The sequence below is a fragment of the Neoarius graeffei genome, chromosome 16 (assembly GCF_027579695.1).
Source record: "Neoarius graeffei isolate fNeoGra1 chromosome 16, fNeoGra1.pri, whole genome shotgun sequence".
Taxonomy (NCBI): domain Eukaryota; kingdom Metazoa; phylum Chordata; class Actinopteri; order Siluriformes; family Ariidae; genus Neoarius; species Neoarius graeffei.
The window spans coordinates 13,311,577-13,437,702 of NC_083584.1; the positions used below are offsets into that span (position 1 = coordinate 13,311,577).

A 126,126-nucleotide genomic window follows, 5' to 3' on the forward strand; every position below is an offset into this window, starting at 1 on the left:
AAAAAGAAATCAGTTTTCCTCACTGCTAGTGGAGGACTTTTAATCTGAAAAAAAAAAGCTTCAATTTCGGCCATTTTGAAATGGCTGAATCCCAAACCCGGTTTTTTCTCCCACTATGTAGGGTGTACCAGTTGATTAATTCATACCCTAAGTAGTGCACTTGTATACAGACGCATTTAGGACGTGTCCCAGGCTTTAACACAACCGTTATTAATATGTTAAAGTGTCATATAATATGTGCAAATGAACGTCATGACGTGGGATAAGAGTTCGTAGTGATTGCTTTGTTAATAATAATAATAATAATAATAATTCACCACTTTTTTTTCATGAATGTCAAAGTTGTAGCAACTTCAGTGAGGTCGGAAAATATCAAACAAAGTGTTTTCCTGAAGCCCCGCACAGCTGTGCGGTTCCTGTCCCTCACCTTGCTGCAGGTGAGGACCGATAGTTGTCCTGCCTGAGCAGTGCGCTCGCGCAGCTTCCTCCTCCCTCTTCCTGTCTGCGGGACTTTTATGGACGTGTTGTTGCAGTGCCGCTCTGCGCCATTCGGAGCTTGGACTGGGAGGGCTCGGAGTGTGAGTGAGTGAGTGAGTGAGTTTGTGCTTGGTAGGATGCGCTCTGCCGTGTCTGTCGGTTCGGTGGGCCTGCTGCGGCTGCTCGGCGCGCCCTGGTCCTGGAGCGTGGCGGCCGGGCTCGGCCTGTACCTGGGCTCCGGGGGCTGGCGGTACCTGTACGTGGTCGCGCGCACCGTCAAAAGGGACTTAAAGTGAGTAGAGCTCGCGCGCACCATGATCATCAACCTCATCATACAGACTCTAACATGCACGTGAACTGTGTTTGTTTGTTTGTTTGTTTGTTTGTTTGTTTTAATCCCACTCTCATTTCAGGGCTGTCCACTCCACTAACTGCTCCAGATCAGGAGGTCACATTCAGATCAGGGGGTCACATTTCAGATCAGGGGGTCACATTTCAGATCAGGGGGTCACATTTCAGATCAGGAGGTCACATTCAAATCAGGAGGTCACATTCAGATCAGGAGGTCACATTCAAATCAGGAGGTCACATTTCAGATCAGGAGGTCACATTTCAGATCAGGGGGTCACATTTCAGATCAGGAGGTCACATTTCAGATCAGGGGGTCACATTTCAGATCAGGTGGTCACATTTCAGATCAGGGGGTCACATTTCAGATCAGGGGGTCACATTTCAGATCAGGGGGTCACATTCAGATCAGGAGGTCACATTCAAATCAGGAGGTCACATTTCAGATCAGGGGGTCACATTTCAGATCAGGGGGTCACATTTCAGATCAGGGGGTCACATTTCAGATCAGGAGGTCACATTTCAGATCAGGAGGTCACATTCAAATCAGGAGGTCACATTCAGATCAGGGGGTCACATTTCAGATCAGGGGGTCACATTTCAGATCAGGGGGTCACATTTCAGATCAGGAGGTCACATTTCAGATCAGGAGGTCACATTTCAGATCAGGAGGTCACATTCAAATCAGGAGGTCACATTCAGATCAGGAGGTCACATTCAGATCAGGAGGTCACATTCAAATCAGGAGGTCACATTCAAATCAGGAGGTCACATTCAGATCAGGGGGTCACATTTCAGATCAGGGGGTCACATTTCAGATCAGGGGGTCACATTCAGATCAGGAGGTCACATTCAGATCAGGAGGTCACATTCAAATCAGGAGGTCACATTCAAATCAGGAGGTCACATTCAGATCAGGGGGTCACATTTCAGATCAGGGGGTCACATTTCAGATCAGGAGGTCACATTTCAGATCAGGGGGTCACATTTCAGATCAGGGGGTCACATTTCAGATCAGGGGGTCACATTCAGATCAGGAGGTCACATTCAGATCAGGAGGTCACATTCAGATCAGGGGGTCACATTCAGATCGGGGTCACATTCAGATCAGGAGGTCACATTCAGATCAGGGGGTCACATTTCAGATCAGGGGGTCACATTTCAGATCAGGGGGTCACATTTCAGATCAGGAGGTCACCATTCAGATCAGGAGGTCACCTTTCAGATCAGGAGGTCACCTTTCAGATCAGGGGGTCACATTTCAGATCAGGGGGTCACATTTCAGATCAGGAGGTCACATTCAGATCAGGAGGTCACATTCAGATCAGGAGGTCACATTCAGATCAGGAGGTCAAATTCAGATCAGGAGGTCACATTTCAGATCAGGGGGTCACATTCAGATCAGGAGGTCACATTCAGATCAGGAGGTCACCATTCAGATCAGGAGGTCACATTCAGATCAGGGGGTCACATTTCAGATCAGGGGGTCACATTTCAGATCAGGGGGTCACATTTCAGATCAGGGGGTCACATTTCAGATCAGGAGGTCACCATTCAGATCAGGAGGTCACCATTCAGATCAGGAGGTCACATCAGGAGGTCACATTCAGATCAGGAGGTCACATCAGGGGGTCACATTCAGATCAGGGGGTCACATTCAGATCAGGGGGTCACATTCAGATCAGGGGGTCACATTCAGATCAGGAGGTCACATTTCAGATCAGGGGGTCACATTCAGATCAGGGGGTCACATTTCAGATCAGGAGGTCACATTTCAGATCAGGGGGTCACATTTCAGATCAGGGGGTCACATTTCAGATCAGGAGGTCACCATTCAGATCAGGAGGTCACCATTCAGATCAGGAGGTCACATTCAGATCAGGAGGTCACATTTCAGATCAGGAGGTCACATTCAGATCAGGGACAGGAAGGAACATTTAATACACTGACTGTTTGTTTTTGCCTTTTAATTTCCATGTTTCATTTTATTACTGATTCGTTTAAAATAAAATACTGAGTGCACAATTAGACCGACCACATTTACATGCATGTGATTTTTTTTTTTTTTTTTTTTTTTTTTTAAATGATTCTAGATTTACTTATGTGAATTAGGTCGACTCTCTCTCTCTCTCTTAAAAGGGATATTTATTTATTTATTTATTTTAGGGTGGGGGGCGGCACGGTGGTGTAGTGGTTAGCGCTGTCGCCTCACAGCAAGAAGGTCCTGGGTTCGAGCCCTGTGGCCGGCGAGGGCCTTTCTGTGCGGAGTTTGCATGTTCTCCCCGTGTCCGCGTGGGTTTCCTCCGGGTGCTCCGGTTTCCCCCACAGTCCAAAGACATGCAGGTTAGGTTAACTGGTGACTCTAAATTGACCGTAGGTGTGAATGTGAGTGTGAATGGTTGTCTGTGTCTATGTGTCAGCCCTGTGATGACCTGGCGACTTGTCCAGGGTGTACCCCGCCTTTCGCCCGTAGTCAGCTGGGATAGGCTCCAGCTTGCCTGCGACCCTGTAGAAGGATAAAGCGGCTAGAGATAATGAGATGAGATTTTAGGGTGGCACGGTGGTGTAGTGGTTAGCGCTGTCGCCTCGCAGCAAGAAGGTCTGGGTTCGAGCCCCGTGGCCGGCGAGGGTCCTTCTGTGTGGAGTTTGCATGTTCTCCTCCTGGGTTTCCTCCGGGTGCTCCGGTTTCCCCCACAGTCTAAAGACATGCAGGTTAGGTTAACTGGTGACTCTAAGGCTACGTTTACATTAGACCGTATCTGTCTCGTTTTCTTCGCGGATGCACTGTCCGTTTACATTAAACCGCCTGGAAACGCCGGGAAACGGGAATCCGCCAGCGTCCACGTATTCAATCCAGATCGTGTCAGCTCCGGTGCTGTGTAAACATTCAGGATACGCTGTGCTGAGCTCTAGCTGGCGTCTCATTGGACAACGTCACTGACATCCACCTTCCTGATTCGCTGGCGTTGGTCATGTGACGCGACTGCTGAAAAACGGCGCGGACTTCCGCCTTGTATCACCTTTCATTAAAGAGTATAAAAGTATGAAAATACTGCAAATACTGATGCAAATACTGCCCATTGTGTAGTTATGATTGTCTTTAGGCTTGCCATCCTTCCACTTGCAAGTAGTAAGTGATATGCGCTGGGATCACACACACAGCGGCTCAGTCCCGAATCGTGGCTTGTGCACTTCGCTCGCGCGCTGTGTGAGCTGCGCAGGGCCGGAGTGCGCACCCTCCAGAGGGCACTCGCTGTTCAGGGCAGAGTGATTTGGAGCGCAGGATGCCTGCGGAGCCGAGCGTATCCGTGTATTGGCGTTGCTGTGTACACGCAAATCGTGTATTGGTGTTGCTGTGTGCACACTAATCGTTTTAAAAACGTTAATCTGATGATCCGCTGATACGGTCTAATGTAAACATGGGCTAAATTGACCGTAGGTGTGAATGTGAGTGTGAATGGTTGTCTGTGTCTATGTGTCAGCCCTGTGATGACCTGGCGACTTGTCCAGGGTGTACCCCGCCTTTCGCCCGTAGTCAGCTGGGATAGGCTCCAGCTTGCTTGCGACCCTGTAGAACAGGATAAAGCGGCTAGAGATAATGAGATGAGAATACTTAATTTAATTTATCTGGGCGGCATGGTGGTGTAGTGGTTAGCACGGTCGCCTCACAGCATGAAGGTCCGGGTTCGAGCCCCGTGGCTGGTGAGGGCCTTTCTGTGTGGAGTTTTCATGTTCTCCCTGTGTCTGCGTGGGTTTCCCCCACAGTTCAAAGACATGCGGTTAGGTTAATATGGGACGGCCTTGGGCTGAGGTGCCCTTGAGCGAGGCACCTAACTCCCAACTGCTCCCCAGGTACTATTAGCATGGCCGCCCACTGCTCTGGGTATGTGTGTGTGCTCATTGCTCATGTGTGTGCATGTGTTAAATGCAGAGAGGAATTTCACAAGTGTGTGATGAATAAAGTTGTTCTTTCTTTCTAGAAGTTTTCTCTATTTTCTGTTCTCCTGTAATGATGCTGCTGGAATTTTAATTTCCCTGACGGAACCCTCCCAAAGGGATCAGTAAAAATCTCCTCTCATCTCTCACCCCACCACCCCCTTTATATCTTCCATCGTCTTAAACCTCTCTACCCAGACTCACACTTAGTATATACCTGTCTTTCTGCTTGTCTAATTTAATCCCCCCCCCCACACACACACACACTTACCTTTTTTTTTTTTTACTGTCCTTGCTGGGACTCAAACTCAGGACCTTCTGCTTTGAAGTCCACCCCGGAGGATTCGGTTACAACAAAGAAATTAAACATTCCGCTACAGTACAGACGTTCAGCCGATGCTCTTATCCAGAGCGACGTACAACACACCCAGAGCGGCTTGCGGAACAGGTTGGGGTTAGGTGCCTTGCTCAAGGGCTGGTTCAGGGAATCAAGCCAGCAGCCTTTTGTTTCTCTGACCATTCAGTCATGGCTTCCCCCTTAGATAACCCAAACCTAACCGTAAACCCTAATTCACCAAGGTAAGTCTAGACTTGCCTATTTTGACTCTACAATCCAGATTTGCCTGATTTCAAAAATCACTTGTAACACATGCATTACAGTAGATGGATGGGTGGATAAATTTACTTTATTGATCCCAAGCTGGGAAATTGTTTTGTTGTAGTAGCAAGTTATCAGACATGCTTAAAGAAAGACCCACTGTACAATATAAATTAAAAAAATCCCAAGAACAACCTGAATATACAGAGATAAAAATCTCATCTCATCTCCTGTAGCCGCTTTATCCTTCTACAGGGTCGTGGGCGAGCTGGAGCCTATCCCAGCTGACTACGGGCGAAAGGCGGGGTACACCCTGGACAAGTCGCCAGGTCATCACAGGGCTGACACATAGACACAGACAACCATTCACACTCACATTCACACCTACGGTCAATTTAGAGTCACCAGTTAACCTAACCTGCATGTCTTTGGACTGTGGGGGAAACCGGAGCACCTGGAGGAAACCCACGCGGACACGGGGAGAACATGCAAACTCCACACAGAAAGGCCCTCGCCGGCCCCGGGGCTCGAACCCAGGACCTTCTTGCTGTGAGGCGACAGCGCTAACCACTACACCACCGTGCCGCCCCAGAGATAAAAATGAAATGATAAATATATATCTTTGTATGTGCTTTGTACAAGTGAATAATAGTACTAAAAACAAGAAATGTGATAATGAAGATAAAAACTGTGCAAAAGTGGCAGTATTGAACAGAAGATAGACAGATAAATAAACAAACTCTAATGGTGCAAAGTGAAGGCTACGTTTGTCCAAGAAAAATAACAAATAAGGTCTTTTGTTGTTTATCAAAACCGATTACGAAAACAAAACCGTGTTTATCAAATGCTGAACAATGTTTTGTATGAAATACTTAAGCAAAATGCATTTGTATCACTACTTTTTTTTGTCTTTAACAAAACAACGAGTAAGGTCATGGTTTTCAGCAAAACTGTCTGATAAAGCAACAAGCGGTATCTCAAGTCTATAATAGCTGCGTAAACAGGAAAAGCTAAAGGTCTGGCTTTTCCCCCCTTTCTTCTTCCCAGCCTTCTCGACCTGATCATATACAGCTGACCAACTGACTTCCAAAGTGTTAGCTGCAAGTGTGTCTGTTTAGTCGGTTTTCATACTATGATGCCATGAGTCGTCTCACAAACATGATAGAGTTTTTTTTGCTGATGTTGACAGATGACTCATGCAAAAACCTATCAATGTGCGCATGCATGCTGTTTCAGAGGATTCCGAGGACAAATGAGTTCAAGTTACAGTTCGATCCAGGTCACTTGTGAACCATGAATGTGAACCATCAAGATGGGCAAATCTGATCTAAGCAAAAAAAAAAACGAGACTTGAACTAGGAGGACACTTGGTAGAGTACATACCTCTGCCAAGCCACATATTCAGATTTGCATCAAAATCTCAACCATAAGTGTTTCCCAAGGTATCTGGATCTACATACATACTAGGATTTGCATAAAAATCTCAACAGTTGTTCCTTGGGCCATGGTTCACCTTTCCACCAAATTTCATCCAAATCTGTTCACTACTTTTTGAGTCGCGTTGGGAAAAGGCATTTATTTATTTATTTATTTATTTTAAATCCTGGATCTGTATACATATCTGGATCCTGGCTCTACATACATATCCGGATTTGCATCAGAATCTCAACAGTTGTTCCGTGGCTCATGGTTCACCTTTCCACCAAATTTCATCAAAAAGTAGTAAACGAATTTTGAGTTACGTTGGGAAAAGGCGTTTAAAAAAAAATCCTGGCTCTGTATACATATCCGAATCCACATACATATCCGGATTTGCATAAAAATCTCAACAATTGTTCCTTGGCCCATGCTTCACCTTTCCACCAAATGTCATCCAAATCCCTTCACTACTTTGAGTTGCGTTAGGATCAAAAACAGAGGCGAAGGTTAACAATGAGGCTTGTGGCATGAATGTAACTGATAATGCCAAACCTAAGCAAAATGGGCATTGTACTTTTTTTTTTCTTTTTAGTTCAACTCTTACCAGACACACTGCACTTTTCTTTAAAATGATCTTGTCTATTCTAGGCGTAATGTCCTTCACCATGGCCACGTTCAATCCCCACACAGCAAATTCCTCAGTGTTGAATTAACACTTTCAGAGTTAATTTGTGTCCAATTGGACCTTTATAAACACAGTAGGGTGTTAATTCAACACTGGGGATTTTGCTGTGCAGAGCAGATGCTGGTCTGTGAGGCGGGATCTGTTGGATGTCTCATTCGGTTTTATTACAGACAACATCCGTTCATATAAGTAGGTGCTTACTGAACATGGACATGATCGTTAAGGAGAAGCTGCGTCGTTGATTGATTTGATTGATTGACGTTGCAGTTTGATGAGTTCCAACTGAAAGTGTTCAGGTGCAGCGTCAGCATTAGTTGTAAATGGATTTGCAAACAGAACAAGGTTTAGTTTCTGTGATTCAGAATCAGCAAATCACAATGATAACAAGGTACACTACTCTGCACTATTGAACTTTGGACTTCTAAGGACTCGTAACCGCACAATCATCACATCTCTGCCATGCTTCCACTCATTAATATAGTTCCCCCCTTCATTTCTATAGTTTTTAATTTATCTATATACATTTACACTCGCAACGACCTAAGGTACATAAGAATTTCACTGTAATTACTTGTAATTATATGGGACCAGTAAAACTTGAACCTGAATGTCCTGGAATTCAGTTGCCAAAAGTGCCTGGAATTCAATGTTTTTACAACGGTCTTGACATGTCCCAGACCTGATGGCATTCCCCAGAGGCCTTTTGGTGGAAGATGCAGTAGAAGGCCGTCAAGTTTTCTTTGTGATTCGCAGGTACGCGATCTTTTGTCACCTCAACAAGTTAATTCCACTGCAGCTCCTTTTTGCTGCTGTGCTGCTGCACTTGTGTAGCAGTGTCCTTGCTCGTAGCTGTCCCATGGATCGTTAGTTTTAAATCCAAAAGTTCCTCAGTGTTGGAAAGCTGAGCATCCATCTCTCCGAATAAAGCTGGACAGTGTCTGTTCTGTTTGTGCTCTCATCTGCAGCCAATGAATTCCTTCCCTCCCTTTTTTTCCTTTCTTTCCTTCTTCCTTCCCTTCTTCCTTCTTCCCTCCTTCCTTCCTCCCTCCCTTCCTTTCTTCCTTCCTCCCTCCCTTTCTTTCTTCCTTCCTCCCTCCCTTTCTTCCTTCCTTTCTTACCTTCTTCCTTCCTTCCTTCTCTTTCTTTCTTTCTTTCTTTCTTTCTTTCTTTCTTTCTTTCTTTCTCTTCTCTTCTCTCCATTCCTTTTTCTTTCCTCCCTCCCTTTCTTTCTTCCTTCCTCCCTCCCTTTCTTCCTTCCTTTCTTACCTTCTTCCTTCCTTCCTTTTCTTTCTTTCTTTCTTTCTTTCTTTCTTTCTCTTCTCTCCATTCCTTTTTCTTTCCTCCCTCCCTTTCTTTCTTTCTTTCTTTCTTTCTTTCTTTCGTTCCCTTCTTCCTTCCCCTCTACCATCCCTTCCTTCCTTCCTTCCTTCCTTCCTTCCTTCCTCCCTCCCTCCCTTTCTTTCTTTCCTTCCTTCCTTCCTCCCTCCCTTTCTTTCTTTCCTTCCCTTCCTTCCTCCCTCCCTTTCTTTCTTTCCTTCCCTTCTTTCTTTCCCTCCTTCTCTTTCTTTCTTTCTTTCTTTCTCTCCATTCCTTTTTCTTTCCTCCCTCCCTTTCTTTCTTTCGTTCCCTTCTTCCTTCCTCTCTACCATCCCTTCCTTCCTTCCTTCCTTCCTTCCTCCCTCCCTCCCTTTCTTTCTTTCCTTCCTTCCTTCCTCCCTCCCTTTCTTTCTTTCCTTCCCTTCTTTCTTTCCCTCCTTCTCTTTCTTTCTTTCTTTCTTTCTTTCTTTCTTTCTCTCCATTCCTTTTTCTTTCCTCCCTCCCTTTCTTTCTTTCGTTCCCTTCTTCCTTCCTCTCTACCATCCCTTCCTTCCTTTCCTCCCTCCCTTTCCTTCCTTCCTTCCTTCCTTCCTTCCTCCCTTTCTTTCTTTCCTTCCTTCCTCCCTCCCTTTCTTTCTTTCCTTCCCTTCTTTCTTTCCCTCCTTCCCTTTCTTTCTTTCTTTCTTTCTTTCTTTCTTTCTTTCTTTCTTTCTTTCTCTCCATTCCTTTTTCTTTCCTCCCTCCCTTTCCTTCCTTCCTTCCTTCCTTCCTTCCTCCCTCCCTTTCTTTCTTTCCTTCCTTCCTCCCTCCCTTTCTTTCTTTCCTTCCCTTCTTTCTTTCCCTCCTTCCCTTTCTTTCTTTCTTTCTTTCTTTCTCTCCATTCCTTTTTCTTTCCTCCCTCCCTTTCTTTCTTTCGTTCCCTTCTTCCTTCCTCTCTACCATCCCTTCCTTCCTTTCCTCCCTCCCCTTCCTTTCTCCCTCCCTCCCTCCCTTTCCTTCCTTCCTTCCTTCCTTCCTTCCTTCCTTCCTTCCTTCCTTCCTCCCTCCCTTTCTTTCTTTCCTTCCCTTCTTTCTTTCCCTCCTTCCCTTTCTTTCTTTCTTTCTTTCTTTCTTTCTTTCTTTCTTTCTTTCTTTCTTTCTTTCTTTCTTTCTTTCTCTTTCCCCTCCCTCCCTCCCTCCCTCCCTCCTTGGCTTATCCTGCACCAAGTAGTGTCGCTATTATGAGTCTTCTGCCTCCAGGCTGTTTCACAGTCCAGGTACCAAAGTGGATTATATAGAATGGATCAAGTATTACTGAGGTACAATAAGTACTTGTGAAGTGAGGATTATCTCTGCATGAAGAGCTAATACCATCCTCCCTGCACATTTAGCTATTCGTTTGAATACGTGCACACGCCAGCCTGACGTACTATTAAGTAACCCCATTTTATTACCTTTTTTAAAATTATTTTATTTATTTATTTTAATGTTTCAACCTTTATTTGGTCTCATTTGAAGAGGTTTCCAATCCTAATATTAAGCCGTACAACCCCTGAATAGTTTAGTTGGAGCCTCATTTCTTACTTGAAGAATTATTGCCAACAAAGTTGACCACAAATGGGTACTGATGGGGTGACAAGGGTATATTTAATAAAAACTTGTCTGTCAGAAATGTCCTTTCCAGTAAAGTTAAAGCAGTTCTTCAACAGGTAGTTTATGATTCTGAAAGTCCAGGTCCGTATAAGTACTGGCATGTAAGGTTATATACTTAGCTTCTTGAAATGAGCTGCAATGGTTACCAACAACAAAAAAATTCTGTCAAAAAGTGTCCTCTCTGGAAAAAGAATGATGCTTTCACCATTCGCCGGGTAATAACACGGTGCTGTTTGTGTTCTAGCTACAGATTCTTGCCACCAACAGCATTCAGCAGAAAATAAATTTCCATCAGGGGCCTCACTGAGTTCACAAACTATGCCAAAAAATTTAACTTTTTTTTTTTGTTAGTGGCACAAACTTGTGTACCCTGACTGTGAAACACCCCCTCCGTCTTCATCTATCTTGGCTGTCCACTTCAACCAGTTCCTTTTCTCATGTCTTCAACATCCATCCATCTCTGCTTTGGTCTTCCTACACTCCTCTTTCTGTCAACTTGCTTCAGCACTCTCTTCCTAACATGGTTCTCGTCGCTTCTCATTACATATCCATCCCAGCGCATTCTCTGCAGCCAGTGAATACAAACTTAATTTTTAGATTTAGCTGGATGTGGAAGTCTGAAACCAGCTCATCCACCAGACAAGCAACGGTGTTTCAATCAAGGTTGAGTTTCACAAATGCCTACTTCCTGTCAGAGCATGCATCACATACCTTTTATGATGCAGTTTTGAATCAGCTCTGCCTCCGAGTATGGCTTGCGTGCTCTTATTACGAGTACATTGTCAGAAATAGGGTAGGAGTCCATTTCTCTTCCCCAAGGTACAATCTATGCTAATGTACCCCTTAGGGCTCATTATTGGACCTCAAGGTAACTGTGTGTATCTTTTGTAGGGCCAAAATGGGACATGTACTGTATGTTCCAAAGCAGTATATAAAGGGTACAAATAGACCTTAAATGGGACTGTCAGCGACAAGCCATTATACCCCTGAAGGTGCAGTAATATACTTTATTTTCTGAGAGAGTACAGGTTTTTTTTTTCTTCTTCGTCCACTAGTACAAAGCTTTCCTTCACTCTGACTGTTGTAAACATGTTTTGCTCTTGTTGATGCTTGTTTTGTGTACATTTTTGCGGGAGTTGTTCCATGTCCACATAGTCATTTTTTTTGGTAATTGTTTATGCTGGGTACCATCAGAAAGGCAGATAGATAGCGTCTGTGTTTAGCCTAATTTTCTGATAATATCATGCGAGTGGAGTGCAGCATGCCTCCTCCATTTCAGTGTTGCGTTGTCACAGACTTAAATTTAAAGACCAGCTACAGGCCACATTAAACTGATAATCGGGCCTGTCAAAAAATTCTGACTAAATGGCGTAGAGGTGTAGCCTAGTAAACTAGATCCACCCGCCTAGCGGCCAAAAATATTTTTGCCTACGAGTGGGTCTAGCCTCGGACCATATCAACAAAACACCCCGGGCATCAAATCGTGCCCGCCAATCACAACGCAAGGTTTTTGTTTGGATTCTTTGGGCGGGCTTTTGCAGGAGTGACGACAAGGCTGCGCGACGCTGGAGAAAGCACAACAGGAAAGATGGCTACGGCTAGTGAACAGCGCTCGTTTGACTCCGCTTTGGAATCAGTTTTAGAAGAATTAGACTTTGAGTTTTCGTTGAAACATGAGCAGGAAGAGGCTCTCCGTTCATTCCTTTTCAAGAAGGATGTTTTCGCTGTTTTGCTGACTGGCTATGGCAAAAGTCTGATCTACCAGCTGGCTCCCCCACTGCTTTCTGTCGCTCTGACTACGTCACAGTCACTGTTGTGCTGATTGGTCAGAGCGTTGGCCTATACGCACAGAGACAGTTTGAAAGACAACGGGTTGTTCCTACCCACACCCTTTGGAAATGTCTACGACCGAGACCAGACTAAATATTAACATTTAGTCTGGCTTGCCAGGCTAGTAGAGGTGTGTTTCTGGGTTGCAGCCTTGATATGACAGATGGGCTTCAGAGAAACTGAGTTGTAGAGTTCCAGGGTGCCAAGTGTTTTCAGGGGAAAGTAGCTTTTTTTTTTTTTTTTTCTTTTTGAGCGTGTTAAAATGATGTAATTAACTGATTTGTATATTTATTCAACTTTGGTGAGTAGGTTTGGTGATTTAATCATTTGGAACAAACAGTGGTGATCAATGATTGGTTGTTGGCAATGATTGGATATTGGGAACAAAGGCCCCTTTTTTTTGGGGGGGGGGGGGGGGAGTTTGCATGTTTTCCCCATGTCTGCGTGGGTTTCCTCTGCGTGCTCCGGTTTCCCCCATACTTCAAAGACATGCAGTTGGGTTAACATGGGGTGGCCTTGGGCTGAAGTGCCATTGAGCAAGGTATCTAACTGCTCCCTGGGTGCTGTAGTATGGCTGCCCACTGCTCTGGGTGTGTGTGTTCACTGCTTCAGATGGATTAAATGCAGAGGACACATTTTCACTGTGCTTGAGTGTGCATGTGACAAAGGCTGTTTCTTCTTCTTAAAAAAAATGAAAATTAGATTAGATAAAACTTTATTGATCCCTTTGAGAGGGCTCCCTCAGGGAAATTAAGAAAAATACACGGGCAGCCGGCACGGTGGTGTAGTGGTTAGCGCTGTCGCCTCACAGCAAGAAGGTCCGGGTTCGAGCCCCGTGGCCGGCGAGGGCCTTTCTGTGCGGAGTTTGCATGTTCTCCCCGTGTCCGCGTGGGTTTCCTCCGGGTGCTCCGGTTTCCCCCACAGTCCAAAGACATGCAGGTTAGGTTAACTGGTGACTCTAAATTGACCGTAGGTGTGAATGTGAGTGTGAATGGTTGTCTGTGTCTATGTGTCAGCCCTGTGATGACCTGGCGACTTGTCCAGGGTGTACCCCGCCTTTCGCCCGTAGTCAGCTGGGATAGGCTCCAGCTTGCCTGCGACCCTGTAGGACAGGATAAAGCGGCTAGAGATAATGAGATGAGAACTGAAATAATCTCTATTAAAAAAATAATTATAGTAGTATAGGAGCAGTTCCAAAAAATGATCACAGACTGGACTGGAAAAGGGGAAGGAAAAAAAAAAACAGTAGTGAAGGGGAGCACTATAAAGATATGTAAGGAATGTGGGTAAAGTTGAGAAAATAAGAGGAGGCAAAGAAACTTTTCTTGGGGCAAATTTGATCGGATACGATGTTTTAACACACAAGCCAAATACACGTGATGTGAGTGGTAAGATGGTGGCCAGGTGGCTGAATTCATTCTTTCCTTCCTTCCCCTTCCTTCTGCTTTCCTCCACAGTCCAAAGACCTGTAAATTAGGAAAAAGTATGCACAAGCCAGTGCATATTTGGTTCTGGTCCCAAGCCTGGATAGATCGGGGAGGGTTACGTCAAGAAGGGCATCTGGTATAAAACCTATGCCAAATTAAATATATGGATCGTGATTATCTGCTATGGTGACCTGTAAAGGGAGCAGCCAAAAGAAGAGAGCATGGTGACCATGAGCAGACTGACCACGAGATGATTTCAAGGTCAAAAAATTAGCATGAGGAGGGATGCACAACAGACTGCTGATGTGTTCGAAGCACAGATGTTAAGTTAAAGTAATGCATATTAGGGTGGTCCCCAATTTTTTTTTTTTTTTAGGATTTTGTTACAATCACCTTTTTTTTTTTACATTGCCTAAAAGAAATTATTGTGTGAAATTTGGTTAAGATTGAACAATGGTTAGAGGTGCCACAAAGCCATTAAAGTTTTCACTCAAGACACAATATAAAATAATGTGGCTTATTAACTGTTTCATATTAATACAAACAATACAGTAATATAACTTCCTGTGTTCAAAGTAACATTAGCTATTACTTGTCTGTGATTTTCTAAACCCTTCGGTATTATGGTATCTTGTGGAGATAAAAGAACACACTAAGAACTTCCCTAGCAGAAGGAAGCTTTCTCCCAGACAGTTCCTTGGAAGTGGGACCAATTAACCAAACATACAGTGGTGCTCGAAAGTTTGTGAACCCTATAGAATTTTCTATTTTTCTGCATAAATATGACCTAAAACATCATCAGATTTTCACACAAGTCCTAAAAGTAGATAAAGAGAACCCCGTTAAACAAATGAGACAAAAATATTATACTTGGTCATTTATTTATTGAGGAAAATGATCCAATATTACATATCTGTGAGTGGCAAAAGTATGTGACCCTTTGCTTTCAGTATCTGGTGTGACCCCCTTGTGCAGCAATAACTGCAACTAAACGTTTGCGGTAACTGTTGATCAGTCCTGCACACCGGCTTGGAGGAATTTTAGCCCATTCCTCCGTACAGAACAGCTTCAACTCTGGGATGTTGGTGGGTTTCCTCACATGAACTGCTCGCTTCAGGTCCTTCCACAACATTTCAGTTGGATTAAGGTCAGGACTTTGACTTGGCCATTCTAAAACATGAACTTTTATTCTTCTTTAACCATTCTTTGGTAGAACGACTTGTGTGCTTAGGGTCGTTGTCTTGCTGCATGATCCACCTTCTCTTGAGATTCAGTTCATGGACAGATGTCCTGACATTTTCCTTTAGAATTCGCTGGTATAATTCAGAATTCATTGTTCCATCAATGATGGCAAGTCGTCTTGGCCCAGATGCAGCAAAACAGGCCCAAACCATGATACTACCACCACCATGTTTCACAGATGGGATAAGGTTCTTATGCTGGAATGCAGTGTTTTCCTTTCTCCAAACATAACGCTTCTCATTTAAACCAAAAAGTTCTATTTTGGTCTTATCTGTCGACAAAACATTTTTCCAATAGCCTTCTGGCTTGTCCACGTGGTCTTTAGCAAACTGCAGACAAGCAGCAATGTTCTTTTTGGAGAGCAGTGGCTTTCTCCTTGCAACCCTGCCATGCACACCATTGTTGTTCAGTGTTCTCCTGTTGGTGGACTCATGAACATTAACATTAACCAATGTGAGAGAGGCCTTCAGTTGCTTAGAAGTTACCCTGGGGTCCTTTGTGACCTCACCGACTATTACACGCCTTGCTCTTGGAGTGATCTTTGTTGGTCGACCATTCCTGGGCAGGGTAACAGTGGTCTTGAATTTCCTCCATTTGTACACAATCTGTCTGACTGTGGATTGGTGGAGTCCAAACTCTTTAGAGATGGGTTTGTGACCTTTTCCAGCCTGATGAGCATCAACAATGCTTTTTCTGAGGTCCTCAGAAATCTCCTTTGTTTGTGCCATGATACACTTCCACAAACATGTGTTGTGAAGATCACACTTTGATAGATCCCTGTTCTTTAAATAAAACAGGGTGCCCACTCACACCTGATTGTCATCCCATTGATTGAAAACACCTGACTCTAATTTCACCTTCAAATTAACTGCGAATCCTAGAGGTTCACATACTTTTGCCACTCACAGATATGTAATACTGGATCATTTTCCTCAATAAATAAATGACCAAGTATAATATTTTTGTTTCATTTGTTTAACTGGGTTCTCTTAACCTACTTTTAGGACTTGTGTGAAAATCTGATTATGTTTTAGGTCATATTTATGCAGAAATATAGAAAATTCTAAAGGGTTCACAAACTTTCAAGCACCACTGTAATTGTCCTTTCTGGTGTTGTGCTTTGCACCACCGGTACTACTTGTATTACTGTTGCTAGCCATCTGAAAAACATGGAAAGAAAAACATTCACAACTTCATCAGCATATTACGATCAGTGCTCATTGTTTAAGAACCCCTTAGTGCATGAAAGTTAACCTTCTATCAGTCTATAAACTCTTCCTGCCTCTTCTTTTTCATAGAAGTGGCATATTCCCTCTAGAACTGTGACTTTGTGGGGGTTTGAGATCTTCTCTGCAACAGTCTACGTACCAACTAATGTTAATGGCTTAACTCAATTTGCAACCTCGTGTGGCACCTCTAAATATTAACCAATTTTTCCGAAATTTTGCTTGTTGCCTTCTTTTAGCCTGTGTAAAAAAAAAAAGTTAGGGTGGTCGGAATGTTTTGGTAAAAAAAAATTTTCCCATACATTTCGGGACCACCCTAATGCACATGCTCAGCAAATATGACTCCTCCAGCTTATGGGAAATGGATTTAGTATGTTCTGAGTTGTGGTTTAATTTTAATTTTTTAAAGTAGTGGCATATTTAAGGACCAAGTATGTACCCTAATGGATTTCTAAGTAAATTATAGGTAGAAATTTTACCATTTAGCATACCACTCTGCTCTACATTTGCATTCATTCATTCGTTCGTTCATTCATTTTATTTAATTATTTAAAATGTAGATTATTATTATTATTATTATTATTTAGTAAGTTGTTTTAGTTGTTAGGCACTTTTGAAAACTGTATATTTGAATTTGCTCGGGATAATTTTTATTTATTTTTTTTTTTTATTAGTCATTATTGGTTATATCTTGTCATGTCAGTGGTTGGTCTCTGCCATCTGTCTAGTACTGCTAGACCGGGATGGACAGGACTTTCTTCAGGATATGCACCGATCCTAACAGAGCCACTTGGTGGATGTTGTCTATTCTCTTTGGGTGCACCCCCAGCAAAGTTAGTCTTTCAGTAAGCAGATATAACCCCAATTCCAAAAAAGTTGGGACAAAGTACAAATTGTAAATAAAAACGGAATGCAATGATGTGGAAGTTTCAAAATTCCATATTTTATTCAGAGTAGAACGTAGATGACATATCAAATGTTTAAACTGAGAAAATGTATCATTTAAAGAGAAAAATTAGGCGATTTTAAATTTCATGACAACAACACATCTCAAAAAAGTTGGGACAAGGCCATGTTTACCACTGTGAGACATCCCCTTTTCTCTTTACAACAGTCTGTAAACGTTTGGGGACTGAGGAGACAAGTTGCTCAAGTTTAGGGATAGGAATGTTAACCCATTCTTGTCTAATGTAGGATTCTAGTTGCTCAACTGCCTTAGGTCTTTTTTTGTCGTATCTTCCGTTTTATGATGCGCCAAATGTTTTCTATGGGTGAAAGATCTGGACTGCAGGCTGGCCAGTTCAGTACCCGGACCCTTCTTCTACGCAGCCATGATGCTGTAATTGATGCAGTATGTGGTTTGGCATTGTCATGTTGGAAAATGCAAGGTCTTCCCTGAAAGAGATGTCATCTGGATGGGAGCATATGTTGCTCTAGAACTTGGATATACCTTTCAGCATTGATGGCGTCTTTCCAGATGTGTAAGCTGCCCATGCCACACGCACTAATGCAACCCCATACCATCAGAGATGCAGGCTTCTGAACTGAGCGCTGATAACAACTTGGGTCATCCTTTTCCTCTTTAGTCCGAATGACGCGGCGTCCCTGATTTCCATAAAGAACTTCAAATTTTGATTCGTCTGACCACAGAACAGTTTTCCACTTTGCCACAGTCCATTTTAAATGAGCCTTGGCCCAGAGAAGACGTCTGCGCTTCTGGATCATGTTTAGATACGGCTTCTTCTTTGAACTATAGAGTTTTAGCTGGCAACGGCGGATGGCACGGTGAATTGTGTTCACAGATAATGTTCTCTGGAAATATTCCTGAGCCCATTTTGTGATTTCCAATACAGAAGCATGCCTGTATGTGATGCAGTGCCGTCTAAGGGCCCGAAGATCACGGGCACCCGGTATGGTTTTCCGGCCTTGACCCTTACGCAGAGAGATTCTTCCAGATTCTCTGAATCTTTTGATATTATGCACTGTAGATGATATGTTCAAACTCTTTGCAATTTTACGCTGTCGAACTCCTTTCTGATATTGCTCCACTATTTGTCGACGCAGAATTGGGGGGATTGGTGATCCTCTTCCCATCTTTACTTCTGAGAGCCGCTGCCACTCCAAGATGCTCTTTTTATACCCAGTCATGTTAATGACCTATTGCCAATTGACCTAATGAGTTGCAGTTTGGTCCTCCAGCTGTTCCTTTTTTGTACCTTTAACTTTTCCAGCCTCTTATTGCCCCTGTCCCAACTTTTTTGAGATGTGTTGCTGTCATGAAATTTCAAATGAGCCAATACTTGGCATGAAATTTCAAAATGTCTCACTTTCGACATTTGATATGTTGTCTGTTCTATTGTGCATACAGTATCAGTTTTTGAGATTTGTAAATTATTGCATTCTGTTTTTATTTAGAATTTGTACTTTGTCCCAACTTTTTTGGAATCGGGGTTGTACTTTGCACCAAGAGCACCGATCACTTTTGCTTGAGTTTGCCACATCTTATTAATCTTACTTGCCAGATCTTGGTATTTATCCGTCTTCTCAATCTCCTGATCCTTCACTCTAAAATCTTCAGGCACTGCCACACTGATAATAAGTTTTACTGTTCCTCTTATCTACTACATTGTTATTATTATCATCACCACTACTCCAGGGACCTGCTACCTATTCTTTTTGAATTATTGGCACCCGTCATGAACATGAGCAGACATTAATATGTCAAAGGAATAAACCATGCGATCAGTGATATTTTTCACATCTAGTCCCATTGCACAGCTTTATTTATGGTATTTATTAACTAGCACTGTTTGGACAGTCATGCACACAGGTGTCCTAGATCAGTGGTTCTCAACCGGGGGGGCGCGCCCCCCTGGTGGGGCGCGGAGGTACTCCAGGGGGGTCGCGAGTAGGCTTCATGTATGGAGGAAAAAAAAAATCTGGGGCTAACAGGCTATAGTAGCTAAGCAGATGCAACACATTTACCCATGTCAAAATGCAGGACATTGGACTATTACATACAAATCAATACTATTATAAAATCTATCATCAATCTATCATAAAATCTTGTGTGTGTGGCCGCATCAGTCGGGGGAACTGTGATATGTTCCCAAGCCTTGCAGACTTTATCAGTAATGCAGGCACTTCCCACGATTTCTCATCTGTCTTTCAAGCAGCGTCAGAGCACCTGTCGGTAATGAGAAAACAGTTTGCGGCATACTTCACAGAGGATTATCGCTCTTTTGCGTGGGTTCGAGATCCATTTGTGTGTACTGCTGACGAACTTCCAGTTGACATGCAGGAACAGCTTATTGAGCTGAAGAGTGACAGTAGACTTAAGGCAGTCTTCACCTCATGCCCTCTTTCGACATTCTGGGCAGCATTGATGCAGGAGTACCCGCAACTGTGTGACGTAGCCTTGAAACTGCTCATCCCATTCGCATCGACCTACTTGTGTGAGGCAGGATTTTCAAAAATGACTGCGCTCAAAACGAAATATCGCAATCGTGCGCAAATTGAGGATGACTTGAGACTGTGCTTGTCAAACATTTCGCCAAGAATCGAGGATCTTTGTAAGGCAAAGCAGGCTCAGGTCTCGCATTAACGCAAATGCAGATCACAAAGGCACAGTAAAAAGTAAAACCTAAATTCACGCCTGGTCCCAATTCCCAATGATATCAATAGCCAGCTAATGATAAGCCTAATAAAATACCTAATAAAAACACTAATAATAATAATAATAATAATAATAATAATAATAATGATGCCTATTAATAATAATAGCATAATAATAATAATAATAATAATAATAATATCAACAACCAACAACAGCAATAATAATAATAATAAATAAATAATAATAATAATAATAATAATAATAGGCCTAATAATAATAATAATGCCTGAAAGAACATAAGTCTTGTACTACTGCCAACAGCTTAGTAATGATAATAGGCAATAATAATAATAATAATAATAATAATAATGCCCGAAAGCAGATTAGAAATGTGGTGCTACTGCCAATTATAACAATAGCCTAATAATGATAATAGGCCTATGTATTTCTATGGAATGGATAATGCTACTACTGCTGCTACTGCTACTACTACTACTACTAATAATAATAATAATAAAAATAATGATAATAATAATAATAATAATAATAATAATAATAATCTAGCCCAGGGCTATCTATCTATCTATCTATCTATCTATCTATCTATCTGTCAATATAAGGTGTTGTAGGTCGGGTGGCGTCACTGCGGGTGAGTGTGTTGCGGGGGTGGGGGCGGGGCGAGAAGAGGGGCCCCCAACTGCAATGAACCAGCTTTGGTGGGGCCCAGGTTGCAAAAGGTTGAGAACCCCTGTCCTAGATGATGTGTTCTTTTTTTTGTTGTAGTAAGAATGCTGGATATTCATGCCCTGACTTGCCGAAGATTTTCCTGTGTATGCTGAATGTTGCCTCTCAAATCAGTCATGAAAGGTTTCCAGTAGAAATCCAATCAGCCGTTACTTACTAATATCACAGTTCAGAGGTATAAGCAGGATCATCACTGTAAAGTTTCATTTATACAATATTTAATAAGCCATTTTTTTGTGTGCAACTCAGTGGTGGTGGGTGATATGACAAAATGTATATCACAGCAATACTGGGAGACGTTTTAATGATGGAGACTGTGATATACAGTGCTGTACAAAAGTCTTAGGCATGTGTAAATAAATGCTGTAGATCAGTAAGCCATACTAAAGAAGCAGTAAGCCATAATAAAGGAAACAAAGTCGATGAGACGATCCTTTGCTTTAAAAAAAAAATGGTAGTCTCAGGTCCAATGGGTGCAGTTTGATAAGGAAATGAGCTGTAAGTTTTACTGAGCATCTTCCAGAACCAGCCACAGTTCTTCTCGACACTTTGACTGTCACACTCGCGTCTTCATTTTGCACCAAAACCCGGCAGCCTTCTTTATGTTTTATTTTTTTAATCTGAAAAGTGCTCTCTTTTATGTAATATGCTGCTTGGATACAAACTTTTTTTTTTTTTTTTTTTTTTTCCCTGTAACCTTTAATTTTGTGCTGGAAAACGAATGTTTAGAACTCTCTAAAATGTTTTTTGTACTGACTCGATAATGTAGAAGTCATAAAATAGAAATGTATAACAAAGTTTGGATAAAAAAAATATAGGGGGATTAAGACTTTTGCACAGTACTGTAGATCATGTAAGTTTACTAACAAACTGCCAGCAAAATGGTAGCGTTGAAAGAAATCCAGGAACAAGATGTTAATATCAAATCTAATGCTTTGGCTAGAGTCAGAGTTTGTTATAGAAATAATGGTGATACCAGTGATATCTTGCGGGGGAAAATTTATTGTTTATGACAATATCGATGTTATATTTTGATCTTGCCTAGCTTTAAAGAGTATATATCGTTCTGAAGGGCTTAGGGTCGTCTCCCCTGGCAGTCTATTTATTTATTTATTTATTTATTTATAATTTCAGTTGCTCAACAGTTTGGGGTCTCCTTTGTCATATTTTGCGCTTCATAATGCGCCAAATGTTTTAAATGGGAGGCAAGTCTGGACTGCAGACAAGCCAGTTTAGCACCTGGACTCTTTTACTACAGAGCCATGCAGTTTTAATATGTGTAGAAAGCGGTTTGGCATTGTCTTGCTGAAAGAAGGAAGGCCTTCCTTGAAAACGATTTTGTCTGGATGGCAGCATATTGCTCTGAAACGTGTATATATCATTCAGCATTAATGATGCCTTCCCAGATGTACAAGCTCCCCATGTCATGTGCACTAATGCACCCTCATACCATCACAGATGCTGGCTTTTAAACTGTGCACTGATAACAAGCCAGATGGTCCCTGTCCTCTTTAGCCTGGAGGATGTGGTGTCCATGATTTCTAAAAAGAATTTCTACTTTTGATTCGTCAGACCTCGGGACAATTTTCCACTTCGCCTCAGTCCATCGTGAAAGAGCTCGGGCCGAGAAAAGGTGGCGGTGTTTCTGGATATTGTTTATATCTGGTTTTAACTTGCATTTGTGGATGCAGTAATAAACTGTTTTCACAGATGATGGTTTTCTGAAGTGTTCCTGAGCCCATACAGTGACCTCCACTACAGACACATATCTGCTTTTAATGCAGTGTTGCCTGGGGGCCTAAAGATCAGTCATCCAATGTCAGTCTTCAGCCTTGTCTCTTGCATACAGAGATTTCTCCAGATTCTCTGAATCTTTTAATGATATTATGTACCATAGATGATGTGATCCCCAAATTATTTGCAATTTTACATTGAGGAACGTTATTCTTAAATTGTTGCACTGTTTGCCCACGCAGTGTTTTACAGAGCGGTGAACCCCTCCCCATCTTTACTTCTGAGAGACTCCGTTTCTCTGGGATGCTCTTTTTATACCCAATCATGTTAATGACCTGTTGCCAATTAACCAATTTTATTTATTTATTTATTTATTTATTTATTTTTAAGCATTACACCACTTTTTTTCAGTCTTTTGTTGCCCCTGTCCCAACTTTTTGGAAATGTGTTGCTGACATCTCATCTCATTATCTCTAGCCGCTTTATCCTGTTCTACAGGGTCGCAGGCAAGCTGGAGCCTATCCCAGCTGACTACGGGCGAAAAGCGGGGTACACCCTGGACAAGTCGCCAGGTCATCACAGGGCTGACACATAGACACAGACAACCATTCACACTCACATTCACACCTACGGTCAATTTAGAGTCACCAGTTAACCTAACCTGCATGTCTTTTGGACTGTGGGGGAAACCGGAGCACCCGGAGGAAACCCACGCGGACACAGGGAGAACATGCAAACTCCACACAGAAAGGCCCTCGCCGGCCCCAGGGCTCGAACCCAGGACCTTCTTGCTGTGAGGCGACAGCGCTAACCACTACACCACTGTGCCGCCGTGTTGCTGACATCAAATTCAAAATGAGCTTATATATTTCAAAAAACAAAATGTATCAGTTTCAACATTTTGATATGTTGTCTTTGTACTATTTTCAATGAAATGTAGGGTTTCCATGATTTGCAAACCTTCACGTTCTGTTTTTATTTACGTTGCACACAGTGGCCCAACTTTTTTGGAATTGGGGTTGTACAACTGATAAAATAGATGTTTGGTTACACTGAGTATCGTGGGAGCCCATTTATTTTCTTCCTTATCGGCATAAATAACAGTCTGTGAGCAGTCTAAGGTGTTAATAAGTTGTTAATCCTGGTCTGTGACGAATTCCTTTCTCAGTCACATGCTGCTGCATGCTGTGAAATAAATCCACTTAAATCCTGTATGTAAATCAAGACGAGCTTGTAATGCATCCATCAGGTATCACTGTGGCTCCTTCCCTGCTCGTTAGCTGAACCACTTATTTGGCAGCAACACAAGTCCAGTGGAAATGAGCTGTTTTAGCGGTTTTAATGTAGAACTAATGCCTCATTGTGTTTATTTCTCACCTCCAGTGCCATCACGGTGTTCCTGAGGGTGAAGCTGACAATATGGCGTCACTTGCGGAATGGCAGCACCATCCCCTCCATCTTCGCCCAGACCGTGGCTCAGCACCCAGACAAACCCGCTCTGGTGTACGAGGCCACGGGCGAAACGTGGACCTTCTCTGAGCTCGAGCAGCTGTGTAACGCCGTGGCTCAGTGGGCTCTGGCTCAGGGCTGGGGCTCGGGCGATGTGGTGGCTCTGTTAATGGAGAGCAGGCCTCTGCAGGTGGCGCTGTGGCTTGGACTGGCGAAAATAGGCATCGAGTCGGCGCTCATCAACTTCAACCTGAGGCGAGACTCCCTCATTCACTGCCTCAGCGTGTCGGAAGCCCGGGCGCTCATTTTTGGAGCAGAGCTCGCTGATGGTAAGGCGTTCGTTATTGATTTGTGTAATACATATTTGGTTTCTGTTCTTCAGCGAAGTTGTAAATGTAAATTTCAGAATCTGGTGTAGATGGCTTTGTTCATTCTGCCATATGAGCTAAGTTTCGGGCTGTTTTTTTTTTTTTCTCCTACACACGTTATGCTCATACTTAACAAAAAAAAACCCTAAAAATACAACCTTCTACCTTTTTAAACAGTTTTTCTTATGTCTAATATAAAATCCTTTGCTTTCTTCATTTGTAATTCTTCCTCGCTTACGGTGATGAAGCGATCAGCCGCCATTTTGCAGAGTCACTTGAGTTAATGATTGAGAAATAGTCCGAATCTCTTGACCAATCAGCATGCGTGATTTTCTATAATCCCCTCCGTATTTATATTAATGCAGCTATAAACAGTTTTGGTTTTACCTGTTACAAAGCTCTGAGACTCCTTTCCTAAACGTTGAATGAATGAATATTTTAAGTCTGTTTATATGGAGCGTCCCAGGGTTCTCGTTGACGCTCGTCACAGACGAACATAATTCATCAAAGAGAAAATCACAAGCGATTGTCACAGTGACAAATGTATTAGTCATATTTATCATAAGTCATCTTTTATAGAAATCCCTCCGTTTGCTGAAATTCAACCCCAGTGAAGAGATGGCAGGAAGCCAGAGTGTAAACAATAAGCACGTGCTTGTGACCAATAAAAATCAACGGCACATAATGACCACATGAGCGCCAAACTTTTGACCAATCGCAGCGGATGTATGACGTAACAGTGTCATTCTGTGTTTGGTTCGAAAATCGACAGCAAATTCAGGTTCCTTCACTCCGCAAAAACTCGAAGGTGATGATTCCTTCACTGTTGGTTGGTCCAAGACTCAACTCTGTTCAATTGTAAATCAAGTTTTGTGTTGAAGTAAAAGGTAAGGGGAATCTTTATTTATTTATTTATTTATTTATTTTAATAATTTCCTGCTAAAATATCCTTAAGTAAGCCCAAACTAGAGGTTTGAGTTTGATGGTGTACAGGGGGCCCAAAATCAAGTCTTTTTTTCTCAGATGCTGGAGTGGAGCCCAAATTTTATACAATGGTGCTTGAAAGTTTGTGAACCCTTTTAGAATTTTCTATATTTCTGCATAAATATGACCTAAAATATCATCAGATTTTCACACAAGTCTTAAAAGTAGATAAAGAGAACCCAGTTAAACAAACGAGACAAAAATATTATACTTGGTCATTTATTTATTGAGGAAAATGATCCAATATTACATATCTGTGAGTGGAAAAAGTATGTGAACCTTTGCTTTCAGTATCTGGTGTGACCCCCTTGTGCAGCAGTAACTGCAACTAAACGTTTGCGGTAACTGTTGATCAGTCCTGCACACCGGCTTGGAGGAATTTTAGCCCGTTCCTCCGTACAGAACAGCTTCAACTCTGGGATGTTGGTGGGTTTCCTCACATGAACTGCTTGCTTCAGGTCCTTCCACAACATTTCCATTAGATTAAGGTCAGGACTTTGACTTGGCCATTCCAAAACATTTAACTTTATTCTCCTTTAACCATTCTTTGGTAGAACGACTTGTGTGCTTAGGCAAGGCAAGTTTATTTATGTAGCACATTTCATACACAATGGCAGTTCAATGTGCTTTACAGAAGTAAAAACAAAAACAGTAAACAATAGAGAAATAAAATTACATAAAATTGTATTTTTATTCTAAAAACAATTAATTAAAAGAAAATAAGAATTAAACAATAGTAGAAATAAAATAATAAAATGAAGTAGAAATAGGAGGAGAAAAAAAAGAAACCAGCAGAATAGAATAAAGAATAAAATAGAATAAAGTTAAAATTAAAGTAAATTTAAAACATGCAGAGTAAAAATTATAAAAAATAAAAAAAAAGAATATTAATTATTTAACAGGAAGCATCTGAAAACAGCTTGGTCTTTAACCTAGATTTAAAACTGCCAACAGCAGGAGCATTTTTAATGTCCTCTGGGAGTTGGTTCCATAGCTGTACTGCATAGTAGCTAAAAGCTGCTTCACCATACTTTGTTTTAACAACTGGTTTTAATAGTAAATTTTTCTGTTGCGATCTGGTAGATCTGATTGGGTTAGGCCGCTGCAACATATCAGAGAGGTAATTGGGCCCTGTACCATTTAGAGATTTGTATACCAGCAGCAATACTTTAAAGTCAATTCTGTAGCTTACTGGAAGCCAGTGAACGGACCTTAGAATTGGAGTAATGTGCTCTGTTCTTTTTGTTCGTGTGAGAACCCTAGCTGCTGCATTTTGAACCAGCTGAAGTCGTTTGATGGTCTTTTTTGGCAGGCCTGTGAAAAGGCCATTGCAGTAATCAACCCTACTAGAGATGAAGGCATGTATTAGTTTTTCCAGATCATTTTTTGACATAAGTCCTCTTAGTTTGGAAATGTTTTTTAGGTGATAAAATGCCGTTTTAGTGATTGCTTTCATGTGACTGTCAAAGTTTAGCTCGCTGTCAATGAAAACACCAAGATTTTTAACCATTTCTTTAGTTTTCATCCCTTTTGTGTCAAGAATAGTGGTAATCTTGAGTCTTTCATCTTTTTTTCCAAATAGAATTACTTCTGTTTTATCTGTGTTCAGCTGAAGAAAATTTTGTGACATCCAGCTATTGATTTGATCTCTACACTGGTAGAGACATTCAAGAGGGGCATAATCATTAGGTGATAGAGCAAAATAAATTTGGGTGTCATCTGCATAGCAGTGATACAAAATTGAATTTTTATTGATAATTTGCCCAAGTGGGAGCATATAAAGGTTGAAAAGTAATGGTCCAAGAATCGACCCCTGGGGGACACCACAGGTCAAGGACATTGACGTTGAGGAACAATTTCCCAGGGTAACAGAGAAGCTTCTATCTTTTAAGTATGAATTTAACCAATTGATAACTTTACCAGTCAATCCAACCCAGTGTTCAAGTCGATATAGCAGTATGTTATGATCAATAGTATCAAAAGCTGCGCTGAGGTCCAGTAATACCAGGACCGATGTTTTGCCTGCATCAGTATTAAGACGCATGTCATTTATAACTTTAATCAGTGCTGTTTCAGTGCTATGATTGGCACGAAATCCTGACTGAAAATTATCAAAATGGCTGTTTGCTATCAAGAAGGCAGTTAATTGATTGAAGACAATTTTTTCAAGGATTTTCCCAATGAATGGTAAATTTGATATTGGCCTGTAGTTATTTAATACTGAAGGATCCAGATTATTTTTTTTTTAAGAAGGGGCTTTTCAACGGCTTTTTTAGGGACACAGGAACAACGCCAGTCTCCAGGGATGTATTTATAATTTGAAGCACATCTGTAATTATAAGATGAAGAACAGACTTAAAAAAGTTGGTGGGCAGAATGTCCAATTCAGATGTTGAGGAACTGAGATTTTGTACAGTTTTTTTCAAGAGTCTCATAATCAATTAAACAAAATTCTGACATTGTGTTGAAGTTATCTATCTGTGTCATTGGTGATTGCAGTTTTTCAATTTTTTGCAACTGAGATATATTATGAGGAATATTCTGCCGTATTTTATCAGTTTTACCTTTGAAAAAGGATGCAAACTCATTGCATTTATTAACTGAGAGAAGTTCAGGTGCTAATTGTGGTGGGGGATTAGTTAGCTTCTCTACTGTTGAAAATAGCACACGGGCATTGTTCATATTCCTGCTGATGATGTTGGAGAAGAAAGACTGTCTTGCTTTACGAATTTCATAATTATAATTACAAAGCATCTCCTTATGGATTTGATAATGAATGTGAAGTTTAGATTTGCACCATTTTCTTTCAGTCTTTCTACATTCTCTCTTTAGCAGTTTAACAGCCGGGTACTGCTTTCATGGTGCTTTCTGCTTACATGCATGAAAATCCCTCACCTTTCGGCGAAATTCGCTGTTTTGAAACCAAAATGGGTGACCTACGTGAATCGTGTAGATCCGATGAGAAAAAAAAATTGGGGGGGGTTTGATTTTGACCCAAAGGGTAAGGAGGTCGCTTCGCACCCATAGACAGTTCGCGCCGGTTTGCGCCTCCTCCTCCTGCTTTGATATTGACGCCATAGCGACGAGTACATCTCGCTGTGAAGGGCAAGCAGCATCATTTCACGCCTCTTCTCCTGCTGGCCAGAGTGTGCACACATCAGTCAGAGTGCAGACCAGACCACCAGAAGCTGGAAGCTAGATTGTGTCATTGGACTGAATTTCCTACTTTTTTCAAACTTTCCTGATTGCTGGTGTAACCCAGGTGAAAATAGGCCTTGGTTAATAAATAGTTGAATAAATAAGAATAAATATTAATCAGAATTTTGTCATTTAAATAAGTTACTTTAGTGATATAAAAAATGTCTAAAATAGATAAATAGGATTAAAACGAGTATTTCATGGTTTAGTAATTTTATTTTATCATTGGTTTAAAAAGTTGAAAGGCCATATCTATCAGCCAATCACAGCGCTGATAGTCGTTCTCTTCCAGAAGATTCTTAGCAGAATCAAGGAAGCAAGAACAGGTGAAGCCCCGCTTGTGTAGAGCTCCAGCGAGAAGAAAGAAAGGGGCAGAGATACCAAGTGTATTTGACGATTATTTTCTTTCTATAAGTGTTTTATTTAACGTTCTGTCTATGCCGATAGACTGTGGTTAAGTTGTACATTTTCTTTTGAGTTATTATCGAGAATCGCGGACCAAAAGTTTACTTTTGAAGATCACGCATCCAGCGCGTGATCAAGGACATTATAGATGGCGAGCCACCCGAGCTAGGAGCTACGATTGAACTGCGTTGTGCGTCGAAAGAAACATCGTTCTCCTCTTTGGGGAAACTGGACATCGCACGGAGAGGCCGGTTGCTCCAGCTTTTCCTTTCCTTTCCCTGCCGAGAGACAATCACCAACCGTGGTAAGACTGTTTCAGTTTAACCCGCTCCCTTTTCCTCTCTGGATCGCGTGAACAGTGCGTGGACTGCTCCGCGCTGTTGTGTGGAAGGATTACGTCTCCCTTTCACCTACTAAAGGACTGTTTAGCAGTAAGGACCTGATTTAATGGACATTGAACCGTTTATTCGTTTTATGTTTCACCCAATGTTACATATTCTGAATGTTTGAATTGTAAGGTTGATAGCTATTGCATTTACTGGTGTTAACTTTCCTCATTGGGCTAGTAAGATGCTCAATGGTTTTCGGTTGTAATAACCTATTGATAGAAGGGTAATACCAAATGCATTTGATTTCATAAAATAGGCCTATGTTGATTTAACATTTAAAAGATGGATACTTAAAAGAACTAGTTATATCAAATAACTAATAACTAACTGGATAACAACTAAAACTAGACTAAAATAAGAGCTCAACTGAGATACTAACTAAACTACTGGAACTAACGAAGTTTAAGTTAATTGAAGATTAAGAATTCATAATGGTTTCTTTACTTTAAAGAGTAACTGAGTAAAACTCAGATTCATCTTTGAATTCACTTTGCATTTATGCAAATGTTTTTCTGTGTTGTATGTTATGTCTACGTAAATGTCTTTAAAGGTACCACTTTGTAATTAATACTTTTCTACTGCTTCTATTTCTTTTTGATAAAGCCGGCACAATTTAAACTAGACTTTTGGTCTGTGGTGTTTCTCTTGTCAATTATTCTTTTAACAAATTAACTGCTCTTCCTACGAACCTAGTTCTGGTCCAACAACTCACTTTAATATTTGTAGTAAGTGCTACACTATCAAAACAAACAAAACTTCGGGCTTGATTACGTCAGCATTCGAAAGAGGGCGCGCGCGTCTTTTGACAATCCCTGTATCCGAAATTGCTCGCTACTCACTATATAGGGCACTGTATAATGGAGACGCCATTTTGTAGTGCTGTCCGTGCTGAAAGAAATCAAATTAAAAGTCTCAAATTTGATTTAATAAAAGACAGCAGCAAAGAAGAAAGTATTCAGCCTTGATTTAAAAAGAACTGAAAGCTGCAGGTACTTCCATATCTTGGCAGGCTGAGTGGTATGCTGGGGCACCTCTTGCCAGCAGACCAGGATATCCAGAGGGAACTTGTGCAGTTCAGTGTTGACCTGACCATCCCCAGCTTCAAGGAGGGAAAGAGCATCGTGGAGTGGTGGGGTCATGCAGGGGTGATAGCGTTCCGGTGCTGCGCCGGATTTCCGGCGTACCGTGGCTGGGGGGGAAAAAAAATCTAGTTCGCCCATTGTCCTGTGTCATTCTGAGATGCGCAGATAGACAGTAAAGGGAATTCGGAATTCCCTTTACTGTCTATCTGCGCATCTCAGAATGACACAGGACAATGGGCGAACTAGATTTTTTTTTTTTTTTTTTCCCCAGCCACGGTACGCCGGAAAACAGCTGACTCTAATTTCACCTTCAAATTAACTGCTAATCCTAGAGGTTCACATACTTTTGCAACTCAGATATGTAATATTGAATTATTTTCCTCAATAAATAAATGACCAAGTATAATATTTTTGCCTCATTTGTTTAACTGGGTTCTCTTTATCTACTTTTAGGACTTGTGTGAATATCTGATGGTGTTTTAGGTCATATTTATGCAGAAATATAGAAAATTCTAAAGGGTTCACAAACTTTCAAGCACCACTGTATGTAATGGAGAGGCCTAGCTGTATCTGTGCACACGTTTGAATTGTGCCAGTTTGGTTGGTATAAACCTGTAAGTCCACTTTAAGTCGGTAACTCAGAAAAAATGCAGACTATGTGAAGAGCAAGTGAAGAATGTTTCTTTGACTTGATTTTTCAAGGAAAAAAGTAGAGAATTTTTTTTTCAGAACTCAGGGGGAACCCTGGTGTCCACCAAATAGCTTCCTGTGTACGTTGTTACTATCGAAACGATAATGTATTATAACATGAGTGTTGATATAAACCTGATTTGCAGCTGTGCTACTGTCTGAGCTGCTGTTTTAGGAAATGAATGAACACCTTCTGTCCAATCAGAATCGAGAATTCGGCAGGGCTAGGGGGTAAATGGGAATTATATAAGTGTGTGTGATTTTAAAAAATATATATTATATATATCACACACAGTGCCTTGCAATATATATATATCTATCACACACTGCCTTGCAAAAGTATTCATCCCCCTTGGTGTTTTGTCCTGTTTTGTTACGTTACAAGCTGGAATTTAAATGTATTTTTGGAGGGTTAGCACCATTTGATTTACACAACATGCCTACCACTTTAAAGGTGCACATTGTTTTATTGTGTGACAAACAATAATTAAGATGAAAAAACAGAAATCTGGAGTGTGCATAGGTATTCACCCCCTTCAAAGTCTATACTTTTATAGAGCCACCTTTTTGCTACAATTACAGCTGCAAGTCTCTTGGGGTATGTCTCTATTAGCTTAGCACATGTATCCACTTGGATTTTTGCCCATTCCTTGAGGCAAAACTGCTCCAACTCCTTCAAGTTAGATGGGTTGTGTTGGTGTCCAGCAATCTTCAAGTTATGCCACAGATTCTCAATTGGATTGAGGTCTGGGCTTTGATTAGGCCATTCCAAGACATTTAAATGTTTCCCTTTAAACCACTCCAGTGTAGCTTTAGCAGTATGTTTAGGGTCATTGTCCTGCTGGATCGTGAACCTTTGTCCCAGTCTCAAACCTCTGGCTGACTCAAACAGGTTTTCCTCCAGAATTGCCTTGTATTTAGTGCCATCCATCTTTCCTTCAGTCCTGACCAGCTTTCCTGTCCCTGCAGATAAAAAAAAAAACATCCCCACAGCATGATGCTGCCATCACCATGCTTCACTGTAGGAATGGTGTTCTCAGGGTGTTGGGTTTGCACCACACATGGCTTTTCCCATGATGGCCAAAAAGATAAATTTTTGTCTCATTTGACCAGAGAATCTTCTTCCATGTGTTTGGGGAGTCTGCCACATACTGTTGGGCAAACTCCAAACGTGATATATTTTTCTTTTTTTCTGGCCACTCTTCCATAAAGCCCCATTCTGTGGAGTGTACAGCTTAAAGTGGTCTTATGGACAGATACGTCCATCTCCACTGTGGATCTTTGCAGTTCCTTCAGTGTTATCTTTGGTGTCTTTGTTGCATCTCTGATTTAATGCCTATCTGTGACATTTGGTGGGCGGCCTTCTCTTGTCAGGTTTGTAGTGGTGCCATATTCTTTCCATTTTGCTCTAATGGATTTAATGGAGCTCCCTGGGATATTCCAAGTGTGGGATAGTTTTTATAGCCCATCCCTGATCTATACTTCTCCACAAGTTTGTCTCTGACCTGTTTGGAGGCTCCTTGGTTTTTATGTCGCTTGCTTAGTCGTGTTGCAGAGTCAGGGTCCTTCCAGAACAGGTTGATTTTTTACAGACATCATGTGACACTTTGCTTGCACACAGGTGGATCTTAATCAACTAATTATGTGACTTATGAAGTGAATTGGTTGGACCAGCTCTTATTTAGGGATTTCATATGAAAGGGGGTGAATACTTATGCACACTCCAGATTTCTGTTTTTTCATCTTAATTATTTTTTGTGCCCCCCCCCCAAAACGTGCACCTTTAAAGTGGTAGGTATGTTGTATAAATCAAATGGTGCTATCTCTCCAAAAATCCATTTTCATTTCAGCTTGTAATGCGACAAAACAGGACAAACACCAAGGGGGATGAATAGTTTTGCAAGGCACTGTATGTATATGTATGTAAGATGTGTGCATTTCCAGACTCTTTTTGTTTATTAAATTACTTAATCAGGTCAATTCCCCTTTTTTAGTTTTTAAATTTTTTTTTTTTTTTGTTACGTCTCCTTTTAGCCGTGTCAGAGGTGAGCTCTTCTCTGAGCGAGTCTGTGGGTCTCTTCTGCACCGGAGACCTGAGTCCTGATCACATGACCTCTCTCAAAGCTCAGCCATTCGACTCACTCTTGGCGTCAGCGTCACGCCATCCTCCCTCCTGCACTCCATCCAAGGGCTTCAGCGGTGAGCACAGACACGTTGCTCCAAGTGTTTATAAAGGGCACTGGATCAGTGTGCCTTCAGCAACATCTCTGTGGTGTAATTTGTGTGTTGCAGCACTCGAGTACAGAAACGATGTTGAGTTCAAATGAATTTTAACGTAGCGTTTGAAGCTGCCCCCCCACCCCACCCACCCAAACAATGATCCGGAATGTAGAAAACAATCCGTGTGGGTGAACTGAGCTCAGATAATCAGGAGTACGAAAGCAGTGGAACTGTATCTCTGTTGTAAAGGTTTTTATGTCGATGATGCTAAAATAAGAGTGATTCTTGTACAGTATTTTTGCATACTAATTTTAAACCCCTTCAGTATATTCGCGTCGCTGTGTTAAAAATAAATTATAATAATGCACTAAACATTCCTGGCCCGAGCTGAAATTTAAAAAAAGATGGGATTTTAAACGATTAAAGTCGAATAATTTGCAATTTATCCTTAATGCTACAAGTCGGTTTATACTTTGAAACATTTAATGAAAAAAAATAATCATGACTCCACAATCTGAGCTGAATAAAAATAATTCACACAAATAATAATGAAATGTGAAGCTAAGTGTTGTGATTTTAGGTTGTCAGTCTTGTAGTAAAAATTGTTTTTACTTATTTATTTGGCAAAATATTTTGCTGATTTTTACTCTTTTGGCCAGAAAATAGAGTAAAATCATTCATTTTTGGCTGTCGCTCGGTTCTGTGCTCTGCTTGGAGATTAGTTTCACCCACAGTGAAAGACGGATTAACTGTGATGTGTAGTGTACTGCTCACTGGAATCTAAACCTGTCCTGATGAGTCTTGTTCACGTACTCTGTTGGCGTTCAGCCATGAGGCCCCCCGGTCTTTCTAAAGGCTGTTAGCTCTTTAGGTGGGAGGGGAAAAATGTTCAAGACTGCAGGATGGGAAAGTGTTTCCAGTCCTGTTTTTATGTAATTTTTTTTTTTGGTAATTAAATATACCTATAGAGAAAACAGTAAAGTTTTGGTCAAATTGATCCGAGAGAAATATTGAGCAATTATTGGACAAGGTTGAACAAAATGTGATTTATTAGTGGCGAGCAAGCAATTACTTGCTGATGCCAAAGGCATCAGCAAATAATTGCTTGCTCGCCACCAATAAATCATATTTTGTGTAAACAGAGTTCAATAATTATCATTCGAAGTGTTTATTTGTTTATTTTGAAATCCTGATTATAAAGTTCGTCTGACGAGTTAAACAATAACACTGAAATCTGAAACTCGTTGTCTGTCAATTTAGAGAAGCGAGCCATGTTGGCAAAAGTCCAAAGTAACTGTGCATGAGCGGACTATTATTTGCAGTTTTTTTTTTTGTTTTTTTTTTTTGCTGTTGTTGAGCATGTTTTTAAAACTCTGTATTTTGTTAGTCCTAGTTTACATGCCGCGTCTGCCATACAAGTCCCTGTGAGTGAGCTGTTACTATAGAAACAACTGTATTAGAATAAACCTGGCATTCATGTTACAGCTCGAGCTTTATTATTATTGTTGTTTTACACACCTTAATCCCAGTCAGATTAGAGAATTCCGCTATACTGGAGAACAGAAAATTAATGAACGCCTTCTAGGTCTAGAACTCAACTGCACTGGATGTAAAGACGGCGAGAAAACGTTCGCTTTCCATAAACACTGTGTGATGTCACATCCATAACACTGACACACTGCTTAATATCTGTAATGTGTGCGTGATCCTTTTCATTTGAGGTCTTTTGAGTATGATGGTGGTGATGAGCCATTTTGTGTGTGTGAGAAATGGAGGGTAATAAGGATGTATACATGGGAAAGTCCCATGTAAGGACACTCGTATTCATACTGCTTTTTTGTCTCCAGACCGTTTGTTCTACATTTACACCTCTGGTACCACCGGACTTCCCAAAGCTGCTATTGTGGTGCACAGTCGGTACGTCGAGTTATTAATTCCACCTTTACATTAAAAGTGCATATCCTGGACTAATTTTTTTTTTAATATGAAAGTATGTCCCTTTACACACTCATCCAGAGAGTTAATTTTGCACAAGGCCATCTGTCTACAGCAGAAAAAAATAAGATGACAAAACGCGTCTGGAAAAATCCCAAGGGAGTCTGGAGCCAGATTCGTGACATCACCTGCGGAAGCGCCAGCAGGCTGCGCGAGCTTTGCACGGTTTCAGTGCACAGTCTGTGTAGACCAAGTTTAGCAGCTAGCGATTTTGCATTGAAATATGGAATTGTCACCTGAGCACAATGTGGGAAACGATGAGTACTAATCCCATCAGGATTGGTGTTGCTACACCCTCCTACGATACATCTGTTAACCATTTTTAATAATTACGCGATAATGTTCAAGAAATTTGCAGAAAACCACCAGGTCGTTTTCTCATAAACAAACCAGCGCTGATGTAGGATTCAGAAGGAGGCGTCCCGCACGCGACGTCACGGAAATCAATGTTTCCTGGGAAATCCAAATGCCAAGTTTTTTCAGAGGCGGACTCAAATGACTTGATTTCAACTGAATTTTTCTGGTATTGCGCAAGGTAAAAAAAAAATTGCAGAGAATGCAAAATGGGACAGATATTTGACCAAAGTTTAATCTAAAATAGGAGAATTACATTGATCTTGCTCCTGAATTTACCCGTGATATGCACTTTAACTTCAAACAGCTCTGATTTTGTGTTTCCTGGTTTACTTACAGATCTCTTTTTGTTTTGTTTTTTTTAATTTAAAGATATTATAGAATGGCTGCTTTTCCGTATTATGCTTTCGGCATGAAGCCAGATGACGTTCTGTATGACTGCTTACCTCTCTACCATTCAGCAGGTAAGCACTGCGTTATTATATAATAATAATAATAAATATTATGATTATTATGTTGACTAAGTGTATTCAGAGGAAGTTTTATACTTGTTGAACATTTTTAATTTGTATATATGAGGAGTTTATTTATTTATTTATTTGAGTAATTTTATAATTTGGGCTGCATTCCATGTTTATTGATGGATGATTAATTGATTATATTTATTCTAATTGTTTTCTTCAAAAACATCATATTTAACTATTAATGGAAAGGAATTGTAATATCGCACAAATATCTGCATTCTACACATCAGTTAGCTTGAAATTCTTTATGATCCTAAATCGAATGTTTTTCATTTGAGGGAGTTTTGGTTTCAGAATGCAAATAAAACTGATATTATGGTTCGTCGTAGAGAAATTGTCAACTCTGTTACCGGTCAGCAAAGTTAAGTTTGTCACTTGTATTGCGCATGTTTCATACAAATATGTTCATATACGCACTACAATAATTTAAATATGCATACAACAACATGACACAAAATTTAACCCCAAAATTGCTCAAAAGGAAAACCTAGAATATGACCAAAAATGTATTTAAAAACATGATTAATGAATAAAGCCACCTAAATATCAACATAATGATGAAAAGCCTCTTTAAAAAGATAAGTCTTAAGCAATTTCTTTAAAATATTTGCAGATCCTGTGTTGCAAAGCTCCCTGGGTAATTTGTTCCATAGTTTGGACACCACAGATACAAAAGTGCGATCCCTCAGTGTAGTGAGTGTTCTAACTCTTGGTGGCTGTAATAATAATTCATTATTAGACCTGAGGCTATAATGTGATGGAGTTCTAATAATAGCAATGAGTTCTAATATGTAGTCCAGGGCGAGGCCATGTATAGCTTTTGAGTTCTTCACAAGATCTTAAAATCAGTGCGAGTTTCCATTTATCATCATCAGTCTACATGTGTCACAACACACGTTATTCATATGGGCTCACTTTCCCTTTCTCCCTCAACAATTTTTTTTTTTTTTTTAATCCGTTTGGATAGTCCAAATTTAGCATTTTCTGATTAAGACATGTAGGATATGCCGATTATGATGTACAACCCCGATTCCAAAAAAGTTGGGACAAAGTACAAATTGTAAATAAAAACGGAATGCAATGATGTGGAAGTTTCAAAATTCCATATTTTATTCAGAATAGAACATAGATGACATATCAAATGTTTAAACTGAGAAAATGTATCATTTAAAGAGAAAAATTAGGTGATTTTAAATTTCATGACAACAACACATCTCAAAAAAGTTGGGACAAGGCCATGTTTACCACTGTGAGACATCCCCTTTTCTCTTTACAACAGTCTGTAAACGTCTGGGGACTGAGGAGACAAGTTGCTCAAGTTTAGGGAGAGGAATGTTAACCCATTCTTGTCTAATGTAGGATTCTAGTTGCTCAACTGTCTTAGGTCTTTTTTTTTGTCGTATCTTCCGTTTTATGATGCGCCAAATGTTTTCTATGGGTGAAAGATCTGGACTGCAGGCTGACCAGTTCAGTACCCGGACCCTTCTTCTACGCAGCCATGATGCTGTAATTGATGCAGTATGTGGTTTGGCATTGTCATGTTGGAAAATGCAAGGTCTTTCCCTGAAAGAGACGTCATCTGGATGGGAGCATATGTTGCTCTAGAACCTGGATATACCTTTCAGCATTGATGGTGTCTTTCCAGATGTGTAAGCTGCCCATGCACTAATACAACCCCATACCATCAGAGATGCAGGCTTCTGAACTGAGCGCTGATAACAACTTGGGTCGTCCTTCTCCTCTTTAGTCCGAATGACACGGCGTCCCTGATTTCCATAAAGAACTTCAAATTTTGATTCGTCTGACCACAGAACAGTTTTCCACTTTGCCACAGTTCGTTTTAAATGAGCCTTGGCCCAGAGAAGACGTCTGCGCTTCTGGATCATGTTTAGATACGGCTTCTTCTTTGAACTATAGAGTTTTAGCTGGCAACGGCGGATGGCACGGTGAATTGTGTTCACAGATAATGTTCTCTGGAAATATTCCTGAGCCCATTTTGTGATTTCCAATACAGAAGCATGCCTGTATGTGATGCAGTGCCGTCTAAGGGCCCGAAGATCACGGGCACCCAGTATGGTTTTCCGGCCTTGACCCTTACGCACAGAGATTCTTCCAGATTCTCTGAATCTTTTGATGATATTATGCACTGTAGATGATGATATATTCAAACTCTTTGCAATTTTACACTGTCAAACTCCTTTCTGATATTGCTCCACTATTTGTTGGCGCAGAATTAGGGGGATTGGTGATCCTCTTCCCATCTTTACTTCTGAGAGCCACTGCCACTCCAAGATGCTCTTTTTATACCCAGTCATGTTAATGACCTATTGCCAGTTGACCTAATGAGTTGCAATTTGGTCCTCCAGCTGTTCCTTTTTTGTACCTTTAACTTTTCCAGCCTCTTATTGCCCCTGTCCCAACTTTTTGAGATGTGTTGCTGTCATGAAATTTCAAATCAGCCAATATTTGGCATGAAATTTCAAAATGTCTCACTTTCGACATTTGATATGTTGTCTATGTTCTATTGTGAATACAATATCAGTTTTTGAGATTTGTAAATTATTGCATTCCATTTTTATTTACAATTTGTACTTTGTCCCAACTTTTTTGGAATCGGGGTTGTAGGTTTTAGAAGCGTTCTTGGAAATGTATGCAGTGTGTTTTTGGAAAATGCATCTCGGTTGGGGGTTTTTGCTTCTCACCTGTTTATGGTCAGATCTGTGAATATTTTTAGCGCTGGACATTCGGTCTGCGACTGAATAAAATGGGCACAGACCAGGAAACAATCGGTCGGTTTGTGTGTCCAATTGTTTCAAATGAATAAATTGAACAGAAATGGAGCAAAAGTTGTCTTGTTTTGATTTGCTGCCATTACTGGACGGGTCCTCGATTGCATCGGTGTCTTATTTTCATTCCGCGCATTGATATTTATTTTTTCACCGAGGCGGGTACCTGATTGATTGTAGAGCTATTATTTTCAGTCATGAACTGATTTAGCGTGTCATTGTAATTCTTGTTTGGTGGGAAATTTTCTGCTCTGCTAACGATACCACCTTTTTTAACAATTTTTATCCTCCACTGGCTGAAAGGCCCGAAGGGGGATTATGTCGTGGCGATGTCCATCCGTCTGTCCCGGGAAGGGTACTCACCTTCTGACATCAACTCCTCTCAGAATTTTTGGACGAATTTCTCGAAGCTTGGCAAAAGGCCTTGTTATATGATGGTAATAGGCAGATTGCGATTTAATTTCGTCTGTAAAAAAATTTTCCCAGAGTTTTGACCCTTGATTAAATAACTTGTACTTTAACAGTTTCATGAAGGTGTATGTCAGGGGTCACCAAACTTTTTTCTCTGGGGGCCACATTGTCGTTCCTGACTGTGATGGGGGCCGGGGTCGGGTCAGCTATATCACATAGAATTGTATAACCCAGACAAATATGACCACCAGCAGGCCTCATTGTGTAGTAGAGATTACTAGCCTGGCACGGCCATCCCCACTACTGTATCCCCACTACTATATCAACACTTGATTCCTGGCACATATTTGTTTATCTTTACTAGTGGTTTGCAAAAGTAGTAATTGAGTCTTCACACTTTGTTTTAATTTGAAATACCACTGATATTCCATTTATTTATTTTCTAATAAAAATAATACCAAAGCTGTCAAGGTAAGAAACATCTGCCTATTTGAGGTGATTGACACTGGCAAAGGTGAGTGGAAAATTATAAATTGTAGGTAAGCCTGTTGATATCATTATCTCTAGCCGCTTTATCCTGTTCTACAGGGTCGCAGGCAAGCTGGAGCCTATCCCAGCTGACTACGGGCGAAAGGCAGGGTACACCCTGGACAAGTCGCCAGGTCATCACAGGGCTGACACATAGACACAGACAACCATTCACACTCACATTCACACCTACGGTCAATTTAGAGTCACCAGTTAACCTAACCTGCATGTCTTTGGACTGTGGGGGAAACCGGAGCACCCGGAGGAAACCCACGCGGACACGGGGAGAACATGCAAACTCCGCACAGAAAGGCCCTCGCCGGCCACGGGGCTCGAACCCGGACCTTCTTGCTGTGAGGCGACAGCGCTAACCACTACACCACCGTGCCGCCCTCCTGTTGATATTATTAATAATATTAATAATAATTGTATGCAGCACTTAATAAAGGTCAAATAAATAGGCCTATAAAATAAGTACATTTTAAAAAACAGTGAAATTATAATAATATGAGCAATAGATCAATAGATCACAGCAGTTGTGCTGTGTCCTGCACGTCATTGCTCTCATCCATGGCCAAAGCAAAAAACTCGAATTCTGATGCTTTCTCATTCAGCTGGTCATACACGTTGTCCCCCAAATCTTCGGTTCGCCTGGTCATAGCAGGTGCGGAGAGACTCACCGCGCTGAGCGCATCCTTCTTGTCGGGACACACCTCCTCGGCCACAGCAAGCATGCATACTTTAACAAAGTCCCCATCAGTAAACGGCTTTCCATGGGTAGCTAGTAGGTGAGCTACCTTATAGCTAGCTCGGACAGCAGCCTGGTTGATCTGGGTTTGGCGAAGGAATACATTCTGTTGTGCAGCCAGTCCGCATTTCATCCTCCGAATCCTGTCTTCTCTTGTTTGCCCTCGCAAACTAGCATACTCTTTGTGGCATAGTTCGAATTACGTGGGAGCCAATGGGAGCTGAGCTCCCATTCCCTCAGGCTCCCATGAAAGAAGCAAACTTAATTTTCTGTGGAAGTCTCTCAAATACGTCATATATCACCATAATAAGCTTGAATAGCCTATATCACCATATAAATATAAATAAAACTCATTTCATTTCCGATCACCATGCAGCCATAACTTTGTATTGAACGTGTTATTAAACCGCAACATGTACAGCTGTACTTCACCACCACACCACTATGCGCGCAAACTGAAATTTGCAGCCTGCGAAATCGAATGTGAAGTTAAGTCCGAAGAAGACTTGTCCTCTATCTCACAACGATCTTCCTTTGTTTAACTATATATATATATATATATATATATATATATATATATATATATATATATATATATATAATTTGTTTAACTAATATATATATATGCAACACCGTGTGTGTGTGTGTGTATGTGCGCGTGTGCATGCGCGCGCCTGTGTGTGAAAGCTGTGCACTGCAGTGCGCAAAATTGCGCTGGTCCAGGAGAGCGAGTATGCATTGCTTTTTTTTTTTTTTTTTTTTTTTAAATAGAGACCCCCATAGGGTCAAATTTATAATTCGAACCCTGCTTTGTGGCGGGTTTCATAGTGACGACGCAGATTATATTCTTTGAAAACCGGCACACTTTCTTTACATACAAGACAAACTGCACGGTCCTTACACTGAACGAAAAAATATTAGGTGGTCCACTGTTCTTTAAAAACTCTGCACTCTCTGTCAGCTGTTCGCTGACCGCTCGCCATTTTGCTGTCCTGAACACTGTCAGTTCTCTGCGCGTGCGCTGCCTGTCACTGCTTGATCGCGAGCATATGACGAAAATTCGGAAAATATGAATAGTTCATTTTATAACTAAATATCAATTTTAATTGATAAAATCAACAAAATACAAGATGCAGACATGTTATTATTTGCCAAAAAGCAATTTAAAAAAATAGGCCATGACCACTTTTGGGGATTGCCTCATAGGGCCGGTTCAAGTGATGGGGGGCTGGGGGGCCGGTCAAAGGGGTGTGGCGGGCCGGATCTGGCCCGCGGGCCGTAGTTTGGTGACCCCTGGTGTATGTTCTTCTGAAATCAACTCCTCTCACAATTTGTGGAGGAATTTCACCAAACTTGGCAAAAGGCTTTGTTATATGACAGTTATACGCATATTCAAATTTCATTTAATTTGGGCAAATTTTACCAGAGTTATGCCCTTGATTATTAACAAACTTTGGGAATTTCATCAAGGTGTGCTTGCTTTCTGAAATCAACTTCCCTCACAATTTTTATCCCCCGCTGGCCGAAAAGCCCAAAAGGGGATTATGTCGTGGCGATGTCTGTCCGTCCCAGGAAGGGTACTCGCCTTCTGAAATCAACTCCTCTCACAACTTTTGGAGGAATTTAACGAAACATGGCAGGATTGTTTGTTATATGCCTGTCATACGCATATTGCAATTTCGTTCGATTCGGTCACGTTTTACCAGAGTTATGGCCGAGTTACCAGCGGGGGTATTGTGCTCTCAAGCACTCTTGTTGCATGACGTGTCTAGAGAGATTTGGATTCATGTTATCCTCCTCCAAAAAGTGCTCAAGCTCTCCTGACAAACAAAAACAACACGAATATGAGGCAGAAAGAGAATGGGTTTGCCTCTGTGATCAGCTATATCCAAGGTTATCCATTTCATGTTAAGTCAAATGATGATGAACCCTAAAACTGTCCTATGCTAATATCAAACAGCACCCAAGTCCCCATATCCATATACGGTTTCCTAGTGAAATGTGCATCCAGTATTGCATGTGGAAAATGTGCCTTTTGTAGTTGTCTAAAGGTAATGCACGCTACATCAACATTTTTAAAATATTACTAGTGAACACCATGAAGCACATGCACCACCACACCCATTACTGTTACAGGCTGGGTAACATCTCCCATCATCACATTCATACACACATGCGTACATAAAATACCCATGGCACCATCATCAAAAACTTTTTACATTTAAAAACAAACACACACAAAAATGACCGTTCATCTGTCGGGACAGGGACCAGCTAGTTACTGTCGGAACCAGCTACTTTTCAGACACTAAGATGGACACTGGGTCAGATCTGCGTGTTGTACACAAACCACCTAGATGTTCGAGATACGCATGTAAATGAGGATATTAATGGAATATTTATTTTCATTAGCCATGTAAACAGCTTAGCAGGAAGACTGTCTGGGTTTTTTTTTTTAATAAGGGCAAAAACTGGAATAGTTTGTGCATGTAAATATAGTGAATGTCAACTATATTACACTTTTTTTTTTCTCCCCCTTTCCCTTCCTTTCACATTTTAAAATGACTAATACGGTGCTTCTGATATCCTTAATTGACCGCAAGTTGGCCTAGTGATTAGCGTGTCCACCTCTCGATGGGGAGATCACGAGTTCTACTCACGGTCGGGTCGTACCAAAGACCATCATAAAAATGGTACCTACTGCTGTCTGGCAAGGCACGCTGCAATACAGATGCAAGTAGGGAGTCAAACTCTCGCGGTTACCAGAGGACCCGCCCCGCACTGTAACCCTAGCTATGTAATAGGTGAGAGGCCGAGGGCTACGGTAACGGAGATCGGTGCTGCCCTATGCGCCACATGGCGTGGGAAGGACTTTGATTGATTTTTTGATATCCTTTAAAGTTAATTGTACATCGACACAGTCTGGAGTTTTGCACGACGTGTCTTAAAATTATCAAAATGACGTGCAAGCTAGTTTTTATAATTAAAATAATATATTCCTGTCCTTAATAACAGTGCTGAATGTATCGCAAGTATATCTGGAGGGGAAACATCTCATTCATTCTCATCTCATTATCTGTAGCCACTTTATCCTGTTCTACAGGGTCGCAGGCAAGCTGGAGCCTATCCCAGCTGACTACGGGCGAAAGGCGGGGTACACCCTGGACAAGTCGCCAGGTCATCACAGGGCTGACACATAGACACAGACAACCATTCACACTCACATTCACACCTACGCTCAATTTAGAGTCACCAGTTAACCTAACCTGCATGTCTTTGGACTGTGGGGGAAACCGGAGCACCCGGAGGAAACCCACGCGGACACGGGGAGAACATGCAAACTCCACACAGAAAGGCCCTCGCCAGCCACGGGGCTCAAACCCGGACCTTCTTGCTGTGAGGCGACAGCACTAACCACTACACCACCGTGCCGCCCATTTGGGGGGGGAAACATTTAATTCGTAAAAATTGTTTAAAGCGGGGGTTTTCAAATTGTAAGAAAGTGAGCGAAAAACAGCTGAACACACACACACACACACACACACACACACACACACACACACACACACACACACACTTGTTAGCCTATTATTGTTATGGTTACTATATATTGTATGTTCCACTCAGGCATAAAATGGGTTTCAATAAATGTTATAAACACATTTTTAAAATATTTTCTAAACCAAAGTTGTTTTTTATTTAATCATCTCATCTCATCTCATTATCTCTAGCCGCTTTATCCTTCTACAGGGTCGCAGGCAAGCTGGAGCCTATCCCAGCTGACTACGGGCGAAAGGCGGGGTACACCCTGGACAAGTCGCCAGGTCATCACAGGGCTGACACATAGACACAGACAACCATTCACACTCACATTCACACCTACACTCAATTTAGAGTCACCAGTTAACCTAACCTGCATGTCTTTGGACTGTGGGGGAAACCGGAGCACCCGGAGGAAACCCACGCGGACACGGGGAGAACATGCAAACTCCACACAGAAAGGCCCTCGCCAGCCACGGGGCTCAAACCCGGACCTTCTTGCTGTGAGGCGACAGCACTAACCACTACACCACCGTGCCGCCCATTTGGGGGGGGAAACATTTAATTCGTAAAAATTGTTTAAAGCGGGGGTTTTCAAATTGTAAGAAAGTGAGCGAAAAACAGCTGAACACACACACACACACACACACTTGTTAGCCTATTATTGTTATGGTTACTATATATTGTATGTTCCACTCAGGCATAAAATGGGTTTCAATAAATGTTATAAACACATTTTTAAAATATTTTCTAAACCAAAGTTGTTTTTTATTTAATCAATTTTTTTAAAACAAATTTAATCTTTTTTTTTTTTTTGAGAACACACTTTTTTGAAGGCAGTTTCGTTCTGAAGGCCTTTTAACATACATTTAAAAAAAAAACTTGGCTAACCTTGTGCTTAAATTGTGAGTCACCCTTATCTAAAAATATTTCATCCAGTTGCACTACAATCAGCCTCGAGTTCAGTAACTAAACTGAAAGCAGACTGCATTAATACATGGCCCTTGCGCCATCAGTACATGTTCCACAACCGCAGCCCCAATCAGTATGACTCTCCTGAATGAGGTCATTCAAAGACTTGAAGATTTCTTCTGCTGTAGTGTGAGCTAGCAGAGAACGACAAAAAAAATCTCCTTTTGGACACTGAGCTCTTTTAACATGGCGCGCATACAGCATTAGCTGAGCTTGGTTAGCGATGTGTGTCGATTCGTCCCGCCGAATGGAGGAGAAAGTCAAGTTTGTAGCATCAGCCACATAAAGTTTAATTACTGATCAGTAGCATAATAATAAGTTAAATTTATATAGCGCCTTTCAAGAAACCTAAGGACGCTTTACAATAATGGACAAAGAAAGAAAAAAAAAATTTTATATATATATATACACACACACACACACACACAGTGGGGCAAAAAAGTATTTAGTCAGTCACCAATTATGCAAGTTCTCCCACTTAAAAAGATGAGAGAGGCCTGTAATTTTCATCATAGGTATACCTCAACTATGAGAGACAAAATGAGAAAAAAAATCCAGAAAATCACATTGTCTGATTTTTAAAGAATTTATTTGCAAATTATGGTGGAAAATAAGTATTTGGTCAATAACAAAAGTTCATCTCAATACTTTGTTATTTACCCTTTGTTGGCAATGACAGAGGTCAAACGTTTTCTGTAAGTCTTCACAAGGTTTTCACACACTGTTGCTGGTATTTTGGCCCATTCCTCCATGCAGATCTCCTCTAGAGCAGTGATGTTTTGGGGCTGTTGCTGGGCAACACGGACTTTCAACTCCCTCCAAAGATTTTCTATGGGGTTGAGATCTGGAGACTGGCTAGGCCACTCCAGGACCTTGAAATGCTTCTTACGAAGCCACTCCTTCATTGCCCGGGCGGTGTGTTTGGGATCATTGTCATGCTGAAAGACCCAGCCACATTTCATCTTCAATACCCTTGCTGATGGAAGGAGGTTTTCACTCAAAATCTCATGATACATGGCCCCATTCATTCTTTCCTTTACACGGATCAGTCGTCCTGGTCCCTTTGCAGAAAAACAGCCCCAAAGCATGATGTTTCCACCCCCATGCTTCACAGTAGGTATGGTGTTCTTTGGATGCAACTCAGCATTCTTTCTCCTCCAAACACAACAAGTTGAGTTTTTACCAAAAAGTTCTATTTTGGTTTCATCTGACCATATGACATTCTCCCAATCCTCTTCTGGATCATCCAAATGCTCTCTAGCAAACTTCAGACAGGCCTGAACATGTACTGGCTTAAGCAGGGGGACACGTCTGGCACTGCAGGATTTGAGTCCCTGGCGGCGTAGTGTGTTACTGATGATAGCCTTTGTTACTTTGGTCCCAGCTCTCTGCAGGTCATTCACTAGGTTCCCCTGTGTGGTTCTGGGATTTTTGCTCACCGTTCTTGTGATCATTTTGACCCCACGGGGTGAGATCTTGCGTGGAGCCCCAGATCAAGGGAGATTATCAGTGGTCTTGTATGTCTTCCATTTTCTAATAATTGCTCCCACAGTTGATTTCTTCACACCAAGCTGCTTACCTATTGCAGATTCAGTCTTCCCAGCATGGTGCAGGTCTACAATTTTGTTTCTGGTGTCCTTTGACAGCTCTTTGGTCTTGGCCATAGTGGAGTTTGGAGTGTGACTGTTTGAGGTTGTGGACAGGTGTCTTTTATACTGATAACGAGTTCAAACAGGTGCCATTAATACAGGTAACGAGTGGAGGACAGAGGAGCCTCTTAAAGAAGAAGTTACAGGTCTGTGAGAGCCAGAAATCTTGCTTGTTTGTAGGTGACCAAATACTTATTTTACCGAGGAATTTACCAATTAATTCATTAAAAATCCTACAATGTGATTGCCTGGATTCTTTCCCCCCATTCTGTCTCTTATAGTTGAAGTGTACCTATGATGAAAATTACAGGCCTCTCTCATCTTTTTAAGTGGGAGAACTTGCACAATTGGTGGCTGACTAAATACTTTTTTGCCCCACTGTGTGTGTGTGTGTGTGTGTATATATATATATATATCTCATTATCTCTAGCCGCTTTATCCTTCTACAGGGTCGCAGGCAAGCTGGAGCCTATCCCAGCTGACTACGGGCGAAAGGCGGGGTACACCCTGGACAAGTCGCCAGGTCATCACAGGGCTGACACATAGACACAGACAACCATTCACACTCACATTCACACCTACGGTCAATTTAGAGTCACCAGTTAACCTAACCTGCATGTCTTTGGACTGTGGGGGAAACCGGAGCACCCGGAGGAAACCCCACGCGGACACGGGGAGAACATGCAAACTCCACACAGAAAGGCCCTATATATATATATATATATATATATATATATATATATATATATATATATATATATATATATATAATAAAAAATATATTTTAAAAAAATAAATAAATAAATAAATAAATAAATCAAAAGTCCACCAAGTAGGGGTCAGGATGTAATTCCTGTGGTGTAGCAGCCACAGTCCCACCAGAAGGCGCACGAAAACAGGTCCCACATCTCCAGCACCGCTGCCAGCAACATCGTTCGAACACCACGCCATGAATCCACAAAGCGAGCAGAGAAGCTCTGCCACGCAGAGCACTGGTGTGTCCCGCATAGCCGCCGCGACACCACCGAGCAACATCGCTCGGAACGTCACGCCAAGCGTTAAAGCGCAGAGCGCTGGACAACCACAATGTTAAATGAGCAACGAGCTCACTGCAGTCCACAGCTGGGAGCGCAGGCATCACCCACAGCGAACCAAGGCCTGGAGGGAACCATAAAATAGTATCTATTGTCTAAGACATTTATTTATATTTCATATTAAAATGTCTATGTAAATTAATACATAGAAAGCCTGGCCAGGCGCTGAACGTTCTTCTGCCTTCACTTTTAAGAGATGTGGGCGTTTACAAGAGAAATTCAGGGTGAGCATGAGCCTAGGAAGTCTATAGGGTTCTTCACTGTCACTCACCCTGTCACTGTCATACGCGCACACCTTCTCACTCCCTATCCTATGGCTATAGTCCCTTTAAATCACATGCTCATTTTTTGAACAGAGGTGTGGAAAGAGGAATGAATGGGGGTAGATGGAAGCCGGTGCGCTAACATTCTGATATCCTCCGGAATTCTTTAATGGTCCGAAATAAATTGAATGCTACACGTTGATGGATTACTTTGTTCTTCTACGCCCTTTTTGAGGAATGTACTGTCAGACTTTCACGGACTTGAACTAAAATCTGAAGAGGTGAGATCGCTCCCCCCCCCCCCCCCCGTTTTTGCTGGCGGGATTGCTTTTGTCTTTTGGAAAGTGCATGGGTGGTGTGCGGGTTTGGTTATACTGCTTACGCAGTGTTTGGACCCAAGACTCTGCCCTAAAGGCTATTCTCTCTCTCTCTCTCTCTGTCTCTCTCTCTCTCTCTCTCTCTCTCACTTTGCACCATTACACAATAAATATTCACATTTGAAAGTACTTTGTAAGTGCATTTCATGAACCGAGTTATAGAATTTGTTGACAACTCGCATCGAGTTTGTTACAAGTTTCCCTTTCTTCTGTGAACTGAGTTCCTTTAGCTTTCGATCAAAAATCTCCCATGGCTTGGCCACCAAACTTGGGTGCTTGATCTCAACAGGACACTGGAGTTTACATGGTCTCATACTGTCATTAGCGAGCACATCTTTACAAATAACACCCTGAGGCACTGGAGCATCATCGGGGCCAATACATGAAAATCCAAACTTTAAATAACTATTGTCGTACTTCCTCTGTTTTCTGCTTGCACCAGACTCTCTTTCTCTTACAAATTTATCCCTCTCTCTATCCACGCATAGCTTGAGTTAGCTAACCAGATGTTTACTATTATTTCTTTTTATTTTTCCTCACGCTGCGCCTCCCCTGAAGTTCTTTGGCGCCCCAACCGCTGGTTGAAAGGAGAACTGAAGTCATTTTTAAACTTGCTTTATTTCTTAATTAACGTGTTATTCAATTACATTTTTGGTTTTAGTAACCTTGTATCGTGACTTGTATTGGCAATTAAATATTATACTTATCGGCCTATTTGGTTTTTAGCCGTGTTGAATTTAGTTCGTTTGGTCCACGGCGGGGCGGCACGGTGGTGTAGTGGTTAGCGCTGTCGCCTCACAGCAAGAAGGTCCGGGTTCAAGCCCTGGGGCCGGCGAGGGCCTTTCTGTGTGGAGTTTGCATGTTCTCCCCGTGTCCGCGTGGGTTTCCTCCGGGTGCTCCGGTTTCCCCCACAGTCCAAAGACATGCAGGTTAGGTTAACTGGTGACTCTAAATTGACCGTAGGTGTGAATGTGAGTGTGAATGGTTGTCTGTGTCTATGTGTCAGCCCTGTGATGACCTGGCGACTTGTCCAGGGTGTACCCCGCCTTTCGCCTGTAGTCAGCTGGGATAGGCTCCAGCTTGCCTGCGACCCTGTAGAAGGATAAAGCGGCTAGAGATAATGAGATGAGATAAGATGGTCCACGGCAGGCGTCGCTTATCCGCGCGATCTTCACGAGACTTGTGTGAGACTTCGAAACGTGAAGTGTCAGCCAGGTGTCAGTGCCGCCATTTTGAAAGCTGTTTTCCAAACGAAATATTGCACAAAAACAAGTTTAAATGACGATTACTGCCTACTTTTTTTTCCAAACTTTCCTGATTATCAAAACAAACACAACTTCCAGCTTGATTACATCAGCGTTCGAAAGAGGGCACGCGCGTCTTTTGATAACGTTGGCAGACGTCGGTCGCTTTGATTTCCGCTGTACATTTTACTTCCGTCCTACGATGTCTCGCACAGGTCTCAACGAATATCATTTACGGCCGTTGCTTTGACATATGGACTGATATATGTTAGAGCATATTTCAAACACTCATAACTTGCTATAGCAGCGACAAAATAGCGATCAGAAATGCATTCCGATATTTTAATAAAATGAGAGAATTTTGGTAATAAAAAAATTTGCCTTCACTTCTCCTTTAAAGCATTATTAGTTCATCCAGCCAAGAGGCGATGAGCTCATGCCATCGTGTTGTCCGGCGTTGTCCACGTTTCACGAAAATCGCTTCTTCTCCTTCATTTCTTCACTGATTTTGATTCTTTCTGGCATGAAGGTAGGGGCACCTAGGGTGCATATAACTTCTACCCAGATTTGCTTCATTGCAATTATTAATGAAGTTATGGACTAATTAAGCCTTAATGAGCAGTTCAACACATCACTTCTTCTCGGTCAATTCCTCACTGTTTTTTGAATTTTTTCTGACACATACTGTAGGTCGGTATTCCTAGGGTGAATATCATATTGCATCCATCCATCCCTCCCTCCCTCCCAATCACCTTGCAACATTTATTGTGCAAGGTGGTCCACTTTAGATCGTTCCTTCTGGACTAGACAGGGTCGGAGTGAACTACGCTGTCCGTGCCGGTCTCGTTGTGTGTGTGTATATGGTAGAATGGACTCAAGCCCCTAAAATTGATTACACTTCAAGTAAAATACAATAATTTAATCAAATGACTGATCATTCCCTGTTTGTCTGTAACATGGTTGACAAACTGAGGCGTGAAAACATCCTTTCCCTTAAAAATGAATAAATATTAATGTTTAATCTTTGCAACTAGTGGATCCGGTACACTGAAGGAGTACACTAAATTGAACCAGATTGTTCTGAGAGGAAAAAATCAAAAGTGTGTGGGGTTTTTTTTTTTTTTGGTTTTTTTTTTGTCATTTATTAATTTTTTCTCACTTCACGACTCGTACGAGTGTTCGTCTGTAAATGGAAAAGCTGTCAAACGCCAGACTGTTGGTGGCAGTGAAATCAGACAGTTGGCAGGTTCATTTATTGGGCCACGGACCGTGTCTTTATTATTCCATCACACAGAATGATTGAAACTCGAGCTGAAATACTGAAGCAGCAGAGCAATCAGTGTACAGTTAAGAGATTGGGACATTGCAGAGGTTTCACTGTGACATTTCAAGATATATTATGGATTTCTAAAACCTTCACACTGCACCTTCATGGGTTTTGGTTTGGGTTTTGTTTCTTCAGACATTTTATAGAAAGCCAAACATTTAAACAACACCTCAGCCACGCTGGATAATTCTCACTGGGAATATTTGACGTTAATTATTTGCATTAAAAACTCTTGGAATTATTTTTAAATGAATAATTTTCAACTCTTAAGCATTTTCTATTAAACTGAACGATTAAAATTGCTTCAAATGATGACAAACGCTACGTTAAATTATAAAAAAAAAACTCGAGAGCATACATTGAGAGCAAACCTGTTATTTAAAATTTAAAAAAAAGATTGCAACAGAATAACTTGTGTAATTAGAGCGTTTTGAATATATTAATCTGTAATATTTATCTCATCTCATTATCTCTAGCCGCTTTATCCTGTCCTACAGGGTCGCAGGCAAGCTGGAGCCTATCCCAGCTGACTACGGGCGAAAGGCGGGGTACACCCTGGACAAGTCGCCAGGTCATCACAGGGCTGACACATAGACACAGACAACCATTCACACTCACATTCACACCTACGCTCAATTTAGAGTCACCAGTTAACCTAACCTGCATGTCTTTGGACTGTGGGGGAAACCGGAGCACCCGGAGGAAACCCACGGGGAGAACATGCAAACTCCACACAGAAAGGCCCTCGCCGGCCACAGGGCTCGAACCTGGACCTTCTTGCTGTGAGGCGACAGCACTAACCACTACACCACCGTGCCACCCTGTAATATTTATATTAAAAGCTATTAATATTCTGTAAAAATGCAGAGGTCCATTGAAAAACAAAAAACCTTGGTTAATTTTAATTTAAGGCTTTTACTTAATTTAAAGCATTTATTTATTTTTTTAACTCCTCCTGTTGGTGTCGCATCTGTTCTCAGGGAATATAATTGGAGTCGGTCAGTGTATAATCAACGGACTGACCGTGGTGGTGAAGAAGAAGTTTTCAGCCAGCCGTTTCTGGGAAGACTGCATCAAATACAACTGTACTGTAAGTCACGGATTTTATTAATGAGACGTGCAGAGCTTTCTCTCCGAGACGGGGTAATAGTGACGAAACAGCCAGCATGCCAGACGTGAATAAAGGAGCTTGTTCACGTGACCGGAGTAGGATAGAGTCTGCAAAAAATGGAGGTTAATTTAACATCCTGCACATTTTTAATTTCACTTTGAACCAAATTAATTTGAAATTTAACCCCATGAATCTGGCGGTTTTAGAAGCGTGGGTTTGTAGCAGCAGGTTGAGGTTAAAGTGCATATCCTGGACCAAATTCATATATAATTTATTTATTTTTTTAAATAAATATATATATATATATATATATATATATATATATATATATATCATCTCATTATCTCTAGCCGCTTTATCCTTCTACAGGGTCGCAGGCAAGCTGGAGCCTATCCCAGCTGACTACGGGCGAAAGGTGGGGTACAGCCTGGACAAGTCGCCAGGTCATCACAGGGCTGACACATAGACACAGACAACCATTCACACTCACATTCACACCTACGGTCAATTTTAGAGTCACCAGTTAACCTAACCTGCATGTCTTTGGACTGTGGGGGGAAACCGGAGCACCCGGAGGAAACCCACGCGGACACGGGGAGAACATGCAAACTCCACACAGAAGGGCCCTCGCCGGACCCGGGGTTCGAACCCAGGACCTTCTTGCTGTGAGGCGACAGCGCTAACCACTACACCACCGTGCCGCCCATATATATATATATATATATATATATATATATATATATATATATATAAAAAAAATGAAAGCATGTCCCTTTCCACACTCATCCAGAAGGGTAATTTTGCACAAGGCCATCTGTCTACAGCAGAAAAAAGTAAAATAAAACGCGTCTGGAAAAATCCCAAGGGAGTCTGGAGCAAGATTCGTGACGTCACCTGCGGAAGCGCCAGCAGGCTGCGCGAGCTTTGCACGGTTTCAGTGCACAGCCTGTGTAGACCAAGCGCTCCCATTTCTCTCTCATTGTCCGGTCTTTTGGGAAACGATGAGTACTAATCCCATCAAGATTGGTGTTGCTACACCCTCCTACGATACATCTGTTAACCATTTTAATAATTACGTGATAACAGTGAAGAAATTTGCAGAAAACCACCAGGTCGTTTTCTCATAAACAAACCAGCGCTGACGTAGGATTCAGGGGGAGGCGTCCCGCACGCGACGTCCTGAAAATCAGTGTTTCCCGGGAAATCCAAATGCCAAGTTTTTTCAGAGGCGGACCAATTCGCCTCAAATGGCTTGATTTCAACTGAATTTTTCTGGTATTGCGCAAGGTAAAAAAAATTGCATAAAATGTGACAGATATTTGACCAAAGTTTAATCTAAAATAGGAGAATTACATTGATCTCGCTCCTGAATTTACCCGTGATATGCACTTTAAGTCTTTCTCAGAAACTCAGTCTGAAGGACAGGGATGAGAATGAAAAATATATTTAAAAAGTCTGAAAAAACCAGGGCGGGGCCCAGGGGTTCCAGGGGCTAATGATTTTTGGCTTTTTTTTTTTTTTTTTTTTTTTTTTTACCCCAAAACCATTAATTTTATCAGCAAAAAGTTGCAATGTATTTGGAAATAAATTCCCCTTCTTGGTGGACTACCAGGTGAAAATGATTAATATGGTACAAGAGACTTGTTTTTAATCAATTCACATTTGATGATTTCAAAAAAATCAATGCACCTTTTAATATAAACGAGCTCTACAGTATTATATTTCTGCATTTTTGCTATTCATGTCTTTGAATACTCTAATCCTTTACAATGAAGTGCAAACCAGAAAAAAGTTCTGTCATATAATTCTCTTAAGCTTTCTTCTGATGTTATCATGGTAGCAGGAGCTCTTGCATATTAAGCAGGCAACATTCAACATCACTCATCACTTCCCTTTCAACTGCTGTGTGTACTAACTAGGTTTTATCTGGACAAGATGTTGTGTAATGTAATGCATATACCATATGGTCAATTTGAAGATCGAGATGGTGATTTTGAGTTAAAGAACAGGCATGTACAATGGGCATTACAAATTGGAAAAAAATTTTTAAATCAAAAACTATAAGTTCATCTCGGCCTAAAAAAATGTGGGCAGACGCTCCTGCGTGGCACATCCCAGCAATTCTCCCCCCCCATGAAATGAGCAATAAGGAGGAGAGTTATACACGGTATCATACCTAAAATTTTATCAGAAATATAGATATGATACTATGATTTTCCCCAACATGCTACATTAGACAAGCTAACCTCATTTATAAAAAGATACACACTTATATATGACGTGTATTTGATATATATGATGTATATTCATACATTGTTACTTTACGGAAATCTTCAATAAGTTTGGTCTTTTCATGCCAGCCTGTTGTTGACCTAAATATAATGCACATGAAATGACACTCCTCACCTCATGTCCTTTACAATCATTTAAGCCACCATGGGCAATGCTGAAACCACTGCTGCAAACAGTATATCGCGCGAAACTGTCATTATTTTCTACCCTTATTAGACAGGGAGATTCTTTTGTGTAATCTGAAAAGAGATAAAAGCCCGCCCACACTGAAAGCTGATTGGCTTATTTTGCTGAGTAACCCAATCAGGATGCTCTTTGTCTGGCATGCGGTACATGAACAGGCACACAGGCAGTGTTGCCACATTGGGTGGTTTTAAGTGCATTTTGGCGGGTTTTGAACATATTTTGGGATGGAAAACGTCAGCAATATCTGGCAACACTGCACACAGTCTCCCTCGCGCGCGCACATTCTAAGATGCGTGATGCAGACCTTAATGTTGCGCGCACACGCTCTTGCTCGCTTCTATCAATATGCAGGAGACTCCCGGAAGTTCTAGGAGACTTGGGATGTCTGCGTTATAAGGTGACCACAGATCGTTAATCCCCCCCCCCCCCCCCCCCCCCCCCCCCGCCCCCCCGAAATTTCTCAACGGATTTACATCGATCTCAAAAACGATCATTTTGGTCTGAAAAAGTCGGAAATCCGCCGATCGGCGGAAAATTCTCATCCCTGGAAGGAACTGCTTATTATTGCAATCAGCTCCAGCAAGAATCCTTTTCAGCTCTTTAATCAATTTATTGCTCAGAAATAAAACGAGCTGAAGTTAGCTCTTCACTGACCTCCTGAATCATGTCACACAACGACTGCAACATAAAATTATTCATCGTGTATTTATTTTATTTAGCTACTTTATCACACTGCACATTAACTTCATGATTTTATAGCCTCTCTTGTTTTTTTATAATTGATCTTATGATTTTTGATTGATTTTTACAATCTTATGTTTTTTTTATGTCTCTTGTCTTGCCTTATTATTTCTCTCCTTCTATGCTTCTTATTTACGTCTATCATGTATTGAACTGCATTTGCCTTGACTGTAAAGTGCTTCGGGTCAACTCCTGTTGTTTTTATCCCCCGCTGGCCGAAAGGCCCGAAGGGGGATTATGTCGTGGCAATGTCCGTCCGTCCCGAGAAGGGTCTGAAATCATCAACTCACAATTTTTGGAGGAATTTCACAAAACTTGGCAGGATTCTTTGTTATATGTCAGTAATACGCATATTGCAATTTCGTTAAATTCGGTCACATTTTACCAGAGTTACAGCCCTTGATTAGCAAAATTATACTTTGACACTTTCATGAGTGTGTTTTTCCTTCTGAAATCAACTCCTCTTACAATTTTTAGAGGAATTTCACCAAACTTGACAAAAGGCATTGTTATATGTAAGTAGTACACATATATATTTTTATTTTGTTAAATTCAGTCGCATTTTACCAGAGTTACAGCCCTCGATTAACAACCTTGTACTTTGACAATTTCATGAAGGTGTGTTTGCCTTCTGAAATCAACTCCTCTCTCAATTTTTGGACGAATTTCTCGAAGCTTGGCAAAAGGCCTTGTTATATGATGGTAATACGCATGGATTAAAGTTTTCCGTCGTGTGACGGATTTCCGTCAACTGAACTCTCCCAAGGCCAAATGTGAGGTTGGTGCTGATCCGAGGAGAATTAAAATGACGGGTGGTTGGGTAGAGATTGGGTTATAACACTGTGTTGCAACACCATCAACTATCAGCAGGGTTTATTTAACTTTTTTGTTTTTGAGCCATGCTTTGTGTCGTTCATTTCCTATGTTTGATCATGTTTAAACGTTCGCTGTCTACGGTGCGGCATTAAAAAAACATGCGCTGTCAAAATTGGCAAAATACATTCCCATGTGCTTGGCGTGCTTGTGTCTGACCATTTCTGTTTTGTATTAAATTAAATCTTGCCAAAATGACTTAGTTCAAACCTGGACATATAGAAATAGAGCATGTAAAAAAAAAAAAAGAAAAAATAAACCCCGGAAAGCCCGCTCCTCTGCTTCAGCCAGACTTGAAGACCCGACGGTGCAATGCTTGCAGACGGTCAGAAGTAATTAGACCTAAATTTATAACCAACAAATCAGCAGACGCCCCAATAATTATTTTCGTTAGGCCAATGTGTAAGGTATGTTAGAACCGTGCCTTATAGCCTACGTTATATCACAATTTAAAGGACGTTGGAGGCTGCGAGCGCAATGATGTTCCGACATGCGCTAAACTTGATTCCCTGAAAATCATACACCAGCGTTCAATGCCCCAAACAGTCAAAATGTCTAGAAGACTATGGTTAAATAATAATCATAGCCTACTAAGTTAAATTACGTCAAAACATCTGTTTCTGGCCTATGAAATGATGGAGGAAAATGAGAATGAACGCAAAGTCGATAGCAGCCAACTTCACGCGATCTTTTAGGTAACTTAACACTCGTGTTGGCCACAATATTTCTCTTAATAAAATCTTGAATTGTTTTTGAAGTCGTATTCAACACAAAGTAAGGTCTAATTTTAATTTAAGCGAAGATCCAAACTTTTTTTTTCTATATTGACGTCGAGCATAGAGGAGCATGTCATTCTGCTTTCGGTTTCGGCAGCATGGATGCGCTTTACATGAAAGAAGGCACTGATGTGTCTGCCATCAATAAAGGTGTAAAAAACAAGTGGAGGTGGGCTTGGCTGTACGAAATGGGTGAAAACGGAAAGCCATTTAGTTCATGGTGCGAAAAACTAAACATTCCAGGCGCTTGCATTTGTGTGGTTTGCCACAAAAAAATAATATACGGAAGCAATGTGCAATAAATTGAATATATTAATCCATTAATTAATTGATGATAAAGTTATCAGTTCTAAGTTAACAATTCTCGGAATTTCATCGAAATCCACCCATAACACCCCATAAATTTTCAGTCAAATAATTTTTTTTTGCTTTAATCCATGAATACGCATATTGCGATTTTAATTTCGTCTGTGAAATTTTTTCCCAGAGTTTTGACCCTTGATTAAATAACTTGTACTTTGACAAGTTTCTTCTGACAAATTTCTTCTGAAATCAACTCGTCTCACAATTTGTGGAGGAATTTCACCAAACTTGGCAAAAGGCTTTGTGTTATGACAGTTATACGCATATTGAAATTTTTGTTAAATTTGGGCGAGTTACGTATGCCCTTAATTATTAACAAACTTGTACTTTGGCAGTTTCATCAAGGTGTGCTTGCTTTCTGAAATCTACTTCCCTCGCAATTTTTATCCCCCACTGGCTGAAAGGCCCGAAGGGGGATTATGAAGTGGCGATGTCTGTCTGTACCTCCGTCCGTCCGTCCTGGGAAGGGTGCTCGCCTTCTGAAATCAACTCCTCTCAGAATTCTTGGAGGAATTTCACTAAACGCAACAGGATTCTTTGTTATATGTCGGTAATGCGCATACTGGAATTTTCGTTCAATTCACTCGCATTTTACCAGAGTTATGGCATAGTTGCCAGCAGCGGATATTGTGCTCTCAGAGCACTCTTGTTAAATGTGCTGTAGAAATAAAGTGACTTGACCGCATATAATTGCATGATTTTTTTTTTCCAAAAGTAGTTTATGAAATGAAAATCCAACTTTAGAAAAACGTTTCACAATTTGCCAAGAACCGCCTACTTTCACATCAAAAGGCAGTATGACTGGCACGGCAGAAAACCAGCTGTTTTTCAGTATAGTGACGCTTTCGTGCTCCAAAAATCTCATCACGTTCTAAAATTTGTTTGTTTTCCTGCTGAAATCCAGTGCATGCTTTATATTGAAGTGCTGAGAGCCAGTCAATCAGAGGCAGCCTTCAAGATCCTGAATGTTGTGGCCAGAAAAGTGTAAAAAGGATATCGGATGTTTTGTGTCTTTTAAGCGGATTATCTGCGTGCAACTGTGCTGCTACTTTTCACCAGCGTTCCCTCTGTCATTTTCTTCTTATGGCTGCTTTAATCATGTTGATTTTATTGAAGATTATTTTTCTGGAGTGCTGTTATAAACTGTTTTGTTTTGGGGTTTTTTTCATTGCTTGTGCATCTTTTTGCTGGATTGTTTGCTCATCCTGGTATGGCATCCTGTTACTCCGACTGGTAAAGTCTCACAGTAACTCTAACTTGGCGACAAAGTCGTCGTGACACTTATCAGTTCGGTTTCAGTTCACTGCCGACCCTCTTGCCCTTTGTGTCCTTATTCTGCCTGAGCTTTGTGCCATTTTTGACGCACTGAATCATGACACTTTCTTCTTCTTCTCCTTTCCACTGGGATTTCTGGCATTGCTCACACTTTGACCTACATCCTCTTCTGTGTCTGGAAAATCACTCCTTGTATCTATTGATCGTTGTAAATCTTTTACTGCGTCTATCAGACAAGAGAGATCTCAAGATTCGGTTATTGCCTTTGTCACCCCCCCAAAAAAAAATCATATTCTCCACCTAAGGTCAGGTCATAATTCCGAACCCTCTCTATGCAGATGACCTTTAGGGTTGTGCCTCCTATGTTGCCCCCCGAGTGCATCAGTGATTTACAGTTACGCCTGGTCACTGTTAAATCACCTTCTGTTTTTTGCAATATTAAACTTTGACCTCTGCTTAGTCTGAACAATGTTGAAATCCTGGAGTGTGCTTTCATAACGTCACACTTGGATTACTTCAGAAACCTGAAAAATATTGCTGATCGTTCTAATCCACATGCTAGAGTCCACACGCAAGTTCTCCACTCACTTTTACACACACTTTCCTGGATTAATAACTGCAGTAGTAGAAATAATAGTTATGAGTATTAGTAGACGTAGTCATAGGAAAGATTGAAGTGTCAGTAGAAGCATAGATAGATTCCTTCCGTCCGTCTGAAATTAAGGCATCCAGGAACATACATGGGAGGGGAAGGCCCCACAGAAGACAATTGTGAGATGATCTCAGATTCTCGGCAGTATGCATAACGGAAGTTGTTCGGTAGGATGCTATGGTAGAAGAGTGTGTAAACAGCAATAGAAAATAAATACTAGAATTAAACGGTAGTAATAATAACTTTAAAAAGGTAGGACCTGATGCTATCAGCCAGTATGAGCTAATTGCTGATAAATTGATATCGGCATTTATAATGACTGATAAATGACAACTGAAAAAAGAAACGGAGAGATGGAAGATGGATCTGTAACAGTGTTATGAGTGTCATTACATAGTTTGTCCACTGGATGGCATACTGTGGCTCCACTATTGGTAACACACACATGTTTGGAACGCCACAAATCACGACAATCAGCTGACCCAAGCAGAGTAGCAACGCTGTGTCACATGGAGGTGTTCGGCTATTTAAAAAAAAAAAAAGTCGGCTTCAGTTGTACACTAATTAATGCCATATACTGTATGTACAAATCATATTTAAGTTTTAACTACTTTTGTTCAGTTCCTACACAAACGAATGAACAAGATAAAGTATTTCATAGTTATATTAACGTTTTTGAGGGGTGGGTATCAGCCGATATTAAGCAATTATTGGACAAAGCTGAACAAAATATCGTGATTTTGTTCGTGGCGAACAAGAAGCAGCTATTTGCAGACGCTGAAGGCAGACATGAACAAATTACAATATTTTGTGAAAACCGAGTACAATAATTGTTTAATCATTCAAATTATTATTTTTGGAATGCGGCTTAAAGTTTGCATGATGAGTCAAACTATAACGAAGAAATCGGATGCAATCGCTGTTTTATTTACATCTCCTAGAACTCCGAATACAAAAGTGTGTAGTAACTGGACATGCGTAGACATGATTTGTAGGCAGTTACTTGCAGTTCGTTCAGCCAATCAAAACGGCGTAAAAATAATTTGAATATCAGTGATCAGAAATCTCACACTTTTTTTTTTTTTTGGTATCATTATCGGTGCCAAAAATCCCTTATTGGTTGGGCCCTAAACAGTAGTAATAAAAATAGCAGTACTAACAGCAGTAGACCCCGAAGCCGTTTGTTTTCAGGATAATGGCTGGCTGATGAAATTATTGGCTGGCTAGCTGACTCAGCCAAAACCTTAATGGCTGCTGCAGCCACCAAAATGTTTATGGCTACAAATGGCTGATACTGGACGTCACTGTGTGGCATATATCCGGGCGAACGGATCAAACAAATGGGGGGAATAAATAGCAAATTACCACAAGTCCCCTGGTCTCTTACTTCATTGTAAATATATAAATCTAGCAAGATTGTAGTTCAATGCTAATAATAAGCTAATCTGGATTGTTCGAGGAAGGCATCTAGCTATCTACTCTCACTAGCAATGACCAGTGAAGGACTGGCAGCTATCTTACTATGATGAAAGTAGAGTGGTGGAGTACTTTTTTTTTTTTTTAATCAATCTCGAAGTATGTGAAACAAACAAAAAAAAAAAAACCTTTACACGTTCCCTCAGCAGCGGCAAAGAATGCAGCCATCTCGTCGATATCGGAGTCGATTGATGCTCTGGGTGGGTTCCCGGGTTCCCCAGTGTATCGTGGTAACGGTGTGAGGGGCGGGAAGCCAGACAGGTAGTCACAACGGCAAGCTTGTGGTGGCTCTCTGTGCTGTGATATCAGTTCTAAATCTCTACAGTGTATGCCTATATGTCTCTATTGTGTTACTGCTAGTGTGTACAGTTGATCATGTTTGTGTCACTTTTCTTGTAGCTCATGATGTGGATAAACCCATTATTTGATGTACACAATTCTTAGTGGCTCAGCCAAATTTTATTAGATAGCGGCTCAAATTGGCTTACAAAATTATTGGCTGGCGGCGGCTCAAATTCTAAATGGCGGTTTTAGCGGCGCCTGGCGGCGGCTTCGGGGTCTAAACAGCAGTAGTAATATTGCTATTATTATTCTATCCACATTCACTAGATATGTGCAGTTGTGTGCTCTGATTGGCTACTCTACTACTAGGCTATCAGCTCATATACCATGAGTAGAGAAGAACAAAATGGTGGAGCGTGTTGCTGAACCAACCGAGGATGAAATAAAAACTCAGAAACAAAACCTCAAAAAAAAGCAATAAAATATGGAATGAAAGTATTTGATGGTAAGAACATCTCATTTTAATTATTTTTCCAGAATTATTATTTTAGCATTTTTCACAAATTGCTCGTCATTTCGCCGGTTTGTTTACATTCTAAGCGGACATGATTTCGTCGGACGTTTTGTATGAAGTTTTTATTCATCGAAGCTGCAAAAAATAAAAATGCTCAGTTTCTCAAAATCCAGTGAAATGTGGATAGAATAAAACAGTTATTCCACTCAATCTCGTCGTACATGGCTTATAGCCAACTCGGTGCTATGCGCCTCGTCAGCGATCAGCTCATGTACGACTCGATTTTGTAGAATAACTGTTAATTTTTCGATACTGATAGTAGTATTTAGAAACAGTAGGAGGAGGAGGAGTATTAGAATTAGCAGTAGAACCGGAAATAATGTTAGTACTCGCAGTAGTAATAGTAGTGTTAATAGTATTAGTAGTAGTATGAATTGTGGTAATGGTAGTAAAATTAATAATAGACGTACTAGTACCAATAATAGTGATGATAGTAGTAGTAGTAGTAGCAGTAGTAATAGTACCATGTTTTGTAGAACTACCTACTTCCTTCAGCACTGCCGATTACACCCCTGAGTATTTTGGAGTTTGACGTTCCAGTTTGACATGAAGTCGATAATTCTGCTCGATGTTCTTGTGTTCCTCCAGGTGGTGCAGTACATAGGCGAGATCTGCCGCTACCTGCTGTCTCAGCCTGTGCGCCCGTCAGAGCGCGGGCACCGTGTGCGCCTGGCTATGGGTAACGGGCTCCGCCCCAGCGTGTGGGAGGCCTTCACTCAGCGCTTCGGCATTAAACAGATCGGCGAGTTCTACGGAGCCACCGAGTGTAACTGCAGCATCGCCAACATGGATGGCAAGGTTGGGCGCTACAGTCAGTCAAAGCTGCTCCTTTCAGGGCTGTTTTTTATTTACTGAATGGAGACTGAACATGGAATAATCCGAGCAGAGATGTTTTAAGAAGGAAAAATTAAATTTTTATAAAATTGTATTTAAGAAAATGAAAACAGTATGCTATGGAGTGAGTGAGTATTCATAGAAGTCGTATAACAAGAACCACAGATGTGGTTTGTGGCACATGTGGTCTGGGTTGCCAGGTCCACATATTTCCTGTTACTTTTGGTTTCAATTTGATTAATCTCTTTGCTTACGATAAGCTAAATAGTAGACAATGAATGCATAGTATTGTATTTATTTTAATTGTTGTAGTTGTAGTAAATGCATACATCAAAGAACTAGACTGTTTTTAGTGTATGAATTCACCTCTTGTGTGTCAAAACTTGTTAAATACAAAAATACTAGTGTAATAATACTTGAGTAAAACTGTCATACTGTCACACTTATTCCAAAATATTCTTATTTTATTGTTAATCAGAATGAATGTGTTCTCTTTTGCATACCTGGCAACCCTGTGTATAGTCATTTCCTATGTGGCGATTTTGAGTGCTTTATTCTTATGGCTCCCCTGCAGGTGGGATCGTGTGGTTTTAACAGCATGATTCTGCCGAACATCTACCCCATCCGTCTAGTGAAGGTCAACGAAGAGACCATGGAGCTGGTGAGGAATAAGGACGGACTTTGTGTCCCGTGTCAGCCAGGTGAGTTTTCCATCCTCAGTGCAAGTCTGTAGATTTATACAGGGATGAGAATTTTCCGCGGAATTCCGAGTTTTTCCCACTGAAAATGTCATTTTTGTGAAACGTGTAAATCCGTTGAGAATTTTTTTTGGGGGGTCGGCACGAGGCGAGGCTTGTGGTGGCACAAGCAGGCAGGACCAACCGACCGACTGCCAGCATCTTTCAGCAACGCTCATCGCAAAATTAGTTGCAGCTGTGATAACGGAAATCGTCATTGCTTTCTTCAATATTTATGCTAACGACAACTCACGACGATTTCCGGCAACACACACTTTCTCACACACACACCTCTCACGCAAGCGCACAGCGCATAGGCAGCAATCTGCCGGCAACGTTCAAACATCTTGGCTGACCTGTCGCTGTGAGTTGCACTTCATTTCCATTACTGTTTTCTCATCTCATCTCATTATCTCTAGCCGCTTTATCCTGTTCTACAGGGTCGCAGGCAAGCTGGAGCCTATCCCAGCTGACTACGGGCGAAAGGCGGGGTACACCCTGGACAAGTCGCCAGGTCATCACAGGGCTGACACATAGACACAGACAACCATTCACACTCACATTCACACCTACGGTCAATTTAGAGTCACCAGTTAACCTAACCTGCATGTCTTTGGACTGTGGGGGAAACCGGAGCACCCGGAGGAAACCCACGCGGACACGGGGAGAACATGCAAACTCCACACAGAAAGGCCCTCGCCAGCCACGGGGCTCGAACCCGGACCTTCTTGCTGTGAGGCGACAGCGCTAACCACTACACCACCGTGCCACCCCATTACTGTTTTCTGTATGGGTATTACTGGTTTTCAAGCATTTCATACTCCATCGTTTGCCATAGTTTCTAACAAGAGCAGCATTTGTTGCGAGTGCAGGGAAAGGCCTACCGGCATTCTAGTAACATTTATTTGGCTCCACTCGTATGTAAAACGCATCACACATTTCTAAGCATTTTCATCTCCCATCTGTTAAGCATTGTCTGGTCTAGGAAAAACACGTACAAACCGGTTATTTCTAACGTCAAGTTTATTTAGTTCTAGCATTTTTATAACACAAAATAGTTTTTAGTAACTCATCGCGCGAACTCCACATACTTCCTGTTTGTTGCGAGAAACTGAGGGACTGTACCATTGGCTTGTTATGGAGGGGTTTCGCGGGTGTTTGGTAGAACGGACTATTTTAATGGGGGTGTTTTACTGGTGTTGGGGAAACATGTATTTTACTATGCACTGAAGGGTTTTTGGTTAAAGAAAATTATTTTGGATGTTTGTATATTTTGTGTTTGTTTCTTTTTAAATTGTTATTTTGTATTTAGGATGTCATTATTTAGTTGATTGATTAATTTTGCAATTTGGGCTCAACTGTGGGCGGGGCTGCAGGTATGTAAGCTCTGCAGTAGCTCCAGAGCCTCAGTTGTGGTTGGAACGTCTTGTTTGAAGGTGCTGTGGTTTGGCTGACTAATAGTTTTGTTCAGGGTCTTTTTTTTTTTTTTATTTAGTCTGGCAAACTTGAAGCCTCCTTTATTTTTTTTTCTTATTTTTTGTTTGTATGGTTTTCTTTTTGGCAATTTGAACCTTTGGTTGGCGCACTGTAAATATTTGCACTATTTTAAGAAAAGTTTTGAAAATGGAAAAAATAAAAAATATATTTTTGGAGGAAGAAGTTTTCCGGCTCTCTGTCTGCTCCACTGCCGTCCATCCTTGCAACAAGTTTATAAACGTTTTAAACCATCATTGAATTTGAAGTCATTTATTTATGTATGCATGCATGCACGCACGCACGCACGCACTCACGTACGTACGTACCCACCCTCCCCGATTCCAAAAAAGTTGGGACAAAGTACAAATTGTAAATAAAAACGGAATGCAATGATGTGGAAGTTTCAAAATTCCATATTTTATTCAGAATAGAACATAGATGACATATCAAATGTTTAAACTGAGGAAATGTATCATTTAAAGAGAAAAATTAGGTGATTTTTTTTTAAATTTCATGGCAACAACACATCTCAAAAAAGTTGGGACAAGGCCATGTTTACCACTGTGAGACATCCCCTTTTCTCTTTACAACAGTCTGTAAACGTCTGGGGACTGAGGAGACAAGTTGCTCAAGTTTAGGGATAGGAATGTTAACCCATTCTTGTCTAATGTAGGATTCTAGTTGCTCAACTGTCTTAGGTCTTTTTTGTCGTATCTTCCGTTTTATGATGCGCTAAATGTTTTCTATGGGTGAAAGATCTGGACTGCAGGCTGGCCAGTTCAGTACCCGGACCCTTCTTCTACGCAGCCATGATGTTGTAGTTGATGCAGTATGTGGTTTGGCATTGTCATGTTGGAAAATGCAAGGTCTTCCTTGAAAGAGATGTCATCTGGATGGGAGCATATGTTGCGCTAGAACCTGGATATACCTTTCAGTATTGATGGTGTCTTTCCAGATGTGTAAGCTGCCCATGCCACACGCACTAATGCAACCCCATACCATCAGAGATGCAGGCTTCTGAACTGAGTGCTGATAATAACTTGGGTCGTCCTTCTCCTCTTTAGTCCGAATGACACGGCGTCCCTGATTTCCATAAAGAACTTCAAATTTTGATTCGTCTGACCACAGAACAGTTTTCCACTTTGCCACAGTCCATTTTAAATGAGCCTTGGCCCAGAGAAGACGTCTGCGCTTCTGGATCATGTTTAGATACAGCTTCTTCTTTGAACTATAGAGTTTTAGCTGGCAACGGCGGATGGCACGGTGAATTGTGTTCACAGATAATGTTCTCTGGAAATATTCCTGAGCCCATTTTGTGATTTCCAATGCAGAAGCATGCCTGTATGTGATGCAGTGCCATCTAAGGGCCCGAAGATCACGGGCACCCAGTATGGTTTTCCGGCCTTGACCCTTATGCACAGAGATTCTTCCAGCTTCTCTGAATCTTTTGATGATATTATGCACTGTAGATGATGATATGTTCAAACTCTTTGCAATTTTACACTGTCGAACTCCTTTCTGATATTGCTCCACTATTTGTCGGCGCAGAATTAGGGGGATTGGTGATCCTCTTCCCATCTTTACTTCTGAGAGCCGCTGCCACTCCAAGATGCTCTTTTTATACCCAGTCATGTTAATGACCTATTGCCAATTGACCTAATGAGTTGCAATTTGGTCCTCCAGCTGTTCCTTTTTTGTACCTTTAACTTTTCCAGCCTCTTATTGCCCCTGTCCCAACTTTTTTGAGATGTGTTGCTGTCATGAAATTTCAAATGAGCCAATATTTGGCATGAAATTTCAAAATGTCTCACTTTCGACATTTGATATGTTGTCTATGTTCTATTGTGAATACAATATCAGTTTTTGAGATTTGTAAATTATTGCATTCCGTTTTTATTTACAATTTGTACTTTGTCCCAACTTTTTTTGAATCGGTGTTGTATGTATGCATGCATGCATGCAAGGGGGATTGTGAATTGGACAGATGCCCCCTAGACTGGCCAGGCATTTCAGAGTTTTTTTTTTTTTTTTTTAATAAATGTCCCATTCTCATCCCTGTTTATAAGCTGGAGTAATCCTCGACATTGTAACTATGTGCATCTAGGATTAATCCATGTTTTGTTTTTTTTCTAATTTTCCAAAATGTGTTCTGTTCAGTGCAGCTGTTTCACTGTTCAACTCCATCACCGTCTCATTCCCAGGAGAACCCGGGCTTCTGGTGGGGAAAATCAACCAGCAGGATCCACTGCGTCGCTTTGATGGTTATGCCAATCAGGAGGCCACCAAGAAGAAGATCGCACATGATGTTTTCAAGAAAAACGACTCTGCGTACCTATCAGGTGAGTCACCTCAGAACTATAGATTGTTACACTGCGTCTTGGGCGACCTCATTTTGATTTTACCCTTTTTGATTAAACTTTGTTAGTTCTGCTCCACCAAGTTGATTGGACGAGCTGCGTTCCAAGAGTGCTGGTATGTCCTTTAAAAACACTGGGGTGTTTATACTGTGTGCATCACTCCTCCGTTCGTCTCTGTTCGTCACGTAAAATTCCACTTCCTAGTTTGAAACCGTTACTACAGTCAAATTAGTGACATCATCATCAGCAGACATGGCAAAGAGTACTTTTCAGGAAAGTAACTTTTGACTTAAACAAGATCAACTGTGAGCTACTGCTCACTTGCATATCCCCCTGCTCTCGCTTATGTCAGAATGCAAGCAATCGAAGGAATAGGACACTTCTTATGAATGTTGACTTCAACAAATAATGAACCCTGAAACAAGTCGGTAAAGAGCAGTCTCTCCCCCCAGGGATTTCAAATAGCATCCCGGTAAACTGTCATTTTGAAACAGCATTTTGCTTCTTGAAATGGTGTCAAAATCCACGCTGTATGTTTCATAAATACATTCAGTTGGTAAACAGGAAGTTGATGTTCGACAGACCTGAAAACGGTATAGAACCCCAAGCTGAAGCTCACTACCAAATATCAAGCAGTTGTGATTTGTAGTTGCTGAGAAAAGTGTTAGGAAAATTTTGTAAAGCCACACTATGTTTCGTAAATGCATTCAGTCGGTAAACAGGAAGCTGATGTGCGACAGACCTGAAAACGATATACAGGGTATAGAACCCCAAGCTGAAGTTTGGTACCAAGTGGCTACGATTTGTGGTTGCTGAGAAAAGTGTTAGGAAAATTTTGTAAATCCACACTATGTTTCGTAAATACATTCACTCGGTAAACAGGAAGTCGATGTTCGACAGACCTGAAAACGGTATACAAGGTATAGAACCCCAAGCTGAATTTTGATACCAAGTACCAAGTGGCTATGATTTGTGGTTGCTGAGAAAAATGGTGTTTCGGACAGACTGAGATATGGACAGGCGGACAGAGGTAAACAGGGCTGTGAAAAATTCACGGAATTCCGCAAATTTGATCGCAAAAATACAAATTTTATAAATCGTCTATTTTTGCAAAAAAAAAATTTAGGGGGCGGGGGTACTCTGCTAATGGTTAGGGACCGTAATCGCTGACGAGTATATTGTTTACTGGATTGGGGGGGAATCGAACACCAGGTGCCTCTGTATTTTACGACATCATACAAGTTATATATACGACATTGTAGACCGTTTTACGACACAGCGCCATTTTCTTTCTTACCATTTTCGGGTTACTCTTTTCAAACACGTGCTGACAATATAGCTTGTGATTAAGTGAAGATAAAAGATTTTTTCGGTGTGTCTGGGTCACAGAGAGACGTTGTACAAAGGGAGGATGACGATAATGACGATGTGAAAAAAGTAGACAAGGAAAACGGTATCAAGAATCCGTGGAATTGGCGGTGGCTGGAATTTAAAGTCAGAAACGAATATCTTTATGAACACATCCGACAGATCAAGGAACCAGGCAAGGCGTACTGCACGTTATGCCATCAGGATGTAAAATGCGGATCAGGAGGAAGAACACGCTCGGTCGATCATGGAAAGAAACCCACAGAACTGCTGAAATTAAAGCTGTCATATTACAGATTAGCAAGTACTTGTATCTTATTTTCATATTTGTCTTGATCACGCATGATACTTTTTACTAAATGTTTATTACACAACTCCTCTCTGGGGGGAGGAAGGGTAACAGGAGGACAGAGGATGGGACGGAGCGCTAGCCTAGCCTAGCCTGACAAAAAGCAATACTGGACAATGTGCAATACCTCTCCTGCTGGCCTTTTTTTTTTTTTTTTTTTTTTTTTTTCTTTTTTCTTCCCCCCTCTTTTCCCATAACTTATTCTTTTTTATATTTGTATATCTCATCTCATTATCTCTAGCCGCTTTATCCTGTTCTACAGGGTCGCAGGCAAGCTGGAGCCTATCCCAGCTGACTACGGGCGAAAGGCGGGGTACACCCTGGACAAGTCGCCAGGTCATCACAGGGCTGACACATAGACACAGACAACCATTCACACTCACATTCACACCTACGGTCAATTTAGAGTCACCAGTTAACCTAACCTGCATGTCTTTGGACTGTGGGGGAAACCGGAGCACCCGGAGGAAACCCACGCGGACACGGGGAGAACATGCAAACTCCGCACAGAAAGGCCTTCGCCGGCCCCGGGGCTCGAATCCGGACCTTCTTGCTGTGAGGCGACAGCGCTAACCACTACACCACCGTGCCGCCCTATATTTGTATATGTAAATGCTTAATTTAATTTATCTAGAAGCTTTCTCTATTTTCTATTCTCTGTTTATCCTGTAATGATGCTGCTGGTATTTTAATTTCCCTGAGCGAACCCTCCCAAAGGGATCAATAAAGTTCTATCTAATCTAATCTAGCCGTGTTATAACTTTTATTTTTAATTTGCCACACTGATTGTCGTGTAAATGCATGCCCCATAATTTATTATACCCCTGTCCTTCGGAGTGGGGGTATAGTAATTATGGATGTTCGTCAAATGAAAAGGAAGAAAGGAAGCTGATTTTAATGAGCGTGTATAAATAATAGCTGATGAGCTGTAAAGCGAATGTGGTTTCTTCAGGATCGATTTCCTCTACACTGCAGCTAAACTGTTTGTGCACTCAATGATTTTTCCACACTTGCTGTTCTACAAGCTGATCCCAGGCAAGTGTGACTACATGGAAACTATTATGCACCCTTTACAAACAATCTGTGAAAATTCTGGATATACAAACAAACAAAGAACTACCACCATTGTAGCACTATTCAAAAGCATAACCTGACTTCTATTTCTTTTTTTTTTTTTATAAAGATGTGTGCTTTAAGTGCATATTCTGGACCAATTTCATTTTTTTTTTTATATGAAAGAATGTCCCTTTACACACTCATCCAGAAGGGTAATTTTGCGCAAGGCCATCTGTCTACAGCAGAAAAAAATAAAATAAAACGCGTATGGAAAAATCCCAAGGGAGTCTGGAGCCAGATTCATGACGTTACGTGCGTTACCTGTCCGGTCTTTTGGGAAACGATGAGTACTAATCCCATCAAGATTTTTTGGACTTAATTAAATATGCATTAGTACCTGTCTTAAATGCATCCATATTTAGAGCAGTGGGAAATTCAGACACTAGTAGAGAGCGCCACATCCTACTTGTTCTAGGAATATAGGAAGAGAGATGGAGCTTGGTGTTAGACTTTGGTATGTTCACAGCATCTGGGTGACCACTCAAAGTCGATCGAGTTCCTCTTCCTCTGGGTAGGCAATACTCCGCTCAGCTTGACAGATGGTTGCAGGAAGTAATGACAGGAGAAAATACACAGTGAAGCGATGTTTCTCCTGCACTTCAGAGGGAACATGCCCACTCTCAGGGGTCATTAATGTTTAAAAGGCAGAGAGCTTTCTTCTGCAGTTGGTCTAATAACTTTAGTGCCGTGGTACCTGCTCCGCTCCATATTGGGGAAGGATACTCCACGAGGGGTCGAACAGAAGCCTTGTAAATGATGTGAGCTTGTAAGGGAAGTAGATTACTTGTATGACCCAAGATGTCGGGTGGCTCCGCACAGGTTTCAGCTTACTTTTCAGAAAAAAAAAATAGAGGAAGGTGATTTTTTTTTTTATTTTTATAAGATTCACTTTCTGTTGATCATCTCAGTTTTACTTGCATTGAAAGTGACCCGCACCAGCTGGAAGCTCACTTCAATTTTATCTAAGTCACCTTGGAGACTCTGAACTCTCTGTGGTTTTATGACCCAGATTATTTTTGGCAACGTGGAGTGTAGTCATCTGCAGACAGGTGCAAATCATTTTCTAGCTGGGAAGCTTTGAATGTATAAAAATCTCTTCTCATAAAGAGAAAAAAGTCCTATTCACACTTTTTTTTTCTTCTAAGTTTCTTTAAAACCAGACAAGTGTGCTGTAAAAGTTTTGACAAAGTAAACTTTCACTCCATTGTAGGAGCATGTTTACAAATGAAAGCGTAAATGTTGTAGCTGATGAATGGTCATATTCACGGATGGAGATGTATAACAAGGTCCGGGCCATCAACACCTACGCCCTGCCGGTCATCAGATATCCTGCTGGCTTAGTAAGCTGGCTGAAGGAGGAGATGGAGGCCACTGACATCAGGATAAGAAATCTCCTGACAATGCACGGAGGGTTTCACCTCAAGTCCAGCATCCTGAGGTTGTATACTAAGAGGAATGATGGTGGCCAAGGACTAGTGAGTGTCGGAGCTACTATCCAGGATGAACCAACAAAGATCCACGAGTACATCAGGGAGATGGACCCAAATTATGAAGTGCTTTGTGAATACCTCAGGCAGCAGAAACCCGAGAAGGAAGTGCAAGAGGAACCATGATGGAAAGACAAACCACTGCATGGGATGTACCACTGGCAGATAGAAGTGGCTGATTATTGAAAAATCCTACCAGTGGCTGGATAAAGATGAACTGAAAGGCAGCACAGAGGCACTAATCATAGCTGCACAAGATCAATAGACTCCGGGGTCTACCACACGAGGCAGGACCCCAGGTGCAGACTGTGCAAAGATGCCCCAGAGACAATCCAGCACACAACAGCAGGGTGTAAGATCCTAACAGGAAGAGTGTACATAGAACGCCATAATCAAGTGGCTGGCATAGTGTACAGAAACATCTGTGCTGAGTATGGACTGGAAGTCCCAAGGTCAAAGTGGGACGTACCTCTGAAGGTGGTTGAGAATGACCAAGCTAAGATCCTGTGGGACTTCCAGATACAGACGAACTGGTAATGGCTAGCCAACTGGACATGGTAGTGGTGGACAAATGGGAGAACAAGGCTGTAGTGATGGATGTGGCAATACCAAGTGACCGTGACATCAGGAAAATGGAACTTGAGAAGCTCAAGAAGTATCAAGGGCTGAAAGAAGAGCTAGAAAAGATGTGGAAGACGAAGACAACAGTGGTCCCGGTGGTGATAGGAGCCCTTGGTGCAGTGACACCCACCCCCCACCCCCAAACTGGGAGAGTGGCTCCAACAGATCCTAGGAACAACATCTGCGATCTCTGTCCAGAAAAGCGCAGTTGTAGGAACAGCTAGGATACTGCATGGGACCCTCAAACTCCCAGGCCTCTGGTAGAGGACTCAAGCTTGAGGGGGGAGGGGGAAAGATCACCCAAAGGAGGGGCAAGTGGGGAATATTATTTTTATTTTTGTAGGTTTATCTAGATAACTTGCCTCAGTGCTGGTGACATCTACAGTCTAGTTGTTGCGTTTCTCCCTTTATTTTGACCTCTTGATACAAGAGACACTGAATAAAATGTCACCTGTGTAGTGTACTAAAATCTTTGTGTGTATGTATGAAGACACTGAAAGGAAAGTAGTGAATGTCTAAAGTAGTGATTTACGTCTAAAGCGTCATGCTGCGTCTTTCTGACTTCAGGTGATGTTCTGGTGATGGATGAACTGGGCTACATGTACTTCCGGGACCGCAGTGGGGACACATTTCGCTGGAAGGGTGAAAACGTCTCCACTACTGAAGTGGAAGGAACTCTGAGCAGCCTGCTGGGCCAGAAGGATGTTGCAGTATACGGAGTCACTGTGCCAGGTCAGGGCATTGCTTCAGGAAAGAAACTAGTGGCGATGAACATTTTGAAGTCAGTTTTATAGTCGATGACTGACGAGCAGATTTGATCCCAGTGTTAACTGCTCAATATTTCAAATCGACTCCGGTCCATGAGAGGAAATGATTGTAGTGATTTTACGAAGGTGTAAATTATTACAGGTGTGGAGGGAAAAGCAGGGATGGCCGCCATCGTTGACTCCGCAGAGAGCTTTAACTGTGAATCCTTTCTCCGAGAAGTCCAGAAAGTGCTGCCTTCATACGCTCGGCCAGTTTTTCTCCGCATCTCTCCACAAGTAGACACTACAGGTGAGTTACTGCTTCACCTCACAGCATCAACAGACCTGCCAACCTTTTATACATTTTATATTAGAGTTATGCATTTTAACGTTTTCAGACTACCATACAAGTCATCGCTTAGAAATGCGCCAAGAGAGAAATGTTTTTTCCCCACTAATAAACTGCAATTGACACATGAATGTGAAGTGATTTTGACAGTTTCACAGGTGATTTAAAATGATACTGATTGACCCCTTGGAAGCTCCGCTCCACCCCTTCCCCCATCTCACATTGGTTAGTGCGCTCATCCTGATTTGATTTTCCTGCTTGAAAGATGTGTTCATGCTTTCTGTCAGGAAGCTAGTGGTTAGAGAAGCAGCTTTGGGACCAAAAGGTCACCAGTTCAATTCCCTGGACCAGCAGGAATAGCTGAAGTGCCCTTGAGCAAGGCACCTAACCCCCCCTAACTGCTCCCTGGGCTGCTCTGGGTATGTTGTACATCACTCTGGATAAAAGCGTCTGTGAAATTCCATTAATGTAATGTCATGTCCGGAAATGAAGAACCGGAGATGTTCTACGTCCCACTTTAAGTGTCCTGAATAGAAATCTGTGGGAAAAGTCTAGAACACCTTAGTTGGTGGGTGCATGCACACACCCTGCCCCCTCCTCAAAAAGAGAGTCATGTGACAAACCGGGAAATGCACAGTTGTGTATGTGTCATAGGAGTAGAGCGACCTTGGGGGGTAAGGCTTTTTAAACCTTATTTTGGAGCCAAAGTCAATAAACCTTTTGGGGGGGGTGCATCAGATTTGACTGGTGATTTCTCTATATGCGTTTTTTATTCTATAAGTGCAATTATGGCTCTCGCCAGATTCGTTTAGATAGACGCTTGGTCTTGTTGGCGTGAAATAACTGCCTGGGTGAGTTACCAAGATGGTCACTGAGTGGCAATACTTGCCTGTAAGGACTTTATACTACCATTCAAAAGTTTGGGGTCACCCAGACAATTTTGTGTTTTCCATGAAAAGTCACACTTATTTACCACCATAAGTTGTAAAATGAATAGAAAATATAGTCAAGACATTTTTCTGGCCATTTTGAGCATTTAATCGACCCCACAAATGTGATGCTCCAGAAACTCAATCTGCTCAAAGGAAGGTTATTTTTATAGCTTCTCTAAAGAGCTAAACTGTTTTCAGCTGTGCTAACATGATTGTACAAGGGTTTTCTAATCATCCATTAGCCTTCTGAGGCAATGAGCAAACACATTGTACCATTAGAACACTGGAGTGAGAGTTGCTGGAAATGGGCCTCTATACACCTATGGAGATATTGCACCAAAAACCAGACATTTGCAGCTAGAATAGTCATTTACCACATTAGCAATGTATAGAGTGGATTTCTGATTAGTTTAAAGTGATCTTCATTGAAAAGAACAGTGCTTTTCTTTCAAAAATAAGGACATTTCAAAGTGACCCCAAACTTTTGAACGGTAGTGTACATCAGTGTAAATCTGACCTGGCTGACATTTAGACAAGCATATAGTTAACACTTAGTTTTTTTGGCTGGAAATAATGATCAAAAGGAGCATTTCTGTTTTATGGCAGGAAAAAGTGTGAAATCGAGCAAATAATTTTAACAGTAATGTTAAGGTGATTTAAAAACGGTGTTTGAACAGATCAGCAGTGAAAAGTGACCGGTGTGTTATATAGAGGATATTACACGGAGTGAAGATATGAACTTTATCTTTGAGTGGTGAATATACATTTCATGAGTGAGCGAGTGATGTACAGTATTTTTCAACAGGAAAAGATAAACTTCATATCTTCACCCCACCGTGTAATGTTCTTTATATTATATGGACACATCCACACAAAAAATAAATACGCAAGTTAATCCAAAGAATTTTAATTCTGAACCGGTTCGCCATTTTGACAACGCATGTCTAGTCAGCAGGAAAACACTGGGAGTGACATAAGAGTGAAATATCGGGAATTATTATACATACCGGACACTTTTTCAATGGAATAAAAACATGTTCTAGTCCCTTCTAGTAGGTTTCATTCATTTGGTTTGATAGCATGCAATATTGTTAGCATTTTGCTCATCCTACGCATATTGCGTCACTCTACCCAATGGAGAGTGAGCGTTTAACATGGTTTACGATATTGCATGGTTGTCAAGACAACATGTCAGAAACGTAAAACTTCCACGCTAGCGAGCGACTGTGACACTTTGTAAACAAACATGACCGCCAGGTTTGCTTCGATAAATATGGAAGATTTTGAGAGAATTTTGGCTGCCAGGTCGCTCCGTTGTGTGTAGGTGTTGATGTTGATTTTAAAAGTAACTAAGTAAATTACACGGGGAAAATAATAATAATATTTGGCTTGACTGCGCTAGCATTGGCCTTCGCCAACACTATAACACTACACCGGATGGAAGGTAACTGGACTGCCACGCTAACAGCGCCGAGTTGCGGGTAAACTAGTGTTGGCCTTTGAGAGTGTGTGTGTAGTAGTAATAGTAGTAGTAGTAATAATAATAATAATAAGTGGCTTTTTCGTGGTATATCAGATATATTCCATTCAGCTACTCGTCTTTGACCTGTTCAGTATCATGCTAGCTGAATGGAATATATCTGATATACCACTGAACGCCAGCCAATATTATTTAAATATATCACTCAGACCCATGATGTATTTTGAATGAAAAATGCAAGTATTTCAACACAAGACAAACTTCATATCTTCAAGTCAGTGTGTGATTTTTTCTTTTTATTATATCAACACATTCACAAACAAAAAAGTCCCCAAATTTATTTAAACAATTCATCGATTTCTTCACGAGTGACAGAGATTTACGTCAAGGTTTTGGTTTGCTGTGTCCCAGATGGAGCTCGGATGAAAAATACAAGTGGTGTATTTCCCAGTAATATTGGTGCTGTTTCACCAGTATAGCACAACTAGGTTCCAAAGCTTAACCATTTTGACTGCATTCATGTTACAAGCCGCATTGTTCAATTCGGATTTTTTTTATCATATTTGCCTGTCTTGATGGTTCACATTCATAATTCAGGGATGAGAGTTTTCCGCTTTTCGGCAGATTTCCGCTTTTTCTGAGCGAAAATCGATATTATGCCAAATCCGTTGAGATTTTTTTTTTTTTTTCCATTGAGGGGGGTTGGGGTATGTTCCTTCGTGATACTCAAGCGTACGACGATGTTACATGTTTACATTTTCGCCATCTTTAGTCTCGCTGAGTCTCGCGGTAGAATACGTGTTATCTACAATGTAATTGGCCAAAACGTCGCTGGCGAGAGCATGATAGCCAATCATAACAGTTCTTACAAGAGTGTGGGAGAGGACAAAAGCCAATCATAACAGTTCTTACAAAAGTACCCGCATCGTTCTATTTTCTCGAAACTTGCACATGTTCATCGTCGCTGCGCTTCAAAAATACATTTCTCTTTAGTATCGGCTTTTTTACTCAAAATGCCGAATACAATTGACAAGCGAGACGAAGCGAAGGTACGTGAAATCGATGCTGGTATAAAAAAACAGAGAGAGGACTGACAAGCTTTTGTCTTTGGCCAAAAGGCTGAAGAAGTCGTCGAAATGATTAAATGAAAATGAAAAGTGACTGACTGTGAACTGTAAATAATTGTATAAAGTGTACATAGACATTATCCCATAAACTTAGCATTCGTTTGATTTAATACATTGAACATGTATATGATGGTCAGTAAATCTGAATTAATGCTGACAGTTTTGAAAACTTAAATATTTCAAAAGACTTTGAAATCATATGCAACTAATGAGGACATGGGGTGAATTCAAACAATTCTCCTATTGATTTGAAACATATTTTCATGTAAATATATAAAAAAGACAACAGATTTTTTTTTTATCTACTACAGCTCAGATTGCAGGAAAAGTGGTTTGTAAGGCCTTATTTTTCAAAATTTTCCTGGGGGGGGTATCCCTCCCAGACCCCCGGCTTCGGGCGCCATCTTGTTTTCTGCTTTTTTGGTGACCACCCACTCTCATCCCTGATAATTACATGTGACCTGTATCTAACTGTAATGTGAACACATTGATACGTTTTTGCACGAATCATCAGAGTCCCAACCAAAAAAAAAAAAAAAAGTCATGTTTGTGAGACAACTTATGGTGTTAAAACCGACTAAATGGACCCTCTCGGAGCTAAACAGCATATTTTGCTCTGGAGGACAGCAAACCGTTCATCAGCTGCACATGATCAGGTCGAGAAGGTGAAGAAAAAGCCAGACGGCTAGCTTTCGCTGTTTTTCGCAGCTATCGTAGCTCTCTCTCTCTCTCTCGTTGTTTTGCCATGCTGGCTGATGAAGACTGCACTCAAGTGTGTGTAAAGGCAAAAAGTCGGTTTGAGTCACTTCAGCCTGGTAATGCAGGGCTGGGAAGTTTCCATCTACAGATGGATTTCTGTCTTTTGAAAAAATTCTGAAGTGGTTAAAAAAAAAATTAACTGAAAAACGTGTCTTAACCACGTATTTCAGTGTCTACTATTGCATGGTGCCTGCGTGTCTATGGGCCACCGTAGAGGAATTTCTGGCTGCAAAGCACTGCTAGACTGGTATGCAGTACGCTGAAGGTGAACGCTGTGCATAATGCAACAGTTATGTTCCATTCATCACTAAACTGGCACAGGAACTGGACTAGCGTCTGATTCAGCATGCGCAAGTTACCATATCGTGCAGCCATGGACACTGACAAACAGCAACAGCTGCCACAGGAAAAACTACAAAAACACGGTAATTCGATGCAGTCACCAACTTTTGTTGACCATCTGGGGAAATATGAGGAGCTGGGAATAAAAAAAAAAACAGGTGGCGCTGGACTTGGATAAATGAACTTGACACACTGGGATGGCCACAAAAAAAAAAAAGTTGTATCGAAAGCTCTAGTCACCAGGTTGGGCTTTGTGTATTCTGTGTTTGCGTACCATAAACCAGGGCTCCACTTCAGTGATGAGGTTTAATGGTGCTCTCTGGTGCATTCTGTTGCTATTTCTGCCAAATTGTTGTCTTCCAAGCAGTAATATTTTGGCTGAGATGGCACTAGAATGCACCAGAGAGCACCTAGAAATGCAAAATTTTCTGAGGGAGGCCCCCCAGATTCCCCCTCAATGGGAGGGGGTTTAATCCCCCTACTTCAAAGTTAATTCAAAGTTTCAGGCCCTGTCCACACGGCAACGGATTCAGGTGAATCCGATAAAGTTATCGTTTCGGCCTGGCGTCCACACGGCACTGGCGTTTTGGGTGCCCCAAAACGATATTTGAGAACGGTTTCCAGAGTGGAAAAATCTGGCAACGGTGCCGTTGCGAAGTCGTCTGGATGAGTAGAACGGATTTGTTTACGATGACGTCACAACCACATGACTAGAACAAGCAGCACTATCGCGCGCATCATTCATAACAGCAACAATGGCGGACCCCAGAGTAGTAGTAGTTTCAGTGCTGCAGTCGCTGCTAAGTTTAGCAGACAAGAGAGTCGGTTTTTCCTCGATTAGTCGCAGCCATCTTCTTGTTGTTGTGTGTTTGTTCCTGTGAGTGCTTCACGCTGGGTAGAAGAAGGGGTTTATGTGCATGCGTCCTACTTCTATTGTTCTGGGGTCTCCGATGGGACCGTCTTACAGCGCACGTAGAGGTGTGGCATGTGTATTGCATTGTTTTCAGCAAGCGTTGCGTTGCCATATGTACCTGATATTTTACTGATCCGTTGCCCATGTGGACGTGATTTTTTTTTTTTTTTTTTTTTAACCCACTAAAAAAAAAAATCTCGTCATGTGGATGTAGCCTCAGTCTTGTGATATCCCCCCCCCCCCCTTCTTTTCCCCTACTCCCATCCCTGGTAATGTGGCTGTAACCTTTGACGCTGTTTTCATCACCTGTTCTGAATTAGTCTTCACTTCCTGCTTGAGGCGAGACATCCAAGTGAAGTTAGAAATGGTGCAGATCTTTAGACTGGTCACAGAATCCTCCTGATAAAGTTTCTGCTGTTTCAGTAGAGATGCTGTGTGTGTAGTCTAGTGACTGTTAAGTTTCTTACTATTTATACCGTAAAATATCCTTTTCTTGTTGGACTTTGAAATTTTATCATTCAGTTTAATGCTTCAGCTTTGTTTTTAATCACTGGCGCAGATGCTTTAGGTTTGTTTATTTATTAATTATCCCCACAGCATATAATGTGGGGGATGCAGCCATCCATCTGTTCGTCCGTCTGTAAACGCTTTTAGTTTCTGGAGCATAACTCAAACTAATTAGGAATTTTTTTCACAAAACCTGACAGTTATGTTAAGTGATTAGAGGAGTTGTGCCTTTTGACATTTTGGGATTTCTGTGATTCCCACCCCGGTATTTCCATGGCAACCAGCTCAACTTAGAATTTGAAGGGGGCACGTGATCTTTTTTTTTTTGCACACAGCCATAGGGTGATGAGCTATTGTCATCATGCTGCATCCGTTGTCCATCCATCTGTCCACAATTCACAAAAATCACTACTACTCTGAGTTCTCAATGGCTTTTGATTCTGACTGTTTTGTTTGGAAGATCTAATCAGTCTGCATAAAAGTTCCTCCCTGGTTTTGTGATTTCTTATTAACAGGTTGCTAATTAGGCCAGTTAACGAACTTTGGGAAAATCACTACTCCTCCCTGAGTTTTTAATGCATTTTGATTGTTCTGAAGATCTAATTGTTCTTCACAAAAGTTACTATTTCATTTGTTTATTTCTCATGCAGAAATGGCTAATTAAGCTGTGTGATGAACTTTCTGCAAATTTGCTTTTCCTAGCAGAGTTCTCTGTGGGCTTTTTTTTTTTTTTTGGATTGTTTTATTTGGATGATTCACGGAAGTTACCATTGGGTTTGTTGAATTTTCATTTATAAATTGCTAATTTATTACTTAGCAGTCACCCATGGCTGTGTATTCTACTGTTGACAAGATTTTTGCACTCTTCATGTATATATTTAGCTCACTAGCCATAGTCCGATGATCTATTTTTCCGTCATCTGTCCACAATTCACATAAAATTGCTGCTCCTCACTGACTTTTTTTTAAATGGATTTTGATTCTGTTTTGTTTTGGAAGATCTAATCAGTCTGCACAAAAGTTACTCCTTGGTTTTGTGATCGCTACTGCGTCACTGACACTCTGGTACATTTTCTTACCTGTGATCCAAGTTTTAAAAAAAATAAATTCTTAGGTGTGGTTTGTGCTTACTCACTACATGGGGGGTAACATAAGGAATCCTACTTTGAAGGAATAAAACAGTTGGGTGTTTTTGTTTATGAAAATAATCAAACAGCACAATGGTGTGGAGATAAAGTGGCACCCTGAGGTTGATTATTTTCCTATTGCACTACATCCTGAAGTGTGGGGTTTTTTTTTTTTTGGTTGGTTGGTTGGTTGGTTGGTTGGGTTTTTTAAATTCTTTTTAGACCCCAGAAATTTGCCAGTGCAAAATGTTTCTTTTGTATTTATTTTTGTATTGTATTGTCCTATATTTTATCCATTTACAGTTACATTTAATGTTATGAAACTTCCTTGAACAATGTTTTTTATTTATTTATTTATTTATTTTAGTCTTATGTTATAGCAGCTATAAACAGTCGTTCCCTCTCCATCCTGAGAACACACAGCTTGTCCTGTTCCAGACGAGACAGAAAAGTGAAAACTCCTCTGTTCTGAAGACTTTCCTGTGTTAGAAGACTTCGTTACAGCTTTACCTCTGACTGTTACTGGAAACTCCTTCCTTTTTATTTATTTAAGAAATAAACCGTCTGTAATGATTGCATTCGTGCATCCGCTTGTCTGTGCACTGGCCCATTTACAGTGTCGTCTCTCCCCCACAGGTACATTTAAAATCCAGAAGATCAGGTTACAGAAGGAGGGATTTGACCCCCGTATCACAGCAGACCGGATCTTCTTTCTGAACTCCAGAGCAGGGCGTTACGAGGCCGTGACAGAGGAAATGTATAATGCCTTAGTGGAAGGTAGGGTGCCTCTGTGAGCGAGGATGAGGAGCAGGTCAGGTAAAGCCGTGGCATTTCAGGGATCCTTGATTTAAGGTGGAAAAGAAAGCAGCCAGGATCTCTGCTGTGGATTGTACTGCTAATCTTTAGAGACCCAACGTTTAACATTTTAGAAGTGTTTTAACTGAATATTTTAAAAAGTGTTCATTTTATGTTTTGCATCATGTAAACTGTGCCTTTTGGAAGAGACAGACATTAGGTTAAAGGATTCCTTGACCGGATGATGTCAGACAGCTTTTCACCGGCATGTCGGTTTTTATTTGGAATGGTGTGTTACTACTTTTTTAGTAGAGAAAATTTCTGAGGTCAAATCTTGCCTTTTAAACAGCGTTAATTGAATGACTGACTCATGCTGAACAGAAGTGTTACATCACTGTAACTGTAAAAGAGAAGTGTTCTCCTGAACACCAGAGCTGTTGATTTTCTTGCATTATTTTCCTACTACCATTGTGATAAAAACACAGAACCAGCAGCACAAACCATGAAATTCCACATATTTGTTGTCCTTTATTTACAACTGTCGTTTTAGAGCCGATACTTTTAAGCAATACATAAAATCTCCTAAAAGGGAGTGTAATATTTAATTTTATTAATAATAATAAGTTATTCCACGAAATCGAGTCGTACATGAGCTGATGGCACGGAGTTGTCTATAAGCCATGTACGACAAGATTGAGTGGAATAACTGGTTTATTTTATCCACATTCACTGGATTTTGACAAACAGCATTTTTATTTTTTGCAAATTTGATAAACAAAAACTTTATACAAAACGCCCGACAAAATCATTTCCGTTTAGAATGTAAACAAACCGGCGAAATGACAGGAGCAGTTTGTGAAAAAGTGATAATTTCTAAAAAAAAAAAAAAGTTCTTAGCATCAAATACTTTTATTCCATATTTTGTTGCCTTTTTTTGGGGGGGGTGTTCTTCTTTAGGGCTTTTTGGCGGTTGGCAAACCAACTTAAAGGTGCATTCCCAACACCGACTGGGCTGGAGTGTGGAGCAGGAGATATTGGGGCGGGGGGGCTATATTCTTTCGACTATTTGTTTCTTTTAAATACTTGACAATTTTGGGGGGGTTTGTTTTCGAGTAGAGTTTTTATTTCATCCTCGGTGGTTCAGCAACACGCTCCGCCATTTTGTTTTCCCTCTACTCACGGCATATGAGCTGACAGCCTAGTAGTAGAGCAGCCAATCAGAGCGCACGATTGCTCGTATCCAGTGAATGTAGATAGAATAATAATAATAATAATAATAATTCTTGTCTGGGTTGGCAAACACTAACTTCGATGATGTGGCTGTGTGCAATTCACTCGTTTTTAAATGATTGTAGATGGATATTTCTAATGACGTCTAATACAAAGTGCCTTAAATCTGTTCTCCCTGATTTTGAGAAAATAATCCTCCTATATAGACTATTTAAGATGGACATTGTTATTCTCTTACACTCTCTCTCTCTGCAGGTCATAAGCACTGACAGTTGTCCTGTTTTAACATGATGTGAATGGAAACTGAGCTAAAAATAAACGTTGTTCTAAACCTGTTTCATTGTGGATGTTGTTCTCGGGCTTGAAAAAAAAATTTGATTTCTGATGTCCAAAACATAATAAATATGAAAACTTTTCATTATTTAAATGTTTTTAAAGTAGAGGTGGGTGATATGACAACAAATATTGTATCACAATACTTGAAGATGATGCATTCGACAATGTATCACGATATATGAAGTGTTGGGTTTAGAAAACATAAAAAAATTTGAGTTTAATAATACTTTTATTTGATATTCTACATAAATTTACCATTGAAAATAAAGGAACATTTTATAGGGAATAAGGGAAAATCTTTATAATTTTAAAGATTCAGTACAATTTTTTTTTTTAACATTTATTCACTTGTTTCCAATCAGTTATAAAAAGTACTGACAATATTCATGATCTTTCAGAAAGAAAACATTGTGACACAAATTATAAGATATGTTGCCCAGCCCTAATTCACAAAGTACTTCAGCTTTAAATGTAAAATATTGACCAAGTTTAGTATTTTTTATATATATATATATATATATATATATATATATATATATATATATATATATATATATATATAAAATAAAAAAAAATGTATGTGTGTGTATAAGTAGTATTTCTAACGTTTGATATTTCGCCCGTAGTCAGCTGGGATAGACTCCAGCTTGCCTGCGACCCTGTAGAACAGGATAAAGCGGCTACAGATAATGAGATGAGATTTTTCAGTCATCACTTCCTGCAACTGCAATAGAAAAAAAAAATTAAAAGCCCTCATAAGTTACGCTTTAGAGGAAAAGTGTCACATCTGAGCAGATGTGATTTGGCGGAGGGTGGAGCTTATTTCTTATGGAATCAATTTTGTGCCAAAATGTTCATACAATGCTTTTGAAATATCAAACAAAAACAACAAATCAAAATACAAAAAAAAAAGTCAATTTTTTTAGACTGGCAAACAAATTATTCATGTAATCGTGCAAAATATCAGTCTATTACTCTTCAGAAACCTTTTATTTTTGTTCCGCGTCTTTCTCAGTTTTGTTTGACACAATTTATTTTGGTTGCAATTCCAGCTTTCTTGTTTGCGCTCCCTGACTTTTTGCTTGCAGTTTTGGCACAAACTTCATGTGTGGGTGGGCTGTCCAGTAACATTGGGTTGGGTAACTTGTGTTTGACTGACAGCTACGCTCAGCCATTCCCCCGGAGGCTGTTGCGGCCATTTCCTACTCGGATTTTGTACTACTGCAACACATGCAACACATTTGTCCCGTACTTACACTTTGTTGAATTAATTCAATATCATAGTCGCCACTGAAGTCCACTCAATCCTTGTTTACCGTCAATGGATCGGTCACTCGTCAAACAGTCCGCCAAAATCCGAGTAGGGAATGGCTGAGCGTAGCTGTCAGTCAAACACAAGTTAGCCAATGGGAATGCATTCCTGGACAGCCCGCCCACACGTGAAGTTTGTGCCAAAACTGCAAGCAAAAAGTCAGAGAGCGCAAACGAGAAAGCTGGAATCGCAACCAAAACTGAGAAAGACGTGGAACAAAAATAAAAGGTTTCTGAAGAGTAATAGACTGATATTTTGCACAATTACACGAATAATTTGTTTGCCAGTCTAAAAAAATTGACTGGGGTTTTTTTTTTTTTGTATTTTGATTTGTCGTTTTTGTTTGATATTTCAAAAGTATTGTATGAACATTTTGGCACAAAAGTGATTCCATAATTTCTGGGGCAGAAAAATGTAATCGGATGCTTAAAAAAATTAGAAAGTTGGATTGGTTGCATGGGAATACTGCAAATGGTTTTTGTTTTGTTTTTAAACTAAGATATCTTTGAAAAGATGTGAATATTACTGGTCTAGAAGCCCATTTCCACGAAGAGAGATGTAGAACTTCGCCTCAGCAAGGACTTCAGCAGTTTCAACAAGGTCTGGAAATCCAACCTGTCCCCCGACCAGAAATGATGAAGAATCTGCTCCATTGATTCTCCACAGATTTCTGTTCTGATTGTTTTGTTTGAAAGAACTCATCACTCCGCACAAAATCATTGTTTTGTCAAATTTTTTGCTAACGAGTGTGTGATTCAGCCAAATTAACGAATTTTCCAGGCTTCTCACTAGAATTTTATCTCCGCTCTCATTTCTCATCCGATTTCAGTTCTGATCGATGTTTTGGGTCGATCTTCCCTCGGGGAACAAAACTTGGTCATTTGTTTTTGTTGATTTTTCCTGTTGTAAACAATTTGTTTACAACATTGTTTTATTTTCAGTTAAATCGTATCTTTTCCCTCAGTTTTCAGTGGATTTCACTTCTCGTTGTTTTATTTGAAAGAACTTGACCTTCTGCACAAAACTTGGTCATTGTATTGTCAATTTTTTGCTAACAAATTAGGTCATCTCATCTCATTATCTCTAGCCGCTTTATCCTTCTACAGGGTCGCAGGCAAGCTGGAGCCTATCCCAGCTGACTACGGGCGAAAGGCGGGGTACACCCTGGACAAGTCGCCAGGTCATCACAGGGCTGACACATAGACACAGACAACCATTCACATTCACACCTACGGTCAATTTAGAGTCACCAGTTAACCTAACCTGCATGTCTTTGGACTGTGGGGGAAACCGGAGCACCCGGAGGAAACCCACGCGGACACGGGGAGAACATGCAAACTCCACACAGAAAGGCCCTCGCCGGCCCCGGGGCTCGAACCCAGGACCTTCTTGCTGTGAGGCGACAGCGCTAACCACTACACCACCGTGCCGCCCCAAATTAGGTCAACTTAACGAATTTTCTTCTGACCAGAATTGTATCTCCTCTCTCATTTATCATACGAATTCAGTTCTGATCGATGTTTTGGGTCGATCTTCCCTCAGGGGAACAAAATTTAGTCCTTTTGTTGATTTGTCCTGTTGTAAACTGTTAGTCGTGGAGGTTGGTCCTCTCTCACATTTCAGTTCTGTTTGATGTTTTGGTTGTCATGGTTATTTTGATGGCAGGCCGGATGAGCTACTACATCCTTGACATCCTGGTTTTGTGACTCACCAATAGAGGAGCATCTGGAAAACACTAATACACGCTAAATATCTTTCTGGTTACAATAAATAAATGTTTATCTTGCATTGTGTACTAAGGGTGTGCAAACTTTTTTGCACTTTAGTATAACTGTATTTGAAGTTAGCATACAAATTAATGTAGTAAACTAGTGGACCGATTTGAAGTTGTTACTTTCCCATGTGGATAAATTACCACTCCACCCTGTAATGAATATAAATCAGGTCGTGCGTGCGCGTGAGAGAGGGGGAGGGTTTTACTACGGTCTAGTGCTACACTTTAACATGCACACTCGCTGGAAGGACTTTGAGTGGATGTTCCTTGCAGGCACTGCAGAAGTAAGGAAACACTCGTGGAGAGATGATGTCTGTGAACGTGTAGAGTGGTGTCCTCTCTCTCGGGTCATAGAACATCACCTTCGACCTGTCCATATCCAACACCACCCTCACCACATCCGGCTGCCTGTTCATGGTTAGCGATGACCACGGTGCCGAGCAAGCCTTGTACTCGCCGTTCCGCAACCGAATAGTCCAGAACCCCTCGGCAGGTGTCAGCACGTTCTTGCCCTTCCTCTTCACTGATTCGCTGGCTACTCCGATCACCCAGTAGGTGTTGTTTTTGACTTCCACGTCCCAGCTGTGTTTGCCTGAGCAGAAGCCCTCAGCACCCAGCAACTCAGCACTGACGTCAAAGCGCTCCGGATTATCCGGGAGTTTGAAGATATAGGAGCAGCACTGAAGTGTCGTCAGGTCCTCTGATAGCTTGAAACAGTTGGCTGCTGTGTTCGGGTCCAGAATCACAGGAGCTGCACGTGTGAAATGTTTTTAAAATAATAAAAAGCTGGGGCTGGCTATTTTTGCAATACAGTCACTCATTCATTAATCATCAAATCTTCCAAATAGATTAACTTTGGCCCTGAAATGTGGATCGTATAGTGGTTAGTACTCTGTGTTGTGGCTGCAGCAATCCCGGTTCAAATCCGGGTCATGGCATTTGCATTTTGGGAAAGCTATGGACTAAAGGTTACAGAAGCAGCTTTGGGACCAAAAGGTCGCTGGTTTGATTCTCTGGACCAGCAGGAATGGCTGAAGTGTCCTTGAGCAAGGCACCCAACCCCTACTGCTCCCCAGGCTGCCCACTGCTGTGGGTATATCAGGGTTCTGTTGTATGTCGCTCTGGATAAGAGTGTCTGCTAAATACCTGTAATGTAACTTGAATGAATGGAGTACCATTAAAAAAAAATTAGCAGTTTAGCCTTGGTGAGATCTTTTGGAATACCCTGAAGTTCTTGCAGGTTTTAAGACCGTTGCTTGGTAAATTGGGCATCTTGAAAACTGGGCATGGTGATCCTAATTTTAGGAACCAGTCCTGGAGGCCCTTGACCTACAGAGATTCAAGCTCCCATTCACTGTAGTGATATCCATTTTTGGCATATCACTACAGTGACATGGCCACTCAGACAGCTTCAGGCATCAAAGTTTCTTGAACATTACGGTAGTGGTTTCCCGTTGCCTTCTACTGGATTATTATAGAGGTTTTCTCCTCTCAACCATTCTCTCACACACACGCACCCCTACGGACAGTTTAGTCACCAGTTAGCCTAACCTGCATGTCTTTGGACTGTGAGGGAAACTGGAGCACCCGGAGGAAACCCACCCAGACACGGGGAGAACATGCAAACTCCACACAGAAAGGCCCCCCCCCGTCGACAGCTGGGCTCGAACCCAGAACCTTCTTGCTGTGAGGTGACTGTGCTAACCACTACGCCACCGTGCCACCTCATTCATATCTAAATCAACTTGAAAGTGTAGAGCAGTGGAGTGGACCTCAAGGACTGGACTTAAAAGACCTTGTCCGAATTGATAGATTTGATTAGGATATGCCTTAAAGGAAATCTCCCACCATTTGTGCCTTTCCTAGACATTCTAGTGCTGGTTTGTTGGTCAGCACTGTATATTGGTCATTCCCATGAGAAGTTAGTGTGTCTCTGTCGCTCGGACATCAAAGGGAGACATTGTTATTGCTAGCACAGTCCCAGTGATACTTAATAGATGAAAATATTTCACCAATCTCAAACATAAGGGAGACGTCAGGTTTTGCTGTCAGTTCCTAAAAACAAAAGCCCAAGAAAAGCTCTGCTTTTCTCAGACACCATTTTCCAGCAACGTCATATTAATGGAAAATCCACGTCAAAGTAGCGGCGATGGTGCAAATTCTGGATTCCAAGTTCTAGAATGCAGTGTAGCTGTGTGACCCAGTTGTGCTAAGTTACATCAGATGATTGGCTAGTTAGCGAGATATGATATGATGATGGCGTTGACTGTGATTTATTAGACTGAAAGTTAATATTAGATGCCACTGAAGATCACATGATTCTAAAAATTAATACGTGAGTCAGTCAGGGTGGGTTTTTGTGCCAGATCCATGAGTCTGACACAAATATAGCTTCCTGCATGATGATAAATTGGTCAATACAGGTTTGTTTAAATGCAGCCAGACTGGACAAGACGGGGCACACCATTTGCAAGGTGTGACTTGCTACAAAATATGGCCATTCGTTTTCATTAGTGTCCACTATTCTACCTACTCAAGTCATGTGAAATGAAAAATAACTAAGGCCTAAACCAAGGTCTGTTACTGCTATATACTCTGTATACTTACTATATTGGATGATATTCTTCATCTTTTCCCAGACAATGAATTTTAAAGAGCCTAAATGTTTGGCTACGTCAACCAAAGATCCTGATATCATCTGTGGGTCCTGGGGTATCTGCCAAGTTCTGCACATAGTAGTGGGGGAAAAAAAAAATCAGTTGATGAATGATGGAGAGTTGAATATCAGTAATATGTATCTCCGAGTAGGAGGAGTGTTGAGAGAGAGAGAGAGAGAGAGAGAAACTCCTGAAGGTCGACATACCTCTTTATGGTTTGCTTGTAATTCTAGAAAGGAATAAAACGTGCCTTACCAAAACAAAAAAAACGCCATAGTCTTACAAGCACCATTATGATGATTTTAAAAATTGCTAACATGGCCACTGGATAAACAAAGTTCACAATTGACTCCATAAAGCATTTTACCTGGAGGAACTGGATATCCTGAGAGCTCATCTCTTTTTCGATATGCCTAATGGTGTTTGTGAGGGATGCAATTTCGTTTTCCATCTCCTCAGTCTTTTCCATGATGGTCTCGCTCTTCTCCGTCTCCTCTTTCTTCAGTTCTGAGAGTTTGGCAGCTTCTTCTTCTTGAAGGAACTTGTGAAGTGCTTCAAACTCCTCTCTGATCCGCCTCTCTGTATGTTCTGTCTGTCTCTATAACAATAATAGCCTGTGTTTTAAAGACATACCAATTTCAGTTACAATTATTTGGCCTCATTTATCATTTGTTTAGTAAAGTTCTGAGTAAAAGTTCTTGTAAGCCAAAACAAATTTACAAACGTTTCTGTATTGCTGATTCTTTTCGAAGTCATGTGCATGTGTTGATAAACATCAGTCACCCATAAATTACCAAGTGTGTACATGGCAAAGCTAATTTTACATTTAGTGATGTCCACAAAACTCCATACAAGGCAAAAATCAAGTCAAAGTTCTTCCCGTGCCAGAACCTGGTCTTCCAAGGCAGCCTCCCGTCCCAGTATTAACCAGGCCCTTAAGGCGTATTGGTGGAACTGATCTCTACTTCTATAGCCCTCGGCCTCTTGCCTATATAGCTAGGGTTACAGTGGGTAACTGCGAGAGTTTGACTCCCCACTCGCATCCGAATTGCAGCGTGCCTTACCAGACGGTAGTAGGTACCATTTTTATGATGGTCTTTGGTATGACCTGACCACGAGAAGAACTCACAATCTCCCGATCAAGAGGTGGACACGTTAACCACTAAGCCAGCTTGCGGTCAAGGCAAAAATCAGAGAGCTGAAAATGACAAGTAAGCACACTCAGAAAATAAAGTACATCATTGTACCTTTAGGGGTACAATGGCTTGTCACTGGGGCAGTACCCTCTAAGGCAGGGCTTTTCAAAGTGTGGGGCGCGCCTCCCCTAGGGGGCACCAGAGTTCTTCGGTGGGGGGGCGCAACGTGAGGAAAAATAAACCAGAATAAGTTACGATTGCGGACATTTAGTGAACTTCAGCTAGCCTTTGCCAGAGACAAAATGGATAGATTTTTAGTACCTAAAGCTACAGTGAGTGAGGAGACGGAGTCTGGGCCAAGCAAAAAAAAGAAGGAAGTATGACCACGATTATTTAAAGTTTGGATTTTCATGGACTGGATCTGAAGATGCTCCACTGCCACAGTGTGTCGTCTGCCAAGAGGTGCTAGCTAACGATGCTATGAGATGTTTAAAATGTGTAAAACAAGATGTTTTTTAAAAAAAAGCACAGATGTTTTAAATGTGTAAGAAAGAGGTTTTAAAAAAGCACAGATGTTTTAAATGTGTAAAAAAAAAAAGATGTTTTAAAAAAGCACAGATGTTTAAAATGTGTAAAAGAAAAAATGTGTACAACACCCATTTTTTTTTTAAATACGAATGGACTATTAAGTATAGCAACAACAAAAATTGTAAGGGGGGCGCTGTTGTTTATTTGCTCTCGGAGGGGGGGGGGGGCTGACTCTCCTACACTTTGAAAACCCCTGTTCTAAGATATTTATTTGTACCTTTTTATATACTGCTTGGGAGCGTATATGTACCTTTTTGGCCCTAAAAAGGTACACCTAGTTATCTTGAGGTCCGATAATGAGCCATAAGGGGGGTACATTTAGTGCAGATTGTATCATGGGGTCCAGAAATGGACTCCTACTTGTACCCCTATTTCTAACAGTGCAGGGTTAACGGTCAACAAAGTTCAAGCAGTGAGAAAGTACCTTGATGTGCTCTGCTGTTAGATCATATGTGGATTTAACATTCCTGAAGAGCTTCAGCTTGTCCTGCAGTGGCTTCAGAGCGGTCTTCAGTTCAGCCTGAAATAGAATGGTAAAAATTCAGGTTTGGATTTCAAGACTGAAGATTTCCATCATTTTTTTTCATCCAGCAGAGCATGTTTATTTCCATATAGCCAAAGCTAATGGTGCATGAGGTACACCCTCCCTATTTGGGAATCTCATAGCATGTGTGTAAGGCAAGAAGACAAGGCTATGGTGATGCAAGCTCAGGTGTTACTGCCTGAAGTAGAAGGCATTACACTGACCCCAGTCATAAAATCCAAAAGGGTAGGTGCTGTTAACTAGTATGGAGAGTGACAAGCACATGAGAAAGCACCGGGAATCTGGTTTCAGCTTTTTCAGGAGGCTCCCTGCCAGAGCCAATAAAAATACATGGATATTCTTAGAAGAGGATAAAGTCTGGTGAAGTCCCAGCAATATCAGTTTCTCAGTAACTGAAGGAAGCCAGATATCCTAATGGGTTTTCATAATGTCACTTCATATGATGGTTAATTATTTGTGATTTAACAGATCTGTCACTTGGCTGATCTGAACAAGAATGGTGGAACAAATGGTTTCAAAACAGACCATGGTAGCCACTCCAAGAAAGATGCATGATTTGAATTTCTCTTACTGTATATTCCAAGTCTTAAGCAGATATATTTCTGCTATAGGATATGATGAACAAGACCAGGGTTGCATTTGTATTCCCAGCCCAATTGATATATTTACCATAAATTGAGAGGGGATACCAGGAATACGTAATTATTAGACCTTGGAATCGTGATGCCTTCTAAGCTCTTACTTGTTCTTTTATTGAATCTTACCTTACAATCTTGTGACGCCTCTTCCAAAGAGTATAATCTATGCCCTTTGTGGCTTCCTGATTCCTTGCACTCAACACATGTAGGCTGTAGATCTTCCAGACAAAATAAGGTCAGAGACTCACCATGTTCCTTGCATGCAAAAGGGTTACTCTTGCGCCGTTCTTTCAGATAACCTTCACAGGTTGTCTTGAGCATTTTGTTCACTATGAGTTCCCCCATGGATGATGGCTGGCAGCAGAGTGGACATTCACAAGCTCCTCCACCATCCCAGCTACTCTCCAAGCAGAGTTTACAGAATTTATGTTTGCAGAAAAGCACCACAGGCTCTTGAAAAATCTTCCCGCATATTGGGCAGGAGAGATCATCTTCAAGGACAGAGAATCTGGTGGTCATTGCGTCTATGAGAGTCCAGCTTTAATGGCGAGGTTCATATTGAGTTACTGTGCTCCACCCACCCCTCCTTGGGTCTCTACCTCTTCATGTGTTATGCGCTTGGAGTTTCGGACTTCCGATTTGGCGCTTGATATACTTGTCACTCGGACCTGCATAGTCAGTGGCTCTTCAGAAGGGGATAATACAAACGAGTTGTTTGTAAACATCAGAGTGAAACCAAAGTACCAGGAAGGGATTTACTCGCAGGTGATTATTGACTTCGCTTGGGAGGATCATGTGTAAAGAATGTTTAGGATGTTCATGGCAAATGATTATATTCACCACATTAGCCAATGAATTACAAGGTGAGAAGTGAGGTTTGGATAAATATAGAGTGCACATGTGGGACCAAATAGGTCCAAACCTTAAACTAAACCAAGTTCTGAAGTACTAATGAGCAACAAGCTTTCAAGATTCCAGTTCTCACATTGAGCACTACAGTGGTGTCCTCAAAAAGCACATAATGATTTATAGTCCCACTATCCAGTGTCCTCTAAAAGAGGTTCCCTTTCTCCTCATGTTGTCTCAGGGAGGTTTTCCTCACCACTACCACCTCTGGCTTGTTCATAAGTGATTGAACTCTACTTTCTGTCAAGCTGCTTTGTAACCTATTTCTAATGCAGTTTACAAAAGTTGAATGAATTAAAGGTATCACCAATGATTTTTTTTAGCATCAGTAACATTTCCGGAGAAAGTTGTTTTGAACCTTTGAAACAGTCTGAACAAATACGGCACCTACATTCAAAGTTCTAAACACATGCCTTGGCTTCTACCACCAGAAAGTGTTTTTTGGAAGCACTTGAAGGTTTTGTGTAGATCTATTTTATATATTTTTATTCATCCTGTTGTGTATTTGCACTTTACTCTATGTAGTCCTGTATACTGTGCTGCTGTACTGTTCAGATTCACACCATGATCATGAAGAAATGTTTTAGTTCCAATGTATACAAGTTATATGGAGGACAAGTAGAACTCTCTCTCTGTCTGACAGACAGAACTTGAACCATCTACAGAACCTTGTTGAACTTGTAGGCAAGAAGTGGAGATGGTTCCTTTTACTGGAGCCTCCTGCTGGTTGTATGATGGATGACAATTGAAGGTGCAACTTGGCTCGGAATAAATAGGCAAAAAAAATATTGTATGCATTTAAATCATGAGGTGACTGTTTGAATAATTGGGTTAGGACCAGAAAGTAAATCTGCCTAAATGGGTTCATGGATTTTTTTTTTTCCTTTTTTTTGTGGCTATTGCCTCAAGTGAGGCAGTAGCCACTACGTCATCGTGTTGTGAGAATGAGTGTAACAATGGCGCACTGCGCATTACAATCACCAGAACGGCGAATCGTGATCTTACGATATGAACAGTTGATCTCACGCTATCAAAGGTGCGCAAGAATGAGTGGCAAAGCCACCATGTCATCGTAATGTAAGAATGAGTGTAACAATAGCGAAACTTCGTAACCAATCAGCACTTATCCTGATCAAGTTGGATTACCCGTTCTACTTCTTAATAAACTTCAGAATTAATCCGAACCAGAAAGAAGATAAGAAACCTCATGATAACTTCGTAGCATCAGAAGGTGTTTATTTTAAGAAAATTTACCATTTGATTATCACAGCTTTTGTTTGGTCCTAATGAAAGGTTTCGTAAGGGTGGGATTTTTTTTTGTTTGTTTGGAGCTTTTTGGCAGATATATTGAAAAGCTGATATCAAACTTCTGCTATTCGCTTACATTTTTTTAATTTTATTTTTTATTTTAGAGTCTTTACACTACATTTGTGAAACAAAATGTGCTCATTAGTACTAAATAATGCTTCTAAGACAATTCCTGAACAAGTGCTTTCTGACTATTTTGAAAATGGGCATAGTTCACAGCACTGTATTTTGAACAAAACACAGTGAACAAAATTGGTAACCAAAATACTACAAGCCCTGATGCTGCTCACAGCTTGGTGATGCTTGCAAAAGATGAGGCAAGTATCATTGATAATGTATCTCATCTCATCTCATTATCTCTAGCTGCTTTATCCTGTTCTACAGGGTCGCAGGCAAGCTGGAGCCTATCCCAGCTGACTACAGGCGAAAGGCGGGGTACACCCTGGACAAGTCGCCAGGTCATCACAGGGCTGACACATAGACACAGACAACCATTCACACTCACATTCACACCTACGCTCAATTTAGAGTCACCAGTTAACCTAACCTGCATGTCTTTGGACTGTGGGGGAAACCGGAGCACCCGGAGGAAACCCACGTGGACACGGGGAGAACATGCAAACTCCGCACAGAAAGGCCCTCGCTGGCCACGGGGCTCGAACCCGGACCTTCTTACTGTGAGGTGACAGCGCTAACCACTACACCACCGTGCCGCCCCTTGATAACATGCTATATTTACTGTATGGACATGGGATCAGAAAACTATTTTATTTATAAGCGGTTGCCACATGTACCCACAGGGTACTTAGTTGTTGTTGTTGTTGTTGTTGTTTTAAAGTTAGAGGTCTCCACTGAAAAAAGTTTGAGGACCCTTGATACACTACCGTTCAAAAGTTTAGGGTCACCCAGACAATTTTGTGTTTTCCATGAAAAGTCACACTTCTATTTACCACCATAAGTTGTAAAATGAATAGAAAATATAGTCAAGACATTTTTCTGGCCATTTTGAGCATTTAATCGACCCCACAAATGTGATGCTCCAGAAAGTCAATCTGCTCAAAGGAAGGTCAGTTTTATAGCTTCTCTAAAGAGCTCAACTGTTTTCAGCTGTGCTAACATGATTGTACAAGGGTTTTCTAATCATCCATTAGCCTTCTGAGGCAATGAGCAAACACATTGTACCATTAGAACACTGGAGTGATAGTTGCTGGAAATGGGCCTCTATACACCTATGGAGATATTGCACCAAAAACCAGACATTTGCAGCTAGAATAGTCATTTACCACATTAGCAATGTATAGAGTGGATTTCTGATTAGTTTAAAGTGGTCTTCATTGAAAAGAACAGTGCTTTTCTTTCAAAAATAAGGACATTTCAAAGTGACCCCAAACTTTTGAACGGTAGTGTATATCCCTCCCTAACTGGCTCCGCCCTATGTTTTGAATCTACATATATGACATGGATTGCCTTGTTCTGATTGGTTGGATGTTGTAAACCACATTTTTTCCCCCCCTGAGCAGATATTCTCCTTTATCATATAATGGAATGGGAGGAGAATTTAAAATATTACAGAAAGACTAAAAATCACTGATTCAACCTTAATGTACAACCCCGATTCCAAAAAAGTTGGGACAAAGTACAAATTGTAAATAAAAACAGAATGCAATGATGTGGAAGTTTCAAAATTCCATATTTTAATCAGAATAGAACATAGATGACATATCAAATGTTTAAACTGAGAAAATGTATCATTTAAAGAGAAAAATTAGGTAATTTTAAATTTCATGACAACACATCTCAAAAAAGTTGGGACAAGGCCATGTTTACCACTGCGAGACATCCCCTTTTCTCTTTACAACAGTCTGTAAACGTCTGGGGACTGAGGAGACAAGTTGCTCAAGTTTAGGGATAGGAATGTTAACCCATTCTTGTCTAATGTAGGATTCTAGTTGCTCAACTGTCTTAGGTCTTTTTTGTCGTATCTTCCGTTTTATGATGCGCCAAATTTTTTTTATGGGTGAAAGATCTGGACTGCAGGCTGGCCAGTTCAGTACCTGGACCCTTCTTCTATGCAGCCATGATGCTGTAATTGATGCAGTATGTGGTTTGGCATTGTCATGTTGGAAAATGCAAGGTCTTCCTTGAAAGAGACGTCGTCTGGATGGGAGCATATGTTGCTCTAGAACCTGGATATACCTTTCAGCATTGATGGTGTCTTTCCAGATGTGTAAGCTGCCCATGCCACACGCACTAATGCAACCCCATACCATCAGAGATACAGGCTTCTGAACTGAGCACTGATAACAACTTGGGTCGTCCTTCTCCTCTCTAGTCGGAATGACATGGCGTCCCTGATTTCCATAAAGAACTTCAAATTTTGATTCGTCTGACCACAGAACAGTTTTCCACTTTGCCACAGTCCATTTTAAATGAGCCTTGGCCCAGAGAAGACGTCTGCGCTTCTGGATCATGTTTAGATACGGCTGCTTCTTTGAACTATAGAGTTTTAGCTGGCAACGGCGGATGGCACGGTGAATTGTGTTCACAGATAATGTTCTCTGGAATTATTCCTGAGCCCATTTTGTGATTTCCAATACAGAAGCATGCCTGTATGTGATGCAGTGCCGTCTAAGGGCCCGAAGATCACGGGCACCCAGTATGGTTTTCCGGCCTTGACCCTTACGCACAGAGATTCTTCCAGATTCTCTGAATCTTTTGATGATGATATGCACTGTAGATGATGATATGTTCAAACTCTTTGCAATTTTACACTGTCGAACTCCTTTCTGATATTGCTCCACTATTTGTCGGCGCAGAATTAGGGGGATTGGTGATCCTCTTCCCATCTTTACTTCTGAGAGCTGCTGCCACTCCAAGATGCTCTTTTTATACCCAGTCATGTTAATGACCTATTGCCAATTGACCTAATGAGTTGCAATTTGGTCCTCCAGCTGTTCCTTTTTTGTACCTTTAACTTTTCCAGCCTCTTATTGCCCCTGTCCCAACTTTTTTGAGATGTGTTGCTGTCATGAAATTTCAAATGAGCCAGTATTTGGCATGAAATTTCAAAATGTCTCACTTTCGACATTTGATATGTTGTCTATGTTCTATTGTGAATACAATGTCAGTTTTTGAGATTTGTAAATTATTGCATTCCGTTTTTATTTATAATTTGTACTTTGTCCCAACTTTTTTGGAATCGGGGTTGTATAATAATGCAGCATCAGCGTGGGAGGCTTGCATCACTGGGCTAGCAGGTTAAAGGAAAAAGAGGTTCCTATTTTAGATTCTTTAAAGTATCCACCGTTTATCTTAATGATGCTTTGCATGCTTGGCATTATCTTAACCAGCTTCATGAGGTCGTCACCTGGAATGCTTTTCAATTAACAGGTGTGTCTCGTCAAAAGGTAATTAGTGGACGAGTTTCTTGCCGCCTTAATGCGTTTGCGATCAAACAATAAATAATAAATAATAAAAGTACAGTAAATAGCCCTATTCTACAACTGCAGTAATCTGTCAAGAACTGCTCAACTAAGTAAAGAGAAATGACATCCATTATTACTTTAAGACATGAAGGTCAGTCAATCCAGAAAATTGCGAGAACTTGGAATGTATCTTCAAGTGCAGCTGCAAAAACCATCAAACGCTCTGATGAAACTGGCCCCTATGAGGACCATCCCAGGAAAGGATGGTCAGACCAAGACTTCCCTCTGCTGCAGAGGATAAGTTCATTAGAGTTACCAGCCTCTGAAATCACCAATTAACAGCACCTCAGATGAGAACCTAAATGACTGCTTCAGAGTTCAAGTAGCAGATACATCTCAACATCAACTGTTCAGAGGAGACTGTGTGAATCAGGCCTTCTTGGTCAAATTGCTGCAAAGAAACCACTACTGAGGGAGGCCAATAAGAAAGAGAATTGCTTGGGCCAAGAAACACAAAGGGTGGACATCTAGACCAGTGAAAATGTGTAGTTTGGTCTGATGAGTCCAAATTTGAGATTTTTAGTTCCAACCGCAGTGTCTTTTTGAGATGCAGAAAAGGGGGAATGCATGATATCTGCATGTGTGGTTCCCACCGTGAAGCATGGAGCAGATGGTGTGGGGGTGCTTGCTGGTGACAGCAACTCAGATTAGAGCCTATATGAATGCTTCAGAGTTCAAGGATATATCTATAATTATACATGAGTGTTTTACTGGGAAATACGCCACTTGTATTTTTCATCCAAGCTCCATCCGGGACATGGAGAACCAAAACAGTGGTGTAAATCTCTATATGTCACTCATGAGGAAATCAATGAATTGTTTTTAATAAATTTTGGGACTTTGTGAATGTGTCAGTATAATAAAAAGAAAATCGCACGTTGGCTTGAAGATATGAAGTCTATCATCTCATGTTGAAAAACTCACTTTTCATACAAAACACATCACGGATCTGAGTGACATTTTAAATAATATTGGCTGGTGTGGAGTGGTATATCAGATATATTCCATTCGGCTAGCATAATATTGAACGAGTCAAAGACGAGTAGCTGAATGGAATATATCTGATATACCACAAAAAAAAAGCCAGCTATTATTTTATTATTATTATTATTATTATTATTATTATTACACATTCCTTTCGGGTGTTGAACGCTTCTTTCGCTTTCAAACTTCTCTTAAAATCGTCCGTATTTAACAAAGCAAACCTGTCGGCCATGTTTGTTTACAAATTGTCAGCCGCTTGCTAGTACGGAAGTTTTACGTCTCCGACATGATGTCATGTCTTGACAACCATGCAATATCGTAAACCATATTCAACACTCATTCTCCATTAAGTAGAGTAATGTAATACATGTAGGATAAGCAATACGCTAACAATATTGCATGCTGTTAAACCAAGTGAACGAAACCCACTAGAAGGGAATAGAACACGTTTTTATTCCATCGGAAAAGTGTCCTGTATGTATAATAATTCCTGATATTTCACTTTGATGATGTCACTCCCAGTGTTTTCCCCACTGACTTGATGCGCGTTGTCAAAATGGTGCACTGGTTCAAAATTAAAATTCTTTTAATTAACTTGCGGCTTTTTTTTTGTGGATGTGTCCAAATAATATAAAGAATATTACATGGTGACGTGAAGATATGAAGCTCATCATCTTTTGTTGAAAATATTTTCACTCGTGACTGTTCACCACTCAAAGATGAACTTCACATCTTGGCGCAATTGTGTAATATCCTCTATATATAATGGATATAAGCAGTTAAATATGTAGTTTGCGGGGTTTTTTTAGGGCCCTCTACTGGCTGTGAGATGAATTACAATTGCAGTGAACGTTGACAAATCTCTCCCCTTCACCCCATTTTTCAAAGCTAAAACTCTGAGTTACTTTTTATAAAAAGCAAAGGAAGATGAACATCTCTCCTGTGGTGGGCGGGGCTTATTTCCAGACCAGAAAACTAAATGGAAGCCTTTAAACGAAGAAACTAATGAGGTCCATTTCATTGTAGAATTATGAATCGCAATGCTTATAGGATATCTTTGAACATTTTGAGTTTATTGCAAGTCTTAGAACTTTAACACAAAATACAGACTGAACCTTTAACTCTGGGCTTTTTCCGAATGTTCATGATGGATACCCGTCAACTCTAGAGATACGTCAGCCAGTTAGCTCTGTACCATGGAAACACTGTCCTAAATTTGTCCAAGAACTTGGATGTGTGCCTTCAGCTCACTCATTCTGTTTTTCCAGAACTGTGTAAAACCTGAAGAGCCTGTAAGCATCTATAGAGTCGGATTGATTTACTGTGACGTGCCCTTTGAGCTCAAGTGCCTAGATATTTGACCCGTTCAGCTTTGCTTGCTATTTATAAACGCATAGCAGTTTTAAAAATAAAAAATGGTAAATGTGGGGAAGCTTTTGTAGTTCTGGTGAGTGACAGAAATGTTTTTAAAACATCCATTCAGGTCCACAGTGGGTCGGGTTGTGCTTAATAAGCGTTGGACATGATTTGTAATACAGTTGACATTTGCGGTCCTTCGAATTTCTGTTTTTATTTGATTAATAGCATATTAAGATAGAAATTACTTGTAAAAATATATGTGCAACACATTAAATTACATTACAGGCATTTAGCAGATGCTTTTATCCAGAGTGACACAACACACCCAGAGCAGCCTGGGGAGCAGTTGAGGGTTTGGTGCCTTACTCAAGGGCACTTCAGCCATTGCTGCTGGTCCAAGGAATCGAACCAGCAACCTTCTGGTCCTGTAGCTGCTTCTCTAACCATGAGGCCATAGCTTCCCCACCATCTGCAATACTATGAGCCTGCATGGTGTGGGATTTCAGTAGCCCTGCATTTTGTTGTACAGTGGTGCTTGAAAGTTTGTGAACCCTTTAGAATTTTCTATATTTCTGAATAAATATGACCTAAAATATCATCAGATTTCCACACATGTAATAAAAGTAGATAAAGAGAACCCAGTTAAACAAATGAGACAAAAATATTATACTTGGTCATTTATTTATTGAGGAAAATGATCCAATATTACATATCTGTGAGTGGAAAAAGTATGTGAACCTTTGCTTTCAGTATCTGGTGTGACCCCCTTGTGCAGCAATAACTGCAACTAAACGTTTCCGGTAACTGTTGATCAGTCCTGCACACCGGCTTGGAGGAATTTTAGCCCGTTCCTCCATACAGAACAGCTTCAACTCTGGGATGTTGGTGGGTTTCCTCACATGAACTGCTCGCTTCAGGTCCTTCCACAACATTTTGATTGGATTAAGGTCAGGACTTTGGCTTGGCCATTCCAAAACATTAACTCTATTTTTCTTTAACCGTTCTTTGGTAGAAAGACTTGTGTGCTTAGGGTCGTTGTCTTGCTGCATGACCCACCTTCTCTTGAGATTCAGTTCATGGGCAGATGTCCTTACGTTTTCCTTTAGAATTCGCTGGTATAATTCAGAATTCATTGTTCCAACAATGATGGCAAGCCGTCCTGGCCCAGATGCAGCAAAACAGGCCCAAACCATGATACTACCACCACCATGTTTCACAGATGGGATAAGGTTCTTATGCTGGAATGCAGTGTTTTCCTTTCTCCAAACATCATGCTTCTCATTTCAACCAAAAAGTTCTATTTTGGCCTCATCTGTCCACAAAACATTTTTCCAATAGCCTTCTGGCTTGTCCACATGATTTTTCGCAAACTGGAGACGAGCAGTGGCTTTCTCCTTGCAACCCTGCCATGCACACCATTGTTGTTCAGTGTTCTCCTGATGGTGGATTCATGAACATTAACATTAGCCAATGTGATGGAGGCCTTCAGTTGCTTAGAAGTTACCCTGGGGTCCTTTGTGACCTTGCCGACTATTACACGCCTTGCTCTTGGAATGATCTTTGTTGGTCGACCACTCCTGGGGAGGGTAACAATGGTCTTGAATTTCCTCCATTTGTACGCAATCTGTCTGACTGTGGATTGGTGGAGTCCAAACTCTTTAGAGATGGTTTTGTAACCTTTTCCAGCCTGATGAGCATCAACAACGCTTTTTCTGAGGTCCTCAGAAATCTCCTTTGTTCATGCCATGATACACTTCCACAAACATGTGTTGTGAAGATCAGACTTTGATAGATCCCTGTTCTTTAAATAAAACAGGGTGACCACTCACACCTGATTGTCATCCCATTGATTAAAAACACCTGACTCTAATTTCACCTTCAAATGAATTGCTAATCCTAGAGGTTCACATACTTTTGCCAGTCACAGATATGTAATATTGGATAATTTCCCTCAATAAATAAATGACCAAGTATAATATTTTGGTCTCATTTGTTTAACTGGGTTCTCTTTATCTACTTTTAGGACTTGTGTGGAAATCTGATGATGTTTTAGGTCATATTTATGCAGAAATATAGGAAATTCTAAAGGGTTCACAAACTTTCAAGCACCACTGTAACTGAAATGCTTGGGGCATGCTGTTATCGTAACGTAATTAATGATGAGGTGGTGTGATGACACACTGTTACTGTTACCACCCTAAAGCTGATTAATTTCCAATAACACCAAAAGGTGTTTTATTCCTTTTTCAAACAATTCGCCAATGATGATGAATTTTGATCATTATTAAACATCATACTTGAATTTTTTTTAATACCCTCACAGATGCTGGTCCATCTGAGATGAGTTCAGGCCCAGATAATTTTGCAGCATTTCTGTATAGAATTGATGAATGGCTTCCTCCTTGTGTAATACAGTTTCATGTTGCATTTCTAGCTGCAGCGGCAGACTGTGTTAAATGACAACAGTTTTCCGAAGTACTCCTGAGCCCATGTGGCTATATTTGTCATATTAGCATGACGGTTTCTCAGGCAGTGCCGCCTGAGGGCTCGAAGGTCACGCACATTCAGCAGCAGTTTCCAACCTCACCCTTTACACACTGAGATGTCTCTGAATTCCCTGAATCTTTTCACAATATTATGGACTGTAGATTTTGAAATCCTAAACTCTCTGTAGCCTTGCGTTGAGAATTGACTAACAATTCTCTCACGAATTTTGGCACAAAGGGGTGAGCCACGCCCATCCTTGCTTGCAAAGACTGAGCCTTTAGTGCTGTTCCTTTTATACCCAATAATGATGCCAATTAACCTGCTTGATGTGGAATCTTCCAGAATGGTGCTACTTGAATATCCTACAAAATTTTCAGTCTTGTTTTGCCTCTGTCCCAACTTTTTTTGAGTGCATTGCAGGCATCAGATTCTAACTTCGTTTATATTTACAAAATACAATTAAGTTGGTCAGAAAATCTCTTCTTTGTACTTCTGTCAGTCAAAGCTAGATGGCCTTTCGATTTCATAAAATTGGTGAAATTTAGTTCCGTCTGAAATGTGGTCATTGTGATATGTTATTTACCAGCTGGGAGGTCCGTATCGTGAAATACCGTGACCGAGGTCTTGAAAGTACTGAGCGAGGCCCTCTGGGCCGAAGTCAGTATTCAAGGTTGAGGTCACGGTATTTCACCATACGGACCGACCTTAAGCTGGTAAATAATATATTTTTTTTCTTTACCAAATTCTAACAGAAAACGAGAGCGCCTGAAAGAGAAAAACGAGGTGAGACGCCATTTTGAATCCTCATTCATGGCTGTAATGCAAATTGCTTCCTCCTCGGTATACAAGTGCACTTCTATGGCAGGGAAAAACTACATTTTGCCACCTATGTAGTCCCCTATTTATACAAAATTGAGTCATTCAGGATTCAGACATGTTTTTGCTCTGTGTTTTTGCTCGACCAAAGTTGTACAGTATTATGACCTTTATATTGCATAAATAAAGCCATTTGGTGAAACTTTGAAGAAGAGATTGTACTGGTTTAAAGTTTTTACCAAACGTAATATTATGTATTAGGATAACATGGTCCAAAATGGGCCTCATTAACTAATGAGATCAAACTGTTAGCAAGTTAGAGGTTTTTAGCTTTCTCCTGAAATGTTTTCTTTTATTTCTTCTTCCTCAGGGTAGTAAAACTCACTTTTGCTGTGAACAGTCGTTATCACTATCCATACTGTAAAATTAATGCTATTTTGAATCCTCATTCACGGCTGTAATGCAAATTGCTTCCTCCTCAGTATACAAGTGCACTTCCATGTCAGGAAAAAAAACTACATTTTGCCGCCTATGTAGTCCCCTATTTATACAAATAGGAGTCATTCAGGATTCAGCCATGTTTTTGCTCGGCATTAGCAAATTACAGGTTTTAGCTTTCTCCTGAAATGTTTTCTTTTATTTCTTCTTCCTCAGGGTAGTAAAACTCGCTTTCGCTGTGAACACTGTCGTTATCGCTATCCATGCTGTAAAATTAATGCTATTCTCCTGAGAAATGCTGGCAAAAATTTATAAGATTTTTGATAATCTTATAAATAAATCTTATAAAAAAGATAAATGTTGACAAAAAATGCTACTCTGTTTGCTGTTGTGAACGAGCGAGTTGCCAGAGGTCCGTAACCGGGGTCCGTACCGTAGGATATGGACCCGCTCGCCGGCCAATCAGAGCGCAGGATTTGGACCACGAAAAAATGTTTATTTCTGTAATATCTCACAAAATATCAGGCCATTCTGTGGCTGGGAAGTTATATAATTTGAGGGAATTAAAGCAAATAATGTGCATGAAATTGCTCGCTTCGCGCAGTCAAGCAGACAGAGGAAGTCCGTGTGTGTGCATGCACAGATTTACCTTCTTCTTTTGGGTTTTACGGCAGCTGGCATCTACAGTGTTGCATTACTGCCATCTACAAGTTTACCTTTGAGCGTGCACTGACAGTTCCATCATTCTGTCGCTAAACGAACAGCTGATCACACCGAGGTGCTCGCTGACCGCCGATATTTATTAGTTTGGTCCTGCGTTTCCTTTCCTTTGTATATAACATCGCGTCTTTTCTTCTCACTTTCTGTTACTGTAGTCGGTCCTCCATTTTCTCTCCTGTTTCAAATTTGTATCCCACAATGCCTTGCATGAATGGGGAAAGCCCACCACGTGATGCATGACGTAGTATCTTGAATTGGGTCAGGGTGAAGCAGGAAAAAAAATAGTGCAGAATTTAGGACCACATAGCCCTAAATTCATTAATTGTTCTTTTTTTTTAATTAATAAAATCGGAAGTCTGTGCTTCGAATTCAGTATCTTTCAGTCCACTAAACAAAAATAATTGGGTGTTGGGGAAAATTCTTTTTTTGACCTACGCTTAAAATCTGAAAGGCAGTCTACCTTTAAATAAAAGTTCACATGAATTCACAAATAACCAACTTTTGTTTGTTTTGTTTTTTTGCATTTTGGAAAACATCCCAACTTTTCTCAAAATGGGATTTGTACATTTAATGTTGTGGAACATCACTGTAAATAAGAATATGTTCTTAATGACTTTCCTAGTTAAAATAAAACTAAATGAAACATCTGCAAGACAAGTTGGATTGTATTATTATCATAAAAGAAATTAGACCAGCCTCTCTCCTTTCTCTTTTGAAGTTAATAAGACAAAAAAAAAAAAACCACACAGCTCGTCATGTTACCAATTAACTGCAAAGTGTAACCTCCTCTTCTCAATAGAATAGATGGGCAGAATTTTTTTTTCCTTGACAGAATGGACACGTTTGACAAACCTGCAACTGGTACAATGTACAAAATCAAGCCCCGTGAGATGCAGGAAAGAACCAGCAGGATATTTAACGACTTCTCTGCAGGCCATGCAACACGGTTCGGCATCTAGGAGAAAGATTTTGGTCTCTGTAGGTTTTTTTTTTTAATATATATATTTTTACTCGTGTGGCTTGATATGTCCTCCTGCTATCCACTGTGCTGCTGCAAACAGGAAATTTCCTCATTGTGGGATAATAAAGGTCTTATCTTACAGTACTGTGTATATACCACCTCAACAGAAAGTGGTACAGGAATCATCTGTCCTCTTTCATGCTATGTGAAGATTTAAAAAAAAGGAAGTTCTGTGATTTTTTTTTATTACAAACTTGCCTGGAAGAGGAGCCAAGTTTATTATAGAATAGAATGCTTTTATTGTCGCTGCACAAATGTACAACGAAATTTAGTTCATCATAGGAGAGCAAAGCCACTGCATACACGTGCACCGAAACTCTTGGGCACTTCAGCCCAAGGCCGACCCATGTTAACCTAACTACAGGTCTTTTGGACTGTGGGGGAAACCGGAGCAAACCCACGGAGAGAACATGCAAACTCCACACCGAAAGGCCCCCATTGGCCACTGGGCTCGAACCCAGAACCTTCTTATTGTGAGGTGACCGTGCTAACCACTACACCACCGTACTGCCCTAATTTTGCTCCCACATGCAGTGAGGAGGGTAAAAGAGGGGGGGAAATATCCCTAAGGATCACTGTTGGTGAATTACAAGAAAAAGTAAAATCTTGGGGTTTCCAAATCTCCAAACCCACCATCAGACTCCACTTCCATACCAACAGATTATTTAAAAGGTGCCCCCCCCAAAAAAAAAGCCTTTTCTGTCAGTTAACCACAAATGTACCGGTAAACACCTGAAGTTTGTGAAACGCTACTACAACTTTGACTGGAACCGTGTTCTCTAGTCTGATGGAACAAAAATGGAGCTTTTTGGCAATAAACACTTGCGGTGGGTTTGGTGTAAAAAGCAGGATAGCTATAATGAAAAGAACCCGATCCCAACTGTACAATATGGTGGAGGTTCTGTGATGTTTGTTTTGGGGCTGTTTTTCCTTCAAAGACCCTGGAAACCTTGTTAGAGTCCATGGCATCATAGACTCCATGAAATACCAGGATGTTTTAAATGAGAATCTGGCTCTTCTGCCAGGAAATTAAAACCGGATCATTATTGGATCTTCCAGCAGGACAATGATCCGATGTCCAAATCGATATAAAAATGGTTCACTGAGAATCACAGAATCAAGCTTCTGCCCTGGCCATCTCAGGCCTCTGAGCTGAACCCCAGTGAAAACCTGAAGGAGAGAGCACAAGAGAGGGTCGAGGACCCTGGATGATCTGGAGAGATTGTGTAAAGAGGGATGGGCTCAGATGCCCTGCTGTGCAGCTCCAACCTCGTAAAATGTTATAGGAGAGACTCAGTGCTCTAAAGCCAAAGGGAAGTTGTACAAAGTATTAAATGCAGGGGTGCCAATAAAAGTGGAACGTGTTTTTGTTCAATTATTTCTTGATGATGGATTTATTTTTCTCTGAATAATTTTTTCAATTAAAGGTTGAATTTTTCTCTCTTTTTTTTTTTTGGTGAGAGATGAAGCAACTTCACCAAAAAGGTGGATTTTTTTTTCTAACTAATCTTTAATCTTTACAAGTGATGCCAGTAATTGTGGAGGGCACGGTATATCATTTGGTTACAATTATTTTCTGTAATATTCTGAAAGATCTCTTAAAATGTGCAGAGTTTTTCTTTTTCAGTCATCTCCATGTCCTCGTTCAGCACCACGAGGCCTCGGTCTCGCAACACAACTTCTTAAGAAGTTCTTTGGTGACTGGAGAGGAGCAAAACCCGTGACCCAGATATAAAGCAGGACTCCGTGGACATCCTACAGCTATCTCATCTCATCATCTCTAGCCGCTTTATCCTGTTCTACAGGGTCGCAGGCAAGCTGGAGCCTATCCCAGCTGACTACGGGCGAAAGGCGGGGTACACCCTGGACAAGTCGCCAGGTCATCACAGGGCTGACACATAGACACAGACAACCATTCACACTCACACCTACGGTCAATTTAGAGTCACCAGTTAACCTAACCTGCATGTCTTTGGACTGTGGGGGAAACAGAGCACCCGGATGAAACCCACGCGGACACGGGGAGAACATGCAAACTCTGCACAGAAAGGCCCTCGCCGGCCACGGGGCTCAAACCCAGGACCTTCTTGCTGTGAGGCGACAGCGCTAACCACTACACCACCGTGCCGCCCCCTACAGCTATCAAAAAAACAAAATGGCAGCAAGCGGAAGTAAAATTAGTGGGAATTATGTCGTATTAAAAGTGCGTCTTTAAGGGGAACACAATGAAAAATATTACGTGATTTAAATATGAGAAAACTATAGATTTAATAAAGAAAGGAAAATGTTATGATGTAACGTGGGTGTGAAAGTGAAGTGCAGGACGCAAGTGAAGAATAATAACAACCACCTTACTTTGCCTAATCCTAGTTGCTCTTCTTTCTTGCAATTTCTAAAGTATGTATTTGTTTGAAAAAGAAAGACCAAATCTTCAAAATTATGTACAAATTAGTGTGCATGTATTTCAATAATTTACAAGATTCAAAGACATTTCTTTGCAAATAATGAAACACATTTGTTACTTATGAATGGATCTTGATGCACACATCAATAATTATGAGAATAGACTCAAATATACATTTCACACAACACGATGGGTTATAGTGAACCTGGACCTGGTTCTACACCCCGATTCCAAAAAAGTTGGGACAAAGTACAAATTGTAAATAAAAACAGAATGCAATGATGTGGAAGTTTCAAAATTCCATATTTTATTCAGAATAGAACATAGATGACATATCAAATGTGTAAACTGAGAAAATGTATCATGTAAAGAGAAAAATTAGGTGATTTGAAATTTCATGACAACACATCTCAAAAAAGTTGGGACAAGGCCATGTTTCCCACTGTGAGACATCCCCTTTTCTCTTTACAGCAGTCTGTAAACGTCTGGGGACTGAGGAGACAAGCTGCTCAAGTTTAGGGAAAGGAATGTTAACCCATTCTTGTCTAATGTAGGATTCTAATGTAGGAGTCTTAGGTCTTTTTTTGTCGTATCTTCCGTTTTATGATGCGCCAAATGTTTTCTATGGGTGAAAGATCTGGACTGCAGGCTGGCCAGTTCAGTACCTGGACCCTTCTTCTATGCTGTAATTGATGCAGTATGTGGTTTGGCATTGTCATGTTGGAAAATGCAAGGTCTTCCCTGAAAGAGATGTCGTCTGGATGGGAGCATATGTTGCTCTAGAACCTGGATATACCTTTCAGCATTGATGGTGTCTTTCCAGATGTGTAAGCTGCCCATGCCACACGCACTAATGCAACCCCATACCATCAGAGATGCAGGCTTCTGAACTGAGCGCTGATAACAACTTGGGTCGTCCTTCTCCTCTTTAGTCCGAATGACACGGCGTCCCTGATTTCCATAAAGAACTTCAAATTTTGATTCGTCTGACCACAGAACAGTTTTCCACTTTGCCACAGTCCATTTTAAATGAGCCTTGGCCCAGAGAAGACGTCTGCGCTTCTGGATCATGTTTAGATACGGCTTCTTCTTTGAACTATAGAGTTTTAGCTGGCAATGGCAGATGGCACGGTGAATTGTGTTCACAGATAATGTTCGCTGGAAATATTCCTGAGCCCATTTTGTGATTTCCAATACAGAAGCATGCCTGTATGTGATGCAGTGCCGTCTAAAGGCCCAAAGATCACGGGCACCCAGTATGGTTTTCCGGCCTTGACCCTTACGCACAGAGATTCTTCCAGATTCTCTGAATCTTTCGATGATATTATGCACTGTAGATGATATGTTCAAACTCTTTGCAATTTTACACTGTCGAACTCCTTTCTGATATTGCTCCACTATTTGTCGGCGCAGAATTAGGGGGATTGGTGATCCTCTTCCCATCTTTACTTCTGAGAGCCGCTGCCACTCCAAGATGCTCTTTTTATACCCAGTCATGTTAATGACCTATTGCCAATTGACCTAATGAGTTGCAATTTGGTCCTCCAGCTGTTCCTTTTTTGTACCTTTAACTTTTCCAGCCTCTTATTGCCCCTGTCCCAACTTTTTTGAGATGTGTTGCTGTCATGAAATTTCAAATGAGCCAATATTTGGCATGAAATTTCAAAAATGTCTCACTTTCGACATTTGATATGTTGTCTATGTTCTATTGTGAATACAATATCAGTTTTTGAGATTTGTAAATTATTGCATTCCGTTTTTATTTACAATTTGTACTTCGTCCCAACTTTTTTGGAATTGGGGTTGTGTATTGTGTGTGTGTGTGTATATATATATATATATATATATATATATATATATATATATATATATATATATATAAAAATCAACCTTAAGGTGATAACAGGGACTCTTCATCACATTACACCACCACCACTGCAGACTGTTTTACAACAATCCTTGTGGGTTTTTTTTCCCCTCTTATACCTCAGTAATCCATCCTGTTTGACTAGTTGCAGTTGAGAATTTAACAGCGCTGTGGTATAAACACTATAAACCAGATCACACTGTGACAAAACGGCAGCAATGATAAAACTTAAGTGAAAGAGAAACAAAATAAAACACCAAAATGGTTTAATGAAACATTCACTCATCTACAGCACTTCTTCCAACAGCAAAGAATGAGGATGAAAGTGTTAATCAAAACACAATACCTCCCAAAAACACCCAAATGCATTCCCAGTACAATACACCTCTCTAAAACACCCCAAAATAAAACATTTCTCTAAAATAAAAACACCTTCGCAAAACACTTCTCTGAAACAAAACACCTCCTGTCAGACTTCGACAAAACACCTCCCATCAACAAAACACTTACCTAAAATAAAACCCTTCCCGAAAACAAAGTCTCCCATCAACAAAACACTTCCTTAAAACACCTCCCATCAACAAAACACTTCTCTAAAATAAAACACCTCCCATCAACAAAACACCTTTAAAACTAGACACCTCGCAAATAAACATCAAAACACTTCCCCAAACAAGTCTCTAAAACAGACCTCCAAAAAATACCTCCCAGAAACAACACAATCTAGAATAAAACACCCGCAAAACAAGTCACTTCCCAAAAACAAACAGCTCCCCAAAACACACCTCCCTAAAACAAACACCTCCCCCAAACACACCTCTCTAAAAAACACCGCCCCAAAACACACCTCCCCAAAACAAACACCCCTCTCTCAAACAAACACCTCCCCAAAACAAACACCCCTCTCTCAAACAAACACCTCCCCAAAACAAACACCCCTCTCTCAAACAAACACCTCCCCAAAACAAACACACCTCTAAAATAAACACCTCCCCAAAACAAACACTTCCACAAAACAAACACACCTCCCCAAAACATACACACTTCTCTAAAACAAACTCCTCCCCAAAACAAACACACCTCTCTGAAACAAACACCCCTCCCCAAAACAAACACCTCCTTAAAACATACCTCTCTAAAACACCTCCACAAAACAAACACCTCTAAAACAAACACCTCCCCAAAACAAACACACCTCTCTAAAACACACCTCCCTCTAAAACACCTCCCCAAAACAAACACCTCCCTCTAAAACAAACACCTCCCCAAAACAAACACACCTCTCTAAAACAAACACCTCCCCAAAACAAACACACCTCTCTAAAACAAACACCTCCCCAAAACACCCCTCTCTAAAACAAACACCTCCCCAAAACACCCCTCTCTAAAACAAACACCTCCCCAAAACACCCCTCTCTAAAACAAACACTTCCCCAAAACACCCCTCTCTAAAACAAACACCTCCCCAAAACACCCCTCTCTAAAACAAACACCTCCCCAAAACACCCCTCTCTAAAACAAACACCTCCCCAAAACACCCCTCTCTAAAACAAACACCTCCCCAAAACAAACACACCTCTAAAATAAACACCTCCCCAAAACACCCCTCTCTAAAACACACCTCCCTAAAACAAACACCTCCCTCTAAAACAAACACCCCTCTCTAAAACAAACACCTACCCAAAACAAACACCCCTCTCTAAAACAAACACCTACCCAAAACAAACACCCCTCTCTAAAACAAACACCTCCCCAAAACAAACACCTCTCTAAAACAAACACCTCCCCAAAACACACCTCTCTAAAACAAACACCTCCCCAAAACACACCTCTCTAAAACAAACACCTACCCAAAACACCTCTCTCTAAAACAAACACCTACCCAAAACAAACACCCCTCTCTAAAACAAACACCTACCCAAAACAAACACCCCTCTCTAAAACAAACACCTACCCAAAACAAACACCTCCCCAACCACACCTCTCTAAAACAAACACCTCCCCAAAACACCCCTCTCTAAAACAAACACCTCCCCAAAACAAACACCCCTCTCTAAAACAAACACCTACCCAAAACAAACACCTCCCCAACCACACCTCTCTAAAACAAACACCTCCCCAAAACACCCCTCTCTAAAACAAACACCTCCCCAAAACAAACACCCCTCTCTAAAACAAACACCTACCCAAAACAAACATCTCCCCAACCACACCTCTCTAAAACAAACACCTCCCCAAAACACCCCTCTCTAAAACAAACACCTCCCCAAAACAAACACCCCTCTCTAAAACAAAACACCTACCCAAAACAAACACCCCTCTCTAAAACAAACAATTACCCAAAACAAAACACCCCTCTCTAAAACAAACACCTACCCAAAACAAAACACACCTCTCTAAAACAAACACCTACCCAAAACAAAAAACACACCTCTCTAAAACAAACACACCTCTAAAATAAACACCTCCCCAAAACACACCTCTCTAAAACAAACACCTCCCCAAAACACCCCTCTCTAAAACAAACACCTCCCCAAAACACCTCTCTCTAAAACAAACACCTACCCAAAACAAACACCCCTCTCTAGAACAAACACCTACCCAAAACAAACACCCCTCTCTAGAACAAACAATTACCCAAAACAAAACATCTCTCTAAAACAAACACCTACCCAAAACAAAACACACCTCTCTAAAACAAACACCTAAAATAAACACTTCCCCAAAACAAAACACACCTCTCTAAAACAAACACACCTCTCTAAAACAAAGACCTCCCCAAAACAAACACCCCTCTCTAAAACAACACACCTCCCTAAAACAAACACACCTCTAAAATAAACACCTCCCCAAAATAAAACAAACACACCTCACCTCTCCAAAACAAAACAACTGCACAAGACACTTCCCATAAACAAACACCTTTTCAACAAGACACCTCCAAATAAACATCAAAACACCTCAGTAAACCAACACGCATCCTAAAAACAAAACATCTCTCAAGCTCAAAAGAGCCGAGTTGTCTTTAATTTCCGTTTATTTACGACTTTTATTTTGGAAAAAAAAAGACCAAAATGTACCCGGAAGTTAAATCAACTTTAGTTCCTATTGTTGATCCAGTCTGGCGTAACTCCGCAGACGCGTCTCCTTCTTTCCTGAGTTCGGGGGGTTTATGATGAGTTTTAGACCCGAGTGAGGTTCGGTTTGCTGCAGCCTTTATTTGTTTGTTTTTCTGGTGTTTTTTCTCTTTGCGGCTCAGAGCAGGCCGGGTTTACTGTAGAGAGACTGACGGTGCGAGTGTTTCTCTCGCTATGGCCGAGCCGCGTTGTTTTCAAACCCAGCTGAACTCCATCATGGAGATCATGAGCAGAGCGGTCGTGAGACAAATCTGTAAAATCGTAGACAGCGACTTGGCGTCTTTACGACTGGAGCTGGAGCGCGCGCTTCACGATAACGCGGCTCTCGGGGACAAAATGCGCGTGCTCGAGAGCGAAGTGGAAACTCTGCGGAAAGCGAGAGCGCGCGCGCCGCGGAAGAGCTGCCGGTCTGTGTGCATTCAGACTTCAGAAGGTACAAACTGCTCTCCGGTCTCTCTCTCTCTCTCCCCAGTGTTTAACTCCACTTCATCTCATGCACCTGTCACACAGGTCAGCTCAGGTGTCCTAACTTTCTTACCAGGGGGGTCTGCGCATGCGCAATTCACTTTACCCAGCAAAAAAGTCAGTAATAAAGAGGAAAAGACAGCACAGATCACTTATGGGATTGTTCTTTGATGACCTATAAGTTCTCAATAAAGTCTCTAGAATATCAGAACTGTCCAGCTGAAGTGTGAAGGAGCGAGTCTGAGGCGGAGGCTGATTTCTTTCTAGCCCAGACTGTAAACCCCATGCAGCCTGTCAGCAATACAGCTGTCTCATTCTCATCTCATTATCTCTAGCCGCTTTATCCTGTTCTACAGGGTCGCAGGCGAGCTGGAGCCTATCCCAGCTGACTACGGGTGAAAGGCGGGGTACACCCTGGACTAGGGTATTAGGCAGAAAAAGAAATTTACCAGTCAAAAATAATATTTTATATAATCCTGATAAGCGCCGCAGGTGCGAAGACAAGCGCCGCAGGCGCGAAGTCCCTCTAGGGGGGTCTGGGGGCATGCCCCCCCAGAAAATTTTTGAAATGTAGACTTCATTTCCTGCATTCTAGGACATTTTCAGGGTGAAATGGCGTGTAATTTTTGATCAGAAATATTGCATATTTTTACTTTGTATTTTTTTCAGTTTCACTCCTGAATGTATCAGATGTATGTATGGTGTTTGATTTGTTACAAAAGTGAAAAGAAAATAAACAACAATGAATTGTATATAATCTTTTGATCTAGTTACAGTATTTAATAAAAAAAAAACCAACAGTATTCTATTTTACCATACCCCAATGAAACCCCCTTGTTAATCAATGTATCACACATACCTTTTCTGTCTTTTTGTGGAAAAACGAATCAGTTTTTGTCACATTCAATTTGGGGCGTTTGTTGGGATTCATCTTGATCCAGAAGAGTGAGTCAGCAAAAAAAATGCGGTTTTCCCGCCAAGAAAGAGGAAACTACAACGCAGGGTGTTTGGCAATTTTCGACCAATCAGAATTCGCGATTTATTCAGTCCGCATGTTACAAGATTCAGTGCGGGCCAAAATGGCGGAAACGATGAAATATTCTGATTTTTCATTTCAAGTTTTCAGTATTTTTCGTATTAAACTGTGTTTCTTACGATTTGTAAATGATGGCGGAACCACACACGGACTGGCCATCGGGAGTAGCGGGAGTTTTCCCAGTGGGCCGGTGGTTCAGTGTGGGCCAGCGGAGAAAAAAAAAAAAACAGTTGCGCGCTGGCCTTTAATATGATAAGCAATGTTAACAGTTTCTTTAACAAACTGTTAACATTGCTTATCATATTAAAGGCCAGCGCGCAACTGTAATAAGCAATGTTAACAGTTTGTTAAAGAAACTGTTAACATTGCTTATCATATTAAAGGCCAGCGCGCAACTGTTTTTTTTTTTTTTTCTCCGCCGGCCCACGCTGAACCACCAGCCCACCGGGAAAACTCCCGCTACTCCCGATGGCCAGTCCGTGTGTGGGCGGAACATAACTGGATTTATCGGATGACATGTGGGAGTATTCATGTGCGAAAATTTTCGGCATTATCGTCCGTTTCAGTATCCGTCTGTGTGTATACTTGCCCGTTGAAATCGGCAATTGCCCGTCAAATTTATGGGTGGACGGGTCTCTGCCTAATACCTTACCCTGGACAAGTCGCCAGGTCATCACAGGGCTCACACATAGACACAGACAACCATTCACACTCACATTCACACCTACGGTCAATTTAGAGTCACCAGTTAACCTAACCTGCATGTCTTTGGACTGTGGGGGAAACCGGAGCACCCGGAGGAAACCCACGCGGACACGGGGAGAACATGCAAACTCCGCACAGAAAGGCCCTCGCCGGCCACGGGGCTCGAACCCGGACCTTCTTGCTGTGAGGCGACAGCGCTAACCACTACACCACCGTGCCGCCCCAATACAGACTGTTTTCAGGGGAAAGTAGCTAAAGCATGATCAAAAAACATCAGATGACATCACAGGGTGATTTTCTTTCATGTTCATTAAGTCATCGTGACAGAGGTGTCCACAAGTGCCGGCGACCGGTGGATTTCTCCGCCTGCACAGACGGTCTGCACCGGCTGCTCGATCCCATTGCCTTTCAGTGTTCCAAGTCTCCGCTGCCAATAATTTGCTGCAAATCCAATTATTTCACCACAAAATTGCCTTCAGTTCGGGTCTAGCAAGACCAGAAGCGATGCCATGTTTGTTGATCGATTCTCACACTCTGATTGGCTGAGCCGGACCACATGACCATGCTGTAGCAGGGCTTGACATTAACTTTTAAACCCACTTGCCCTGGTGGGTAAGTGGAGGTTAATTTCCACTCCCCCCCCCCCCCCCCCCCCCCCCCCCAATTTTGCAAATACTACACGGCTATGGAAACGGAGATCGGCGCCGCCCTATGCGCCATGTGGCGTTGGAAGGGGCTTGACTTTGACCCCTTTTTTTTTTTTTAGTTAAACCATTGAATAGTTGTGAATTGTAACATAAAATGAAGATCACACATTGAGTTGAAGTTTGGTTATTGATTAAGTTTATTATTAAGTTTGGTTATTGGTTACTTTATACTTGTAACGGGCAGTAACAATTTTATCCAAAGTAGTTTTTCCTGCCTTAGTCGATTTATTTTTATTTCACGTGCATGCAGCTGTTGTAAAGTTCAGTGTGTTTGTGTAGAACTCTCTCTCAGACTGTAGGTTCGTTACTCGATAATGTAGAAATCATAAAATAGAAAGCTATAACAAAGTTTGTATGAAGAAAACAATTGGGTGCCAAGACTTTTGAACAGTACTGTTTTTGAGAATATTTATAGATTGGTGGGGTTTTTTTTTTGTGTGTGTGTGTGTGTGTGTGTGTGTGTTTTTTTTTGTTGTTTTTTATATATCATCGATCTCTAGGTTTAAAAAAAAAAACATGTTGCGTCATGACAGACAGGATAATGTTTGGGATGGCCATGCTCGACCGGCAGGCCTGGCATGAAATATCACTTCAAGTCACTGGATGACTAATCAATCGATCGTGAAAGCTGTGAGTGTTTTATACAGACCTGGCAACCTGTAACTGAATCAGTGCAGCTGGTCTGTCATGATGCAGCGCGGGGTTTTCATTATTATTATTATTATTATTATTATTATTATTATTATTTTAATAAACCTAGAGGTGGATGATAGAACAAAAAAAGACAAATATTTTGCACAGGACTGTGTTCCTCTGATAACAGAAACAAGCATTAGCGTGCCTTTGGTGCACCACGGTGGCCGCAAATTCCAAAAACACCTCCCACTTTTTAAATTTTTTTTTTTTTTTAAAGCCGGCTACTTCAGGTTTTCTGGAGAACCCTGTCATGATCATTTTGTATTTGCATATCAGAACATGTTGCATGAAAAAGGAAGCTTTTCAGAAGACGTATAGTCGTCTCAGAAAGTCAACAGTCGTCTTTGATCTTGACACCACAAACTATTTATGCGTTTGCAAAATTCTATGAGTTCTTTCAATACCGGAGAGAAAAGTTGTCTAAAAATGACCAAATGAAGCAACGAAGTCACCAAGTTGCATATTTGCCAACCCCCAGAGAATGAAAAGCGGTAGATCAGATTGTGCGACACAGTCATGTCCTTCTAGAGGGGTCTGGCGGACCCCATAACGAGAACCAATGGAACGGCGTGATAGCGATACAACTTGGATCCAACATCATTATTGCACCGTTCCATTGGCTCTCAGCTTCACTTAATGACCATTTGACGCTGTAGACTCGTATACCCCTGTGCCAAAAACACCTGAAGTGAGATCAGAAGAGCGAATCCAACAGTCTTCACTGATTATTTTGTAATGCAGTAGTATTTAAACTAAAAGCGGAAGGCAGTATTCACCTGTCAAAATCGGTAGACTACCACGTAAATTGGTCGAGTTGGTAACAATGAAACAGAGTGGAGCATGATCAATACGCTTCATGAAAAACGATGAGCTTTAGTCTCTAACTCTCGGCCTCCAAGGTGACCAATAAGGTTATTATCTTTAATAACATGATACACTCCGCCAAGCATCACACACACTACCATATCAGTGTTACCACTGCACTAAGATCCATCACCCGGATACCATCTGACCCCCTGGCGGTCCCTTTCTGATCACACTCCACACACATCGTAATAATCTCAGTCTCTTTCTCCAAAACATCAGATGCTCCACCATCCATTAACGGCATCTTCGGGAAGGAGTGGTGCTCCAGTCTGTGGGACGGGAGGCCCAGGACAGAAGAGGAGGAAGCCGAGGTGGAGCCGGATGTGTCCGATGAGGTCATTTCCTGTCTTTACTGAATCTGTTGTTTATCACATTTCTCGTTGTACAAAAAAAAAAGTCTTGATGTTAACTGTTTTCTTCTTTGGCATAGCCTGAAAACGATGACGACAGGAACGTGCGTGCTATCAAAGAGGAGGTTTCTGAACAAGAAATCTGCATCATCAATCCAAGTAAGATGGAAATTAAACATCGTTTGCAGCTTTTCAGTCAGTGTTTGAATTTTGCAGGATAATTACACAAGCATAAGGTTGCCTGAAATCTTAAAAAAAAAAAAAGCTGTGTAATAATTAATTAATAAATGATTCTTTTATTAATGTCAGTTTTGTGTGATGGTGTATTGGGGCAAAAAAAAAAAAGACCTGTGGTGGCGGGGGGGAGGGAGGAATATTATTCTGAAGGTAAAAAAAATTCCGAGATTAAACTCAGAACTTCCAAGATTAAAAAATCAGAAATTTCAAGATTGTCATCACAAATTTATGAGGAAAAACCCTCGCATGCTTCCTGGCTGCGGTACATTCTGGGAAATGTAGGTGAAAATCTCTTAGCACTTTTATTCTTTTATATTGCGCAATCGAGGAGGAAAGACTGCGTTTCCTGTAACTCTCGGCTCAGCTGTGGTGTCTGTGGTGCGATGACTTTGATCCAACCTTGCAAACTGAAGCGATCTGGTTCCTTGACAAAAAACAAACAAAAAAAACTTTTTTTTCCCCTCTTGTAAGTTTCTGACTTTAAAGTGCATATCACGGGTAAATTCAGGAGCAAGATCAATGTAATTCTCCTATTTTAGATTAAACTTTGGTCAAATATCTGTCACATTTTGCGCAATTTTTTTTTACCTTGCGCAATACCATAAAAATTCAGTTGAAATCAAGCCATTTGAGTTGAATTGGTCCGCCTCTAAAAAAAACTTGGCATTTGGATTTCCCGGGAAACACTGATTTTCATGACGTTGCGTGCGGGACGCCTCCCTCTGAATCCTACGCCAGCGCTGGTTTGTTTATGAGAAAACGACCTGGTGGTTTTCTGCAAATTTCTTCGACGTTATCGCGTAATTATTAAAATGGTTAACAGATGTATCGTAGGAGGGTGTAGCAACACCAATCTTGATGGGATTAGTACTCATCGTTTCCCAAAAGACCGGACAATGAGAGAGAAATGGGAGCGCTTGGTTTACACAGGCTGTGCACTGAAACCGTGCAAAGCTCGCGCAGCCTGCTGGCGCTTCCGTAGGTAACGTCACAAATCTGGCTCCAGACTCCCTTGGGATTTTTCCAGACGCGTTTTGTTATTTTATTTTTTTCTGCTGTAGACAGATGGCCTTGTGCAAAATTACCCTTCTGGATGAGTGTGTAAAGGGACATGCTTTCATATTAAAAAAACAAAAAACAAAATTGGTCCAGAATATGCACTTTAAGCTCCAAGGTTTTGTTTTTCTCTGAATATTACCCCCTCCGTCAGCTTTTTTTTTTAATAAATATACCTCCAGTGGCCCTAATATGCTATTGTTGTTTTGTTCTTGAGAGCTTAGTATAAAAATAATTTTCAATAAACTAGAAGACTCTCATAAGGTTTCTAGATTTAATTTGTCATCTGTATAATCTGTTCTATATTCATGTACACTACCGTTCAAAAGTTTGGGGTCACCCAGCCAATTTTGTGTTTTCCATGAAAAGTCACACTTTTATTTACCACCGTAAGTTGTAAAATGAATAGAAAATATAGTCGAGACATTTTTCTGGCCATTTTGAGCATTTAATCGACCCCACAAATGTGATGCTCCAGAAACTCAATCTGCTCAAAGGAAGGTCAGTTTTATAGCTTCTCTAAAGAGCTCAACTGTTTTCAGCTGTGCTAACATGATTGTACAAGGGTTTTCTAATCATCCATTAGCCTTCTGAGGCAATGAGCAAACACATTGTACCATTAGAACACTGGAGTGAGAGTTGCTGGAAATGGGCCTCTATACACCTATGGAGATATTGCACCAAAAACCAGACATTTGCAGCTAGAATAGTCATTTAGCACATTAGCAATGTATAGAGTGGATTTCTGATTAGTTTAAAGTGATCTTCATTGAAAAGAACAGTGCTTTTCTTTCAAAAATAAGGACATTTCAAAGGGACCCCAAACTTTTGAACGGTAGTGTATGTCTAAATGAAAACAAAAGAATGCTGTTTTGTTGAAGGAGACTTTCACACCTACTTTGGTCCTCATCCATGTGAACCACAGGTCAGCGTTCTACTGACAGGAACGCAGGATTACACCAAAACGACTTTGTGAAATGGACTGACTGAGAGCGTGTTTACCCTCTGTCTCACCCAAGCCGCTTTTCGACCAACAGGGAGCGGGTTCCTGAACCAGTTCCATTCAGGATTCTTTGAACCTTGGTACCTGCTAGCAAACCTGACCACGTTTTCACCTATTTTGAGTGGAACCATTGTAATCAGGGATGTGTCATGAGTGGAGGGTGTTACACAATCACTCCCAAGCATAACTACATCATCACTTGTTTACCGCGATGGGGGATCGCCGGGCTCGGCAGTTGAGCGATATAGCGGATGTTAGATTAATTTTACGTGAGAGCGATGTGAGAGGAGCGATTTTTGCCGTGCTCTGTCATGGAAGACAATGAAATTGGTGATTTAAAGAGGTGGAGAACAAGTCGAGGGTTTACAGCAGGAAAATCGGAATCCAAATCAAGCTTGGTCAGAAGGTTTTTTTAATATAAACACGCCCCTGGATCACGAAGCAATCTTAGACTCAAGTCTAAATTTGTTTCTTTTAATCTTCAGTTATTCCTTACCATTTTCTAAGAAGCTTTGTTCTAATGAAATCTTTGCCTTGTACTTAATCTTGATCCAGCACAATGAAAGGTACAGATGCAGTTTGGGAAACTATTATGAAAAATTAGCTGTCGACTTAAGTCTGAGATTGCTTCGTGATCCCGGGCCCAGATGAACAGCATCAAAACATTTATAAATGAGTGATTTAGTTAAATAAAACTTGATATCAGGAAACATTATTTAAAAAAAAATCTTTGGAAACCCGTTGATCTGCCGTGTCACATTCAGTATAAATGCATTTTCTTCAATAAATGCCTCTAGTGAGGTACACTGAACATTATCCAGACCCGAAAGAGAACCCTTGGTGGTTTGGGAGTTTTATCGGTCCGACAGGCTCGTTCGGCTGCCGAGTGCTTCGGTACGTTGAGAGGCAGAGGCCGAAGAACGCTTCTGTGTTTTACAGGCTTTGGAATATCGCTAGTTTCAGACGATGAACAGTGCCGATTCTTATAATCTTCTATAACCAAAGGTCATTCCGCAGACCATGGAAATATTCCTGGGTCACAGTTTAAGTCAGTCTTTTTCCCATCAGAGAAATGTAAGCTACAAACACTCGTCCATTTCAATTCAGTTCAAAGGTTTTTGTAGCGGATTAAACACATCCATTTCTTTCTTCTCTTCTTCTCGACTGGCAGCTGATAAAAGCTCAAATTAGGTTTTCTTTGTGTTGTGGAGACACAGTAAGGCACACAGCAATTCACTTTAGGCCTGGTTAAAGGAAAACTGAAGGCAAACTTTTTTTTTTATCATCAAAATTCTATTTATCTCATTTTATTAAATATCAGAATGCATTTTTGATCGCTATTTTGTCGCTGCTATAGCAAGTTATGAGTGTTTGAAATATGCTCTGTAATATATCAGTCCATATGTCAAAGCAACGGCCGTAAACGAGATTCGTTGAGACCTGTGCGAGACATCGTAGGACGGAAGTAAAACGTACAGCGGAAATCAAAGCGACCGACATCTGCCAATGTTGTCAAAAGACGCGCGCGCCCTCTTTCGAATGCTGATGGAATCAAGCCAGAAGTTTTGTTTGTTTTGATAGCAATCAGGAAAGTTTGAAAAAAGTCGGCAGTAATCGTCATTTAAACTCGTTTTTGTGCAATATTTCGTTTGGAAAACAGTTTTCAAAATGGCGGCACTGACACCTGGCTGACACTTCACGGTTCGAAGTCTCGCACAAGTCTCGTGAAGATCGCGCGGATAAGCGAGGCCTGCCGTGGACCAAACGAACTCATTTCAACACGGCTAAAAACCGAATAGGCCGATAAGTATAATATTTAATTGCAATTAGTTGCCAATACAAGTCACGATATAAGGTTACTAAAACTGAAAACATAATTGAATAACACGTTAATTAAGAAATAAAGCAAGTTTAAAAATGGCTTCAGTTCTTCTTTAAAACCGCTTTGACAGAACAATGCAGTGTTTAACAAAGGTGAAAGTAAACAGTACGGCGGAGCTGACCCCGGGTATTGCCCATAATGCATTGCGGTAAACAAGCGATGATGTAGTTATGGATTAGGGTTATTCACACCGGAAGTAAAGATGGTGAGCGCATTGATTGACCTCAGAGCTTTTGTTCTGTTATTGCAGATATTTTGTTCGGAAGATGTCCGTTTTCCATTGCATTCCCCATCACTGCACTCTGCTTCCTCTGCAAATGATGGAGAAGGGGTACCAGAGAGCAGTCTTATCTCCTGGCAACAGATTGGTCATGGCTAACGCTTTTCTGTTGTGCCATTTAACTTAAACATTTACATTTAAAAAAATTTTGGCACCTTTTAGTTAACATTCGTAGAATTTTTGTATTTTCTGTAATAAAAATGCTTTTGCATGAGTTGCAGGGGTTAAAGCAGCCAAAAGCAACTCCAGAGAAATGTATATCCACTCAATTACTGACCAATCGTATTACACTGATTGGTGAACTTCAGGAAAAAAAAAAATTCACGCCAAGATGAACTGAAGTTGAAGTAGGGCATTAATGTTTTATATTAATCTGTTTTACCCCCAATACAGCATCAGCGACCCGAAGAAAGACATCATCAGATCGTTGTGACATATCAGAAGAAATGGCCAATGATGACGACATACGCTTCATCTCCTCAGGGTTTCCGGAGACCTCCGACGCCGACACCATGGCGCCGGATTCCCCAAGCGCCGCTGCCACGAAGCTCATATCTATGGACGGCACTGTTCAGCATGTCATAGTGTCAGGCGACGATGACGACAACGACAATGACGAAGATCATCAGTTGGAGTTTGAGCAGCACTGCATGCCCATTGAGTTTATGGAGGGTGACCGAGGAGAAGCCGCAGCATTTGAGAGACAGGACAAGGTGGAGCAGGAGGTAGTGCAGGACATTTTAACCGACTCGGAGTACATGTCCGGCTCAGGTGGAAGCAGTGGTCACGTTTTTAATTACTTCGACAGATTCAATATACATCACCGACCCGGCCCAGGCAACAACTCGGGCAAGACGGACTTCGCCTGTCCTGAGTGTGGTAAGACGTTCCTGAGAAGGAACGGCCTCACGTTGCACATGAAAAGTCACCAGAAGCAGAACGCGCACGCGTGCTGCACCTGCAAGGTCGTCTTCCCGCAAAAGAACCTCCTCCGAACACACAAGTGTGTGCCTCTGGAAAAACCGCCGGCCAAAACGGCGGACATGAGGTTCCGCTGCGAGCTGTGCGGCAAATATTTTCACTCCCGAGCCAACCTGAAGGTCCACTACGTCGTGCACACGGGGGAACGGCCTCACACGTGCAGCTTCTGCGGAAGAGGGTTCTCGCAGAAAGGAAACCTGACCACTCACGAGCGCATCCACAAGGGGGAGCGGCCGTACGTGTGCACCATCTGCGGAAAAAGCTTCACTCAGAAAGGCAACCTGACTCACCACCTGGCTATTCATAGCAAGCTAAACGGCAGAATGAGGAACTCTGTTGAAAAATGGCAGTGACTTATTATTATTATTATTATTATTATTTGCATTAAGTCTAACACAAACTGTCCTGCTTTCATCTCTGGAATGGAAGTTTAGTCAAATTTTATTTCCTTTTCTCTTTGTCAGTTTTATCGAGTCTCGTGTTTTTATGCTACGTTTTTAACGCCAAAATGTTACAAGAAACTAAAGTGAGAATTTTGTAGAACTAATGCCTGAGCCACACTAGAAGACAATGCGGCTGATTCTTGCAGCTGGTTCGTCTTGATTTTAGGCTGGTCGTAAACAATTGTGGGCGTGGACCGTGTGTTTAAACACAATGTACAGAAAAACACACTTCCTGCACAGGTGATGCTCATCTGGCGTTCACAAACAGTGTGATGTCACTCCAGAGCATCATGTGGAGGCTTCTCTTATTGTAAACAAGCCTGGGATTAATCCTTAATCATCGCATACCCCTTTTCCACCAAATCAGTTCCAGGGCTGGTTCGGGGCTGGTGCTGGTTCACAACTCGTTCAACTTGCGAGCCAGCTGAGAACCAGTTTGCTTTTCCATAGCTCGCGGTGCTAAGGGAAGCCACGTCATTACGTCGCTGTATACGTCAGTTACGTCGCTATGTTTGCATAAACCTTGGCACGAATATCGAAGCAAAAACAACACGGAAGAAGCAGCAGCAACAACAACAATAATAATAATAATGGATGACTTCGCATTTGTACAGCTGCTGCTTCTCGTCGCTTAAAAATGGCGACCTTTCACGGTCTTGTTATTGTTGTTGGTCTTAACAACTCGGCCCCCCGCTGACGTAAGCGGTTCTTTCCTCTGGCCCAGCAGAAAGTTGGTGCTAGCCTGGAACCGTTTTTTCTGGCCCCAGAGCCAGTTCTTTGTCAGTGGAAACAGAAAACCCGGTTCCAAACTAAGCACTGGCCCCGAACCAGCCCTGGAACTGCTTTGGTGGAAAAGGGGCGACAGATGAAGCACTTCTTAACGAGGGCCGATACAAAGCTCGTTGACTTGCGAAGGTGGTTTTGTGTTCACGCAATCTTCCAAGATGATGTACCGGTAATCTCTGCCTCGCAGTAACAAACCAGTCACCTTGTTGGTTACCAGAAATATGAGCATGATCAGTCTTAACGCAAGATGTTTGCTTTGTTAAAACATAAGTCATTTCCATAGATCTCGTACAGTATGACTTCCTCACACATTTGAACTTTGACCTCAAGTCCATCTTTGAAGCATTATCATGTCAGTCTAGTTTATGAGCTTCTCTCCATTTAAGTACCATATAACTGAAAAGATCTGCCTGGGAGTGGCACCAAGATGGCCGTGGCACCAAGATGGCCGCTGAGTAGCTCTTAACTCCTCTAATCTCCACGGCTCAGTCTGGTTTAAAATCATAAATGTTCTTGGGTTTCACGTGACGTCACATCCGCCTCATTAGTTATTCAGAACTTTAGCTGGTGGGCTACCGAAGCTCAGTTGACAAAGCGTTTGTACGGAGAAGGTGCATTGCTCACTCGCATGAAAAACACCTTACGCTTGCGTTGTTTTAGGTCGCTCGAATCGATCAAACCGTGAAACTGATAAAAGTTTCTTCAGGGTTCCCCGTGAACTAATAAAAAAGGGTGAACGAACACAGGATTTCACAAAAAGACGTCGAGAAAGGTGGCTTTCGAACCTCTCTGTGAACTCGAAGGGAGTCGAGTCGAAGCATGCTCGAGTTTCACTTGGTGAAGGGTTTGTATTTCCCTCTCAGCTCTGTCCTTAGGGTTTTCCAAGTACAATTTTCTTGCTATGCGTCGTTATTTTACGGTACTTTTTTTTAGCCACGAAGCGCTAAAGTCCCCAGCTGTTTCTTTGTTCACTCCTCACAAAGTCCGTATGCATGAAGGTCGCGACAAAATTCTTCCCCAGCCGTACAGTTACAATGTGCTGTGATCACTACTTCTTCTCCGTCTTGTTTAACGAAGATCCAGGTCTTTAAAGGGGTTTCTGATGATCTTTGTGAATGATTTAGCTGAGAGATACAGTAAGAGCCAACACAAGTGAGAATCAAGCCAACTGTTTGTTTACACTTCAACTTGCAGCGCTTCGTTGTAAAGACGTGAACGAAAATCTTTAAAAAAATACTTACACGGGCAAAAACGATACAGGATTCATTCGGCAGCGACGTGATAGCGAGGTCCTTTACCCAGCCACGTACAAAAAAAAGGCGTAAGCCTCCATACTCTTCCATCTGTTTTGCGGTGTAGAAGGACGTCTGCAACACCAGATAGTTTGAGATGTCGGGGAACTCGACTGAAGGGTAGTTTTCGAGATCGTATGACAAATCCTTCTTTCCCAGACTGTCGGGGTCGATTCCATTGCACATAGCAATCTTCTGGATATATCTAAAGCCAGCAGCGGCTTCTAGATTACGAGCGTACTCTGATAAGTTATCGCTAATTGTTTGCACTACGGCAGCCGTTGTGGTTTGCCAGACCACCAGTTGTTTTACCGGAAGTGAATTCGCTAAGAAAAGTCACGTGACTGAAACCCAAGAATTGAATATATTCCATGGTGTAGGAGTTCCACACCAACGGAGCTAATATCTCGTCATCTGAAATCATGAGGTCCGATGTTCTGACAGTCAGGATCTTTCGTGATTCAGGAGCATAACCTGAAAGCGTGTGGTGGTTTATTCTGGTAGAACGTTCCAGAACAAAAACTAAAACATTATACTGTATGTCCTTTATATGCACGTATCTGGCATCTCTCACACTTTTTAACATCAGTTAGGATGGTATAAATGTTGTAGTGTGGCCCAGGCATAAAGCTTTAACCTCAGCATCTCGTTTCTAGTTCATATGTCAGTACTTAATCTCAAACTACACTTGTTTAAAAAAAAAAAAGAAAAGAAAAAAAACCTTTGAATTTGCATTAGTAGTATGGATTTTCTGTACCAACTTTAAATATATGATGTATTTTAGAAAAATCTGGTGTGTGTGGTGTTTTTGTTTTTTGTTTTCTTCCTCAACGTGGTGATATGAAGCACCTTCTACCTTCAAGAATTTGTAAATGTATATGTACATAATTATTGCCCCCCGTAAAGATAAGTAAAAAGGGTTAGAAAAAATCAACCTTTTGGCGAAGTCGCTTCATCACACACTGGGGGGGAAAAAAAAAAAAGAAAAATCCAACCTTTTAATTGAAATTCATTCTTCCATTTATAAGAAATAATTATTTTCAACAAAAACACATGTTCCACTATTATTGGCACCCCTGCATTTAATACTTTTGTACTACTTCCCTTTGGCTTTAGAGCCCTGAGTCTCTCCTGTAACGTTTTATAAGGTTGGAGATACAGAGCAGGGCTTCTGAGCCCATCCCTCTTTACACAATCTCTCCAGATCATCCAGGGTCCTCGACCCTCTCTTGTGCTCTCTCCTTCAGGTTTTCACTGGGGTTCAGCTCAGGCGACTGAGATGGCCAGGGCAGAAGCTTGATTCTGTGATTCTCAGTGAACCATTTTTATATCGATTTGGACA

At 41.2% G+C, this 126,126-nt stretch overlaps 3 protein-coding genes across 4 annotated transcripts; 2 read left to right on the forward strand and 1 right to left on the reverse strand.

Moving 5' to 3' along the window:
* The first annotated feature begins 485 nt into the window (after positions 1–485).
* slc27a1a (solute carrier family 27 member 1a) lies at positions 486–82,416 on the forward strand. 2 transcript variants are annotated; one of them, XM_060942528.1, is made up of 12 exons: positions 486–769; positions 23,615–24,009; positions 32,831–32,995; positions 34,864–34,933; positions 35,738–35,829; positions 51,809–51,918; positions 62,018–62,227; positions 62,838–62,964; positions 66,639–66,815; positions 72,342–72,506; positions 72,684–72,830; positions 80,693–82,416. In XM_060942528.1, exons 1-12 carry the CDS (start codon positions 615–617, stop codon positions 80,848–80,850), a joined length of 1,971 nt encoding a protein of 656 aa, XP_060798511.1. In that variant the 5' UTR covers positions 486–614; the 3' UTR covers positions 80,851–82,416. The 2 variants fall into 2 exon arrangements, with proteins under 2 accessions (XP_060798511.1, XP_060798512.1); XM_060942529.1 differs by having other exon boundaries at positions 487–769; positions 66,678–66,815.
* Positions 82,417–85,088: 2,672 nt separating this feature from the next.
* On the reverse strand, positions 85,089–91,623 carry trim35-13 (tripartite motif containing 35-13). Its single transcript, XM_060942530.1, is given in 7 exon segments — positions 85,089–86,254; positions 88,111–88,229; positions 88,367–88,389; positions 88,528–88,758; positions 90,309–90,404; positions 91,193–91,602; positions 91,605–91,623. Coding segments are annotated over 7 exon segments (1,431 nt in total). The 3' UTR covers positions 85,089–85,721.
* A 20,326-nt stretch (positions 91,624–111,949) lies between these two features.
* On the forward strand, positions 111,950–125,573 carry LOC132900438 (zinc finger and SCAN domain-containing protein 2). The gene is made up of 4 exons (XM_060942531.1): positions 111,950–112,431; positions 116,694–116,809; positions 116,905–116,983; positions 121,676–125,573. Exons 1-4 carry the CDS (start codon positions 112,173–112,175, stop codon positions 122,614–122,616), a joined length of 1,395 nt encoding a protein of 464 aa, XP_060798514.1. The 5' UTR covers positions 111,950–112,172; the 3' UTR covers positions 122,617–125,573.
* Positions 125,574–126,126: the final 553 nt, after the last annotated feature.

Coding starts and splice junctions, on each gene's coding strand:
- slc27a1a (XM_060942528.1), top strand. CDS start 615: ATGCGCTCTGCCGTGTCTGTCGGTTCGGTGGGCCTGCTGCGGCTGCTC. Junction 51,919..62,017: donor GCATCAAATACAACTGTACT/GTAAGTCACGGA, acceptor GTGTTCCTCCAG/GTGGTGCAGTACATAGGCGA. Junction 66,816..72,341: donor CGACTCTGCGTACCTATCAG/GTGAGTCACCTC, acceptor TTCTGACTTCAG/GTGATGTTCTGGTGATGGAT.
- LOC132900438 (XM_060942531.1), top strand. CDS start 112,173: ATGGCCGAGCCGCGTTGTTTTCAAACCCAGCTGAACTCCATCATGGAG. Junction 112,432..116,693: donor GTGCATTCAGACTTCAGAAG/GTACAAACTGCT, acceptor CCAAAACATCAG/ATGCTCCACCATCCATTAAC. Junction 116,984..121,675: donor AATCTGCATCATCAATCCAA/GTAAGATGGAAA, acceptor CCCCCAATACAG/CATCAGCGACCCGAAGAAAG.